At 32.4% G+C, this 144,179-nt stretch overlaps 3 protein-coding genes and 1 pseudogene across 5 annotated transcripts; 1 reads left to right on the top strand and 3 right to left on the bottom strand.

Moving 5' to 3' along the window:
* Window positions 1-5,311: 5,311 nt before the first annotated feature.
* LOC117908215 (cytochrome P450 CYP72A219-like) lies at window positions 5,312-8,121 on the bottom strand. The gene is made up of 3 exons (XM_034821855.1): window positions 7,871-8,121; window positions 6,155-6,542; window positions 5,312-5,743 (listed from the first exon to the last, which is right to left on the bottom strand). The coding sequence occupies exons 1-3, from the start codon at window positions 8,107-8,109 to the stop codon at window positions 5,312-5,314; spliced, it is 1,059 nt and encodes a 352-aa protein (XP_034677746.1). The 5' UTR covers window positions 8,110-8,121.
* Window positions 8,122-12,671: 4,550 nt separating this feature from the next.
* On the bottom strand, window positions 12,672-99,995 carry LOC117909655 (annotated as a pseudogene).
* Window positions 57,581-75,393, bottom strand: LOC117909654. Of its 3 annotated transcripts, none has more exons than XM_034823747.1 (8): window positions 75,245-75,393; window positions 74,961-75,171; window positions 73,857-74,333; window positions 73,603-73,770; window positions 66,895-67,008; window positions 58,888-58,935; window positions 58,374-58,801; window positions 57,581-58,284 (listed from the first exon to the last, which is right to left on the bottom strand). In XM_034823747.1, the coding sequence occupies exons 2-8, from the start codon at window positions 75,148-75,150 to the stop codon at window positions 57,670-57,672; spliced, it is 2,040 nt and encodes a 679-aa protein (XP_034679638.1). In that variant the 5' UTR covers window positions 75,151-75,171; window positions 75,245-75,393; the 3' UTR covers window positions 57,581-57,669. The 3 variants fall into 3 exon arrangements, with proteins under 3 accessions (XP_034679638.1, XP_034679639.1, XP_034679640.1); XM_034823748.1 differs by having other exon boundaries at window positions 74,961-75,121; window positions 75,245-75,392; XM_034823749.1 differs by lacking the exon at window positions 66,895-67,008.
* Window positions 99,996-101,385: 1,390 nt separating the features above from the next.
* LOC117908654 (disease resistance RPP13-like protein 4) lies at window positions 101,386-103,422 on the top strand. Its single transcript, XM_034822319.1, has 2 exons — window positions 101,386-101,447; window positions 101,545-103,422. The coding sequence occupies exon 2, from the start codon at window positions 101,927-101,929 to the stop codon at window positions 102,758-102,760; it is 834 nt and encodes a 277-aa protein (XP_034678210.1). The 5' UTR covers window positions 101,386-101,447; window positions 101,545-101,926; the 3' UTR covers window positions 102,761-103,422.
* The last annotated feature ends 40,757 nt before the right edge of the window (window positions 103,423-144,179 follow it).

Genomic DNA, 144,179 nt, shown 5'->3' on the forward strand with positions numbered 1-144,179 from the left:
TGAAGATTATATGATAAGGAAGAAGGCATAGAGTGATATAGATTGGAGGATATATTAGAAGATAGTCCCACATTGCATAGGATACTATGGATCCAGAGGGTTAAAGACATGCCATTCCTATGATTTCTAGTACACCAGTACCTCATCATAGTGGGAAGTTTATATCCCACAGATAATGATGAAGCGGTGAGCAATGTTTATGCTCACTTAAGGCAAGGACGTGTGATCATGAAATCTATGAACCCATAGTAATTCCTTTAGTGAAATTTGAGATATGCTCTTAGTGAGTTAGGGTACGTTATTTAATCACAAAATAAGACAATCTATAACTCAAAGATTGTAGAGGTAGTCTTGAAAGGCTGATAACTTTTACCTTGTTAGACTATGAACAACCAATTCATGGGAAGACTATATAAAATAGATAGCAAGTTACGAACTTGAGCACTTGGTGTCTCGCTGTAATATACATAGGGTTCCAGAGTATAATTAACTCTCTACAGTAGGATATTGGATTCTAAGGGATCTAGTATTGTCCTATGGGTTCCATTGGTCTCTACTAAAGCTCATCTTCCTTGATAGCATGGTTTATGAGAGTTAAATGGGTTTTTAGTTCACTCGTGTGCATAAAGTCATTTTGGTAATTGCACAAGGTTACACAGAGGTAACTGTGCAGTATCTTGGAACTTGGCTAATTGATTAATTGGAGCCTTATTTTGTTAATTAATCAATTAGCAACCTTTTTGGGCTAAAGTAAGTGACCCACATCCATAGTGGGCTCAAGTCACTTAAGCATAGTAGGAAACCTATAAATACCTTTCTCAAGGGTTTGGGTTTCTAATTCAATCTTGTCATTCTCTCCCTACAGTCCAAAGAGAGAACCCCAGTCTTCAACCTTGAGATTTCCACCATCTCAGTGCCTAGACTCAAGAAGGAGTCATCGAGTGGATGATTATGGGTTTATAAGATCTTTCTTAAATTTGGAGCTTTCTATATTAACAAGAATTGATTTGGGAACATCCGAATAATATGTATAACACTTTTCTCTAGATCTATGATATGTTTTTGTTTTTTAAATACCAAAGTTTTCAACTATGCTTAGATCAAGAAAGCATAAGATAGGATTACATGCACCCTAATAATCCAAGGCCTAGGAATAGAGTGATCTAAGGTTTCCTAACAAATATAACACACTAAGTAAGAATGATTTATAGGAACTAAAATTTCTTTCAAAAAGAAAAGAAGTTTATTGGAGTAAGATAGGTATACAAGAGAAGGAAAAATGCAAAAGGAGTAGAAAAATACAAAGCAACATTGGTGCAAAGGATTACAAGCAAGAATAATACACTAACAAGATGAGGGTATTTGGTCTCATTGCTCTTTTAGTAACTATAAGATTAATAATCTCTTTGATAGCTCAAAATAGTTGAAAATTTTCAAATGGATGTGAAATCCAATTTTTTGAATTGACATCTTGAAGAAGAAGTGTATGTAAAACAAACCATAGTTGGTATATATATATGGGCATGAGAATAAAGTTCCAAAATTGAAAATAGCCTTGTATGGAATAAAACAAACACTATGAGTATGGAATAATAGAATTGACCAATATTTTCACGATAATAATTTTGTTTGATACCTTTATGAACATGCTCTCTACATAAAAGTGAATGAAAAAAGTGATATATTACTTGTTTGTTTGGATGTGAATTTTTTGATCTTTATTGGAACTAATTCAATCATGTTTAGTGAGTTCAAAGAAGTAATAGGATAAAAGTTTGAGATGATTGGATTAGTCTCATATCATACTCTCTTGGCATAGATTTGAAGCAAATTGAAAAGAGTACTTTTTATTTCTCAAGAAGACCATGCAAAATAAATTTTTAGAAAGTTTAACTTGAATATGTGTAATATGGTAAACACAATAATATAATGCAAAGCTAAATTATCAAAGACGTGTAGAAGGAGAAAAAGTGGATTCAACATAACATAAAATCTTAGTTGGAACCATACACTATTTGACTCATACAAGTTCAAACATTCTCTTTGGAGTTGGATTTGTCCATCATTATATGGAAGCACTAATGATTATTTACACTAAGACCTCCTAGTGAATTTTTCAATACATCAACGACACATTTGATTATGACTTATATTATTCACCTTTAACAATTTTAGACTTGTTGGATATAATGATAGTAATTAAGGTGGAGACTTGGATGATACAAAGAGAACCAATAGCTTTATATTCCTCATGGAAGAGATACCATGTTCACTTGGACTTCAAATAAGCAACCTATTATGAAACTTTCAACCTATGAAGTGGAATTTGTGAAAATGTTCACAAAATGTCGTAATCAATTTGTGAAAATGTTTAATAAGTCTCTCAAGTTTAATGATTTTAGAATGCTAAGGATGCTACTTTTACAAATCAAGTTGAAGGCATGTGTGAAAATGTTGACAAAGTTTAAAAATTTTAGAAAACTAAGGATGCTATTTTTACAAACCAAGTTGAAGGGAGGATGTTAGTTAAACTGGATTTAGGAAGTTTATAAAAATTAGAATTTGAGTTAGATTCTAAAATGCTTGAGTTAGTTTGTATATTTTGTTATTACAAGATTTTATATTTTACCATTATGAGTATCTATTTTTTTTAGGTGTTAATATCTATGAATAAGATGTTATGTAATAGTTGAACAAGAGTGGGTGGAAGACAATAAATTTTTTCTTAATCATCTCAATTATTTAAATATCTCCCTTTACATATATAATTACTTGTGTGTTTTTTCAACCATATTTCTACAACATATGTGAATCTGCTGGTTGGTCTGTGAAAATTCATATTAATTGTTCAACTTGTTAAATTTTGTTAGGCTTGTGTAACGGTATTTAGATCATAGCATCTTTCCCTAAGCCCACATTTTTCTAAATATATAATTAAAATTGTTGTGTTTACAATTTTAATGAAATCTAGCATTAGATACTTAACTACATCCCACAAAACGACCAAAAAAAAAATGGTGGCGATTTCATGGAGGCTAACCATTCACTTGCCTTTAGTTAAGGATACCCTAGGTTTTCAAGTTGTGTTTCAACAATAAAGTAATTATCTCAATCAAAACACAAAATTTAGTTTTCTAAACAATTATTGTTCTTGGAAAACATGTAAGGAAATTAAGCATCATAAGGTACTTAAGCAATCCTAGTTGGACGTTCAGTATCCATATCTTTTCATTAATTGGTTTTTCTCTTTTTGTGCCAACATCTGCTCTCTCTCTCTCTAGCATGCAAGCGTAAGTGGTAGGCACCTCTTTTGTGCTTTAAATTAATTGAATACTTGATCCATCCTCATTGCAGACATGCCATTTGGTTCTGGCCTAGACGGGTGTTATCAACAAAATTTATAAAACCTAAATCACCTTACACTAGGGTAGCATAGCTAACATAGTATAGTGGCTCTAAGATCATCCATAGGGATGGATTTTCATCGTACAGTTGACTTTAGTGAAGGAAATAAAATGGTGATTTTCCTTATGAAAATTAGCTTTTAAAGAAAATGGAATTGTGGTTGCAAAGATTGACTTTAAGTTAAGCAAAAATAACAAGTGAAGTTAACTACAAAGAAAAGGTCTCTTGGAGCTTTAGGTCACTAGGATCGGGTTCCTTAGGCAAATGGAGAGATTCTGGATCTTCTCCTCACGTTGGGGACAATAACATAAAGGATGGTTATCTCCTGAACCGATTTTGTATTTAGTAATTAGGATTTGATCCAAAGGGTTCATGAAAAATGGTAATTGCTTCCCATTAATGGCTTCAAACACTAAAGACCCTCACCTTAAACCACCTTCCAATGGCTCGTAAATGATAACTAATAGACATCCATGGATCTAGCAATAAGCATCCATAGAATCCGAAAAGCTTACCAAGTATTGACCATTCAAGGTGATTTTAAGGGATTTAAAGCTAAACCTTGAAATAAAAACCATTAATGGTTAACAACTACTTTCATTTAAAGCAAGGACAACTCCCACCTTTGCATTTAGGTCCTTCACCTAGCTTCCATCACTCCAAGAAACATAAAACCTAGCCACTCATCCCCTGAGAAATCACCCTCAGAGGTTGTTTGGCTAGAAAGAAAAGTGAAAACAAAATGAGAAGGAAAGGCAGAGCAAAAGCTCTGTATATTTCTTACTGTGGGAATTTTTTACAAGTGTTCTCCTCTCTCTCCCTTTCGAGGTTATACAAAGAGAGATATATATAGAGAGGTCTTTCTAACCCCCCTTTATAGTTCCTAACCAAGAAATCCTATCATTGGTTGATTACAAGGAGAAAATAGGAAGTTACACAAAATATCTGGAGATACAAATCTAATGGAGTCGATGCACAGGAAGATTTCGCATGGTGTGCGAAATTCTTTGGCTACCTCTTGTGGTTTCGCATGGTGTGCGAAATTGTCTTTCACTCAGTCCTAGTCTCAATCCTGCAGCTGCTCCTCCTCTTGATTTCGCATGCTATGCAAATTTTCCCATGCTATACGAAATTTTCGCATGGCCATGCGAAAATGCTGGTTGTTGGATTTCTTCCTCTGGTTTTCTTTCTTGCATCTCTAATTGGCTTGGCAAAGGGCTATGAAGTGCTCCAAAGCTCAAATTCTTTATGTATTTGAGCTTCAACTTGCATTGCCATGGATTTCACAAAATTTTCTCTCATTCTTGGCTTGTTTCAATGATCAAATAGCTACCAAAAACACTAAAACTTGCCAAAAACTTATTAGTAACCCTTGCTAGGTTCCTTAATGTGCCAATTGAGTTAAAAGGTATTAACTACTACTCAAAAGTGTTTAAAACAGTTAGTTTCAAGCTATAAAAGAGTAATTTTTTAGTAGTAATCAATACTTGATCTTATTCCGCCATTCTTTTGGGTCTAACCCAAAAATACATTTACCATGCCTTCTTTTCATGTCCTTAACTTACTCAAAAGCTCATAAGTCCCATTGGATATGATGTACCGAGTTTCAGATTTTTATTGATACTAAAGATTGATACTCAAATTTTTAGGGATAGAGCATCAACAATCCTTGTGATGAGTTAATAATGTTGAGAAAAGTCAATGACTACACAATATAGCTTAAAACCAAATATGTCATCAAAGAAGACATCAATAATCACCCCCACACAATGATATGTTGTATAATTCATTACTTGTATCAAACACAAATTTCCTTCAATGTGTCTATGAATAAAAGAGATTTCTTGGTTTATATTCGACATACACGCTATATAGGCCATGCTAATAGCAATTGATAACAAGAATCTCAACACTGAAGTCCACGTAGAATCAGGTGTGCACCATATTGGGGTTGCATAGTTAGGATACTGAAAGGAGCATGAGCATAGGATGGCGAAAGTTCAAATGAGAAGTGTTGTAAGATCATTGCCAAAGCTATTTTTGCCTCCATCATTGCAAAATTTTGTCCAATGCATACCCGAGGACCCCAACTAAATGGGAAAAATGAAACTTGGTTTTTTGTTGCGTTCAAAACTCCCTCTGCAAACCTCTCTGGATTAAACTCCTTTGCATCATCCCCCCAAATTTCATGATCATGGTGAACTAGGATGGTGGGCAACATGACTTGCACTCTAGCTGGAAAACACATGTCTCCCACTTGAGTGTCCTTATAAACAACTCTAGCAAGCATTTCTACTGGTGGGTATAACCTAAGAACCTCATGAAAAATCATGGTAACCTGTGGTAGAGAAACTTTAGAAGTTGTTGCATGAGAATTCTTACTAAAATACATTCTAAATCATTATGAAGGACATTGAAGAATAAAGCAATTTCTTAAAATAGTGATGCAGAAGACAAAATGTTCTAAATCATGCATGACAAAATATCAAGTATGAAAAGGACATTACATATCCCATGGATATAATAACTTAAGAACCTCGTGAAAAATCATCATAATCTAGTAGAGAAATTTGAAATCATGGCATGAGAACCCATTCCTGAGCTACTAACTGAAAGAAAATGTTTAGTACAAGATATAAAAACTTAAGAGAAATGTGTTTTTAATTTTACTCCAATTATGGGGAAAAAAAAAAAGTACTATACGATTTTAGTGAGAATCATTAAACTAAAGATTGGACTGAGTACTCACAATTTTTAGGTGATTTAATCCATCAGCTTCCGGTTTTTTATTCCCAAAAACCTGTAAAACCTCTTCTATTGCACGAGCTTGCCAGTTTGGATGCTCGCTTAGCAGGACCATTGTCCATACAAGCAAAACTGAGGTTGTCTCTTGGCCAGCAAGATAGAATAGCTTACACTCTTCAATGACATCTTTGACACTCATTCCAATCTTCTTGTTATTTTGATGTTCTTGAATTTCTCTAAAATTAGATTCCATTAGTATACCTAATAAGTCACTATTAGCAGTTTCGCCAGCCTTCATTGCCTTCTCCCTTTTGTTAATGATACCCCTCAACAATGCATATACTTCTTTGCTTATTTGCTTCATCCTCCTGTTCGTCTTTGTGGGTAAAAACCTGCGGGCATGTTAGTAATTCTAGTAAATAAAACATCACATGAAACACACATACATTAATACTTATTTTCATCCATGCCTTCTACTTCTCCATTAATTTTTTGAAACTTGTATAAGGCTTCAAAGGTAGAAACTATCAAGACAATAACTAATGGTTTCATCTTCACATGTGTTGCAGTGGTATCTCATCATCTTGACACAATATCCTGCAAACATAAGATTGAGGATACTAAACATCAATTAGTGAAACATACTACTTTCTAAGTGTTATACAAAAGAAGTAATTGACTAAAAGGGGATGAAATGATCTCAGAGTTGTAAATCTAATATCTCTTATGCTTGACCTTGAAAAGTAATCCATTTTTAACATAAATTCTCTTCGAACATAAATTCCCTTCAACCTTGTTAACCAAACACACACTTGAGCATTGTGAAACTTTCAACCTATGAAGCGAAATTTGTGTTGGCATCATTTGTAGGTCATGAAATTTGTTCAAGAAACTTAATTTACCACACAAGAGACTGATAAAGATCTATATGGATATAAAATCAACAATTACCTTATGAGAAAAATCTAGTTCTCCATGATGGTGTTGAATTTTGAATTTTGCCTTAGTATCTGCTGGAATTTGAATTTCGAAGTTAAATTTTGCAGTTGGAGTCTTGCACAAAATCTGCAACATCCCAATATTTTCTTGTTTTTATTTGGTCAAGATTTGGTTTCTATTTTATAGGAAGTAATTGTTCATCATCTAGTAGCTTGATTTTATATTATTCTAATGTCATTTCAATTACAAGCTCATGTATAAATTCAACACTCTTCATCAATAAAATGTGTGTTCCAACAGTCCAAAAATATATATTTTGCAAAAGTGTTTTAATCTAAGATCAACAGATGGAAGCCAGTATATTGATACAAAATATCATTTATTAGAGAGTATATTATGAAATATGAAGTGCAATTAAAATTTACAAAATCTCATGATCAGTTGTTCAACCTTTTAAATTCTGTAACGTATGTAGATTATAGCCTCTTTCCCTAAGCCTGCATTTTTCTTTCATTTCATGGTGTCAACACTTCAGGAAAGCAAAATTTCCTAAAATGGAATATGGTGTGCAAGGACAAAGAGACTTGTTAGGCATCTAAACTCTAGGGAAATGTAAGACTGATTTGAAACCAAAATTTGAGCAAGCTAAATCTGTTGAAACACTGCTGCAAAAAGAAAACAAAGCCCCAAATAACTCTTTGATCTTTTGTACCAAGCAGACTCGTGTATGAATAGTTTCAGAAAAATAAGTTGCATATTTCTTGAAATATTTTTATGCAACCTCCATCCCGGGATATAAACTGACATTGTAACCTGGATTGCAAGATGTGTTTGTTCTTTCTGGAGCTGGAATATCCTTCTTCCTTCTTCATAGCTACTACCAAATGCTGTCCGAGAAATCACATCCCCTGTCAAATTTTCAAGATAGGGCCAAACATCCAACTCACATGATCCCCCCACCGAAAGCATTTTCCATTTGGTCACCATGTCGCTACAACTAAAATGAAATGCCGGCAACATATTCTATAACAAATTCAACCACAAAATAAATTAATAAAGACCAAAACAGGCCATTTATCACTGACCTGCGAAATAACAATTTAACTAGTTTATAAAGCATGTACTGCTTAAAGTCATCATATGTTAGGAAGAGTCATATGGGTGATGGGTGGAGGATGAGGAATATTCAGTTTTACCATGGAGGCACTGACTAAAGAAATCATAGAAAAAAAATGTGCATATTCATGAAAAGTTAGATGTACTGGTAATATTAATGAAAAGTTAGATGTATTGATAATAAGCAAGTAAGATATAAAGTAGTTAAGATCTTACTGTCATATGTATCAAGTATTTTAAACTAGGAACAGACAATCAAGGATATTTTGATCCTTATGGTTCAAATTACCCATGGTTTACATTGGCAAATAAAACTTCTGAAAATTTCTATGGGAGACTGGAAAAAGACTTTATATGAGTAAGGAAAAAAAAACAAAGAAAAGGTAGGGCACATTGGGTATGTGAAAATACTTCATTAAACCGATCGAAATATTTGGGAATTTCAATATTTATACAGGTTTTTAGCAAAATTTTTATAAAAAATTGGTAGTTATTATTTTTCGAATACTAATATAAATTTATCTTTCGAAGACAATTTTTTTTAAAATTATAAAATTATTTTTAAAAGACAACTTTATAAAATTCATTTCTTTTAACTTTTAAATGATAACTTTCTAATTAGTATCTAGCAAACTGATGTAGAATTGAAAATAATTTTTCAACTACCATATTTTAGAATATTATATATATATATATATATATATATATATATATATATATATATATATATATATATCAACCTAAGATACATGAGATGAGAAATGGGTATTCATAACCTCCAAATCTTATATATATTATCGCTTAAATTTTTTGTTCCACTGCATTCAAAAGTGAGAGGGCTATGGAGAGATTATGGAACTGTAATATGTCACAATTGAAACAGTTTCAATTATGGAACTTGTAGACCCCCATTCAGGGTCTGCTTTGCTGCAGCCAAGTTTGACAGGTGTTGCCACCTTAGGTGGCCATGTGTCACTCCGAGACGGGTTGTGGTGGAATCAAAGTAGTGGTTTTGAGAACCACTAGGGGAGGGACACTTGGAGGAATGTTCTAGAAGGAGGAGCGTATTTGTTTTTTTTCCTTGATAGCATGGTTTATGAGAGTTGGATGGGTTTTTAGTTCACTTGTATGCATAAAGGTATTTTGGTAATTACACAAGGCTACACAGGGGTAACTGTGCAGTATCTTGGAACTTGGATAATTGATTAATTGAAGCCTTATTGTGTTAATTAATCAATTAGCAACCTCTTGGGGCTAAATTAAGTGACCCACGCCCATAGTGGGCTCAAGTCACTTAAGCATGGTAGGAAACCTACAAATACCCTTCTCAAGGGTTTGGGTTTCTAATTCAATCTTGTCATTTTCTCCCTATAGTCCAGAGAGAGAACCTTAGTCTTCAACCTTGAGATTTCCACCATCTCAGTGCCTAGACTTAAGGAGGAGTCATCGAGTGGATGATTATGGGTTTGCAAGATCTTTCTTAAATTTGGAGCTTTCTATACTAATACAAATTGATTTGGGAACATCAGAATAATACATATAACACTTTTCTCTAGATCCATGATATGTTTTTGTTTTTTAAATACCAAAGTTTTCAACTATGCTTAGATCTAGAAAGCATAAGATAGGATTACATGAACCCTAATGATCCAAGGCCTAGGAATAGAGCAATCTAAGGTTTCCTAACAAATATAACCCACTAAGTAAGAATGATTTATAGGAACTAAAATTTCTTTCAAAAAGAAAAAAAGTTTATTGGAGTAAGATAGGTATACAAGAGAAGGAAAAATGCAAAAGGAGTAGAAAAATACAAAGCAACATTGGTGCAAAGGATTACAAGCAAGAATAATGCACCAACAAGAGGAGGGTATTTTCTCTCATTGCTCTTTTAGTAACTATAAGATTAATAATCTCTCTGGTAGCTCAAAATAGTTGAAAATTTTCAAATGGATGTGAAATCCAATTTTTTGAATTGACATCTTGAAGAAGAAGTGCATGTAGAACAAACCATAGTTGGTATATATATATATGGGCATGAGAATAAAGTTCCAAAATTGAAAATAGCCTTGTACGGAATAAAACAAACACTAAGAGCATGGAATAATAGAATTGACCAATATTTTCATGATAATAATTTTGTTTGATACCTTTATGAACATGCTCTTTGCATAAAAGTGAATGAAAAAAGTGATATATTACTTGTTTGTTTGGATGTGAATTGTTTGATCTTTATTGGAACTAATCCAATCACGTTTAGTGAGTTCAAAGAAGTAATAAAATAAAAGTTTGAGATGATTGGATTAGTCTCATATCATACTCTCTTCGCATAGACTTGAAGCTAATTGAAAAGTGTACTTTTTATTTCTCAAGAAGACCATGCAAAATAAATTTTTAGAAAGTTTAACTTGAATATGTGTAATATGGTAAACACAAAAATATAATGCAAAGCTAAATTATCAAAGACCTGTAGAGGAAGAAAAAGTAGATTCAACATAACATAAAAACTTAGTTGGAACCATACACTATTTGACTCGTACAAGTTTAAACATTCTCTTTGAAGTTGGATTTGTCCGTCATTATACAGAAGCACTAATGATTATTTACACTAAGACCCCCTAGTGAATTTTTCACTACATCAACGACACATTTGATTATGACTTATATTATTCACCTTTAACAATTTTAGACTTGGATGATACAAAGAGAACAAATAGCTTTATATTCCTCATGGGAGAGATACCGCATTCACTTGGACTTCAAAGAAGCAACCTATTATGAAACTTTCAACCTATGAAGTGGAATTTGTATTGGCATCATGTGTACATAGGTCAATGAATTTGGCTTAGAAATTTCTTGAAGGAATTTAATTTACCACACAAGAAACCAATAATGATCCATATGGATATAAAACCAACAATTACCTTATGAAAAAAAATCTAGTTCTCCATGATAGGAGCAAGTACATTGATACAAAATATCATTTATTGAAGAGTCTATGAAATATGGAGTGCAATTAAAATTTACAAAATCTCATAATCAAATTAAGAAAATGTTTACAAAGTCTCTCAAGTTTAACGATTTTAGAAAGCTAATGATGCTACTTTAACAAATCAAGTTGAAGGCATGAGTGAAAATGTTGACAAAGTTTAAAATTTTAGAAAACTAAGGATGTTATTTTTACAAACCAAGTTGAAGGGAGGATGTTAGTTAAACTGGATTTAGGAAGTTTCTAAAAATTAGAATTTGAGTTGGATTCTAAAATGCTTGATTTAGTTTGTATATTTTGTTGTTACAAGAATTTATATTTTACCATTATGAGTATCTATATTTTTTTAGGTGTTACTATCAATAAATAGGATGTTATGTAATAGTTGAACAAGAGCGGTGGAAGACAATAAATTTTTTCTTAATCATCTCAATTATTTAAATATCTCCCTTTACATATGTAATTACTTGTGTGTGTTTTCAACCATATTACTGCAACATATGTGAATCTGCCGGTTGGTCTATGAAAATTCTGTTAGGCTTGTGTAACGGTATTTAGATCATAGCATCTTTCCCTAAGCCCACATTTTTCTAAATATATAATTAAAATTGTTGTGTTTGCAATTTTAATAAAATCTAGCATTGGATACTTAACTACATCCCACAAAACGACAAAAAAATGGTGGCGATTTCATGGAGGCTAACCATTCACCTGCCTTTAGTCAAGGATACCCTAGGTTTTCAACAGTAAAGTAATTATCTCAATCAAAACACAAAATTTAGTTTTCTAAACAATTATTGTTCTTGGAAAACATGCAAGGAACTTAAGCATCATAAGGTACTTAAGCAATCCTAGTTGGACGTTAAGTATCTAGATCTTTTCATTAATTGGTTTTTCTCTTTTTGTGCCAACATCTATTCTGTCTCTCTCGAGCATGCAAGCGTAAGTGGTAGGCACCTCTTTTATGCTTTAAATTAATTGAATACTTGATCTTATTCCGCCATTCTTTTGGGTCTAACCCAAAAATACATTTACCATGCCTTCTTTTCATGTCCTCGACTTACTCAAAAGCTCATAAGCCCCATTGGATATGATGTACTGAGTTTCAGATTTTTGAAGTAAAATTATCAACATCGTCTAGCATATATACTAATAGGTTATACTCTTTTCAACAGTTTAAATTGTTTTTGTTAATAGATTATATGGATGTTTTAACACTCAAAGAAATTGAAATGCAGCCAAATATGCAGAAAAAAGAAATGGTTGTGACCAATAGTTATATTTATTCTCTTTTATTTCTATTGATATTCAAATTTTTAGGGATAGAGCATCAACAATCCTTGTGATGAGTTAATAATGTTGAGAAAAGTCAATGACTACACAATGTAGCTTAAAACCAAATATGTCATCAAAGAAGACATCAATAATCACCCCCACACAATGATATGTTGTATAATTCATTACTTGTATCAAACACAAATTTCCTTCAATGTGTGTCTATGAATAAAAGAGAGTTATTGGTTTATATTCGACATACACGCTATATAGGCCATGCTAATAGCAATTGATAACAAGAATCTCAACACTGAAGTCCACGTAGAATCAGGTGTGCACCATATTGGGGTTGCATAGTTAGGATACTGAAAGGAGCATGAGCATAGGATGGCGAAAGTTCAAATGAGAAGTGTTGTAAGATCATTGCCAAAGCTATTTTTGCTTCCATCATTGCAAAATTTTGTCCAATGCATACCCGAGGACCCCAACCAAATGGGAAAAATGAAACTTGGTTTTTTGTTGCCTTCAAAACTCCTTCTGCAAACCTCTCTGGATTAAACTCCTTTGCATCATCCCCCCAAATTTCATGATCATGGTGAACTAGGATGGTGGGCAACACGACCTGCACTCCAGCTGGAAAACACATGTCTCCCACTTGAGTGTCCTTATAAACAGCTCTAGCAAGCATTGCTACTGGTGGGTATAACCTAAGAACCTCATGAAAAATCATGGTAACCTGTGGTAGAGAAACTTTAGAAGTTGTTGCATGAGAATTCTTACTAAAATACATTCTAAATCATTATGAAGGACACTGAAGAATAAAGCAATTTCTTAAAATAGTGATGCAGAAGACAAAATATCAAGTATGCAAAGGACATTGCATATCCCATGGATATAATAACTTAAGAACCTCATGAAAAATCATCATAATCTAGCAGAGAAATTTGAAATCATGGCATGAGAACCCGTTCCTGAGCTACTAAGTGAAAGCAAATATTTAGTACAAGATATAAAAACTTAAAGAGAAATGTGTTTTCAATTTTACTCCAATTATGGGGAAAAAAACAAAGTACTATACGATTTTAGTGAGAATCATTAAACTGAAGATTGGACTGAGTACTCACAATTTTTAGGTGATTTAATCCATCAGCTTCCGGTTTTTTATTCCCAAAAACCTGTAAAACCTCTTCTCTTGCACGAGCTTGCCAGTTTGGATGCTCGCTTAGCAGGACCATTGTCCATACAAGCAGAACTGAGGTTGTCTCTTGGCCAGCAAGATAGAATAGCTTACACTCTTCAATGACATCTTTGACACTCATTCCAATCTTCTTGTTGTTTTGATGTTCTTGAATTTCTCTAAAATTGGATTCCATTAGTATACCTAATAAGTCGCTATTAGCAGTTTCGCCAGCCTTCATTGCCTTCTCCCTTTTGTTAATGATACCCCTCAACAATGCATATACTTCTTTGCTTATTTGCTTCATCCTCCTATTCGTCTTTGTGGGTAAAAACCTGTGTGCATGTTAGTAATTCTAGTAAATAAAACATCACATGAAACACATAGACATTAATTCTTATTTTCATCCATGCCTTCTACTTCTCCATTAATTTTTTGAAACTTGTATAAGGCTTCAAAGGTAGAAACTATCAAGACAATAACTAATGGTTTCATCTACACATGTGTTGCAGTGGTATCTCATCATCTTGACACAATATCCTGCAAACATAAGATTGAGGATACTAAACATCAATTAGTGAAACATACTACTTTCTAAGTGTTATACAAAAGAAGTAATTGACTAAAAGGGGATGAAATGATCTCAGAGTTGTAAATCTAATATCTCTTATGCTTGACCTTGAAAAGTAATCCATTTTTAACATAAATTCTCTTCGAACATAAATTCCCTTCAACCTTGTTAATCAAACACACACTTGAGCATTGTGAAACTTTCAACCTATGAAGCAAAATTTGTGTTCGCATCATTTGTAGGTCATGAAATTTGTTCAAGAAACTTAATTTACCACACAAGAGACTGATAAAGATCTATATGGATATAAAATCAACAATTACATTATGAGAAAAATCTAGTTCTCCATGATGGTGTTGAATTTTGAATTTTGCCTTAGTATCTGTTGGAATTTGAATTTTGAAGTTAAATTTTGCAGTTGGAGTCTTGCACAAAATCTGCAACATCCAAATATTTTCTTGTTTTTATTTGGTCAAGATTTGGTTTCTATTTTATAGGAACTAATTGTTCATCATCTAGTAGCTTGATTTTCTGTTATTCTAATGTCATTTCAGTTACAAGCTTATTTATAAATTCAATACTCTTCATCAATAAAATGTGTGTTCCAGTAGTCCAAAAATATATATTCTGCATAAGTGTTTTAATCTAAGATCAACAGATGGAAGCCAGTATATTGATACAAAATATCGTTTATTAGTGAGTACATTATGAAATATGAAGTGCAATTAAAATTTACAAAATCTCATGATCAAATTGTGAAAACATTAACCAAGTCTCTCAAGTTTAAAGATTTTAGAAAGCTAAGGATGCTATTTTTACAAATCAAGTTGATGGGAGGATGTTAGTTAAACTAGATTTAGAAAGTTTCTAAAAATTAGATTTTGAGTTAGGTTTTAAAAGTTAATTAAAATATTTTATACAAAATTCTTGATTTAGTTTGTATATTTTGTTACTGCAAGATTTTATATTTTACTATTGTGAGTATTTTTTTTAGGTGTTAGGTGTTACTATTGTGAGTATACAATAAATTTTTTCTTAATCATCTCAATTATTTATATATGTAATTGCTTGTGTGTTTTTTCAACCACATTGCTGCAACAAAGGTGAATCCGCTGGTTGGTCTATGAAAATTCATATCAGTTGTTCAACCTTTTAAATTCTGTAACGAATATAGATTATAGCCTCTTTCTGTGAGCCTGCATTTTTCTTTCATTTCATGGTGTCAACACTTCAGGAAAGCAAAATTTCCTAAAATGGAATATGGTGTGCAAGGACAAAGAGACTTGTTAGGCATCTAAACTCTAGGAAATGTAAGACTGATTTGAAACCAAAATTTGTGCAAACTAAATCTGCTGAAACACTGCTGCAAAAAGAAAAGAAAGCCCCAAATAACACTTTGATCTTTTGTACCAAGCAGACTCGTGTATGAATAGTTCCAGAAAAATAAGCTGCATATTTCTTGAAATATTTTTATGCATACCTCCATCCCGGGATATAAACTGACATTGTAACCTGGATTGCAAGATGTGTTTGTTCTTTCTGGAGCTGGAATATCCTTCTTCATTCTTCATACCTACTACCAAATGCTGTCCGAGAAATCACATCCCCTGTCAAATTTTCAAGATACGGCCAAACATCCAACTCACATGATCCCCCCACCGAAAGCATTTTCCATTTGGTCACCATGTCGCTACAACTCAAATGAAATGCCGGCAACATATTCTATAACAAATTCAACCACAAAATAAATTAATAAAGACCAAAACAGGCCATTTATCACTGACCTGCGAAATAACAATTTAACTAGTTTATAAAGCATGTACTGCTTAAAGTCATCATATGTTAGGAAGAGTCATATGGGTGATGGGTGGAGGATGAGGAATATTCAGTTTTACCATGGAGGCACTGACTAAAGAAATCATAGAAAAAAAATGTGCATATTCATGAAAAGTTAGATGTACTGGTAATATTAATGAAAAGTTAGATGTATTGATAATAAGCAAGTAAGATATAAAGTAGTTAAGATCTTACTGTCATATGTATCAAGTATTTTAAACTAGGAACAGACAATCAAGGATATTTTGATCCTTATGGTTCAAATTACCCATGGTTTACATTGGCAAATAAAACTTCTGAAAATTTCTATGGGAGACTGGAAAAAGACTTTATATGAGTAAGGAAAAAAAAACAAGGAAAAGGTAGGACACATTGGGTATGTGAAAATACTTCATTAAACCGATCGAAATATTTGGGAATTTCAATATTTATATAGGTTTTTAGCAAAATTTTTATAAAAAATTGGTAGTTATTATTTTTCGAATACTAATATAAATTTATCTTTCGAAGACAATTTTTTTTTAAATTATAAAATTATTTTTAAAAGACAACTTTATAAAATTCATTTCTTTTAACTTCTAAATGATAACTTTCTAATTAGTATCTAGCAAACTGATGTAGAATTGAAAATAATTTTTCAACTACCATATTTTAGAATATTATATATATATATATATATATATATATATATATATATATATATATATCAACCTAAGATACATGAGATGAGAAATGGGTATTCATAACCTCCAAATCTTATATATATTATCGCTTAAATTTTTTGTTCCACTGCATTCAACAGTGAGAGGGCTATGGAAAGATTATGGAACTGTAATATGTCACAATTGAAACAGTTTCAATTATGGAACTTGTAGACCCCCATTCAGGGTCTGCTTTGCTGCAGCCAAGTTTGACAGGTGTTGCCACCTTAGGTGGCCATGTGTCATTGCCACCTTAGGTGGCCATGTGTCACTCCGAGACGGATTGTGGTGGAATCAAAGTAGTGGTTTTGACAACCACTAGGGGAGGGACACTTGGAGGAATGTTCTAAAAGGAGGAGCGTATTTGTTTTTTTTCTGGGAGGATGTTGCCAGCTGCATGTGAGAGTGAGTGGAGGCTGGCAGCTGCAGAGTAGTGGTGCAGGGGGTGGCTGCTGCTGCAGGGATTGTTGGAGGGGCAAATCCGGGAGAAAAGAACAGATATTGACAGAGAGGGAGGTGGTCCAGGGCGCGGTCGTTAGAGATATTTTTGGAGAGAGAAGAGAAAGGTGACGGAGGAGGAACAGGGGGAGGGTGAGACAGAGAGCTTGAGAGAGAGGTTAGAGATATTTTGGGAGGGAGATCCTTGGCTGAGGAAAAGGGGGGAGATATTAGGAGGGGTTCCATTTTGCTTGGAGGGGAGGTTGCCGGAGCAGGGATTTAGAGGGATCTTGGGCTATAAGCAAGCTGCCAGAGCTATAGGAGGTGGTGGTGTCTCCATTGCTTGTTTCAGAGATATCCTTGAGGGGGACTTGTGAGAGAGAAAATCACTGAGAGCTAAGACTCATTCCTTTTCACTAGAGAGACCTAGGTATGGATGTCGCAACCCTCTCATTTCTTGTTATTCACTGTTTTCTTTAGTTTTCTATTGATCATTTCTTGGTCTCACGGTGATTAGGAATAGATAAGGGGTTTGTGACTATTTTGAATGATTTCTAATATTACTGGAAAGGATTCTAACATGTTCATTCTCCCTTGTTTGGTTTTTATCGAGCCTTGTTTTGGCTCTGTTCTTTTGGAGTTTGCAGCTGTGTTTTGGTTTGTGTTGGTAGTCTTTTTTTTGTTTTTGTTCATCCCACTGATTTCTTCAAGCTCATCGATTACCTATGAGATGAAGCTGTGACTCATGAATTCTATTTTTATTCATTTTATTTTAACATGTTTTTTCTAGCTCTGTTTTGGTTTCCCTTCCCTTTTTATTTTTCACCTGTTTTGACTGGCAATGGAAGAGGGGTATTCCTCCTTTAAGGTTTAAAATGAGTTGGACAGAATAAGAGCATGGGTTGTGAGTTTTACAGAGAGACGAAGAAAGATAAGCAAATAGAGGAAGAACGTAATTAGAAATGCCCTTTGAGACTTGATTACAGATAAACAGAAGATGCATGGCAGCTCAGGTTCTTAGCTCACATTGCTTTCTGTTGCTGTTTCACTCACCAATCCGTAAGATTTAATCACCACTGTATGTATTGGAGACTTTTGTTTTGAGGATGGGCAACGAACTGGGAGCAGTGAAAGGTATATGAAGGTCCGCAAGGCATTATCATGGTTCATCTAAACTCAAACCTCACAGTGAGAAAACTTTCCTGGACTACCCTAGTGCGCTTTGGGAGTAAGATAAGCAGTGAGACGTCAGGAAAAAGTTGAATGATATAACAAATTTTTCCGAAAAGAAAAGGGGAGAGCCCATCTGGATGGACTTGAATCACTATGTTTTGTCATGTACTAATGGACGAGAGCGGCTACAAAATTCGAGTTTCAAATAACAAATTTTTAGTAAGGATGTTCCTGAATGATATAATTACTCACGTATTATCAAATATATGTATGTAGAAGCTATTTTAATTATCAACACAATAGAATTGGCATTGAAAGAAAAAATAAGATTTAACCAATTCTGCAGTTAGCTACCAGTTCATTTATACTTTGAGCACAAATAACTGACATAAAAATTCATCCAAAAGTTCCTTAACTTGAAACGTCATAAATTAATTCCAACACTTGAAAAAAAAAAAGGTGAAAATTTGGCATAAATTAAAAGTTATTCACAGCTCCCAGAAACTAAACAATTGAAAAGTAAAAACAGTACTTTTCAAAGTGGAAGTATATTAATTTCTTGATGAAATAAATTGTTAGGAAGAGGAGCAGAAAACAAACAACTGCTTTAGGGCAGTATAAAAATGTTGACCATAATTTGAAGAAATCAGCAAACTTTAATACTATGATGAAAAGTAGTAACTCATATCGGTACCGTACTTCTTAATGAAATGACAATGAAAGGGCAGGACACGCGGAGCAATATCATCGGAGAGGCTGATTGGTCTTGAATATGCTTCTTTTAACATCATGGACATCTCTTTGAAGTCCCCATGCAAAAGCCTATAAGAATTCCCAGCCAAGCCTTGCTCTCTAAGGCATCTTTCTAACCTCTTTGGCCTCAACCACACCCAATTCAGTAGCCTCCATAAACAGCTTATGAGCACAGTAAGGAACCCAAAAGAAATTGCAACTGAGCTATGCTTCATTTCCAGTTTGAGGGACTTCTATCAGGAGAGGTATGTTAAATCACTTCAGAGTGAGAGAATGACTTTATGCTGCCGATGTGTATAAATTGGCCCTTCTATTCCCTCGTGCCGGCAAACATAGAAGATTTCGTCAATGCCTAATGGGGAGAAGAACGTCTAGTATTTTAAAATCTATAAATTATCTATTTTAATTGTCTCCATCAATATGGATTTTAAACTTCTCAATGAATTATTAATTTATTCTATTTGATACATTTCAAAGTTTGTGCAATCAACACTGCTTATTAAAAACTATATATGCCATGAATGTAGAAGGCAAAATTTGAGCATACGGAATATGGAATTCTATTTGATGGACCAGCTTTCACTTGTGAGTCGATGGAGCATGTGGATGCTCACTTTCAGAGCCTCAAGGGACAGCTCGCATCCCTCACATCTTGGCAGATGTCGCAGGGTGCTTCCAGCTCTACAACTCCATCTGATCTGGACTTTTTGATACTTTATGTTTTTTCGTTTTTTTTTTGTTTTTGTTTTTTGTTTTTTTTTTGGTTTTTGTGAATAAGTTTATTTTGTACACCTAACCCATCTTGGCTCAGTCTATCATATATTTTGTTTATCTAGATGTACTTTTATTTTCTTATCTCTTGTACCTAGAACCTTTTTTACCATATATGTCCATTTGTTTGCTTTTCTTTTCTCCTTTTCGTATGCTTACTGCTTCATCATGCTCTTTGTCATTTTTTGCAACAAAAAGGGGGAGATGGATTGTTGATTTGATTGAGTGTTTTGATATTCATATTTTTTTGACATCTGTTTCATGACTTGCATCCCCTTACTCGTTTACCTGATTTGATAAAATTGATCAGTTATCTTTCTTCCCAAACACTACTTTACCTAGGTATGTTGTTTAGTGTGTGCAAGTTCTAGGTACTAGGGTATTGCTCATTTTTTGGATGTGGCTTCTAGTCCTTTGCACGTTAGATGATGAATTCGTTTAGACAAGAGGTATTGAGAGATTTGTAAACTCCATTTGAGAGTATTGAGGGGTTTATGCAATTTGTATTTTATCACAAAATTGCCAAAGGGAGAGATTGTTCGTACATTAGGTGATGTAATTTAAAATTGTCAATTTTGTTCTATTCATTTTGGTTTAGGACTTTCTAGATTGTGTCTCACTCCCCATTGAAGACTTAAGGTTATTAATTGATCAACCAGGATTACATAGGTAAGTGTAAAAAGATTTGGGAAAGGCAAGTTAGTGTTTGGTATGACATGGCATGGATTGAGTGGTTTAAAATTGAGCAAAATGATTTTCTAACCAGGTTTAAAAAATGGCTAAGGTGCTCAAGCACTCTAAGAGCATTTGAGCCCTAGCAACATAATTCTCTAGAATTTTGGAGATTTGTCTTTCTATTGTTAAAGGATTTATTTTGAGGAACTTTTTAGAATTAGTCCACTAGGTTCCTAGGCTTATATATACGTTGCCTAAAAAGGTTTTTGGTTTGATGCTTTTGAGTTGAAAAACCTAGTTTGTCTTCCTATTCCCAAAATTCTAAAAGAAATATTCATATTTACTTCTGCCTAGTTGAGAAGGAGATTTGTATCCCCCTCAAGTGCTGAAGTGAGATCCTCTATGAGCACATGAGATGTTGCATTGTGGATGCAAAACACAGTGTAGGTGTTAGGTAGTAAGTCTTAGTAGTACCTTTCATTAGGTAAAATTGAGTACATACCCCATTATATATGATGGAGAGCTCCTCAAATGCTATCCTAGAATCGAAATCAATTGATACTAAATTAACACCCAACCCATATTTCTAACAAAATCTTGCAATTTCACATTTTGTGCACCAATCCATGAAAATAGTGTTTTTGGGGAGCAATTTCAATTGATTTAGGAGAGCATATTAGATCTTACCCTTCCCCTCTTGAGACTTGAGACTTAGGAGTAACCTATTTTCGGATAGATTCAATATCACTAATTGATTAATTTCTATGTACAATATGTTTTTCTAAATTTTAAACTCATAAAAATTCCATCCTTTTAATTCTATTAGAATAACGTAAATCATATGGAAGTTAGATTCTAAATCTCAAGTCTTCACATCATCAAGTATCAACTATAAGAACTCAAACTCAACACTTTAGTGGCTCTAAAGAGTCTATTTTAGTGCATTTGAGGTATTTAAAAATGACCTAATGCTTGTTTTTTTGTCTTTTTTTTTTTTGTAATTAATGCCTTAGCCATTTGTTTTTTATATTTTTTGTTAGTATTTTTAGAACTTTAAGGTACTTTGAAAATGAAATAGACTCTGTGGGGGATTCTCAAAGAATAAAATGCCTAAGTAGAGAGCAAGAACAAATTGTGTACCTTTAAAGTACACAGGAGTCTATTGTGCATCTCTCAAGTGTGCCACCAAACTAGATTACACACTCCCTCTAGAAATTTAAATTGAGCACCTTCCCCATGATTCAAAGGTTGCATACCCCCTCAACAATTGAACCCAACAAGAGCACTCAAGTTGTGCATGTCCATAACATCTTAATTGCACTTTTCCCTACCACTACAGTAGCGTATCCCTAGGGCCACTCACCATGCACTGTCACGCCCCAAAGCCCACTCCAAGGGCATGACGATCTTTTCACACCTAGCTCAAGCCCAATGGCTCAAAGTGGAAATGACACAAACATTCATATTGTAACTGAAAATTTACCAATTACCAAATTCCTGGATCAAACATTTTCAATTATGCTTGCAAATAGGAGATATAACATATACTTATTTTCATAAAAACTTTTGAGTTCAAAATGCTAATACATTCAAACTTTTCAACAAAACTTTCTCATATCCATTTCAAAACAATTTATCATCAAACCAAATTGAATACATTCAAAATATCTTTACTTTGGTTATCGTATGACAAATGGTGCCTAATTAGGTGGGACTTTGCAATTGACTAACTAGTTTCAAATTTGTTCAATTTAAGGTGAACAAAACCAAATGTCAACAATTATAACTCATTGACTAGGGTCATAAGGTCAACTATTATAACCTATTGACTAAGGTCATATAACATTAACTATTATAACCCGTTGACTAATGCAAAAAATGTCAACTATTATGACCCGTTGACTAAGGCCATATAATCCAAAGTCAAATACTTTATTTCATTAATTCAAACTTACAAAACAAAACATCATATCTCCTCAATTTTTCATTTTTCATAAACAAAGAAAATACTCAAATATACTTTCAATAAAAAACATATATTTGATCCATGCTTAAAGATAAAAATAATATTTTTACACATTTCAAAATACAATATAAAAAGAAAATTATTTATTTTTACAAAAATTTGCATCAATTTCCTTTACCTTGAAGAAGCACTCAAAATCTTAAAGTATTTAGCTTTGAAGAATTTCCTCCTCACTTAACATAATATCATACACAATATTGATTATTGATTATTTATCTAAATATATATATTTAACAATCCTAAAAATATTTTATTTAGTATTAGGGATCCTAATTAATTTCTCATGTTAATATTATTACCATCCAATACTATTTTCAACTTCCTAAACAATAATTTATTTCTCTTTTCTAACTTATCTAAATTAAATCTTTTAAGAATATTTATTTGCATTAAACATTATTAGTATTATTTTAATCTCCTACTAAAACTTAACAAATACCCCATGCAATTCTTTTTTTTCCCAGCAACTCCACACCAACTCCATTCATTATTATTATTTCTTTTATTGTTATTGTTATTGTTATTGTTATTATTATGATGATGATGATGATGATGATGATGATTATTATTATTATTATTATTATTATTATTATTATTATTATTATTATTGTTCTTGTTATTGTTATTATTATTATTATTATTATTATTATTATTATTATTAATTTCAATACCCAACAACACCTGAACCTATTTTTCTTCCTCACTGTTTACCAAAATACTATTTACTTCCTTTCCTAGGTCAACATGCTGACCATTTCTTAGTTTTTTTTTCAACATGCCAAATCCTTCCTACCTACACGCATCTTTCATCATTTTTTTTCTCCTCTCTAAAGTCAAAACTTTTAATCTCCATACTCAGAAATTTTATGTAATTTTCACATCTGAAACTATATATATATATATATTTATCTAGATCTATTCGTTTGAGTAATCAAAATTTGTCGATCTCCTTTAATAAATCAAACTATGTTCATATTTTTTTTTTTTAATCATTTTGACCTAGAAATTAATTAAACAAACTCTAATCAAAATTGAAATATTCCAAAGAATATCTAAAGTGTTCAAAACTAATTAACGAATATAAAATATTAATTTAAGGACTAAAAATCTTACTTGAAATATTGATCTTCAAATCCTAAACCTCCAAATCTTCAACTGTATGCTTTCTAATATTTCTAATCTCTATGTACAAGGGTTTTCTGAATAGAGAGGATGGGAAAAGTCTAATTTATACCTAGGAGTTTTAAATACGAAAAGACCTTTTTATCCTTATTAAATTATGATTTTACCCCTAAATTGGGTTTAGGGCATTACATGCACACTGTTCCCACTCTTACAAAGGTTGCGCACTTGAGAAAACTTCTTCCAATGATTTGTACACTCACCAAAGTAATGCAAGCATCTAAGCCTTAAGTCATCATCTATACTATCAATTCTCCCATACTAATTGCATTGAAAGCCAAGTGCAACCACCAACTCTAAGCTGACAAGTCAAGTACAAGAAAGATGGATAGTTGACTACATTGACACATGATTTGATCCCTAACATGGGCAAGAGGCAGTTCTAGGAGAATAGTTTGAGCAATAAGAATGGATTACCTAAAGGGAAACCCATCTATAAATAGAGGATTGTCTGGGCGCGTGCACACACACACACACACACACATATAAATATGTATGTATGTATGGGGAGAAGAAAAGAAAAAAAAGGAATGTTGAAGAGTTTGAATCTTTAATGGAGATGATATTAACCTTTTTAGGATTTAGTTAGGAATTTATTTTGGTAATTAAAATGACAATTAATTATTTGGATAGGATTTGTCAGGTAGTTTCCTATTTCTTTCTATATATTTTCCTTATTTTTGTAGGTTTCCTACAGTTATATAAATAGAGGACATTTTCTCTTCTTTTCTCTATGAATGAATATATGACTAGGTAAAATTAAGCTATAGGTTTCTTAATGGTATCAAAGCCAACGTTTGATTACTAGGAATAATGGTTAAAATAGCAATGATAGGTGCTTCCAATTATGATAACAACTTGAAGGAGGCAGAAAGAAAACCTATCCCTCATTAGAATTTTGTGACCAATGGTCATGGTCACTCTTCTTAGCTAATTACCTCTCACAAATTAACTTAATGGAGAAAATTATCTTTAATGGTCTCAATTTGTCAAACCTTTCATTCGTGGGCATGGACAAATTGAATATTTTATTAGACCAACATCAACACCACAAGGAATAATTCTCATCGAGACATAGGAAGTAGATAATGCCAGATTATGTCATGGCTGATCAACTCAATGGAACTCAAGATTAGGAAGGCAAACATGTTCATGCCTATAACTAGAGAGATCTAGGAGGCTACCAAGGAAACCTATTACGACTTAGTAATTTGCTCAGGTCCATAAGATAGCCATACAAATAAAAAATACCAAGCAAGGTAATATGAATGTAATTCAGTACTATAACACACTTAAAACTCTTTGGTAAGAACTTAATTTGTTCTATGATTATGAATAACATCGTGCATAAGATAGTGAAATGTTCTAAAAGATGATGAGAAAGATCGAGTATTTGCATTCCTAGTGGGGTTTAAATAATAAATTAGATGAGGTTTACCTCTTTACTTAACATTACCCTAGTTATAAAAAACCAGTAAGCTTCACATTTCGGCCAATGATCCAAAATTCAAAAGAATTCATGGAAGCCCCTAGTGTGACCATCATTTCCTCTAAATGCTCCCAGAATTCAAAATATTCATTAACAAGTGATTAACCATCATATTTTCCAAATGCATCTTTAGATGTCATATACCCAAAGGTGTTCAAATTCGTAAGATATTGACCAAGTCTAGATATTAAGAAGGTATATCATCCTCTACCATTAGAAAGAAGAAGATACATTATCCTCTGCTAGTGAAAGCACATATGCCATCATCTCAACAAATCAAGCATGCGTGCAAATTTTTCTTCTTGGTCTTCTAATTGTGGTAAAGCAAGTATTAATGAAGTACTTAATTTAAAGCATCTATTTATCATCTATAGTGGTTGTAGTTGCTAATCCAATAATTGTACTTCTTTGAAAGTGGTACAAATTATTCTTCCTTATTCCTTGCATCACCACAAGTTTACTTGGCATAACTTTCAAAATCCCATCTTTTATAGTAACAATATAGAACCCTATGGGTTCTAATACTCCAATTGAGATGAGACACTTATTCATACTAGGAACATACCAAATATCACTCAAAATTTTAGTTGATTCACCATGAGTCTTCAACTGGATGGTATCTATTATTGTTATCTCACAAGCATTATCATTCCCCATGTAAACAACTCCATCTTGTAGTTCTTCAAAGCAAGAAAACCACTCCTTGCAAGAATGCATGTGAAGGTGGACCCAATATCCAAAATCCATTAATCTAAGTTATAAAACAAGGATAAGCAAACCAAAGCAAAGTTTGACCCATCTTCTCCAAACTTAGCCACACAAGCATCGAATACTATTTATTCTTTATTCTTATTCTATAGCTTAGGACAATCATTATTCTGACACTACCAAAAATTAAGTATGGTTGACCCATTTATATTTACTTTTTGGACATATTTAAGCTGACGCAATTTCTAACACACCTATTCCATCGCAAATTGGATTCTCCGTCGCTTATATGTAACTATTTACCAACAGTAATTGCAACAACAAATACCCGTCGAAAAAAATATTATTGCAATGGATTTAAACCATTGCAAATGTTCAACTAATATACTTTGTTACAAAAGCAATTTACCTATAAAATAGAAAAAAAAGTGAAATTTCAAAAATAATTTTTTCTATGAAAATTACTACTCACTAAAATAGTTTTATTATAGTGGATAATAATACCACTCATAATTTGTTCCAAAAATAATTGTAGTCATATGAATATAAAATATTTTCACCATAGTTGTATGATAAATACGATCTAGCTAGTGACAAAACAATTTTATGATTATTTTTTTAGGTTCATACAATATTTTAATCATAATAGTTTTAACATTTTAATATTTTTTAACTACTTTTTATTGTCCATTTTAGAAAGAAATAAATTAAAAATTATTGATATATATATATATATATATATATGTATGTATGTATGATATAATTTATGATATCGAATAGTACTATTGAAAATTTAAAAATACATTTTATAGAGATTTATCTAATTTGAATGTATTCAATAACATAAAAAAATGATAGTACATGTATAAGTATTTTTATTTTAAAATGTTGATAATTTTATTTATAATTTTATATTTATTTTATATTTAATTGTTATACAAAATACACAAGAATCAAAATTAATTAATTTATAATAATCTTATTTTAATTAATTTATAATTTATATATATATATATATATTAATTCATGCCTGTATAATTTATATATAATATGTATTTTATATATAGATAATATTTATAATATAAATGCATAAGTATATAATATTTACATTTATGAATCTTATATACATTCTTTATATTACACATAATAAAGTTGACTTGGTGGTACAGTTGCTTCCTTTCAAACTTGAGGTCAAGGGTTCAATCTCAAGAAACAGCATCCAACCCAATATCCAAAACTAGCAAGGAGAGGAGTGTACAAGATGCTCCATGTGAATGTAATGAAATCGAAATTTCATGACAACCTAAAATCTTTTATTATTTATATTTCTCAACCAACTTAATTTGTTGGTAATAGTGATGGTCTAAATCCATTGGATAGTTTGTTGCTAAATTTATTTTTTTATTGGCAATGGAAAATTCCCATCAATAGACTTTTGCCAACACACCTTTCCTCTCCTACCATGCGATGGGATTATCAATTGGTAAAATGTTTATTTTGACTGTGTATATTAGTCGAGAAAAGTCAAATTTCTTGCAATGCGATGACCCTTGTCATGAAAAACGACACATTCATCTTTTGCAAGTACACATTTAAATTAAGAATTGTCTTCTTTTCTAGGTTTTCAACTTTGAGATTAGTCATTAACTGTTAAAGCTTCCAATGGTATATCTCTATGATCGCTTTGGTCCTTCTTCCTTTATTCAAAGCTTAGCAAAGTGGAACACACAACATCGAAAGTAATCTTATCCTTACCAGAAAGTAAGGTAATGGTAAGATTTTCATACACATCAAGAAACAAATTCAATAACAATAAGGTCTTATTCTCATCTTCAATGATCTCATCTAAATTCAATAAATTTGCTCTGATTCTATCAAATGCATGCATATGATCATTCATAGACATATCTAGTTGATACTAGAAGCAAAAAAGTTTTTTCTTCAAATATAGTTGATTTTCTAGACCTTTTTTCATATACTTGTCTTCCAATGTCTTCCATAAATGTTTTTGTGGATATATCTTTCATTATGGAATTATTTTAAGCTTTAACAAGATATAAGTGGATGGAACTATAAAATTGACAATTGATCCCTTACCCATTCTTTATCATTCATGTTTTCAAGTTTTTCTTCCAAAACAATATCCAAATCCTATTGACATATCTAATTAATGCCTCTTACTGCCACATTCCAAAAGTACTAGTCCTATCAAATTTCTCTATTACAAATTTCGCATTAGTAACCATAGTTTTAACTAACGAAGTTTTTGCCTTTTCTTTTAACTAGTGCAATAACAAATAACCTTGAACTAACCTTGAAACCAACCTTGGATAGAACTAATGCTCTTATACCATTTTGTTGTGCTTTAACCTAATCCCACAAGACTTCCAAAAGTACCAAATAAAATACAAACTAAACTAGTCTATAATATAAAGAGAAATATCAAGAGAAATAAAAATAAAGGAGGGTACACAATATTTATGAGGTTTAGTAAGGATGTCTTACCAATATCATTGGACAATGATGATCAATCCACTAATCTTCAAATCAAAATTACAAAATCAAGTTGGGAAAGATTGTCTCACAAAGTGGCTGCAATTACAAAGATTGACTGAAGCTACTCTAACAACTTTGCTAAAGTCATTCTCACACTACTATGATGAAAAGACTTAAGACTCATTTATAGAACCTAAATAAGTCCCCGAGCCTTGACAAAACTAATTCATAATTCCTATGGGACAAGGACTCAGAACATATAACAAATTATGAAATCATAATCCTTATAGAACAAGGATCCCTAAAATATATTAAACTCTTAATTGAGCTAAAAGTCAATACCTAATATAGAACCCACACCATATTTGCCATAACTCTACTAAGTAGATGGTTGTTAAGCAGAATTATCACTTTTAAAAGTTAAATAATCATTTATTTTTCCTTCCATTTCCATTTTTCTTATCATCCAGACAACAATAATAAAAAATGTAGTGTAACTTTTGTTCCTTTGCTACTTGTTCTCTCAAGTTACTTGCCTACTTGTGAATGACCTCTATAATCAAAGTAAATGGAGAAATAATGTGGAGTTCCAAGATATAGGTAGAAAAGAGTGGAAAAAACCCTAGTTCTACAAAATAGTTTGCAATTTTGTCTCTAGATCTCTCATTTTCGTGGTAATGGCCATTGAAGATGTCATCACTAAGAAGATCACAAAGTGAAGAAGGCATGATTGAGGGTTGGTAGAGTAGAGAGTTAAGGTAGAAAATAGCAAAGATAGGATTTTGACGTTTTTAGAATTTGTAAATAAAAAATAAATACAATCCAAAAATCAGTTTCAGAACATTAGGTTGAATTAGGGCACAAGGAATGGTTACCACATGTATGCTAGGTGAAATATTAGAGTGTTTTTTTTTTTTTTTTTTTTTGTCAAGGTTAAGGATTTGAGTAACTAAAGGCTCAATAAAGTCTTTGAGGTATCCACTAAGGAGCACAAGGAGTGTTGCATGGGGGTGTGGAAGAAGAATGTAAGTTACGTTATCTTGTTTTTATATTTAGTATGTTGTTTGTGGTTGATAAACTATTCATGTAACGACCTGCTCCCAATTGTGTAGATATTGTCCACTTTGGACCTAAAGGGGTCCTCATGACTTTAAAACGCCTCTACAAAGTTAAGAGAAGTTCATACTTATATAGCGCCAAGAACTTTCCCCCCTATCCAATGTGGGATGTCAGAAACACCCCCTTCCCCATGTAGACACAACGTCCTCATTGTGTCCCACGGGATTGCGGGGCTAAAGAAATGAACACCCCTACGGGGCCAAACAAACCCCTGAACCAAGGTCGAAGATCGACTTTGATACCATTTGTAAAGACCCATTCCCAACCGTGTAGATATTGTCCGCTTTGGACCCAAAGGGGCCCTCATGGCTTTAAAACGCATCTACAGAGTTAAGAGAAGTCCATACTTATATAGCACTAAAAACTTTCCCCCCCATCCAATGTGGGATGTCACAAACACCCCCATCCCCCACCCCATTATATAAATATATATTATTATTACTTTCAAAAGACCCTACAACACCATTACTCTAAGCCACCAACTACACCCATTATTATTATTATAATAATAACATTTTTTTTCTTTTGTTTCTTCCTTCTTGGACGTCCACACGCTTTCTTTTTTTCTGTTTTTTTGTGACATCCCACATCGAATAGGGGGAAGTTCCTAGCGTTATATAAGTATGGACTCCTCGTAACCCTATAGACGCGTTTTAAAGCCATGAGGGCCCCTTTGGATCCAAAACAAACAATATCTAAATAGTTGGGAGCGGGTTGTTACAAATGGTATCAAAGTCAATCCCCAACCCCGGTGTGGGGTTTGTTTGGACCCATAAGGGTGTTTGTTTGTTTGAACCCACAATCCCATGGGACACAACGAGGACATTGTGTCTACATGGGGGTTGTTTGTGACATCTCACATCAAATAGGGGGGAAAGTTCTTGGCACTATATAAGTATGGACTCCTTGTAACCCTATAGATGCATTTTAAAACTATGAAGGCCCCTTTGGGTCCAAAGCAGACAATATCTACACGGTTGGGAGCGGGTTATTACAAATGGTATTAGAGCCGATCCCTAATCTTGGTGTGGGGTTTGTTTGGCCCCGTAAGGGTGTTTGTCTGTTTGACCCCACAATCCCGTGGGACACAACGAGGTCGTTGTGTCTGCATGGGGGTGGGGTGTTTGTGACATCCCACATCGGATAGGGGGGAAAGTTCTTGGTGCTATATAAGTATGGGCTTCTCGTAACCCTGTGGATGCATTTTAAAGCCGTTAGGGCCCCTTTGGGTCCAAAGCGGACAATATCTACATGGTTGGGAGCAGGTCCTTACAATTCATAGATTTTTACACCCAAAAGGTTTTAAGCGGTTTTTTCATGTTACATTTTGTGTCATATGTTTGATTGATTATTCCTATTCAAATAATTAATGAAAACTTAATTATAATTGATATAGCTAGGTGTTTAGGAATGTTTATATTTAAAGTGCTTTTAATTGAATTGTTTTTTTAAGAAGCATTTTTTAAAAAATCACCTCTCAAGAGCTTCTCCAAAAAGCATTACAAGTGATTTTTAACTTTTTAAAGAATGTTTTCTAAGTTTTTCCAAGTGTATAGTTTTTCTCTAAAAGCATTTTTTTTTTTAATACCAGAAGCATTTTCTAAAAGTACTACTAAATGGACTCTTAACTTTTGAGGATATTTCACTTAGACAACCCATTCATCCCCCTCACTATATAGTTTTGTGTCTCAAGATAAAAGTTCTCTCCTTTATCTTAACATAATCTTTGTTTGAAGAATTGTTCTAATTTTTACTTGACTTTTGTTTTTAATATGTCTTCCTAGGCTTTTAAGATCCCATAAATTGGTCAATGGCTATAGAATCCAAATATTTAGGCATTTCAATAACAAAAAAATAAAAGATGAAATTTTTTTTTTTAGTTACACAAATATCATTAAACTTTCACCATTTATTTTTACTTAATTTACATATGTCAATATTTTTGAAAAATAATAAAAGATTATCTTATATTTAAACTTTAAAATTCACTTTTAAAAGTATGAAATTGAACTTTTTTAAAAAAAACACTTATGAACACTTCTATATTTATTTGTAATATTTTTCATGTTTCCTTTGACCTGGTTGCACTTAAAATCATTTCAAAAGTGTCTACATCTATTTCTTAATAAATGAGGTTAAAAGCCTTCTTGTCTTTCTTTCTTATATCTTCGAAAAGTCTATTTAATTTTGGGATAGATTGGTTTTATCCTATAGCTCCTTGTAGTTTTTCTCTGCAATCTCTTATATATCTTGCAACCAAATAAAACCTTTGTCTTGATATTCAAATCGTCAAAATTGTTAAAACTGTCTTTATTGAGTTAAGCAACTTAATTGAATTACATGTCTTTTGAAAAATAAAATAAAATAAGAATCTTATTATACACATAAATTTCGTGAAAGTCTTGCAACATATAGGGGATAGGCCTTGAAGTTACAGTGACAATTTATTCCACTAAAAATTTTGATCTCTACATTGATATCATATTTTTTTTTGGGAGTAATAGGGATAAATACACAAATAATAGTACTATTAAAAGAGATAAATAGAGGACGAAATTAAAAGAAATTTATTGTGTTTTTAATACTTTAATTGAAGTATTATATACACAACTCCAATTACAATATGTTTTAATTCACTTTTAAAAACTAAATCAAATGTAATTTTTGAAAACTTCTTGAAACTCAAATTTATATTTCAACGTGTGATTGAATGATAGGGATGATAAAAAATAGGTAAATAAAACATATGTAATATTATTGTATATTATTAATCGCTTCCATACCATTAGCATATCAATGGCATCTTGCTAAGAAGAAGAACCACCGACAACAGTCCATTTAACAGTTTCGGAATGAATGACATTTATTTGTTTGTATTCTATTGTTTTTCTATTTATGCCATATTCACATGAACTGACTTTTTGTTTGGGGTTGCATTATTAATGGTTTTGGCCCACTTAACAAATTCTATGCTATCATAAAGTAGCTGATTGCCCATGATTGCGCAATGCCATCATAAAGGAACTGAATGCCCAACACACGTACATTTGAGGTACCATATTTTTTAAGAGAATTATTGAAATGCTCAACACTTTTATGAGAATCATAAAAGTATCAGAATCATAGAGAATTATTGAAAGTGATTTTGTAGTGTTGTTGATAATATGCTTTTAATAAACTAATATTTTTAATATTAGTATTTATCAGAATCATAGACTATAAAAATGCTTTTAATATTAGTAAATTATCAAAAAGCACATCAAATTTAATCACAAGGAAATATTATAATAAACTAATACTTTTTCATGATAAAAGAATATATAAACATTTATAGTAAAATAATATATAAACATCTATATTACTAACAAAAACTAAAAAATAATAATTCTTGTGATTACAAGAAAATTTTAGAAAATATTTGCAACATGATTTGGATTAATAAACAAACATCAATCATAATATAATAATTTTAAAACAAAAAAAAATTATTTGATTATTTATTCACTTAAAAATAATAATTTTTTATTACTACAAAATTTTGAAAATACTTACAAAAAATCTATATTAATAATGAAAAATTGAATAAAAACATATTAGTTTAGTTTCTAAAAAAAATTAGTAATTAAAAGCAAATGAGAAGACAAATTTTCTCATAGTAAAAAAATGAGAAAATTATATATTTTTTTTCATATTAGTGTTATAATAAAACATCACCAAGATATAAAAGGACTAGCAATTCGATCACATTCTTCTTACATCTCTCTTGCATGATAGAACCGTCTTTCTCAACTCATGAGTCCACTCTACTCTTTTTTTTATTAAAGCAGATGTAACCCTTGATCATCATCATAAGGTTTAAATTTCATATCTATCCTAACATTAATCATTATTGAGTTGTAAAAACCATGAAAGTAATAACAATGTTGACTTATTTTTTAAGAGGAAAACTATGCATTTCTCATATTATTCCACATCTATTGTTCAAAAAGGCAAATGTTCAATTGTTCTCCTCAAAGATGTCTATGGTTAAATATTTCTTTCTTAGCTCTTGGTAAACTACTCCATTGAAATCTAGAAGATGGTAACACTCGCCCTTTAAGGGCCTAATTATATATCCACTCATTTAAGGATAACCAACAATGAGTAAATAATATTTACCTACAAAAAAAAAAAATATATATATAAGATTATGAAAATCTAATCACAAAAGTAACTTTCACATTTTTAGTCTCAAATCTCTAGAAGGATGAGGAAAACCCAATTCTAGCATTTTTCTAATGCCTATGAAAAGACGCATGCATCATGAGCAAAACCTTCCCATCTAGCCAATGCAAATGTGAAATACATAATGAAATAATATATGACCATAATATTTTAGGTAGTTATGCTTTTTGTACCAATATATGATATTTGCCTATCTCTAAAAACCATAATAGGCATATGAGTTCCATCAATTACCCCTATACAATTCTATAAATATGGTCAATAACGTCAACTTTACTTATTTTATCAAGGATCTCCCTAAACTATGAATCACTTGGTTTTATAATATCCATAGCTATAAGACAAACAACATCTAGAAATAAATTCATTGGAGTGCTAAAATCTTTCTTAGGTCGTCATGTTGCCAATTCTATGACCTATTGTAGTGAGAAACATTGCTAAAGCCTCTATTAAGGGCATATCTAAACCTTCTCTTAGACCATGCCTTTTAATAAGTGTTTCTAATAATTAATGCATATATGTTTTGCCATTCTAAATTGCTCAACTCTAATTTTGAAAAAGTACTACAAGGTTTTTTATTTTTTGTTTTTATTTTTTTATTTTTTGTAGTTAGTAAGTATTACAGGTACAACACATCCAACCAACACCAATTGATAAAAACCATTTCACCATTGCTTTCATCTTTAATATTATGATTGCAACTATTATTATAATTAGAAAACATATATACAAAATATAAAAATAAGAAATACATTAAAAAAAAAACTAATAATGTATATTTTATGTTAATATAGCTAAAACTAATTCATGTTTACTAAAATAAAAGGATTTTTTATTTAAAAATTTATTTGAACATGCAAATTCAAGAGTAGTAGTAGTATGAAAAATAATAGCCTGAAACGTAGTAAGAGTAGAAATACATGTAATCATATAATTCTATTTTTCCATAATAATAATAATAATAATAATCTAGCTCATGTGGGTCACCCTAGGATAGGACTCCTCCCATAACAACCCTATTTTCAATCCATTTCTATTCTTAATATATAGTTTGACTAAACAAAATTTTAAATTCAAAAGTGTTGTGTTGAGAAAATCAAATACATTATAAAGCTCATCTAATTAGGAACTTGACTGAGACAAAATTTTAGATTCAAAAGTGTTGTGTTGTGAAATCAAATACATTATAAAGGTCATCTAATAGTCACAACTTTTAGAGAAAGAAACAATTAAATATACCATGTGATAGACATATATGTCTTCCTCACTCAAAAATTTACTCAATACCAACATACAAATCTAATTTAAAACAATATTAGGTAGCAAAATATGTTTCAACATTAGAATAAGAAATAACTCAAATAGTGAAACATATTTCTGTGTATTTCATGCAATTTGATCAATTGAGTTTTCTAATGCTAGAAACATCTCCTTATTTCCCTTAACAACTTGAATAACTGTGACTTTCATATACAACTTAAGGTCATTCTTCACTTCAAGCATGCCACATATAACTTTTATTACTTTAACAATGCTATAACCAGGCTTATCTACTCTAGATGTAACTTTAAAAATGGCCTCTAACTGCATAGTCAAAACACAAGATTTGGTTCCATCTCTTATATTCTTTCTTCTTCTCTCATTTTGTTGTGAAATTTATTTCCTTGGGGTTCTCCTACAAAAGTATTCAATTTATTATATTTCACGACCAAAATATAAATTAACTAAATAAACTTAGTAAATAAATAAAAATGTATCTTCAATTTATTATCCCACCATTCATTTTTAGCATTAGTGGTTTGCCTCATAGGATCCCACCCAAGGTCAATCTTTTTATGAATCAAGGCATTCCAAAGTTGTCAATCTTTTTTAAGAGAACTTAATATATTCTTAGGTTGCTTATATTGGCAAGTTCTTCTAGGTAGATTGTTGAATACCTTTATCACTTTTTTCCATCCAATTTACTAAAGTGACTATTTGGTCTATTTTTAGCCAAAATCTTAGCAACACATACTGTGAGATATGCATTAACAACAATATCATTCAATATACTTTGCTTTATTGATCATTTTCTTTACCACTTGTTTGTTGTAGTGGTTGAACTATGCTGCTAGACATCTAATAACAAAGTAAAGAACAAAGAAGTATTAAAAGCAAATGTTGTCAATGTACTTTTATATTTTATAGTTTAGACATCTAATGAGACCCATGAAAAAGTGAACCTTAAAGAAATGGGTCAACTAGAGGACAATGAATCTCGGAATACTGAATAGGAAAGACTCACATTCATGGAATAAATTAATACACTATATCATAATTTTATTAATTCTTTTCATTAGGTTGCTAAAAGTTGAAAAAGAATTCCTCATGAAACGAATTAAATAATTTCCTCATGGAAGAATCCAATCATGGCCTCATTATGAAGTACTGAATTAACTCAATGAACTTAAATATCATCTAATAAATTCTTTCATGGGTTTGTTTTTATAACTTTAATGTTACCAATATAGAAAGAAATGAAACATGTTTTAAATAATGTAAGAAACTATGGTAGAGAAGTGGAAAGATTTAAGGATAAGAGGCTTTATATGAACTTTAATATTGTTAGTAACAGAGAGGCAAATGAGATATCTCAATATTAAATTATGCATAATTAGTATAATTTTTTTTAAATAAATGGAAGAGAATTTAGGAGGAAAATAAGTAATTAGAGTTTGAGACAACATGAATGGTTAAAATTGTCAATCATTAAATTTAAGATAATTGTTAATATTTCACTACATTTTCCAACTCCATGAATTAAAGCAAAGGGAGGAAATGAGTTGGATTTCTTAATAGTATTAAGTGTTGGATTGACACAAAATTAGGGTGCTAGTGGACACTTGAAATGAGGACCAAGTAACAATTGCAGATAACATTTTACTCATCCAACATAGTTAAAATTTGCAAAACCCACTTCTTATTTAGTATTTTTATTGAATATATGGGCATAGTTTAACTTCAAATCTAATATGAGTGTACTTTGAATTTCCTAAAGCTTACATATTTCTATACATATTAAATCAAAGAAAAGATTAACGTTTTTTACAATTACAATTTATCAGGACTCAAGATTTAATTCCTAAACTTTTAAAGTGGGAAAAAAAAGTGTAAGGGAGGAAAAAGGCAAAGGAAAAGAAAGGAAAAACAAAAATAAGAAAAAACTATTAAAAGGCACTAGAAGCCTAAGATGAGCATATCCATGATTGAGGTGCAAATGGGGATGACAATTCATGTTGGTGGATAGTGTTTGTGTTGTGTCAAAGCCTAGGTATTCTACTACATAGCTCAACCCAACCCCGACACTACTAATAATCATATAAAAAATATAAACCTAAATACTATCTAATTATTAAACAAGTAACACATTGTACAACCCGCTTAATCTATTTAATATTCAGGTCCTGCTATTTAATAATCAAATTAAGTTAGGTCTTCTATATGTCTATATGATTAATATCTCAAGAAAATATGTTTTTGGCTCAATTGACCTATCTATTTAGAAACAAATTTAAGATGAGTCAAATATGGGTCAAATGTCTTAAATATATAATTAAGTTAATAGCGGGATTATTAAATAGGTTAATTCGGGTCAAATTCATGTTATACAGGTTGACCAAAAAAGTACTTATTTATTAAATGAGTTATTTAAGTCGACACAAATTTTACCTAAACTCATTTATACTTGACCTAAACCCATGAAAAGCGTGTTAGGTTTGTGTCATGCCGGGAATCGTATCAAACTTTGTCATTCCTAGGTGCAAACAACTCCAAGACCCTATTTTTGAGGAGAATATATATACTTGAGATTGCTACATTATTTAGACTAATCCACACCTACTTATTAAGGGAAAAAAATAAAAGAGGAGAAAGGTAGGGCATAGGATGATGGGACAAGGCACAAAATAACAAGACGTAGGATGGTAGGACGTAGGATGATAAGAATCCACTTCAATTAATATTTTCATAAATCAAGAGTAATCAAATATTAAAATATTTTATTCTCCTAATTTAGGATATAATATTTATTCTAAATAAATCAAGAGCAATCAAATATTAATAATAATTGATTCTTTAATTTAAGAAATGAAATTTATTTTCCTTAATTTTAGGATATTATTTATTTATTTCTTCTATAATTCACAATGCATTCTTGTATAAATTTATGAAAAGAAATAATAAAATTTCATCGCTTCTATTTTCAAATTATCAAATTCTTCTTGGTATTGGAGTTAGAGGAGGAAGCTCAAACTTGGGTTTTCTCCAAAGGTGGTTGAATACCCTAAAAGACTTGACCTATCCACACAAACAATGTCTTCCTCTTCATTCATTCATTCAAAAATAAAATAAAATAAAATCCTTAGTGCTCTAGTTTTCCATTAACATTTTTTCTAATTTGATTTCAATCAAGCTAAACACAACAAATTTTCTACTATGGGGAAATCAAATCATCCTCTCAGCTTGTGGCTTCGGTGTTCGAACCTTTCATCGGTGTTTTACCCTTTCATTGGTGTTATTTCTAGTTTGATTTCAATCAAGGTAAACACCATAAATTTTCTACTATGGCAAAATCAAAGCATCCTCTTAGTTCATGGTGTGTTCTTTGACATCTCTTAGGTGGAGAAAGACCTGCTAAAGAATTAAAGATGATGAGGAAAGCAAAAGTTTTATCCTACAATACTAGTAATCAATTAATAATAACATATTTGTCACTTCATGAGTTCTCAGAACCATGACAAAAGACATTTTCATTATGATCCTTGGGGCTAACAAGATATATAAGGTATAAACTTCTCTTAAGGAGTAATTGCTTCCTATTATAGTTGAAAAAAAAATGATCTCTTCAAGAATATTTAAGAGATTTAAAAATATATATGATAATCTCACGACAATCAAAAGCTAATTTCAGACCAAGACAAAGTTTGTTGATTCACTCATGGTTTAGGATAATGGAATGATTTTTTTTTAACCTACTATGCTTTTCTAACCAATTCATAGCAACTCTTTAGGGACATAAGCAATCACTCACCACCAAAGGGATGGAAAGAAAATTTTATAGAGTATGCACAAGTTTCTATTTGGACAACATAGTTATGGTCATAATGGTTGAAAATGCACAAATTTTAATTTGAGGGGAAGAAGCTTTACACTTTCTATGTGTTACAATTCTTTAAAAAAAATATACTTTTATGATTTTATCAAGTCCTTGTCAAAGGATATCTTCATCATGTTTTGAGATAAGTTGGGTGTGCATATTCTTTCCCACTCCAATTTGAGTTTGCATATTAAGGGAAAGAATAAAATAAGATAAAAAGCACATAGGATGGCAACACGTAGGATGATAAAAATCCGCTTTAATTAATATTTCCATAAATCAAGAGTAATGAAATATTAAAATATTTGATTCTCCTAATTTAGGATATAATATTTATTTTAAATAAATAACGAACAATCAAATATTAATAATATTTTATTCTCTTAATTTAGGAAACAATATTTATTTTCCTTAATTTTAGGATACTTGTTATTTCCTTCTTTGTATAATTCACAATGCATTCTTGTATAAATTTTCTAAAAGAAACAATAAAACTTATCATTTTCATTGCCAAATTATCAAATCCTTTACTAATGACCTTATGATTAAAATCTTGTTTGTTTGGTAAGTGTTGAGCAAAATGCCTTAGTAGCTACAAACGTGATGGAAGATGTGTGAAAGTTGTTGTGAATTGAGGAAGCTTAAGAATCTATTAAGAAGGTTGCTAAGGTGTGAAGAGATGCTGAAATTGAGGCTGCAACCATAAAACAACTTAGTGAATAAAGCTAATAGAGTTTCATGGAGTTGTTATGTTGTTGTTGCTATTTTATAGGAAATAACTCTTCGTTCAAGCTATTTTTATTGTTTTTCTTTTGTTTTCTATTGCAAACTTGTGTATAAATGTTGCATTGATCATTCAATAAGAGTAGACATTTTTGTTGTCTCAAATACAACTTTTGGTTGTTGCTTCCAACACTTCTAGATTCTAAAACCTATAGATTGGTATCAGAGCCTTCTATCTTGAGGGACCTGTGAGGATTGAGTGAAGCCAAAATACCTTCACATGTACTGAACTCCAAAGACAACATAAACACACAACCTTTAATAGCTTGTAACTATCATTCTACAACAAATGGATGGAGATACAAGCTTTCTGTTAGTACCAGTTTTCAATGGTGATAATTATCAGGCGTGGGCTATTAGAATGACAGTCCACCTTGAAGCTTTGGATCTTTGGGAGGCAGTAGAAGAAGATTATGAAGTACCACCACTTGGAGACAATCTTAAGTATCAATCAAATGAAGATTCATAGGGAAAGAAAAACAAGGAAAGCCAAAGCCAAGGCTTGCCTCTTCTCTGCAGTTTCACTTTCCATTCTCACCAGAATCATGCAAATGGAGTTTGCTGCTGCAATCTGGGAGTATCTAAAAAATGAGTATCAGGGGAATGAAATGGTGTAGAATATGCAGGTAATGAATTTAATCTGAGAATTTGGAATGAGCAGAATGAAAGTCTCAAAATATCAAAGATTACGTCAAACAGTTGCTTAGCATAGCAAACAAGGTAAGATTATATGGTAAGGAATTTTCTAATGAAAGAATTGTTCAGAAAATCTTAGGAACTCTGCTTGAAAAATATGAAGCCACAATCTCTTCGTTGGAAAACTCTAAAGGTTTGTCAAGTATATCTTTGGCAAAAATTGTTAATGCTTTGCAGGCCTTGGAACAAAGGGAATGATGAGACAAAAAGGATATGTTGAGGAGCATTCCAAGCCAAATCACAAAACAATGATTCCAAAAAAGACAGAAAGAAAAACAAGAAGAACAACAGTAAGCAATAACAAAAAGAATGAGAAAGGAGCCCATCCACCTTGTCCTCATTGCAAAAAAAAACAAATCATCCTCCACAAAAGTGCTGGTGGAGGCCAGATGTCAAGAGCAACAATTATGGTCAATTAGGCCATATGGAGGAGATATGCAAAACAAAACAAGAAGGAGAGATCAAGGTTGTAGCTGCTAATCAATATCATGAAGAATAGTTGTTTGTTACCACCTGTTTTGCTAGCAAAAACACATTTAAAAGTTGGCTTATAGATAGTGGTTGCACAAACCACATGACTTATGATCAAGGACTTTTCAGGGAACTCGACAAAACAATCATTTCCAAAGTAAGAATTGGAAATGGGGAATACATCTCAGCAAGGGGCAAAGGGATTGTTGCCATTGAAAGTCTCTCAGGTTTGAAACTTATCCCTAATGTTTTGTTGTTCCTAATATTGATCAAAATCTCTTGAGTGTTAGGCAGCTACTTTAGAAAGGTTTCAAGGTGCTATTTGAGGACAAGTTCGGTATGATCAAGGATGCAAATGGAAAAAATGTGTTCAAGATCAAGATGAAAGGAAAAGCTTTGCCTTGAATTTGCTTGAGAAAGAGCAGGCTGCTGTTTCTCAAGAAAATAATGTCACAACTTTATGGCATAAGAGATTGGGGCACTTTCATCATAATGGAGTTCTCTACATGAAGAAGAGTCAACTTGCAGTAGGTCTACTTGACCTGAAGCAAAATCTTTCTACTTGAATAGCTTGTCAATACGGAAAATAATCTAGACTTTATTTCCCACAAAAATCTGCATGGAGATCATCACACAAGCTTCAATTTGTACACACTGATGTTGGAGGACCTCAGAGAACACCATCTCTAAAGAACAGTAAGTACTACATTGCCTTTATAGATGATTATACCAGATATTGTTGGATTTTTTCCTAAATTTTAAATCTGAGGTTGCTGATGTATTTTGGAAGTACAAGGCCATAGTAGAAAACCAAAGTGGTGTCGTCATGTAGGTTATAAGGACAGATAATGGCACTGAATATACTTCTAAAAGATTCAATAATTTCTATGAAGAAGTAGGCATAGAGCACCAACTAACTGCACCTTACACACTACAATAGAATGGAGTGGAAGAGATGAAGAATATGACTATAATAGAGATGACAAGATGCCTTTTGCATGAGAAAGGGCTTCCAAAAAAGTTATGGGCTTAAGCTGCAAACACTGTAGTGTTTCTACTAAATAGACTCCCAACCAAAGCTTTGTAAAAAAAGACTCCTTTCAAGGCTTGGTTTGGATATAAACCTCTGTTATTAAACTTAAAAACATTTGGTTGCCTTTGTTTTGGTTATATGCCTTAGGTGAAACAGGACAAGTTGGACAAAAAGGCAGAAGTTGGGATCTTCGTAGGATACAACAACCAATCAAAGACTTATAGAGTCTATATGCCTCATGCTGACAAAGTCAATGTTAGCATAGATGTCAAATTCATGGAGGATGATAAATGGAGTTGGGATGCTAAAAAAAATCAGAATTTTGAGTTCTTTGATGAAAATATTGATGACATTTCTGTAAGAAGCACCAAATCACTTTTTGATATTTATCAAAGGTGTAATGTGGTTGTGTTTGAGCCTGTAGAGTTTAATGAAGTTGTTGAGAATAAAAAAAGAAGGGTTGTAATGCGGGAGGAGCTCAGCATGATAGAGAAAAACAACACTTAGGGGCTCGTTGACAGACCAACACATAAAAAGGCCATTGGTGCCAAGTGGGTTTGTAGAACCAAACTCAATTATGATGGTTCTATAAACAAACATAAAGCCAGGCTGGTTGTCAAAGGCTATGCTCAATTGTTCGTTGTGGATTTTTTAGAAACCTTTGCACTTGTAGCTAGGTTGGATACAATAAGGATGTTGCTAGCTTGGCTGCTAAAAAAGGTTGGAAAATTTATTAGCTAGATGTAAAATCAACTTTTCTAAATGGCTACCTTGAGGAGGAAATCTTTGTGGAGCAACCTGAAGAATTTGCAGTAAAAGGTAAAGAAAACAAGGTTTATCAACTAAAGAAAGCCTTGTATGGCTTGAAGCAAGCCCCTAAAGCTTGGTACAACAGGATTAATGCACATCTTCTTGGTTTGGGGTTTAAAAAAAGTCAGAGTGAATCCACACTTTATATTAGAAAAATTAATGCTGGCATACTTATTATTTCATTATATGTTGATGATTTGCTTGTAATAGGAAGCAATCAATGTTTAATGGATAAATTCAAAGCTGAAATGGAGAAGGTCTTTGAGATGACAGATCTTGGAGACATGTCTTATTTCCTAGGAATGGAAGTGCATCAGAATCAGCATGAGATATTCATCTGTCAGCAGAAGTATGCAACAGAAATTCTAAAAAAGTTCAAGATGGAGGAATGCAAGCCCACAACCACACCTATGAATTAAAAAGAAAAGTTTTGCAAAGAAGATGGTGCTGAAAAAGTAAATGAAGAGTTATACAGAAGCATGATTGGATGCTTGATGTATTTGAATACAATAAGGCCAAATATAGTACATGTTGTAAGTTTACTCTCAAGATACATGCATTGTGCAAGTGAAATTCACTTGTAGGCAGAAAAACGTATTGTGAGATATATAAAAAGCACTATTGACTTTGGCATCAAGTTCAAGTAGGTGCAAAATATTCATTTTTATGGATTTTCTGATAGTGATTAGGCTGGCTGCGTTGATGATATGAGAAGCACATCAGGTTATTGCTTTAGTTTTGGTTCACGTTTTTTCTCTTGGTGCTCTAAAAAAAAGGATATCGTGGCACAATCCACAGTTGAAGTAGAGTACATTGTTGTTGTTGCTGCAAATCATGCACTTTAGATAGGAAAACTGCTAACAGACTTAAACATGGAGCAAACTAGGAGCACACAAGTCTTTGTGTCATCAAACTACAATTTCAATTGCAAGTAATCCAGTATTCCATGGCAAGACAAAGCACTTCAAAATCAAGTTTTATTTCTTAAGAGAAATACAACATGATGGAGAAGTAACTTTGGTACATTGTAAAACAGAAGTACAAAATGTTGATATTCTAACAAAAGCTCTACCAAGAGCTAGGTTTGAATTTCTCAGAAAAATACTTGGAGTTTGTAGCTGAGGAAGTTTAAGAATCTGTTAAGAAGGTTGCTGAGGTGTGAAGAGATGTTGAAATTGGGTTACAAGCATAAAAGCTGATAGAGTTTCATGGAGCTATTATGCTGCTATTGCTATTTTATAAGAAATAGTTGTTAGTTCCAACTATTTTTGCTGCTTTTCTATTGTTTTCTGTTGCAAACTTGTGTATAAATGTTGCATTGATCATTCAATAAGAGTAGACATTTTTGTTGTCTCAAATACAACTTTTGGTTGTTGCTTCCAGCACTTTTAGATTCTAAAACCTACAGATTCTATGAATTTTAATGATATTCCATCATTTCTAGGCCTCTCAAACCTTCAATTTAGTAGGGTTACAAAACATAATTTCTCAAACAACATTCTTTCCATAGTCATATCTCTAGCATTGCTATAACCCAAGACCATCAAGGACTAAGACAAAACATTCTTGTCTGACATCTTCTCAAACAACTCAAATGTTGTATTTATCTCTCCTACCTTAACATACCCATCAAATATTATATTCCAACTAATAACATCTCTATTTGGCATTTCATCAAATGCCTTCCTCATCTTTTCTTGATCCACATGGGCAGAAATCACTCTCAACTATTAACACAAACAACATAGATTTTAGCTAATTACAAACCAAGTCGATATATCACCCCTAATAGTTGTAGGTATGTGTCATAAAATTGAAGCTTATATATATAAATGCCTCCACTTCCATACCTCTCATAAAATTGGAGCCTACTTTTTTTGTTTTCTTTTGTGTGTTTATAAATGTCTCCAATTCCATATCTAGCTATGATATAGTTTTGTAGATGATTGTGATTGAAGTATAATTTCTTCTGATTTTAATTTTATAAGAATTAAAAATCTTATCTAAATTTGATTATTATTTTAGTTTTCTAAAAGTTCAGAGTATTACAAAGAAACTGTTGGGTAGAAAGATGTTTCCCTCCATACATATCTATTTTTTTTAAAAAAAAAAAAACTCAAAGAAAGACAACAATAGATGAAAATTATTATTCATCTGTTATGTTAGTGCAAAATATGAAAGAGAAGACAGCAGTGTGCGTCTTCACTGTGACTGAGGATCAAATTCTCTTTGAGATTGATATAAATTATTTATAGCTTCATTGTTCGTGGAGAGTTGATTCAGTAGTGTCTTCCATTTGAAGACATACAGATATAGTTAGAATTATCTAATCATTTCAAGAGATAACTTGCATCTATGACCCTTATACTCCCATGAACTTTGATCCTATTAACATAGTGGGCATCTATTATTTATAAAATATGAAAAGAGAAAATAAAAATAAAATTATTTTCATGGGAAGTGTATTTTGGAAAAAATAATTCTCATTTGATACATTGGAAAAGTGTCTACCTCACATTACCCAAAAATGTCGTTACATGTGTACATGGGTCATCATCCATAGTAACTCAATTCACATGAGGATGGTACATCATTCAACCAATAAAGGTACTTTAAGCTCAAAACAGTGGTACATTATAATCAAAACAATATTACTTTAATATCAAAATACATGTAAGGACATTTTCAGGTAATGTGAGGTAAATACTACTATAATACATTAAATAAGAATTATTTTCCCAAAAATGTACTTCCCATGAAAATGAATTATGTAGGCTTTCTTTTATTTATATTTTATAAATAGTGCATGTTTACATAATTCTCTCATTAATATAATATAATCATCTATACCTGATAATTAAGGAAATCGAAAATATTTACATACTAAACAAGGATAATGGAAATTAAAGAGTATGTCAAAAGAGAGAAAAAAAAATACTAAAGATAAATTAAAACTCTAAAATACAAGCCTTCATCTGCACATATAGGCCAATATCTTAGGAGGTATTTGATTAAATAATAATAATAATAATGATTAAAAAATGGAAAAAATTATGGATCCCATTTTTTAAGTGTTTTCAATAACATAATTATAAACCTCTTAAAATTTAAAATCATTTATTTAAACCACTTTATTCATTTAGCAATAAGGACTTAATTAATCACTAAGATCAAACACGATTTATAATTTTTATATTTTTTTCTTCCATTACTATCATTTTTTTGTTAATAAAATGAAGATTTCTATTGATGAATTTTTTATAATAAAACGTAACTTCTTTTAAATTAAAACCATTTATTATTAAAAAAAAATTATTTTAATTCATCTATGACATTCTTTTAACTAATTCTTTTAGAATTTTTATAATTTTTTTATTTCATATTTAAAGATAAAAAAATTATTATGAAATAGTTTTATTCATTATAAAATTTATCTTTCTTTTCTAAATCGGAATTTTTGTCATGTCCATTCATATAATAAAATTTAAATTATGAATAAAAAAACCTAATTTAATTTTTAGCATATGGAATCTCTCCATGCACACTCATGCAGCCAACCATCAATTCCCATGGCAGCCACGTGTCTTCCAACAAGTTATATTCCCTTTCTTTGGCTCTCCACGTTTGTGTTCTATTTTTATTTATTTATTTTATCTTGATTAGTAGTTCACAGAACAAGCATGACAAGGATATGAGTAGATATGTCATGGCTATGATCACTTCTAACACTAAACCCTCTTAAACCAAGTGAGGTATGAATGCAGTATGCAAGTCTAAATAATGGTGAAAGAATAAAAACAAAGGAGAATGCATGTAAGATGTATATATAACTATAAATAAGGATTCAAAATGAGAGGAAAAATCATCAAGAAGGGTGAACCATGGGTGATAAGCCACTTTAAGGTTCATCCTTTGGATAAATATTAAAAGTTAAAGAGTATAAAATGTCTACGTATGTTGTCATTTTCTTTTCACTTTTAAGTTAAATATATTTTTATTGTTATAAATGAAGTAATGAATGCCACCACATTTATTATATTAAATGTTCATTAAAAGCCTATAAAAATGTTTCCTATCCCCTATAAAATGCATCCCAAGCAAAGAAATAAATTTTCTTTCTCTCTTATTCTTTTTTATTTTTTATTTTTTTTATTTTTTTATTTTTATTCTCCATATTGTTCATTCTTTCAACTCTCTTAATTATCTTTTATGATTCCTTCCTATCCATTATATATTATTATCAAAATAATATATATTTGTTCTCTACTTTTACTTGCGTTGCATTTATCCTCCTTTTACAACACGTTATAAGCATGAATTGCTCTAAAGGTAATTCTCATATTTTAAACTTGAAGTTATTTATATAGAATAAAATTTTACATATTTATATTGCTATTGTTAAATTCATTTAATTTGTGTTATATATTATTAAAACCTATAAGCAAATTATTTGATTTTGATTATAATCAAAAGTTATACCAATGCTATTGATTTATAACTAATTCTAGTAATATTGTTTTGTCATATATCTGAAGTTATTTAACAATGTCAAATCTCACAAAACTTGAATTTGTGGCACTTGATATTTTGGGAAAGAACTATATATCTTGGATCCTTAATGTTGAAATACATCTTGATGCAATGAATCTTGGAGCTATGATTAAAGAAGGAAATCAAGCATCCTTGTAGGATCACGCAAAAGCGTTGATTTTCCTTCGCCATCATCTCTCTAAAGGTTTTAAAAATGAGTATCTTATAGTAAATGATGCTTTTACTCTATGGAGTAATTTGAAGGAAAGATATAACCGCCAGAAAATTGTGATTATCCCAAAAGCTTGATATGATTGGATGCACTTAAGGTTGTAGGATTTTAAAACTATTAGTGAATATAACTCTGCACTTTTCAAATTCAACTCTCAATTAAAGGTACATGGAGAAAAAATCACAAAAGAAGACATGTTAGAAAAAATGTTGCTACATTTCATGCCTCAAATGTGGTCTTACAACAGTAATACCAAGAGCGTTGATTTACAAAATACTCTGAATTAATACACTACAAGGAAAAAGATATATGGTGACATTTATAATGAGTCACCCTTAACATAGGGCGTCGCTACAACATAGTGTCACCTTATCCACTAACACCATAGAGGGTACCAATTGGTGACGTATTTGGAAGCGACACCAAAGCAGATAAATGGTGACGCATTCAGAAGCAACACCATATATTTTTAGTGATGCATAATTTGATATAGAGTTGTGTGAGATATATAAGGTGTCATATTAAATACATCATCTTTAAGTTATGATGTCATGTTAAATGCATCACCTTTGAGTTATGGTGTCACATCATTGTAAATGATTATAGAAGATATGATTGTTTTTTGTTGATTAGCCTATAGAATTTTGTAATGGTTATTAATAAATAAGATCAAAGTGTGTAAATTTTGTCCATAAATATAATAATTATATTACATTTAGCTTATATTTTCATAATTCTTACGGATTAACTTGTAATACATTACATCATCCACCAATATTTGTATATCAAATGTTCACAAAACAATATTACATCAAACCCACCAAAACTAAAAAAGAAAAGTGAATACACATTAAAAGATGATTTAGAAATGTTAAGCATCCCAACATTCATGTATACCTACATTTCATATGCATAACAATAGCTAGCTATAAAATGACATGAGTTGCATCCAAAAACCCAAAAATTCCCAATTCCAAATAAAGTAACATTTATGTCATATAATGTATGACATAAGAGTCACATCTAATAACCCAAATCTTGTCGCCTCTTTCTCTTTTCTTTTTATTCTTCATATTGTCCTCCCAAGAGTGAATATCTGCATTTTATAGTTTATGAGTTTTAGAGTTCTTATTGAAAATAAAAATGTGATGTTATAAAAAATAAACAAATCTAAGTACTAATGTTTTCTTTTTTTCTTTTTCCTATTTTGATATAAAAATAGTTCATAAAGAATAATTAATGCTATATAATACCAATGAAAAATTTATATAACAACTAAGGGACTCACGATGCATGATCACGATACATCAACATGATTCATGATTAGTTATAACACAAAAGTAATACATTCTCCTTTAATTTCATCAAATTCTACTTGAGATTGTGTTTTTTGTCATCAAACTGAAATCAAATAAGAATAACATTAATATCACAATAATTGGAAGTATGAAACCATGTACAATTCATTAAATGAGTAAAACCTTTAATGCAATAACTGTAGAATCAACAATTATTTCTTTAATGAATCTCATAACAAAGTAGTCACATTTGAACTCAAATAAAAACAATTCAATAAATATAAAATAAATCAAAACTACAAAATAAAAATATAAATCTAAAATTTTAGAAAATACTAATCTTCCACTTAAAATCTACACTTTTTAAATTTTATTTTTTATAATTCATTATGCTTTTAAAAACCATTTTTTACATCTAATTCTTTTTATATATTTTTTATTTCTTGGAAGGATTTTCTTACTTTCAATATTTTTTTAATGTTCGTTTTGTGAAATAACATTGTCCATTAAATTTCATCTCAATTATATAAAATAAAATTTTAGTAACAAAATATAAAAATGTTTTCAACTACTAATATGATATATAGGACATGATATTATAACAAGAATGAAAATTGTGTATATAAGATAAAAAAAAAAAAAAACCTAATTCATTAGTAAGAAATGCTAAGAGAAAAATTAGTATGAGAAAGAATTAAAGAACCTTTCATAAAAATGATTGATTTTTCAATGCATAACTCCAATTGATATTTTTTTTTTCTAAGTAAAATAATTAATAAAAAAATTGGATAAGAAAAAAATTTTCAAATAAAAATAATAATAAAATAAAAACACCAAAGGAAAAAATATTCAATATTTTAAATTTTTGACTTTTAATATTCTTTAGATCAATAAATTGTCAAATATCTTTTTCTGAAAAAAAAAAATATATATGAAGAAAATGAAGAGTTTTATGGAAGGAATTGAAAAAATTTTTATAATTAAAGGATTTTATAGAAATTTCGTAACCTTGAAAGGAAAATTTCATCACCAATCTCAAATTACTCCAAAGTTTGGTCAATGCATATAAAAACAATAAGAAAATAAGGCAAAAATAAAACATATTTTTAGAATCCTTTTGCAGGAGATGACAATATTGAGAATAATTTTCTCAAAAATTATTTTCCAAATATCACCAACCAATTTCCTCATCACAACATACTATAATATTCTTAGAAAATAAAAAAATAGTTCAATTAAAGGAAATTTCATAGAAAATCAAAAGAAAATTATCAAACATCTTCTTAAAAAAAAAAAAAAAGGAAGAGTTTTATGGAAGGAAATGAAAAAATTATGTAATAAAAGGATTTTATAGAAATTTTCTAACCTTGAAAGGAAAATTTCATCATCAATCTCAAATTACTCTAAATTTTGGTCAATGAATATAAAAACAATAAGAAAAGAAAGTAAAAAAAAAAAAAAAAAAAAAAACACATTTTAAGAATATAAAAAATATGAATAGAACAAGATGAGATATTAACCATAATACCATGTAAAAGAATAGGAAAAAAAAAAGACAAAATATAAGATTTGATCATTTTTATAATTATAAAAATTTTCATTCCTATTTAAAGTTTTAAAAAAACAATTCATTTACATTGATAAATAAAAAAAAATTAATTTCTCATTGTTAATTCCAACATTCCAAACCGACTCCTATATGATATGGAAACTATTTCATTTTTCCTTTTGTGAGAGATGACAATATTGAGAATAATTTTCTAAAAAATTATTTTTCAAATATCACAAATCAATATCCTCATCACAATATTCTATAATATTCCTTGAAAACAAATAGAAAGTCCCATCAAAGGAAATTTCCTGCAAGATCAAAAGAAAATTTCAAGTTGTAAAATGTTTATCTCTCATTTTGAGTATAAAAGATATTAAAAAATCATTCATTTTTCTTATTTTCATTCATTTTGGGGTTTATGGGTTTAACAATGAAACATAAGATATGGTGGAATGTTAAACCTAATTTTTACTTTCCTACAACTCAATAAAAAAACATTATTTACATAATCCATATTACAGATATACCAAATCAATGAATATAAATCAATTTTACTAATAAAGATTTTGATATTAATAAAAAAGAATTAAAATGATAAATCTAAGAGATTTTGGGTTACCTGAGAGTCCATGAAACAAAGAGCAGTTGTGTGTTAACTATGAGTGGGAGAAGAGGTAGAAGAAAATTTTGGTTAGGGTTATGGATGAGATTTTTTTTGGATTGTGGGTATATGGAAACAATGACCTTTTTATATACTATCATTATTCTCAAAGTGGGCCCATTAAGTTATAATATTTAAAAAAAATTATTTTATATGGTGTCACTTTCCGAACATTGACACTATAAACCTAAAATTAATATCATCGATCCTAATTGAAAATTTTTATATGATGTGTCAACTTTGTGAATTTTAAGTCATATGGTGTCATTATTTTAAAAGTGACACCATAAATTATTTTTGTAGTAGTGATATCATGTCTTCTTGTTGTTGAACAAAATAATGAGCTTTTGATGAGAAATCACTAGTCTCATCCAATTGGATCTAAACCATTCCCTGAAGTGAATGCAATATCATCCCAAACTCATGGACATGGGCGAGGACAAGGAAATGGTTGTGGTCATGGAAGGAATCCCCGATATAATGGTTATTATGGTAATAATTCCTCAAATTCTCATAAAATGAAAGCTTCATTGCACCACCAAAAGTGGAATAATACTGAGGCAAAACAAGAAAATGGAAAGTGTTTACAAGATAAACCTCCAAAGAACCATGAGAATAATTGTTATAAATGTGGTATGAAGGGCCATTGGTCGTGTACCTATCGTACACTCAAACATTTGGTCAACCTTTACCAAGCATCAATAAAAGCAAAAGGAAAAGAGATAGAGATGAACTTTACCAATGGTGATGGATTGGACCTAACCTACTATGACATTGATTTCTTTGGAAGTCCTAGTGAAAAAATAGACCATTTAATAAATGATGAGAATGCTAACATTGATTGGTGTTACTTTATATATCAAATAATATATTATTATGTCTTATATTTATATCTGATTATTACATTTTCTTTTATATTGTTATTTATATTATGCCTTGTTTTTTTAATATTAGTTGTATCTAAAATCCATGTGTTATTTGGTCTCAAGATGAATGAGGATGATGTATGTTTCGCAAATTGTGAAACCACACACACAATTCTTCGAGATAAAAGATATTTCATTGACTTGACATTGATAAAAGCTAATGTAAGTACCATATTTGGTACTATAAGCTTAGTTGAAGCCTCTGGAAGAGGAAACATAATGCTACCAAATAGAACTAGATTTCATATAAATGATGCTTTATATTCTAGCAAATCCAGAAGAAATTTGATTAGTTTTAAAGATATCCACAAAAATGTACATCATATTGAAACTATGAATGAAGATAATGTAATTATCTTTACATTACTTCCATTATATCTGGCCAAAAGCTTATAATAGAAAAACTCTCGACTTTCTCCTCTAGGTTGTATCATACAACTATAAAGCCTATTGAATCATATTTTGTCGTGAACCAGAAGTTCAACGACCTAAAAGTTTTTGTCCTTTGGCATGTGAGACTAGGTCACCTAGGGTTTTCAATGATGCGTCAAATAATTGAACACTAACATGGGCATCCATTAAAGAACCAAAAAAGTCTTTTGCATAATGAATACTCATGTGCTACTTGCTCACAAGGTAAATTGATAGTCAAACCATTTTTAACTAAAGTCATATCTAAGTCACTAGTCTTTTTAAAAAGAATACATGGGAACATATGTGAGCCTACCCATCCACCATGTGGACCAATTCGTTATTTTATGATCTTATTAGATGCTTCTACTAGGTGGTCACTTGTTTGTTTCGTTTTTACACGTAATGTTGCCTTTGTTGACTCCTTTCACAAATGATCAAATTATGAGCACAATTCCAAGGTTATCCAATTAAGATAATACATCTTGATAATGTTAGCGAATTTACTTCTCAAACATTCATTGACTACTGTCTATTGGTAGGAATAAATATTGAGCATCCTATTGCTCACTCATACCCAAAATTGTTTAGCAGAATCCTTCATCAAATGTCTCTAATTAATAGCTCGACCATTACTAATGAAAACCAAATTATCTACTTCTACCTGGGGACATGTTATTATGCATGCTGCAACTTTAGATTGTATTCGATCTACAACTTACCATGAATACTTCCCTCCACAACTCATACTTGGAAAACAACCAAATATCTCTCACTTATGAATCTTTGGTTGTGCAGTATATGTACCAATTGCACCTACACAATGCACTAAAATGGGTCCCCAATGAAGACTTGGGATTTATTTAGGTTTTAATTCTCCATCTATCATAAGATATTGTTAGAAAAATTAGGCTAATCCAACCTAAGGTAATCACCCTAGAAGGAGGAGGAGGGGATGAATAGAGTGATGATATTTTTTTTTTTTAAATTTAAATTATATGAATACAAGAGACAATTATATGCAAATATATAATAAAACAATATAAAGACAGATGTATATAAGGATCCCATCTTGATCCTTATACAAATGAATATGAACTAGAAGTTCAAAGGATCATTTATTTTCAAAATCTTTCAAACCAATTACCAGATGCATTCATTGATACAAAGAAAGTGAAAAAATCACATATCTCAACTACAAATATTCCAACACGGATTGATGTCCCTGCAGGACAGTTTAAAAATGAACCTAAGATATGCCTAAAGTGTGGTAGACTTGTCGGCTCAAATGATGTAACTCCTTGGAAGAGGAGAACACAAGAAAAACTTGGCACTTTAGAAGAGGTCGTTAAATGACTGATCAGTCTAAAATTGATAAATCTATAGCCCCAAAAGAGGCACAAATAATGCAAAAAGCCCATGAAGAGGCACATATTAAACAAGAAGCCCTTGAAGAGACACATATTTAATAAGAAACCCTTGAAGAGGCACATGTACCTGAAAATTGTGAAATCTTAGTAAGTTATGTACACATGGGAAAAAAATGGGATCCAAATAATATTGTTGTTAACAACATTTTTGCTTTTCAAGTGGCCTATGATATCATAAGAAATTATGAAGATCCCAAACCAGGAAATATGGAAGAATGCCAACATAGAAATGATTGGCCAAAATGGAAAGAAGTTATGCAAGAAAAGTTAAACTTATTAACAAAACGAGAAGTTTTTAGACTTTTTACTCTAAACACTTGAAGATTCAAAGTTTGTTGGGTAAAAAGGGGTATTTGTACGAGGAAACATACTCTCCTGACATGGACATAATCACATTTTGTTTCTTAATTAGTTTGGTAGTCTCATAAGGATTGGATATGATCCTCATGAATTTTATTACAACATATTTATATAGATCCATAGATAATGATATATACATGAAAATCCTTGAAGGATTTAAACTACCTCAAACAAATAATGCAAAGACTTGTAACATGTACTCAATCAAGTTATAACGATCCTTGTATGGATTAAAGTAAGTGGGACGCATGTGGTACAATCGCCTTAGCAAATACTTACTAAAATAAGGGTATGTGAATAACCCTATATGTCCATGCATCTTCATTAAGAAATCACAAACCGGATTTGCAATTATTGTAGTGTATGTTGATGACTTAAATCTCGTTGGAACTCCTGAAGAGCTCATAAGAACAAAAAATTACTTAAAAAAGGAATTTGAGATGAAGAATCTTGGAAAAACAAATTTTTTTTATTGGTTTGCAAATCGAGCATTTTCCAAATGTAGTTTAATTCCATCAATCAACATACATTAAGAAAATTTTGAAGTGTTTTTATATAGATAAAGGGCATCTTTTAACCTTTCCAATAGTTATCTGATCACTTGATATGAAAAAAAAAACACATTTCGGCCTTGCAAAAAATGTGAAGAACTACTTGGTCCTAAAGTACCATATATTAGTGTTTGGTGAACTTATATATCTTGCCAATTGTACATGTCTAAACATTGCTTTTTCTGTCAATTTATCAATAAGATAAAGTTCCACTTCAACTCAAAGACATTGAAATGGTATCAAACATATATTGTACTATCTTTGCGGAACTACTGATGTGGGTCTATTTTACTTAAGGAAAGCAAGCAACAATTGCTTGGATATGCAGATGCAGGATACCTTTCATATCCACATAAAGGTAGGTCATAAACAGGGTATATGTTTAATTGCAATGGTACTACTATTTCATAGAGATTTGTCAAACAAACAATGATGTCACATTATCAAATTATTCAAAAGGGTGTTAGTGTACTGTACTTTTTTTCCCTTTATCCAAATTTTGTCCCTTTGGGTTTTACTAGCAAGGTTTTTAATGAGAAAGTCCTAACATATCAAGAGCAACTTAAAGAATTATCATAATATTGTACTCTTTTTCCTTCACTAGGTTTTCCTATAGGGTTTTTTACTAGCAAGGTTTTAATGAGAGATATTCTTCTAATGTGGTTGACATCCAAGGAAAAGTGTTATAAATAAAGTAATGAATACCACCATATTTATTATATTAAATATTAATTAATATTATTTTTGAATTCCATTAATATTCATTAATGGAAGCCATTTGGAAAGCCTATAAAATGGCTTCCCATCCCTTGTAAGATGTATCCATCCTAAGGAAAGAAAGAAATTATCTCGCTCTCATTCTCTATCTTTCATTCTTTTAACTCTGTTAATTCTCTTTTCTAATTCTTTCATTCCCATTATATATTATTATTGAAATAATATATAGTTGTTCTCTATTATTTACGTTGCATTTATCCTCGTTTTACAACACTTATTTTTTTCTTTTCCTTATTTTATTTTATTTTATTTTATTTCTCTTCTAGTTATTATAATTATTATTTCAAATTTTTTATAAATATTATATATAACTTATAATACAATAAGAATAATAATAAAATAATTTTACAAATATTGTTTCATTCATGTATTGAAGACAAAGTTTTCTTATATAAACTTTCATAAATTTTCAATTCTTTTTTACAATATGATTATTAAGAAAATATTACAATAAAAAATTAGTAATGATAATTGTGAAAAACAAAATTAAAACATGTGTTATCATACTTTCAGTGTACTTATATTGTAATTTCAATGCATAACTATGACACATACATTTTGGAACAAACTTAATAGTGTTAGAAGCATTGTCTTATCCTACTATATTGATTTCTATATTATTAAGGCATCCCAACGAATTAGCATCATATACTAGATGCATTCTTATTAGCAATAATTCTTATAATGAAACTCATACACCTTATAAAAAAAATGTCTTATAAGGTTAATTTATAGTAGATGAAATGTTAAAAAAATATATAAAATATATGACAACCATTCATCAATGCTTGTTTACAAGGAAAATTTTAAAATAAAGTTAGGTTTTGTAGTAATGTATAAGACATTTAAAGTATTCATGGTGTAAGATCATTATATTTTTGTGGTATGTATACGTTGGCTTTTATATTAATACATAATATCGGTGCACTAGCATTATACATTTAATGAATCATTATTATGCACGATTTTTATAATAAAGCCTATAAGTTTTAAGAATTAGATGAAAGAAAGATCATATTCTAAGATTGGTTTATAATCAATGACATTATGATAATAAAAATATGAATAATGATACATATGAAATATTAATAATATGAAACTAATATCATAAATAATAATATTAATAATATGCTAATAATGATGATAATAATAAATATATAATTATAATTTTTTTTAATAAATAGTATAGTTAGTCTTAACATATAGTAAATAAAGCACAAAAGGTAGAAAAGAAAAGTAGAAAAGTAAAGTTATATGGGAGTAGGAGGAAAAGACAAAATGATGTAATTGGAATTATGGAATGATCAAATTATCAAACTATAACTTGTGAATTTGACAAGACTTTGAGACTTGGTGACCCTTAAGGGAGAGCTTATCATCACTTCGAGCTAGGTGACCATTTTTTAAAAAATTTCGAAAATAAAGCCATGAAAAATTTATTTATTAAGAATAATAACAAATTTGAATTTTTTTAATACAAATTAGATATTTAATTTATTAGAATCATTTTGATGGTAATGACAAACAAAACAACTCCTTAAATAGGTGAAATAATTCATTTTCTCAATTTTATATGCAAAATTATTTTAAAACAAAAGGGATAATACATTATTTTTGTTCATCAATCCACATTTTGACTTCCATTTTAAAATCCAGCTATAAAAATCTCTCTTTATATATATCTGTCTAGATTGCCTAATCATCTATTCAGTCATTGTCTATAACTTCTTGCCTGATTATCAATTTAGATGTTCATATTTGCATATATTTATTCATTCCACCATGTATTTTGTTGGCTTATTTGTAATGTATACAATTTTGATTATTTGAAAACCGAATTTCCCCTCACCCACTAATAAAAAGCAAGTAAAAGTCCGACCAAGAGGGGTGTTCTTGGCCGGTGGCCTTCCTGATAAGTCACCTTAGCCGTAGACTAGATTTTGCAATTAGTACCTTTCTTTTCCTTCTAGGAATCACTATCATCTTGACCAATCTAGCCATGTACCAAAAAGTCAATTTTGCCAAGTTTAAGAAGTTTGCTTTAAACCTGTTCATCATAGTTGACAGAAGTTAGAATTACAATGAAATATCTAGGAGAAAATGTCCGCAGGAGCAGAGAGAGAGAGTGAAGGCAATACATTCAGTCATGAATTTGATGCAAATCCCAAAGTACGTAATTGTGTCGAATACTCTCACCATGATTGTCGATCTATCGGATCAGACGATTACTATGTTTGCCAAAAATGCCTGGGCCGTATGTGGAATAAATCAATTCCACAAGGAGGGGAAACTGCAAAATTCCGTACAAGGTCACCGGCAAACAGGCTAATGCAGCCAAGGTAATAAGAATCCATGCCTTCTTTTCACCAAAGAGAAGATAGATTGCACTACTGTAGGCTATCATCATGAATGTTACGGAGAGGAATAGAGTAACAAGGCCAAATATCAACCTCGTGGGAAGGGCAAAAAGAAAATCATCTTCTGCATATCGTGTCGTGAGAATGGATAGGCATATCAGCACCGAAGCAATGGATACAAAGAGGGAAAGAGCATCCGAAACTGCAAAAACTTTGAAGGCAATTTCTTTGGAGAAATTTGGTATGCCAGTATCATCACGGTTGCCACCCGGGATGGTAATTGCTGCTGCAAACACTACAGTAGCAATAAGCGCTTCTGCCAATGTGTAAGATTTTGCTGTGCCTTTCATCCATTTCTCCCCTTCTTTTATCAACCTTCTATGTTTCTTTATAAATACCATTTTTGGTGTATGTTTCTTTTTGTTCTCAGATTCACTGAAGGCTCTTGGGGCATATTTTTCAATTTCCTGTGTAAAAATAAAAAAGTTTCTGAGATACAGAAAAAGAGTGGATATGTATAAGAAAATTAATTCCCCTTCAAAACAAAACTTATTACCTTAAACCAATGTAACTCGCGTTGCATTTGTAGAGCTGCACCAGAAACGAGACTGAGCCGGTGCGGAGGGGCCAATTTTCCAGCCAAATGCAAGATGTTACCGTTATTTCTATCATCTCTGGTTCGTATTATAAGTTGTCTATGCATACCGGTTTCACAGATGAGGTTGAAAATCTTTTCATTACGATTTAATACTACCAATTTGAATAGATCCTCATCCAGATACCCGAGTGCAAAAGGATATGACTTTATAATCTCTTCCAGAATCTCGGGAATCCCATATTTTGCCCCATTAATGAATGATTGGCTAAATATTTCCTTTGCTCTTGGTGCTTCCAAATCTTTAACTTCAGTACATAGGTACTTAAGCAATTGAAGAGTCTGAGAATGCATTGTTTTTGTTTCTTGGATGTGCTTGATGGGTGGTACTGCAATTAAAATTATATTAAGGACAACATAACACTGCATTCAAAACTTTTGCATGCTTTAGTGGTAGTTTTGTTGTGTCCCTTACCTAACCATCCAACCAGTTCCCAGAATATTGCATCCACCTTTCGGCAAGCTGTGTGCAACGTAAAATTGAAGCAGTTCAGATGCAAAAGCAGGACTAACAGAAGAAAAACAAAAAAGCAACCCTGAATCAAGTACCAATTAAACACTAATCTAAATTAAAGTGATCGTGAGAAGTTGCCAACTCATATTGGCTGGTGTAAAAATTTTTTGGGATTCAATAGGTTTCATATATTTCCCTTAAACCGTCGCACTTGAATTTAAAGGCTAGAATCAAGAAGCCTAATGAAACTTGGTACAAGCTCAATTACTCGACTTCTTATTAATTAACCAGGAGCATCTAGTGACAAGATATTCACAAAATCTATCAAAGCAATGAAAATTGTGTATCCTGCATAAATCTCTGAGTAGGGAATTTGATTGTAGAGCTGATTTCAAATCCATTACTCGAACTTAAAAGGAAAAAAAAAATGAAGACAATTTTGTGAGGACAAATTAAAATTGTGAGGACCTCGAATTCAACAAATTAGCATTTCTCTACCGGGTGCAATTTGGCAAATTGGTTTGTCCTAACTCGAATCTCGGTGAAGTTGAGAAACCATTTTTAGTACTCAAGTTAGGATTTGGTCGAGTGTTTGAACCAAAAGTTAATTTTGGTTGAGCTCAATTTTGGTTGAGCCAAACCTAACTCACTTGTGATCCTAAGGGTTAGCAGGTTTAGTTCATGTAAATTCTCATAGATATTGTGCTATAAAGGAAACAAATGCACTTTCATTAGATATTCTAATAAATGAAAGGTTGTGTGATGCTTAGTGAACATCCTATAATTGAAATTAAGTCATATGAAGTTAATTTCTTATAGGATGATATTTTGAGTAAAGGAGCATTGAACAGGAGTCTCAATTTATTTAAGGCAATTAAACCAAAGGAAAATACTATGATATCTCATATCAAATAAGGGAAAAAGTTATATATATAGAAGCTTCTCTTAATTATTTAGACACATTTTAATGTTATGAGGGCTCTTTGAGCCCAAAGTGGATAGTATATATTTACATGGTTGGGAGTGAGTCATACAAATGGTATCAAAGTGTATCCTCAACCATGGTATGAGAGTTTGTTTGTTTGGTCCTATAATCGTATGGGACACAATGAGGACTTTATGTCTTCATGGGGGTGGTTTTGATATCCTACATTGAATAGGGGAAAAAGTTCTTAGCATTATGTATGTAAGAGCTCTTCTTAACCATGCAAACGTATATTAAATCTCTGAGGTTCCTTTGAGTTCAGAGTAAACAATATCTACTTGATTGGGAGTGAGTTTTTATAGATGTTAAAGATCTTGCTAAGGATATGAGTGACTCGACAAAATAGTAAACTTGAGTAGTGACTTGCCACCTACTAGATTATGCCACTAAGTGGGATTTTACCATTACATATTAATTCACTAGATTTAGATGTGTGTGGAAAAAAACTTGGAACTATCTCATCATTGTAATTGTGGGCATTAAGGTGAAGCTTTCATGTTTGCATCATAAGATCATGATGTTGGGATAGATTCTTTAAAAGCATGATATGATGTAACCATAAATGGAGTTCAATAATACTTACATTATGACTTCGATTTTTTATTTACTATCCTATTTATGAATTATGTATGTTAAGCATTCAAACCTACATTACTTGCATTTACATGACTTGAGTGAATTAGGAGTTACATGGAAAATCTAAGTCATAGATTCCTTGCAAGTTAATGACTCATTCACAACTGGTTCATGGACTTCAATAATCCATTTGAGGCTATAGTACACTACCTCCTTATTGGAAGGATGACTTGCCCTAGTCATTAGGATGGGTTTCCCATGGTGAGTGTACTAGTGTGTTTAGTTATGTTGGGAAACCTAGATCTCTCCATTCCCATAACCTTAGATTGTATAGGTGCATGCAAAATACCCTAGGGCTCTAAATCCTATGCAACAGAAGCAAAAATCAAAATTTTAACATTTTATAATCTAGAGAAAAGTCATTAAAAACTTTGAGAAAATAAAAGGCTAATCTTAATATAGAAAACAGCCAAGAGGGGGAGGGGGGAGCTGAATTGGGTTTAAAAAAAATATTTTTCAAACACAACAAATTCAAGCAAAGGAAACACAAATATAAAGAGATAAGGTTAGAAAGAGCAACTCAGATTTTATAGTGGTTCAACACTTCCTTACCTACGTCCACTCCCCTCAACCTCCTAATTAAGTGAAGGTTCCACTATACTTAAAGCTTCAACCAAGCTTATCACCTTTACACTTGGATTCCAACTCTAATGGGATATTACACAATCCCTTCAATTCTTACTCACTTGAAGCTTTTAACACTCAAATGGTAAGTTTAAATCTCTTAACCTAGCTCAACAAGGGCTCAAATACAACTTAAATGCTAGGAAGAATCACAAAGGTGCACTAAGGAATATGCAAATGGAGATTTAATGCACTAAGGAAAGAATGAGAGCTTTTGAGGCAAGAACAAGTAGGTAGACAAATAAATACAAGTTTTCTCTACCTCATAAATGAAGTGGAGTTCTCAATTTATATGTTTCTAGCCTTAGGAGCCAAAAATGCCAAAAAGTAGCCTTGATCAGTCGAGTTGAGTGTCAACCGGTTTACAAGCCATTTGACAATAAATGCATGGTAGGTGACCGTTACGCCTCGACTGATCCTTGACCAAACCTCAATTGGATCTCGATTGAGAAGGCATATCCCTCAACCAGGAATGCAAAGCTACAAGAAGAGAGAGAAGATATTTTGCATTTCTCAACTAGACCTTGATCAAGAAGGTGTAATCGATTCACAGGTGCCTTAATCGGTTGAGTCATTTGACCAACACCTTGACTAGTTCACCATTTTTTGCCTGAAAACCTCTTTTTTTTTATTATTATTTTCTCTTATAACACTTAGGCAAGGTATTTAGGTAAATTAATATGTCAATTTTGAAACAATTTTCCTAAGGTTCATTTGATAAAACCCAGGTTTTGACAGAAATGTAACTTTAATGCCTATACCGAGTTTTTAAAGAGCATGAAAAGATATGAAATCCTAAGTGCACCATGCATTCATCTTACATATATTTCCTATTATGAAAGGGTCTTCCAATTTTCTTAATCATGCATCCATTGAGTCCTTTGATGAATTTCCAAACGAATACCTGAAATTCTTTATAATGCAAACCAATTAACAACTTAACCATGATTTGTTATCATCAAAACGCGATTAGGAGAACCCTTGGGCTGACAAACTTTACCTTTGATTTGAATGGTTCTCAAATCAATTCTGCTTAATGAAGATGAAGTCTAAAGAGTCTAAAGGTCTCATACACCGAAATTATTTTGCTTGATGACTTGATCCATGATCTTGGCACTCCAAAATGTGGGCTTTGGAATAGAGGAATGCTAAGCTCTCTCTCTTTAGATGTAGAAGATGATTGTTTTTCCAAAAGTGATTGGAACCCTAACCCTTAAAGGGTATTTATAGCATTTCCCTACTAGGCTTAAATGACTTGAGCCCACTAAGGCTTGGGTCACTTAATCTTGCCTAAAATGGGTCCTAATTGATTAATTAACCATACATGATCATCTAATTAACCAATTCATGTCAATGAAATAATAAAGAGAAAGTAAAAAATATAAATAAATAAATCTCTATTTGTTACATCATGTCATTCTTTTTAGGGCTCAATTCTAATAGGTTACACATTAGATAGGATTTACAGTGAGTTAGACATTGGTCATTAAGTAGTCTTGACTTCACCAAGCTGCTATTTTTTATAAGATCTCAACCTTGAGAGAATACTGATTTAGTGCTAAGGTCTTCAACGGCTTTGACCCATGAGTGAGACCCTAAAGTGGTCATATATTCTCTATAGATTGGGTCACTATGATTGAGCCATGTGATAATAGGTATTCTCAAGATAAGCACCATGATATCTTAGGGGTTTGAGACATTACGTCCCCTTAGGTGATCCTAAGGACATGTGATCATGAAAATTATGGCCACAATAATTCCTTAAGTGGAATTTGACGTATGCTCTTGGAGAGTATGTCAATTAATCATATAATAGGAGGATCTATGACTGAAGGATTGTAGAGGTAGTCTTGAGAGGTTGATAACATTCATCTTATTAAATTATGAATACCAATTCATAAGGAGCTTGCATGCAATTGTTAGTAAATCACAGACTGAATTTTTCTATCTAGATCTAATATCATAAGGATACTAAAGTGTAGTTGACTCTTTATAGTTAGATTTTGAGTCAACTTTAAAATTGGATTTTAAAGGAGCCAGTACTTCCCTACGAGTCTTGTGGTTCCCACTCAAACTCATATTCCTTCGTAAAAAATTATTTGAGGAATAGTTGGATTCTTTATTTGTATGTGTGTATAAGAGCATTTTGGTACATATAGAAGGTTGCACTAGTACATATAAATAGTCTTTTTAGATTCGGATAATTAATTAATTGCAGCTCAATAGAGCAAATTATTTAATTAAGACCCAATGAGTTAGATTAAGTAACCCAAATGTAAGATGAGCTCAAGTCACTCGAGCTAAGAGGTAAGCCTATATAAACTCCTTAAAGGGTTTAAGGCTTAGTACTTTTCATCCATTCAATCTTCTATCTTAATATCTATCCCCACAGAGAGGAATATAACATCCTTATGTGTTAGGACAGAGGAAAGAGAGCTATCAAGCAAAAGATCATGAGGTATTTGAGATATAAATTAATCTTTTCACCAATTAGATTTAATTCCTTGAGCACTTAAATCTAATATTCATTGTTTTGAATTCTCCCATTACATAATTTTAGCATTTCTAAGAAGATAGTAGCATGCACCTAATGATCTAGGGCTTGAAGTTAAGTAATCTAGATGTTCCAACACATGAGAAGCCTAAATTTTTTAATAAAGCTCTCTTATCCATACTTGTGAAATATGGAAAGCTACAGTGAAATAGCATATGAAGTTTATTAGCTAGAACTCTATTTGAGAATTAATTGAACTATTGTTAAGACATAAGACCTTAAGGAATAAGTAGGTTTTTAAGGTCAAACTTAAGGTAAATGATGCAAGGTGTTAAACTTAACTCATGAAGAAAGGATACAACCAAAATGAGAGTGTAGAGTATAAAAATAAATAAATAAATAAAAAAGAACTTCTCATAAGAAGTGAGGTTTGCCTCAACTCTCTTTATTCAAGCCATTATCACATCTTTGGATTTTAAATTATATCAAATAAAAGTTCAAATTGTTTTTCTCAATGGAGAACTAAATAAGAAGATCTATATAGATCAACTAACTTGTTTTATGGCAACTAAATAGAAAGGCAAAGTTAACAACTACAAACGTCCATTTATAACCTACAATAATCATCTAAACAATGGTATATTACACTAATGGGTTTATGATGGTCTAAGAACACTATTACATGTTTGTTAAATGGTGTAAGGGTAGATTTTATATTCTATTTTTTGCATACAAATGAAATGTTGGTTAGAGATGATAATGAGATGGTTGCCTCTAAAGTGTGGTGGTCGTCAACTTTTAAAATGAACAACATGCTTAAAGCAAACTATGTGTTCAAAGTTATGATCCTAATCAATCAATCAAGGAGACTTTTTGGTTTGTTTTACAAATCATACACAATGAATATTCTTGAAAAAATTCTAGATGTAAAATTTAAAATCTATTGGCATTCATATAGAGAAAGATAAGACCTTAAGCATTAACATGTGTCGTAAGACTTTAGATGAATAGGAAAAGATCACTCAAGGTTCCTATATATGCTAGCATTGTTAGTAGCTTAAAGTATCCAATGATGTGTACATGAACTAATATATGTTATATAATTAGGTTAGCAGCTTCCAATTAGATCTAAACCTTGGTTACGAAAAAGCAATGAACTGGATGATTTTGTACCTCAAAGTCACCATAGGCTATATAATTGGCTATTGAGGATTGAATTTGGACTTGATTACAATGATAATTGAGGTAGCCTCCTAAATGAACCCAAATCCACATATGGTTATAGTTTTATATATGCTCTATGATGTTAGCGTATATTGGTGAAATAGAAAAAAATCATGTATAACATTGTCTACTATGCATAGAGTTGGGAGTACATTAGTTGTCGTTTAGGAAAGTGACTAGTTTATGATTTTCATACATATTTTTCACAATATTGCTTGTTCTTTTGAGCATACTACTATTTATTGTGATAGCATGGAAACTTTAGCCTATGTCAAAGACACCCCCCCTCCCCCTAAGTATCATAATTGAACCAAACACATCAATCTTAAATATTAGTTTATATGAGACATGGTTACATAGGAACATATTTCTACTTGATGCATGGTTAAAAATCCCACTCTCACCCCTCCTGTTGACTAAGCTAATAAGTAAAGATGTTTATTGGGGTCAAGTTGAGAGCATTGGATTATGTAGATCATGATTACATAGGAGTTAAGTTGTGAGCATTAAATCATGTAGATTATGATTACATATTGTATATTTCAATTAACCATTATATCTACAATTTATTCATTGTCCAATCTTGTTTGATGGTGGCATTTAATTATTTGTTTTACTTTATCGACATGCACTTTCATTACTTTGCACAACTGAAACATAATGAGTCCAAACCACTTAGATAGTGTGTTAGGTCATTGATATTTATAATACTCCTTTTTGTATCCAATTTGACTTACATGTTAGTAGCAACCAAGTATAGATAGTCCTACAGTCCACATTTGTAATGGAGTCAATTGCCAAATCTTGTTAATGTAGTGCTTGATTTAGTAAGGATGGGCAAAACTTGAGTTCTTTGCTTGATGCAATTAAACTAAGATTTGTACGATATAGAAGATCTAAGGTACACTCATAATGAAGATCTCCATGTTAGCATGTATTTTCAGACTATATCTTCTTGGTAATCAAACAAGAATGAATGAATATATTCCTAGCTACTTCCTCATCCTGTGTATTAATCTTATAGGTCATTATATAGTTAAACTTTTATGCCCTTGTGATTTTCAGTCATAAGTTACAAGTATGGTGTAGTTTGAAATATTTTTCTAGGGGGATTAATCATGTTCAACTCAATGTGAATAAATGTGTTTAAGATATAACAAGACACCTTTTAGGGATGAATTACACTGGTTAAGATGAAATTTAGTTTAATATTCTTACACCTTTCTTATCAATGTGTTCAAAAGTTGTACAATCCATTAGTCAATATAAACATGGATGATAATGATGTAGTTGAGAGAAATGCATGATGTTATTTTGCCTACTATACATGAGTGGGAGACAATGGAGTTTCTATTTCATGAGATACTCTTAGTAGGACTTCATCAACTAAGAACTTGAGAGTAAGTTGCACACTTATTAGTTAAGATTCTTCATGGGAGGAAAGTTTAGTTAAGATTCCTCCTGTGAGAGAAGGTTCATATTTAGATTTGGTGAGAATCTGAGAGTTGTTTATCTTTTTGCAATTCGAATTCTAGTCCTTTTGCATGTTTTCAATTTAGTTTATGGCAGTTGTTAAATACTTCTACTTTAGTTTTTAGCAATTATAATTTTTTAAAGCTTGCTATTTAGGTTTAGATTTACTATATGCTTATTAGATATCTTAATTCCTATTGCATTCTCCTTGGTTAATAATCTTCCAATTTGATTGTGGAGTTCAAAGATTTTTACTAAAATAGGGATCAGGGTTTTCAAAGTTAGGAAAAGTATTTAATAGAATTAATTTTTGAATAAGTTTGCAAGCTAAATCTTTCAATTGAACCTAATGAGTTTACATACTAAATCTCTCATTTTCAGCCTTGGTTGTTTCCACTCTTTGCAATTTAATTAGTTTTTCTTAAATATATATATATATAATTCATTTTGTGTACCTATATACTCGAGTTTTTGAGTAATTATGAGTTGTATTGTTATATTTAGTAGAATTTGACAAACTAAAAATGCTCACCTTTGAACAATCGAGTCCAATAGCACATTTGTGTGGATTCATAGCTACCAACTTGATTCTCCATGCCTCCTCTATTAGGTTGACTAAGAGAATGGTTTAATTTCACAGGAACACCTTAAGAATAAAAATGTCAAGAAAAGAGAAGGAAAATTATGCTTCATCTAATTTGACTGCAAGACTTTTAAAGGAAAAAAAACATAATAATATAACAGTTATTATAATGAATATAATAAAAAGAAAATTTGTCATGTTCTTCCCAATACTCATAAAACCCCTTTCAATGAAACTTTGTAAGCCATACTAATACAAAATAATAGTCCATATGGTAAAAGCTCAATAAATGAATGTTTGATAAATTAATAATCTTACTTATAAAACAAAATCTTCTAGTCTTAACTCAGGCCAATGTACTAAATTAGTAATCTCGCTAAATACAAGAGTATTATTTTATAAGAGTTTTTCTCTATATAGTTCCTTCATTGTAGGAATTTCTTTAGGTTAATATTACTAAAGTTGTAATTTAAAAAAACATGTATAATGGAAATTAAGAGAAATTTGAAAGCTATAAATTAGTGTTTTATATCATTCTTTTTTCCTATGAATGCCAAAGCCATTGTCAAATAAAAATTTTAAATAAAGTAATTGATCAAGTAATTAGTCGAAAGCGAAATAGGTGACTTAAAACTATTGCTTTGGTACATGTTTGTTTGAGGTATAGTAGATCATAAGAAATAAAATCCTCTAGCTATGTTTATTTGATAGAATAAAATAGTGAGTGTGTGGTTGCTCTACAAGAGAAGACCACACGTTAGCCAAAGAATAAGTAACTAGAAAGCTTACACAAGTGTTAAATGATCAATTTCTTGGCTAAGCACATTAATGAGAACTAAATGTTGAATTAAACCATACTCATGCACCCATACTAAGGCTCATGCCTCCATGTGGGGAGACCCTAATTGCTCTCTTAAAGGGGAAGTTTTAAAGTGGCCACATCCTCTATGCCATGTTAGTATTCCAAAAACTTAGAAAGTTAACCTTTGAGCTGATGCTTATTTGTTTGGTAGTTTCCTCATTCTTCTTACTAACTTGACCTTTGAAGGCTCTACGACCGTAAGGAGCCTAGAGTGCTCACTTTCGGTTCCTTATGATTGTAAGGGCCTAACCATCCATTGAAGTAAGAAAGTGAACTAAGAGTTGGAAAAGTGGTGTCATCTATGGTGAAGACACAAAAATTCAGCTCACCAAAAAATCACAGTAAAGCTACTAAAAAACACCTCACCCCCAGGCAAGAACCTTCATTTGAGTACTCCTTGAGGTCCACCCAAATCGAAGACCTAACGTTGAAGAAATAAAGTCAACTAAACTTGGTTCCATAAGAATAACCTGAACCTACAAGGGAAGAAGACCTATAAAAGGAAATCATAAACAACAAAGAAAAAAAAGTCCCTTCCTCATTTGAAAAAGATTACTTTGAATGTAGAAACCTATTTTTTTTTTTTTTTGTATCAAGAAACCTTCCTTTGTATCCAAAAATTGGTGGAGTAAAATTTTCAATTATCTATGAAGAGTTTTAGCTTTTTCATATGGGAATGCATTAAAATCCTTGAAGACATTGTTTAGATCTATAGCAACAATTAGGCAATAGAAAACTATGCAATAGAGTCTTGGTAGGAAAAGGCAATCATGATAGAAATGAAGTGGAGCAATGAGTGAGAGAAAACCCTTCAATAGATGGAGGAGCTCACTAAAAGAAGCGACTAACTCACTCAAGAAAATGTTTCCTTCAGGGTAAGGGTAGACAAATACCAATGTGATTTTGACCAACAGCTCTCATTGGCAAACACCAATAAGATGCAAGTTAATGAATAATAGTTATCGAAGCAATTAGACCAAAATATAGATTAAATTGGGAGAGAAAGGTGGGAGAAACCTTAATTAAACTAACCAAACAGACCGCCTTGCCAAAGGCCCCAATGCTCTAAGGGCTTCTTGCCACCAGAGCTACCACAAAATGCATAATCTTGGTGAATAAGGTGATTGAGCCCAAGTCCCTTTAGGAGGAGAAGGAGGCCATATGAGAGTTTTCCCTCCCTACGTTCAATTTCTTTCAATGAAACTAAAGACACGCTAGACTACTCATGCATTTCTAAGCATATGATGATCTTAGAGAAGGGAAACGATCGACTTTTATGTAAAATCTTCTCCTTCATCCTTCAAGGACTAACTTTGTTTTGTCTTTATCAACTGAACTTAGAATTTGTTCCTGATATTGAGACCCTAAGGGTGAAGTCTACCTCTTAGTACATGCACTTAAAAAGACAAAAGAAAAGCCTCAAATAACCCAAGGTAGTTATAGCTACCATCCATGGTGGATCATCTACTAGATTTGAGCAACTAGGCAGGGTATCAAGATGTTACAGAAGCATATGGAAATTGAAGCAAAAGTCCTCACATCCTTGCATGAAGCAACTACCACTTGCCCACATGTCATATGCTTCTCTAATAAAGACTTAAGAGGAGTCCAAACCCTACTCAAGATCCATTGGTTATTACTTTAAGAATTATTGACTACAATATTTACCTATTCTTAGTTGACTTAACAAGCTCAGTTAACTTGCTAAATATATTAACCCATATATGAACAAATGAATATGGACGAAGGAAAACTAGTGTCAAGTCTTCGATCATTGGTGGGACTAGACAAAGTCCTATGTGGCTCAACTGGGGAAGTCGCTCTAATGGTTCCAATTGGTTGTTTCCATATGATAACACAATTCTTTGTTATGGATATCCTTTTCCCGATAATATCATTATGGGATGACCATGGATATACAACCTAAGAGGAACACTATTCACATACCATCACACCATTAAATTCCTAATACTACAAGGACTATGGGAAATATATTGGGACTAGGTGGAAGCATGAGTATACTACACCATAGCCCTTAAATCAGTCAACAAGTGCATTAATTGGGACCCTTAGGAAGTTCATAAATCAAAAATCTACAAATTAGTAGGTGACCCAAGAAGGCAATTAGAGAACCTAGGGAGTCATTATTCTAGAGCCCTTAAACCTAGGAGGTTCCTTCTAGCCCATGCAAAAAAAAAAAAAAAAAAATGGTTTAAGATGTCTACTAGAAAAGAACACATCTTTGCTAGGAAACTATAGGACATCGTGGGCATCGATCCCCAAGTTACATGTCATTGACTCAACATAAACCCTAGTGGTTAGGTCCTTAAAGACATTAGATTGTGAAAGAAAAGGTATCTAGCTCTTAAATGCTAGATTTGGTCATCTAGGTCTTCTAACAACAAATAAAAGTCAGTATGCTAGTTTACATTAATAACATGTTAGTAACAAGTAAGAAGAGGAATGAGTACTTGATCGACCTCTTAAGAACATTTCAAACTCTTCGAAAATACTAAATGAAGCTAAATTAGTGAAGTGCACCTTTAATGTAGGGTGTGGAAAGTTCCTTAGGTACTTGGTTACATACAAAGGAATAAAAGCTAACCCATACCAAATAAAATCAACTTTGGAGATACCAATGACCAAAAGGGCTAGAGAAGTCCAACAACTCACTAACAAGATTGGTTCTTGAAATAGATTTATATATTGAACAACAAATATATGTCATCCTTTCTTTGACATTAGCAAGAAGGGAAAATGGACTAAAGGAACCAAAAAATGCAACTAAGCTTATGAATCACTAAATCATTACATGATGCTAACCCCCATTCTGGATAAACCCTAGGATAAGGAGGTCTTACAAGGTTTCAATAGCAATAGTAAGTGGAGTGTTATCTTAAAAAAAGGAAAAGAGGAGTAACCAATGTACTATGTCTAAAAGACCCTCTTAGATGTGGAAACCTGATATATATATATATATATATATATATATATATATTGAAAAACCGGTGCTTGCCCTTTAGATCACCACATTGAAGCTTCAATGTTACTTCCAAGTGCATGTTATAAGGTAAGGACTAAGTGATGAGAACTCAAACTTAATACTTTAATGGCTTTAAAGAGCCCACTTTAGTGTGTTTGAGGTACTAAAAAATTAACTGAAGGTTTTTTTTTTTTTATAATACCTTAGAAAATTATATTTGATGCATTCTATGACCATTCTACATGCTTTAAGGTGTTTTTTTGTTAGGATAAAATCCTTAAAAGCATGACATGATGTAATAAATTTGGAATTCATTATTTATTTAATGATGTTCTAGTTTCACTTTTATTTATCCTTATTCCATGTATTGTACTTTATGAGCATTCTTGCCTGCATCTTTTGCATTGTACGTGACTTAGGTGCATTAAGAGTTGCACACAGAAGATTTAAGTCATGGGTTTCTTGGAAATAGATTATTTTTTTCACAGTCGGCTCATGAGCCTAGGCAAACCATTAGAGGTTGTAGTGCACCACCTCCTAATTTGAGGGATGGTTAGTCTTGGCTATGGGATGAGTTTCCCATGATAAGTGCACTAGTGTGTATGGTTGCACGTTAGATGGGACCTATGGTGAGTTATGACTTAAACCTATGAAGTAGTCATAACTCCACCGAGCTGCTTCATTGTATTATCTCTCAACCTTGAGAGAATATTAAGTTTGTGCTGAAGTTAATAGTGGCTTTGACTTACAGGTGAGGTCATAAGTGGATCATATATTCCCTATGGATTGGGTCAATGTTGATGGAAGTTGGTAGCAATAGGTATTCTTAATAAAGGCACCATGATATCTCTTGGGATTGAGACAATGCGTCCCCTTGGGTGATCCTAAGGAGGTGTGTTCATGGAAACTACGGCTATAGTAGTTCCTTAAATGGAATTTGACATAGACTCTTTAAGATCTAAGATATGTTAATTGAACACACAATAGGAAGATCTGTAGCTCAAGGATGGTAGAAGTAGTCTTGAAAGGTTGATAGCTTTCACCTTGTTAGACTATGGACACCAATTCATGGGGAGACTAAACACAATGGACAGTAGGTCACGGACCCGAGCACTTAGTGTATTCGTTGTTATTTACATAGGATACCAGAGTTTAGTTGATTCTCTATAGTGCAATGTTGAATCAACTTTAAAATTGGACTATGAGGGAGTCAATATTCCTATAAGTTGTAGTGGTCCCCGCTATGAGCTTATATACCTTGTTGGCATGGGTAATGAGGGTTGGATTGACTCTAGGTTCACTTTTGTGGATAAGGGTATTTTGGTAATTATGCAAGGTTATATAGGAGTAAGTGAACAAGGCCTCTAAATTAGGCTAATTGATTAATTAGTAGGTCCTATTGGGTTAATTAATCAATTAGTTTTCCATTGTAATCTTTTCTTTTCATTATAAACTTTCCCTAATTTCTAGTTTAATAAATTTTCTAGTCTTTTTAATTAATCTTATATTTCAGTTTTTCAATTTCAACTTACAAATTTGCATTTTTAGTTCTTTACTTAATTTTTAACATGCTTAAATAACCTTTAACACTCTAAGGGGTGAGAAGAGCTCAAGTCTCCCATATCTTAGTTTAGTTGTCTATTGGTTTATCTGTGCATTAGTTACAAACAATATGATCCCTATCAGTAGTTATAATGACAAAAATAAGGAACCATGGGGAGAAAAGTCTATGTTGCATTGGTTGTGAGCATTGTAAGTCAAGCAACCTTGGAAGCATACTTATATATTGCATGATAGAAAAAGAAACAGAGGAGGAATGGAGCAATGTATTGCATGATCACACCAACTTTATTTGTCTCTCAATTCCCTTCTCTTTGCAACCCAAAAATGTTGATCTTCAAGGTATCATCAGAGGGCTTCTCAATATCTCTTCTAATGAAATTTTTTTCTTTACTGAAAAATTTTAGGAAACCATGAAAAAAAATTTATCAAAATGGATGCTCCCAATCTACCTGTGGGAAGCAAAGAAAAAGTGAAGAGCCATTGGCTAGCTAGAAGCTAGCCAAAAACTTGTAAATAGCTTTCATTTTTTATTTTCTTTATTATTTTTGTTATTATTGCTTTGGCCAATTTAGTGTGTAGGAGCACCATCATTGTGAAGCCTATAATATTATGTTCTCAGTCCACTCAAGTATAAATTTCTCTATACTCTATTGGTTTTATCATGCGTCAGAGTAGGTGCACAAAGGGTATGACATAAAGGAATTGCGCACTTTTGAGGTTCGCTAACCCAACTTGCACATTTTGAAAGCATGACTGAAATTCCACACCCTAAGAAAATAATTTAAACGGTGCATCCAAAGGAGCGCAACTATTATTATTGCGCAATCATTTCCCATCCATAATAAAAATCTTTATTCTCTTATGTAAACTTTTGGAAGAAAAAGGCCTTCCCAAATAAAACCATAATTGCTTAGAGACTTTTGTCCACCCCACCATCATATATATCAATTGAAATTTTTGGTCAATCTCACCCTCAGTGCAGAATTCCAAATTGTTTCCAACTTTTCTGGGGAAAATGGAGAATTTTTTATTTTTAAATTCCTCATGTATTTTTCTGTAATATTTTTCTTACATTTTTATATTATCCAAAGACAGAAAATTAATTATTCCTTTCAAGTTTTTTTTCTTTTTTATTTATAGGACAGAGCTAAACAGGATTAGCATAAAAGAAAATAACTTGACTTATAAACAAAAGCAAGGGAGATAACACAAAGCAATTTAAAAGGGGCAAGCGAGTAAAGAAACTAACAGTGATATATTATGAGTTGCCATAATTTGAAGCGCCTTCCACTTGGGAAAGCCCAAGGCCTTTTAGCCAATACCGTCAAAGGGGCTTTATCATCATCAGAATCTTTAGCATCACCGAAATGGCATGTGGCAAGGTGAGGATAACGTTGAACCAGATACAGTGCTACATCTGCATATTATAAAATTGTACATGGGAACCCGACGGTAATTCATATCAAGAAAATAGATAGGGGATGGTAAATATATATAGCTCACCATGAAACCCCACCATTAGTGCTCTGCGCAGAAGCTCGATTCCAGGTGAATTTGAGAAAGGATATGGAGGTTCATTATCTCTGGTGACGCTTAATAAATATAAAGTCAGCTCTTTATGACCATACTTAACAGCGGTGTGAAGAGGCGCAAAACCTTTGCTGTTGCAGATATTGGGCAAGTTTTGGTTTTTGTTCACTAACAACTTGACTGCTTTTATATTGCCAGCCCTTGCAGCGTTGAAAAGGGCAGTGGCGCGATCAGAATCCTGCAGAGCCAGATCAGAATCCTGCATAAACTCAACCAACTTCTCCACGAAACCCATTCTGGCCTCTCCTAACTCAACTGCTATGTGAAGCACTGGGGAATCATCTGTTCCGATCGGGGTGGACAATGATTGTGGATGATCCTCCAATAATTGTGAAGCACTTTCCCACTCACCATTAAGCACAGCTTTGTACAGTTCCAAGCGATCGAATTCTGCAGTCACAAAACCAAAAGATGTATAGGTCAGCCTAGATTTCCCTGATATGTATATTTCTTCAACGTTCACAACATCCTAATACTAAAATTATTTTTAAAAAAATAAATCATTTAAGTTATGTTTGGTTCTTAGAAAATTTGACAAAAAATACAAAGGAAAGAAAGTAAATTGAAAAAAATAGAAGGTAAAAAAAAGTGAAATAAAATACATCTAAAATTAATAAATTAATTATTTTTATACGCTACTCATTTCACTTATTTTAATTATTCAATATAAAAATTAAATTATTTAAAATTTCATAAATTTATAACTAATTTTAATTTTATTTGATTTTCTTAAATATTTTTTTCGATATAACTAAATACGGGAAAATCATTTTCCTAGATATCTTTTCTTTGCTAATTATTTTCTTGGACTTTTTTGTTTACCTCTAGTCAACATCTTTGTATCTTTCAATAATAGTTTGAACCTCCAATAAACTACACGAATTAAAATATAATTTTCTTCCATTTTTTAATTTAACAGCAGTTTGTAAACACTTCTACTTGTATACTAATTATGCCCAAAAGTTTCAGGAGGACCTCAAACGGAAATGGACATGAACATGGTTTTTAGCATCTTACCGGAGATGCTAGTCCTTTGCAAAGATGAAGATGAAACAGCTGAAAAATATTCATCAGTATTGTTTGGGCTGTCATCGATTACCGAGAGTGGTAATGAAGAGGAAGCCATTACAGTGAACTCCTCATCATGCTCAGCAATGTCGATGTTACTGTTGTCATTTCTAGGACGTAGTGAAGAAGAAGAAGCCATTACAACAAATTCCTTATCGTGCATATAGTCATTGCCATGTGTAACAGAAAACCTAAACAAAATCTGCAGTTGACAAAGGTCAAAATTAACTTACCTCGCAGATGGATTTGTTATCTATGATAGAAGATTATATTTAACTATATCAAGGCAGAGAAGATACTCTCATCCAAAGAGAGACAACAGCAGCCCTTTTTCCCAGAGTCTTCAAATGATACAGGAAATCGGCCAGGAACCATTGAAGCATAAGAGGTGCAATGATAGAGTCTTCCAAGTCAACTTTATTTAGTTGAGTATTGGGTAAGGAGTAGATAGCGTTGAAACGTTATGACTGGTGGATGAGAGTCATTCAAAATAATAGGCATACATGATTTATTCATATATAAAATAAACAAAGAAAACTAGGGGGTAATTTACTAGGTCTTTTCTTTTCAATTTTTCATGTTTTATTTTAAGACGATATCCAGAAGTAGTAGGTATGGTATATGAATTATGGTCTGCGGGCATGTTGAACACAGACTTGAATTTCACTTAGAATGATAAACATTCATAGAGCCAAATGTAAATCCGCACTCTTGGGCATGATATTATCGAGCCATGCTTAAATTTACTCTTAAGGTATCATACCCACCTTTTAGGCCAATAAAATTAAGAAACATGGCAAGGAAATTAAAAAAAACAATTCTCCAGGATTAGCACAGTCACGGTCCGGTTGCCGAGGGAATTAATCCTATGCACCACACATTGCTATGATAGTTTACACTAACCAATTATATAAAATCTGTTAAAATATTTTATATAATTAACTTTTTGGAACTTTTTTATCAAGTAGTTAAATAAAGAAAATTTAGGAAAAAATATTTTTGTAAAATGATAAAGTTTTAAAAAAACGATAAACTTTTTGTAAAATATAGAAAAGGATACAAGGCTATTAAATCATAATTAAATGATAACCTTTTAGTATTTCAATCTTTGAATTTTTTTTGGAGATTATTTCCATAAATTCCACATTCCCAAAACAATGATAATCTTTACACAATATTATTGTCATAAAAAATAAAAAATTCAAAAAATTTGGAGATTACAAAGAATATAAGGATACGAAGAATATGAGGATTGTCATATTTTTCGTACCCTCCTCACATTCTTCATGCCCCAACCCATTTGAATATTTTTATTTTAAAATTTTTCCAAACATTATTTACTTCAATTGCAAGTGTAATTAGTGTTTTTACACAATATTATTGTCAAATGAAGTAAAAATAAATAAATTAAAATAAATAAAAATTAAAATTAAAATTTTCAAAAAAATTTAGAGGGTACAAAAATGTGAAGAGGGTATGAAGAATGTGAAGTGTCTCACATTCTTCGTACCTATAGTAATTTTAAAATTTTTTAATCTTTCAATTTTTTTCGAAAATTATTTGCTTCAACTTCAAGTGTAATTAAGATTTTTGCCCAATATTATCGCCAAGTGATGTGAAGAAAAACTTAAAATTAAAAAATTAAATATTTTAGAGGGTACAAAAAATGTAAGAATGGTATGATGAATGTGAGGAGGGTGCGAGGAATGTAAAAATGGTATGAGAAATGTGAGGGTACAAGAAATGAAAATATATATATATATATATATCTCATACCCTCCTCACATTCTTCGTACCCTACAAATTTTTTGATATTTTAATCTTTTAAATTTTTTGAACATTATTTGCTTCAATTTCAAGTGTAATTGGTCTTTTTACAATATATTATTGTCAAGTTAATTAAAAAAATTTAAATTTTAAAATTTTAAAACAATTTAGAAGGTACAACAAATGTGAGGAGGGTGTGAGAAATGTGAAGAGGGTACAAGAAATGAACAAAATAAAAAATAAATTTCTCATACCCTCTTCACATTTCTTGTACTCTCCTCACATTCTTTGTATTTCCACCAATTTTTAAATATTTTAAATTTTTTTCGAATATTATTTGCTTCAATTTAAACAAAATTCTCATATCCCCCTCACATTTTTTATACCCCACCAATTTTGTAATATTTTAATATTTTAATTTTTTATAAATTATTTGTTTCAATTTCAAGTGTATTTAGTCTTTTTACACGATATTGTTGTCGAGTGAAGTGAAAAAAAAAACATATAATTAAAATTTTCAAAAAATTTAAAGAGTACAAAAAATGTCAAAAGGGTGTGAAGAATGTGAAGAGGGTGCATGAAATGTGAGGGTACAAGAAATGAAAAAACAAAATTCTCATACCCTTTTCACATTTCTTGTACCATCCTCACATTCTTTGTACCTTCACCAACTTTTGAATATTTTAATCTTTTAATTTTAACTCATCTAACCCTTATAAACCATGTCATCAAGAAATATGAGCTCAAAGCAAGAACCATTGGGACCCATAGGAGAATTAACTCTCTTAGAATCAAATTTTGAAATTGATTCAACATCTCACTACAAAGAGTCAGTTGCACTTTAGTACCCTATGTATACTACAACAAGACACCAAGTACTTGGGTTTGTGTTCTACTATCTATTGTATGCAAACTCTCCATAAACCGGTGTCTATAATCTAATAAGGTAGTGTTGTCACCTATCAAAATTACCCCTCAAATCCTTTAGTTACAGATCTTACTTATTATGTGATCAAATGACATACTCTATCTCCAATGAGCATATGTCAAATTCTACTAAAGGAATTACTATGGCAACAGATTTACATGTCCTTTAGACCACCCAAGAGGACATATTGTCTCAATCTCATAAGATATCATGGTGCCTCTATTGAGAATACTTATTGTCATCAACCTCCATCAACAGTGACCCAATTCATAAGAATATATGACCACTTTAGGGTTTCACTCATAGGTTAAAGTCTTCTATTAATTTTGGCACAAACTTAATATCCTCTAAGGTTGAAAGTCTATGCAGTATAGTAGTTTGGTGAATCATGACAATTGATAGCCTTGCGTCATGATTCACTATAGGTTCTATCTAGTGTGCATCACATACACTAATACACTCATCATAAGAAACTCATCTCAATGGCTAAGACTAGTCATCCCTCCAATTAGGAGGTAGTGCACTATAGTCTCGACTGGATTGCCCAAATTCATGAACCAACGGTGGACAACTTATCTACTTACAAGGAATCCATGACTTATACTTTTATGTAACTCCTAATGTACCCAAATCATGTACAATGTAAGAAACATAGGTTGAATGCTCAAATCAATGTCAATATACTAGAGGTATAACAAGGGGCCAGTTAAGTCTAACTTTGTTATATCATGTCTTACTTAGTTAAGTCTAACTTTATTACATCGTGTCTTGCTTTTAAGGGCTCAATTCCAACAAACTCCTACTAGCCCCAAAAGTAGATTAGGTACTGTAGAAAAAATTTACTCTATAGTTACGTCACCTTTTTATACCATCCCACAACAAGGTATCACTTGTTTTTCTATATGTTCCCTCTTATAGTGGTACTTTAGTTCTTTGGACTATGCCACTATCCCAAATAGCAGTATCTTAGATAATATAGCCAATGGAAATACCCATAAGCCAAAAGGCTTCCTTTGTTGCTATAGAAGTAACAAAAACCACTTAGAGTGTACACATTCCAATCTATATTATTCTTTGTCTTATTCCTTATCATATAGTCTTCATAAAAAATTTGACATTTGTGTTAACAAATATCTTTTGATGATCTTCACTATAAAGGTAATAACCTAAAAATCCTCTTATATATATCCTATAAACTGATATACCTCTTAAGAAAAAAGGTAACCACCTTTTTAAAAAATGGTAGGTAAAATATACTTAATACATACCATCAACCTTTTGCTTGTTTTACATTTTGGTCTCTTATATTTGAAATCCATCATTTTACCCATTCAAACTTGTCAGAAAGCAACTATTCAATATCATTTGCAAACCATTTTTAAATTATAAAAAGGATTTTTCTTTTTTCTTTTTTCTGCATTCTTGTTTGAACATTGGTTTGAATTTAGGTAAAACCAATTTTGAATTGATAGCCTTGGGTAGTATTTCCCAAATATCTTTAAAATATGGCAACCACCAATTTTGATTTTTTACTATGTTTGCACACTTCTTATGATTTTTTTTCATGCGATTATGAACAAATGGATTATTTATTTATTTATTTATTATATTTCACCCTTAACTTAACAATCTATTTCTCCACCTTGAAGAGGATAAAATATTGCTATTTAACAAGTTTAATGAGTGAAGTGTTACTTCTTTAACAAGTTGGAGGTTGGATTTTGAATATAAGTGTATAAAATAAAACAAATGCAAACTTGTAGACCCTTCATTTTGTTCTCTTAGCACATGTCCTATTAAGTGTTCATTCAATACTTCATAGCAACTTCCTAGTGGCTCATTACTACTCATACACCTTATCTTTTTTTTGAGCCACCTTGGAGACTATGGATGAGGATTTATCTAGCCCCTCATTGTGACCCTTGGCAATCTTGAATTAGACTTAGCATTTTTATTTTTATTTTTTATTTTTTTTTAGGATAGCTCTTTTAGATACACCTTTATGATAGCATACTTAGGCATGTTTAGGATACTTGGCATGTTTAAGTCATTTAGACAATTTCCCAATTGCCCTATGTCACTTAAGCATTGTTCTAATCATCCTAGGCACTTAGACACCATTTAGGTCACCCAACCCATTAGGCACCACCTTAGACCCATCTATGCTCACTTAAGGCCATTTAGGTTACTTAGACCCATTTGGACAACCCTACCCCCCTTAAGACTCATTAGGCCCACCTGGGTCACTTAGGCCCACTTGACCCATTAGGCATTCTTAGTATTACTTGTATGACTTGCATGGTTGCATGGTTTGCATGGCTTGCGGAGCTCAATTATTTATTTATTTATATTTTATTTTTATTTTTATTATTATCAATCACTTGTTTATTTTTATTTGTTATCTTCCTTTTCGTTTTATTTTTATTATTTTTAAAATTAACTTATTTATTTATTATCGTTTTATCATTTTCTAATTTATTTATTCATTCAATTATTTAATTTAATAAATTTGATGCTTTTGCAAGGAAACTTACCATTGGATAAGGAAAGTGAAACTCTCCTTGGAAGACATTTTTGGGGAGTTTGAAATTCTAAGGATTTGTTTTCGTGAGAAAGATATGGAGATGGCATTGGAGTTAAGGAAAGTGGGACTCTCCCTGGAAGACGTTTTGGAGGAGTTTGAAAATTTGAGGATTTGTTTTGGTGAGGAAGATATGGAGATGGCATTGGAGTTTAAGGAAAGTGGGACTCTCGTTGGAAGACGTTTTGGAGGAGTCTGAAAATTTGAGGATTTGTTTTGGTGAGGAAGATATGGAGATGGCATTGGAGTTTAAGGAAAGTGGGACTCTCCTTGGAAGACATCTTGGGGGAGTTTGAAATTTTGAGATTTGTTTTAGTGTGGAAGATATGGAGATGGCATGGGAGTCTAAGGAAAGTGAGACTCCTTGGAAGGCTTTTTTGGGGAATTTGAAATTCTAAGGATTTTTTTTTTGGTAAGGAAGATATGGATATTGGGAGTGTAAGGAAAATTGGACTCCTTGAGAATAATTGAGAGTCCACGACTACATGTACTTTTTAATATAAAAAAAAGGAGAATTTTAAATGAAATGAGGCTTTGGATGGGAAGATTGGAGAAAGAAGGAAAAATGGGAGACTTTATTATTAGAGAATGGATTCATAGATGAAGGGAATTCTTTTAGAGATCATATCATTAATAGAATTACGTGGGCTGCCATATAGGGGGAGCGACCATTGGAAAGAAGAGCTCTACCACTTAAAATACACACACTAGAAATTTTTTTGAGGGGATATAAGCACCAATTTTTTTTTTTTGAGGGGATATAGGAACCAGAATTTTATTTTTTAGAGGAAGAGACATGCACTAGAATTTTATTTTTTTATTTTATTTTATTTTTTTATTTATTTATTTTTGAGTATATACACACACCAGGAATTGTTTTAGAGAAAATACATGCACCAAAATGTTTTTTTGAGAGATTCATGGCTTTAAGAAATAAGCAGCATGCACCAGAATATCTAGAAGAGCTTGCCGCTTTGATGCATTAGACACCAAAATTTGAAGTGGAGAAAGAGACCATTTTGACAAGGGAATTATGCACTCACGGATAGGTAAGTTTTAGATGAAATTTAAAATTTTTTTTAGCTTGATAGATCTTATGTTATTTAGTTATATTTTGAAATTATGAAATATTAGTCTTGATGAATTTTATTTTTATTTATGTTTTTTAGAAATATTAATTTTCAATTTGATAGACTATGTAATTTAGTTTTTTTTTTTTTACATTGTGAAATATTTGTTTTGATTGATCTTTGATGATATTTACTTCTTTGATTCTTAGGTTCTTAATGTTATTGATCCCAAGTTGGTATTCTTTAAAAATCCTAAGTGATAGTTTTGATTGAGCTTGAAAATTGTTATGTATCTCTTTGATTATGTAGTTCTTAATGTTATTGATCCCAAGTTAGTACTCTTTAAAAATCTTAGGTGATGGTTTTGATTGACCTTGATGATTGTTATTTATTTCTTTGATACTTTTGTTCTTAATGCTATTGATTCCTAGTTAGTATTTAAAAATAATAATAATAATAATTAAAAAAAAAAAACTTAGATGATAATTTGGATTGGTTAGTATTCTTTAAAATCTTAGACGATAAATTTAATTGATCTTGATAGTTGATATTTATTTCTTTGATTCTTTAGTTCTTAATGTTATTGATTCCAAGCTAATATGCTTAAAAAAACCTTAGATAATAACTTTAATCTTGATTGATTTTTTTCTTAGTTCATGTGTTCTTTAAAATTCTAATTATGAGTCCTTGATTGATACCATGTTAGTTTGTTTGATCTTAAAATCATTAATTTGTTGTTTGGGTAGTCTTTGTTAAGCTTAATTTTTAGAGGTCATAAAAAAATGAAGATTGGTCTCTAGTCTCACCATATGAGTTTTCTTGGATGTCAAAAATTTTACTTTGTGATTTTGTTTTCTTTTATTTTGCTTGGTATTTTGTTTCTTATATTTTTTTATTTTTAAATTAGCTTCTTTCATTTTAAAGTTGTATCTACTGTACATGATTGATTCTAGACAACTAAAGAGTTTGAGTGTTTTAAAAATAGTTTTGAGTGCTCTTTGACCCTGGATTTATCTTTTTGTGCAATTCAGACACTTTAAATGACGTGTATGATTTTTTGTGTGATTTTAGGAGACATCTGCATGTTTTTTTTTTTAATTCGGTATATGCATGTCATTATTTTTCTGCCTAGTTTTGGACCTTCTGGAACTTTTGGGAATTTTTATTTAAATTTTTTATTTGAATGATTACTTGGCCATGTGGATGATAGACTAGACATGTAGCAAATGTTGTCCGGAAATTTTTTCAATTTAATTTGCATTCTATATATTTTTTATCAATTTTTATTTTTATTTTTTTGTGAAAACTTCTATTCTAACAACATGCTGGAACTTTTGTATAGTGTTTAACTTATATTTTAACCTAGTATTGTTTGACATATCCTAACTTGGTTTTGGCTTTTATTCTCTAATATAGACATAATGAGGATGTTGTTTGATTTTTTTATGACAAAATAATGTTTTTAGATATTTGCTTAGGATTTTTAAATTGAATGCAACTGTTTTCCCCCTTTACTGCATGTTTTTGTCTTAGTTACTAACTTTGATATTTATAATTATCTAGAGCATTGGTTTAAATTTAACAATGAGTTCATATGCATGTCGTATGTGATAGTTGTTGTTTATTGTCATAGTTATTCGTTACTACTTGTGAGCTAACCTTCTCTAGCCACATGCAAGCGCATTCTAAGTTATACATGTTATCCAGGTACATCCTATACACCCTTTCTCTTTTTAATTCTGTAAATATGCAAACTTTGTTTGTGAATACTCTCATGTTTGATATTGTCTTGATTGCTTTGATTTATTGCTTGATTATTTGAAGGGATTGAATGCATGAGGTATGTAGTATTATATTGTTAAACTAACTTTGGTGTCTTGTGATAACACCTAAGAAGCAATCCAGGTACACACCCTAACTCTTCTTTATGATTGTGATTGGCTTTCTTGTTTGGCACGTTAATTTTGAAATCACCTTAGCTTATCTAAGTATCCATAATTAATTGATTAATTACCATATTTCCCTTAACTTAGCTAGTAGAGACCTTTTTAGGGCTTAGAGGAGTTCTACCTCTTTGAGGTACCTTCTCGATAGGTAACCTAATCCCTAGACTTAGACTCAGGATTTTTGAAGACATGTTTTTCCAAAACTATGGAGTCACATTTTATTGGGGTTTTTCTTTCTTGTTTTATTTTCCCTTTTAAAATAAAATAAAATAAATGGCGACTCTGATTTTACTAAAACTAATTTTTCACCATTAAAAAGTGAGTCTCATTGACAAGTAGGAGTGCACGTGAAAAATGTGGGTCCACAAAAACATTGGGTATAAAATGTGTTTAACCTAAATATGATTTATTATTAATTCATAGATATGCTACGATTTTGATCCTCATTTGTATCTTCCAAAACAAATTGATAACTACTTATATGTGCATAAATACACGTCTTCCAAAAAATTGAAACCCAACCCATGTAAGACTTTCCAGGCAAAGAAAGAGAGAGGGGTATTTGGTTAAAAGGATTAAAATAAGTTTGAAATCAGAAAATTGACCTCCCCCCACCCCCTCATCTTTATTCTTTATGGAAATGACTCATTTGAGACATTTTTACCCTTCTTTAAACCCTTCAAAACACCAATTCTCTCTCACTTCCTATCCATTTTCCATTTGTTTCTACTACCTCCTGAATATGAAATGTCTTACCCATGTAAAAAAAATTATAGAGTGAAGTTCTTGTATATATCTTTCTTCTCTAATATTCTTCTAATCTTTCATTTTTCTCTTTGTTCTTCATTAGGGATTTCATATGAAGTTCAATAATATTGAAGATGAAGTTGAATAAAAAGTTGTCATGAGTAAGATTTTAGTTAGTGTTATTGGATTTTTTTTATTTATTTTAAATATGTTGATTTTTAATAGGTTCTTTAATGAAAACCTTGAATCACACTCAATTAGTTGAAGAATCGGGGCTTTAACCTTAATATCTCATGATTTCATAAATGAAACTTAACAATAGTTACATTCATACAAACATTCTAACTAAAAACATAACTTTAATCATTTTTTTTTTTTTGTAACCGAAACAAAATTTAACCCTAATAAAAAATAAATAAATGAACTTAGCCATTGTATATTGTGAAAAAAAATTCTTAATTTATATTAAATTTATGAACTGATAATATCTTGAATGAGAAAAAAATGAGTACTCTTTCAACTTTTTTAATTATTTATTTAGTTTTTTTAATAGTTAGACCATGATTTGTGAGATAAAGAATCATTAAAAAAAAAAAAAAACAAAGAAAGTTTTGATGTTGAGAGACTAAGTTAAGGATAGAGTTACCTTTGGTCTTTCAAGAGAGTTTCAAGAAAGCAAGAGATACAAATAAGGATTAAAATGTTGTGATATTTCGATGATATATCGAGTTTTGGAGTGTTGGCATCTTAGATCTAAGCAACAGAAGTAATACTAATTTTAAAAAAATTGATCTTTTAGAGTTAAAGTACTAACCTTTAGGTTTGGATGTTTTCAAACCTTAAATTCCAAGTATTGAAGACGATCTTGAAGTTGTTGAAAGTCTCGTAAACCCAGAATCTTCCTCTTGATGACTCAACCTTGTTTAATAGCCCGCTTTCGGTGGAGAGGAAATGAGGGTGAAGGCTATGAATCTCTTTTTCTCTAGATGGTGGAAGACAAAACTTATAGAAATCCTAACCCCTAGGGGGTATTTATAGGGATCTTAATTGGGTTTAAGTGACTTGTTATTGGCTTGGGCCACTTAATGTAGCCCAAAATGGGTCATATTGATTAATTAACCCAATAGGGTCATCTAATTAATCAATTAGACCAATCAAGAGACCTTGTTCACTTATCCCTGGGCAACCTTACATAATTACTAAAATGCCCTTATGCACAAAACCATTAGGATCCATAGGAATACTAGCTCCAAAATCCAATTTTGAAGTTGATTAAACATCCAATTACAGAGAATCAACTAAACTCTAATACCCTATATAAATAACAACGGGACACTAAGTGCTTGGGTCAGTGACCTATTATCCACCACATGTAGACTTCCTATGAACTAGTGTCCATAATATAACAAGGTAGTGCTATCACCTATCAAGATTATCTCTTAAATCCTTGAGTTACAGATCCCACTTATTATGTGATCAACTAACATACTCTATCTCCGATGAACATATGTCAAATTCCACTAAAGGAATTACTATGGCCATAGATTTCATGATCACATGTCCTTTAGATCACCCAAGGGGACACACTGTCTCAATCCCATGATGATAAGATAGAGCCCTTAAAAGCATGACATGATGTAATAAATTTGGAATTCATTATTCATTTAATGATGTTTCAGTTTCATTTTTATCTACCCTTATTCCATGAATTATACTTTATGAGCATTCTTGTCTGCATCTTTTGCACTATACGTGACTTAGGTGCATTAGGAGTTGCACAAAAGATCTAAGTTATGGGTTCCTTACAAATAGATGACTTGTTCACAACTAGTTCATGGGTATAGGCAACCATTAGAGTTTGTAGTGCACTACTTCCTAATTGGAGGGATGGTTAGTCTCAGTTATTGAGACAGGTTTCCCATAGTGAGTGCACTAGTGTGTATGGTTACACATTAGATAGGACCTATGGTGATTCATAACTTAAGGCTATCAAGTAGTCATGAACTCCCTAAGTCGTTTCATTGTGTTGTCTCTCAACCTTGAGAGAATATTGAGCTTGTGCTAAAGTTAGCAATAGCTTTGACCTACGGGTGAAATATTAAGCTAATCATTCATTCCCTATGGATCGGGTCATTATTGATGGAAGTTAATAGTAATAGGTATTCTCAATAGAGGCACCATGATATCTCATAGGATTAAGACAATGAGTGCCCTTGGGTGATCCTAAAGAGGTGTGTTCATGAAACTATGGTCATAGTAGTTCCTTAAATGGAACTTGACATAGGCTCTTTGAGAGTTAAGACATATTAGTTGAATACACAAGAGGAGGATCTATAACTCAAGGATGGTAGAGGTAGTCTTGAAAGGCTAATAGCTTTCATCTTATTAGACTATAAACACCAGTTCATAGGGAGATTGAACACAATGGATAGTAGGTCATAAACCCAAACACTTGGGTGTCTCGTTGTTATTTACATAGGATACTAGAGTTTAGTTGATTCTTTGTAGTGTGATGTTGAACCAACTTTAGAATTAGATTATGAGGGAGCCAATATTCCTATGGGTCTTAGTGGTCTTTGCTTTGAGCTCATATACCTTATTAGCATGGGTTATGAGTGTTGGATTGGCTCTAGGTTCACTTTTATGCATAAGGGTGTTTTGGTAATTGCACAAGGTTGCATAGGGGCAAGTGAACAAGGTCTCTAGATTGGTCTAATTGATTAATTAGTAACCCTATTAGGTTAATTAATCAATTAGGACCCGTTTTGGGCTAGATTAAGTGACCCAAGCCCTTAATGACCTCAAGTCACTTACGCCTAGTAGGAAACCTTATAAATACCTCCTTTAGGGGTTAGGGTTCTCATAACTTTTTCTAGAGAGTTGTCTTCCATCTCCATAAAGAGAGAGAGTCATAGCCTCCACTCTTCCTTCCATCCTCATCGAAAGTGTGTCAAGATCAAGGTTCGAGTCATCAAACAGAAGACTTTTGATTTATGAGACTTCTTCAATTTTGTTCTTCATCTTCACCATGTGGATTTGATTCAAGAACATCTGAATCTGAGGTATGGTTTTCGTTAGCACTTTCTAAATCCCTTCAAAGTTTTAAAAATGTTATTTTTCCATTGTGCATAGGATTTAGAAAAAGCCTAGGATAGTTATGCCTATTCCTAACTTGATTAAGGCTTGGGAAATGGAGAGATTTGGGTTTTCCCTTCACATGAGATATCATGGTGCCTATGTTGAGAATACCTATTGTCACTAACCTCCATCAACAGTGACCTAGTCCATAAGAATATATGAGCACTTTAGGGTCTCATCCAAAGGTCAAAGCCTCCTATTAATTTTGGCATAGGCTCAGTATCCTTTTAAGGTTGAGAGTCCATGTAGTATAGTAGCTTGGTGAACCGTGATAATTGATAGCCTTGCGTCATGATTTACCATAGGTCCTTTCTATTGTGCATCACGCACACTAGTGCACTCAGCATGGGAAACCCATCCCGACGGCCAAGACAAGTCATTCCTCTAATTAGGAGTTGGTACACTATAGTCTCTACTAGACTGCCCAAATCCATGAACCAACAACTTATCTACTTACAAGGAACCTATGAGTTGTATCTTTTATGCAACTCATAATGCACCCAAGTTATGTACAATGTAAGAGACATGGACTAAATACTTAAATCAATGTCAATACACCAAAAGGATAACAAGAGGATGGTTAAGTCTAACTTTGTTACATCATATCTTGTTTTTTTAGGGGCTCAATCCCAACATAGTGGACCTCAAAACGATATAGAAGGCAAAAATATCGATATATTGATAATTTATTAGAATTTTTACCAATTTTTTAGCATTTAATTGATTTTTTGTTGATATTTTTGTTAGCATTTTAGATCTAAGCATTGAAATCAATACCAATTTTTTTTGAAAAAAAAAAATTGATCTTTTAGGGTTAAATTACTAACCTTTAGGTTTGAATGTTCCCAAACCTTAAATTCCAATTGTTGAAAATAACCTTGAATTTGTTCGAAGTGTCGTAAATCCACAATCTTCTACTCGATGACTCAATTTTGTTCTTAGCACACTTTTGGTGGGGAGGAAAAGAGGGCAAGGGCTATGACTCTCTTTCTCTTTGAATGGTGGAAGACAAAAAGTTATAGAAACCCTAACCCCTATAGGGTATTTATAAGGTTCCTAATTGGGCTTAAGTGACTTGAGCCCACATAGGCTTAGGTCACTTAATATAGCCTAAAATGGGTCTTAATTGATTAATTAACCCAATAAGGCCTACTAATTAATCAATTAGCCCAATCCAAAGACCTCATTCATTTACCCGTGTACAACCTTGTGAATTACCAAAATGCACTTATGCAAAAAAGTGAACCTATAGCCAATCTGACCTTCATAATCCATGCCAACGAGGTATATGAGCTCAAAACGTGGACCATCGGGACCCATACAAGTGCTAGCTCCCTTAGAATCCAATTATGAAGTTGCTTCAACATCCCACTATAGATAATCAATTAAACTCCAGTATCCTATGTAAATAATAATGAGGCACTACGTACTCAGGTTCGTGACCTGATATCCATTGTGTTCAATCTCCATGAACTGGTGTTTGTAGTCTAACAAGGTGAAAGCTATCAGCCTTTCAAGACTACCTCTACAATCATTGAGTTACAGATCCTTATATTATGTATTCAATTGACATGTCTTAATTCTCAAAGAGCCTATGTCAAGTTCCACTTAAGGAACTACTATGGCCATAGTTTTCATGAACATACTTCCTTAAAATCACCTAAGGGGACACATTGTCTCAATCCCATGAGATATCATGGTGCCTCTATTGATAATACCTATTGCTACCAACTCCCATCAATAGTAACCCAATCCATAGGGAATATATGATCAGCTTACGATTTCACCCATAGGTCAAAGTCACTACTAACTTTAGTACAAGCTTAATATTCTCTTAAGGTGGAAAGACAATAAAATGAAACAGTTTAGTGAGGTCATGGCTACTTGATAGCCTTAAGTCATGACTCACCGTATGTCTTGTCCAATATGTAATCATACACACTAGTTCACTCACCATGGGAAACCATCCCGATACCTAAGACTAGCCATCCCTCCAATTAGGAGGTGGTGCACTACAACCTCTAATGGGTTGCCTAGACCCATGAACCGATAGTGAACAAGTCAACTATTACAAGGAACCCATGCTTTGGATATTTCGTGTAACTTCAAATGCACCTAAGTCACGTACAATGCAAAAATTGTAGACAAGAATGCTCATAAAGTATAATACATGGAATAAGGATAGATAAAAGTGAAATTGGAACATTATTAAATAAATAACGAATTCCAAATTTATTACATTAGTCATGCTTTTAAGGGCTTTATCATAACATTTTCCCACTAGCCCTCAAAGCATCATACATATACAGCATACTAGATACTCATCTGAAACTTATGCTATCCTTGTGAGCAACAAAGACTCTCCCTATCAATGTCTTGGTGGATTGAGGAATCCATTAAGTTCTCCACAGAAGGCATCGTGTCAACCATCACATCACCTTCTAAACTATCACAACACTTTGGAGCACAAATAGATAATCCCTTGTTCTCAAAAGATACTTGAGTATATGTTTAACATAACACAATTGTCCTATTCTTATAATCCCTAAGGACTTCAAACCCAAGAATATATTATGCCCCTTCTAGATTTCCATCTAGAACCAAGTAGACAGCCAGATCTTAATTGATGAAAATATCTCCACATCATTCTCAATGAGTAGATTATCATCTACCTATAGGGTCCTAGAACACCAGCATGCTTCCTTGCAGTTTCTTGTACACACAAGGCCCTTTGATATGAAAATATCTGGTTACATCATATAGATGTTGATATCAAGATAATTGTTTAAGAACACTATCTTCACATCCTATTGTAATATATCATAAATGAGATACACTGCAACAGATAGGAGTACTTTAATGGATTTGAGTATGGCTAGTAGTGAAAAGGTTTCCTATAGTTGAAATAATGTTTCAAATTATAACCTTTAGCTATAACCTAGCAATATAAATCTCAAATTTTCTATCTACCCCTTTGTTCCTCTTGTAGACCAACTTACACCCATGGGTTTTATCCCTTCGAATCCTTCTACACAAACCCAGACTACATTAAAATCATAAGAATTCTAACTCTACCTCTATAACCTTTTGCTAAAAATGTGCATTTACATCGCTCATTGCTTCATTGTAATTTATGGGATCGATCTCATGTTCCTCTAGAATGGCTCAAAATACTGTCCCAAATACATGAATCGGTTTGGTTGTATAACAACCCTCCCACTATGACGAGGCATCAATGTACTAGCAACAGGAATGGTTAGTATTGGATCCATAGTATGTTATGTATAGTGGGATTATCTTCTAGTATTCTCCAATCTATATCATTGTTTGCCTTATTATATATCATATAGTCTTAACAAGAAATCTGGTATTTGTAGCAACAAACACCTTCTAATAATCTTGATTATAAAGTAAAAATCTTGAAATTCTCTTGGGTGTGCTATAAACTAATACACCTCTTTACAAAAAGAGGCATTACATAGTCTCTAAGATATATTCCTAAAGATTATGGGAAGTAATGAGAAACCAATCATCAATAAGTTTATGTCTATCAAAGTTTGATATCATATTTCCATTACTCCATTTAATGGAGTCCTTGGTGCACATAATTGAGATATTATCATGTGCTCCTTATAGAAGAAATCAAACTTACTAGACACACTACCTTGATTTAATCAAAGTGCCTTGATATGTTTGCCTAATAAGTTATCTGATTCTACCTAAAATTCAATGATTGTATCCAAGGCATTAGATTTCTTGTCTACATATCCAAACCTAGAGTATTTATCAGTAAAATGATCAAATACCCATACTTTCCATGCATAAACATAAAAAGATTCATACACATCAATATGCACTAACTACAAAAATTTCTTGGTTCCATATCCTCTAAAAATAAAGGGGCCTCTTGGTCATTTTACCATTTACATAAGATTTACAAATTGAAAGATTCTTTGGAATAAGAAGGTCCAAACTTAATTAGTCTATGGATCTTATTTAGATTAATATGAATAAGGCGTTAGAAGTCAAATGTTTGACTAGTGCTAGGTTCTTTTTTTTAGTGAAATCTCATTATTCTCATTACTTGGCAAAGTGATAATGGAGTCTCACATAAAATAGGTAATAACTAAAGCTAAGGTAAGTACAATCCCACCATGTGACCTTCTCACTTTTTGAAAACTCTATAAAGAACTACAGATAGTGGGCTTGGAATCTATCCACCACAATTGGTGAGATCCACCATTATGTATTCAATAATGAGAACAGGATGTGTACTTATCTATCCTTAGGCACTCCAAGCATTCCCTTTTTAGTGTCCTAAAAGGTCACAAAGGAATTACTGTCCATGAGTTTATTATCTCATTCCTTTTCTTGAACTTTCCTTATTTGATGTAGTTATTCTTCTTCTTGGTAGAAAAACCTGAAGAACCTTAACTTCCATAAGAACACTCTTCCACTCTTTGAGAATCTTCTTATTCTTACTTATTGAAGCCAAAATATTTGCTCTAATGGCACATATTTGATATGAAAAAGGACACTCAAATCACCCAACTTGACCTAAATCGATGATAAGACCCTAGCCATGAGTTTAACTTGTATTTTGGAGATTTATCTCAGGTTTTAGGGAAGAAAAGGGTGAAAGTTGAATTACTTTAGATTGTGAAAGATCAAGCAAGGGGAAAGGCAAGACAAGGATATCACAAGATTGGGATATGAGAAATGACCATTATGGAGTAAGAAAGAAGGCAAGAAAACATAGGAAATGAGGCTTGAAGCAAGATTCATCAAGTTGTGTTGAAATTTAGAACTCAAAATCTGGTGGTAACATGTACTCCGAATTTGAGGAAATATTTGGAGTATCTTCTGAATTCTATTTTATACATACTTATATCGTTTTGAAGCTTGGGAAGTTAGGAGTCCAACTATTCAAATGATGTACAAATTAGAGCTAAAATGAAGAAGTTATGACCATTTGAATACAACTGCACAAAGTTGAAGGGTCATTTCAAAATGATTTTGAAATCCAACTTATGAATTCGAAATCCAATTCGAAATGACCTCAGTTTCGAATTCACCTAGTGCCACTTTGATGTTCTCATCCTCTACCTCAAGAATTGCTTCTAAGGCACTTCATCTACCCTAAATGGGCCCCACACGACTACAAATCACCATTTTATTATTTTTTTTTAGTCATTTTTAGGTAATTATTTTGTAATAAGTGACCAATGAGAGTGTGCCACATATTAGGTAATTGATGATATTGTTTAAACTCTCTTAGTTCTAGGGTTTAGGTATCTTGGATCTTTTTCCAGAAAGTTTGACATTAGAGATGGAAGAAGATGAGAAGTTTGGTTTGTTTTTTTTTTTCTTTATTAAATGTATTGTTTTTAGTACCTTTTGATTCAAATTATGGATTTTTACCCTATTATGGATTGTGAATGTGACATCATCCCCATGAGAAGCTAAAAATCTAACTTGGGGCTTGAAGCATGAAAGTCTAAGGCTAGAAGCTTATAGGAACGATGGGTAAATTATTATAACAATGAGATTAATTATTGGGTTGGGTGACAATTTATCAATTTTTTATCCTATCCTTGTGAGTTAGTTTAGGGAATGATATGGTAGGTTATTACTTGATACTAATGATTCTTGGTAACTCTTGATCATTAGTTATCTCAGTCTTCCCTATTGTTATTTGCCCTAAAACAAAGCTATAAGGAGTAGGAAGAGTTAAAAAGTCAAATCTTAAACCAGTAATCAATCTCATTCATTTAATGGTTTTAGGAATCTATTTTAAAAAGGAAAAATTAGGTTTCAGATGTAATTTTGAGTTATAGAACTCAAGTTGATCGCGAACAGCCAAAGACCTTAAAACTTTAAGATCACTTTGCTTAAAAGACCCTTGTTTTTCCTAATTTCTATACCCTAAGTTGAATTGTGGAAAACCTCAAACTTGAATAAATCAAATGTAAAATCAATATTCATTTTGTTATTAGTTTAATTTCTTTTACTTAGTTTGACTTTATTTGCATATTGTTTTCCACTTTAGGATTCAAACAAAAACAATTCATTTACCTTAGTATTAACAAATCCTATCAAGCCAGTCCTTGAGGATGATACTTGAAATACTACAAAAGTCATAGTGGTTTTTTCTTTGATTTTTCTTAGCCGGAGCTACTACATATTAGGCTTAAGTATTTTGGTACAACAGAAAAGATTGGGTACTTAACCATCCCAAAGGAATCTGGTGAGATCTCTAAGATAACATGAATCCTAGTGTTCATAATAGTCTTAAGGATAACTTGTCTAGTTGACTTGTCCTTATCACCAAATAACCCTTGCAACTTTAAAGAGAATATCATAGACCATGGAAATAGACATATGTTGCTTTTGCAACACATTATCTAAAGACCCAAGTATGGGAGACTTAGTCTTCTCATCCATCTTATGCCATCTTTGATATGCTTCTCTTACTTTATGATAAGTTTGTTCGAAGGAAATAACAAACTCTACCTAAATCGGCTTCTATGTAATTAATACTACATCCAAATTATTTTCAATCTATAATTAAGTACAATTTAAACATGAAATAAGAGGTGATAGGTTAAAGACATGATATTTGTAATAAATATAATAATTTCATGCATTAATAAAAAGAATTGAACATTCAATGTAAGTTGGTAAGTAATTTAGCAAAAATATAGTGCTCTTAAACTACATGTCTTTTTGCAAGGTATCCTAGTATTATAAGAATCAAACCTTCTTTAGGCAGGTCATGACTCTTATTACTAGGGTAGAGACCCTTTCTAATTGGTCAACTTGCCTTAAACTTTAAAAGTTATCCTAAGGCATTGATCAACATACTCTTTTTGTTTAGCCCTTACCCCATGCAAGTGTGACCACTTTAGGTGATACTACTACTTCATGTCTAAGTTAAGTGTGTAACCAAGATCCTTACATCAATGTTACCAAGTGAAGAGGTTCATCTTTAGGATTGACCACTCCCACTACAAACATATATAGTTTGTCCATAAAGGATAGTTCATATATCTTGATTCCTTAGGCCGCCCCATCTTTAGAATGATGATGCACCCAAAATCAAGATGGGCTCAATCTTGGAGGCTATGGGCTTGCCTATGGCTCACTCCCACTTAACCTTTTAAAAAAGAGCTTTTAAAGCATTAATAATTATCTCGATGAATAAATTATCTTCTTTGAGAATTTTCAAAAATATTTATTTCCTAATTGGAAATCCAAAGTTACAAGATAATGTCTATATGCAAAATTCAAAATTCCTATGAGAGTATTTTATTAAAAAGATGAATTTTGATAAAATGTTCATTCTCAAATGTAAAAATAAAAATAAAAATAAAAAATAAAAAATTAATTAATTAATTAAAAAAATTTATAAAAAAAACTATTTTCATGAAAATTCTCCACATTCACACAATTCTAATTAATAAATATTTTTTCTAGGAAATTTTGTGAAAGAAATTTATTTCCATCAAATCACTAAATATCCTTTCGGTAACAACTTAATGCTTATCTTGATGAATAAATTATCTTCTTTGAGAATTTTCAAAAATATTTATTTCCTAATTGGAAATCCAATGTTACAGGATAATGTATATATGCAAAATTCAAAATTCCTATGAGAGTATTTTATTAAAAAATGAATTTTGATAAAATGTCCATTCTCAAATTTTTTTTTAAGAAACTATTTTCATAAGAGTTCTCCTTCTTCACACAATTCCAATTAATAAATATTTTATCTAGGAAATGTTGTCAAAGATATGACATTGGAGGTGTCTAAGCAAAATTTTGGTGGTAATTATCCTGCAACTTATAGATTTGCAAGGTCTTGGCAATAAATGCTTGATGAAGCTCATGAGAGCTTAGAGAAGGCATCTAGAAGAATGAAAAAGTATGCAAACAAGGGCTGAAGACCCTTAGAATTTTAGATTGGGGATAAGGTATTTCTAAAATTAACCCCTCATATATGGAAGAAAATTAGCAACAAGACTATGTAGAGGGGGTTGATTCCCAAATATGACAAACCTTTCAAAGTGATGTAGAGGGGGATAGGTAGCTTACAAATTAAAGTTACCAAACAACCTAAAGGTACACCTCACGATCCATGTGAGCTTCTTAAAGCCTTATCATTTAAACCTAGTCTCGAGAAGGATACAGGCAAGGTGAGTCATTAGAAATCAATTTGATCATGAGGTAGAGAAGATATTGGATCATTAAACTACGGGAATGAGCAAGAAAAATTGAAGAATTGATTTTCTAGTTCAGTAGAAGGATAGTCTTGAATTAGAAGCTAGTTCAGAATGAGATGTGATGTTATGGCAATTTGAAAAGATAGTCTAAGCCTATCCACGCTCTAAGTTAATGAGGGCATCAACTACATCAGGTTGAAATGGTTTGTTAACCCTTGACATGGACCATGCGATCCTAAGGCCTCATGGGGTGATTACTACTCAAAAAGTGCTATTTGATAGCTTGTAATTAACTCTTTTAAACACTTTTGAGTAGTAGTTATCACCTTTTAACCCAATTAACATATCAAGGACCCTTGCAATCAATTCTAATCAAATTGTGTTAAGTTTTGGTGTTTTGATAGCTTTTTGATCACCAAAGCAATCCGAGATTAAGGAGAGTTCTTTGGAATCCATGGCAAAGATGTCCGGACAGGAAGTCCGGACACACCATTGGAGGGCGGTGGAACGTGGGCTGTAGCAAGGCTTGCTCACTTTAATCAATGATCCAGACAACATATCCGGATAGGATATGCTATCGTCTGGAGTGTGATGATCGCGAGTGTCGTGTGCTTCTCCCTGAGGGAGTCCGGATAGGGGAGTGAGCCGCATGTCCTCCTGGGGAATCCGGATGGAATTGCTCCAGATAGCAATGCGCGCTTCGTGTCATCAGGGAGAGGGGTCCCTACACCTTGTACATGCAAACGGTCCCCCTTACGACGCACGGATATCTCACATCCGGAATTCTGTCCGCCCGATGTTTCACCTTCTCCGGATATCTCACATCCGGAATTCTATCCAATCAGACATGTCCAGATCCTCTGATCGGATATCTCACATCCGGCACCTGACGCCAGATGGGAGAGGAGGGCGTTTCAATTTCCCCGGTCAGACATGTCCGGATCCTTTGATAGCACTTACCCGGAGAGCATCATCAACCGATAATTCAGATTACCCAGATTTTACACAGTGCCGCGGTGTTCTCCTGAAGCTTCCCGATATGTGCGACCGACATGTTGAGATATTTTGCTTTAGATATTTGATGTCTAAATCCCCAAACTCCCCTTGTAAACCACCTATCATAGGATTCCTTAGTCTTTAAGTAAGAAAAGGGTGAATAACCTCATATATATAGTTTGTAATTTCCTTTACACAGGATATATCATGTAGGAGATCGGGAGCTTGTTCTCAGACGCATCTTTTGTACAATTTTGCAAGAAATATATTTTGCAGAGCACTTGCTCTGTTTTTCCTATATATTTTTGTTTTCTCATTCTTTTTCTTACTAGCCAAACAAGCTCTGAGGAAGTTTCCTCAGAGAATGAGTGGCTAGACTTTTAGTTCCTTGGAGCTAAGGTTGCCGGGAAAGGTTCCAAGTGCAAGAATTAGTAGCTTTGTGGTTTCAGCCATTAAAGAAGAGAAAGTGTGATCCTTTAATGATTTCTATGTTTTTAGTTAACTTAAAACACCTTCAATTCACTTGAGCCAACACTTGGTTAGGCAAGTGATCTCCGTCCATGGAGATGCACTGGTTTACCTCTTGCGAGCTTTTGGGAAGTGACTTGAAGGTAGGATTTTCTAGAATTGCCAACACTTGGTAAGCTTTTGGACTCCAAGGAGACATCCATTAGTTATCTCTTGCAAGCTTAAGAAGGGAAGTCCAAAGTTAAAGATCACCTTGAATGGCAAATGCTAGGTGAGAGGCACGAGCCATTGCAAGTTGCATCAGTGAGAGGGAATTAGAGCTGAAATCCATTTAAAGGATACATCTATACAACACCGGTTAAATAATTGACTATATGTTAATTCTCTAATGCGAGGAAATGAACCAAATGACCGGAACTCTGTTTTTACATAAGGAACCTCCCCTGTGAACCCAAACCTCCAAGGAATGTTTTTCTTCATAAGTAATTTCTATTACTTTCTTTTTAGTTAGCTTGAAACAAAAGCTCATTTAACCAAAGTTTGTGTTTTATTTCTTAAGCTAACCTTGAAATGAAAAAGCACCAATTTAACTTTGAATTGGTATCAGTTGTGAGTTGAAAACCCTTCCTAGAGAACGATCCTAGAGCCACTATGCTATATTAGCTAAAGCTATCCTAATGCATGGTGATATAGGTTATAAATTTTGTTGATTACTCTCTCAATCAAAGAGCACCAGCTGGACATGAATCAGCTGAGACACCAATTGGGAACGAATCATGGGGTTACACCTTGGCGTCATGAGTGACCAATAACAACAACAAGGTGGTACAAGGGCGCAATGCCTTGTGCAAGGAGATGACTTGGTGAGCCATGGGTGCAATGTCATGGTAAGTATAGCACCAAGAGAGACTTGAATGGGCATGTCAATGTGGGGCAACGATGCCAACTTAGATGCAATACATAAGGATGTAATGCCTTAAGCATGGGGAGTCATGGGTACAATGCCATGACATGTTGTCGCACTAAAAAGAGGGCTTGGGTAAGGCATGGAGTTGCAACAGCAACAAGGTGGATGCAAGAGCATGTTGCCCTAGCACAAACACAATCTGGATGTACATGCCAAAAGAGGGCTTATCCTACACACGAGCCATATATATAGATGCATGCGATAGCAGCATGAGGAGTTGGACTTGAAGTGGGACTACAAATCAAGCATGAGTAGAAGTCTTGATGCCAAACATAATTATAGTCTAAGTAGGACTAGAATTTAAAGTCCAAGTAGGAGTGGTTACTAGCACAACTTACTAGGAAAATTCCTAGTAGAACTAGTAGCACTTCTAGTCTAACAAGGAGTGGGTGGTGCCACTTTATAAATAGGAAAGGCTAGAGAAAATCTTGAGAGGGATATAGAGAGGGAGATCATGAGGGAAGTTTGAACTCACCGAAGCTATTACGGAAGTTTGGCTAAAGTCTTATATTCTTATTTAGTAAGTTAATAAAATACATATTGGGGTTGGTGCCCTAAAAACCTCATGTATTGCCTTGCATGTTGTTACCATCTCATAGGGAAAGGTGTAGACTATCTTAGAGAGCTTTAATTCTAAACGCCACATAGACATGAAAATTTATGTGGGAATTTTGCGCTTGTGACAGACCTTTAAAAGTTTGTTCAAGGCGAGCCTTCATCTCCCTCCATATATTTAATTATTTGCTTGTTTTTTCAACCCTATTAATGCAACATAGGTGAATTTGCCCAAAGGTTTATAAGAAAATTCTTATCAGTTGTGTTCAACCTATTAAATTCTACTAGGCTTATGTATCAATATGTAAATTATAGCTTCTTCCCCAAAGCCCAAAATTTTCTTTGATTTCATGGTGTCAACATTTCATGAAAGTAAATGATGCATTGAAGACTAAATTTACCTAAAATTGAATATGGTGTGCTAGGACATAGAGATTTATTAAACATCGACTAAACTCTAGGAAAATGTAAGGGTGGCTTGAAACTTAAATTTGAGCAAATAACGAATCCGTTTGACAATGCTTTTAGAAAACACTTATATTATAGAAAAAAAAACATTTTTGAAGAAAAATAAAGCGTTTGACAAAATTTAGAAAATACTTTTAGAAAGTTCAAAATTAAATTATTTGTAATGCTTCTTGGAGAAACACTATAGTTTATTCTCCCAAAAATACTTTTAGAGAAAACCCTTCCACTAAAAGCACTTAAAATAGAAACTCAAGCAAATCTACTTAAATCTGCCAAAGCACTGCTAAAAAAATCCAAAAAAAAAAAAAAAACAAAAAAGGAAAAACAAGCAGAGTTGTGTATATTCATAAAACTGAGCAGCATAATTTCTTGAAATATTTTATGATTTTATGCATACGTCCATCCTGGGATATTGACCCACGTTGCAACATTGATTGCAAGATATGTCTGTTCTTTCTGGAGTTGGAAGATTTGTCTTCCTTCTTCGTAGCTACTGCCAAATGCTGTCCGAGCAATCACATCCCATGTCAAATTTTCAAGATAGGGCCAAACATCCGACTCTCGTGATCCCTGCACCGAAAGCTACAACTCAAATGAATTGTCGGTAACATATTCTATAACAAGTTCAACCACACAATAATAATAAAGTCCAAAAACATCTCTTTCAGTGGTAAAATTATGGAAACGGTCCATTGGAGAAAGGGGGAAAAAGACTATACGAGTATGTGAAAAAGAAAGGAAAAGGTAGGACACTTGGTATGTGAGAAACTAGTCACCAGTACTTCATTAAAATGACTGAAATATTTGGGAATTCTGATGTTTATACAGGTTTTTATAGGATTAAAATTAATTTTAAAAAAATTAGAAAGTTTTCTGGATGGAAAGCTGGGTTGATGATCTTTCTGGAAACTAAGGTGAAATATTCTCATTTAAAAACTGGGCATTGAAAATTACCTTCAACTTTTCTGGATGGAACACTGGGTTGATGATCTTTCTACGTTTGGCCCATTGTTCACCTTCCTGGGCCACTAGACCAGAAACCAGCAACTTGACCAATGGGTGTGAGGGAGTCTTTCGAAAGATATTGGGCTTCAACAAAACATCCCTCATTAGCTCAGGCTTCATAATGTTTACCCTTGGATTTGGACCCACCCATGTAAAGGAATTTTTACCCAATTTTGAACTGACAGCCTTGGTTTGTATTTCCCAAACATCTTCAAAATATGACAATCACCAATTTTGATTTTTCATACAGTTATGAAGTATGGTAATTTTGAACAACATATGGAAACAACCTATTTCCCGACCTTGAAGGGGACAGAATATTGCTATTTAATAAGTTTAGTTCTTTTAGCAAGTTCTTTTAGTTCTTTTAGGCTATGTTTGGTTCCCGGAAAATGCAAGAGAAAGAAAATTGTGAGGAAAAATGGAAGGAAAGAAAAAGTTAAGGAAAGGAATATAATTTTTTTAACTTGTTTGGTTATCCATGGAAAATTCAAGGGAAAACAAAAAAAGAATTCATTTTCTTTTATTTGGTTAACCACAAAAAAAAAAGTCAAGGAAAAATAGAAGGAAAATAAAATCAACAATTTGCTTAGATGGTTATCAATTTATTAAATAATAAAATAAATTAATCCAATAAAAAAACTGTTGAAAATCATGAATTTTTCGATATAAAACATTGCTCATAAAAAAGTCTCTGCTATTATTTTTTTATTAATAATTATAAGATTTATGTATAAAATTTTCCTCATGCAATACAAATAAAATATACGAGTAATAACTATTTTTTATTTTCAAGGGAACATTTATAGCTAATAAAAAACTCTTAAAAAATTCAGAAGGATTTTTGGAATCAAAATTTAGAAATAAAATATGTTCATATAATGTAAAAATAAAAAACTACTATATAAAATATAAAATTCAAAATTAAAAAGGATTTTCTAAATCTAAATTTAAAAATTAAATTTGTAAAAATAAAAAGATACAATATAAAATATTTTTTATTTGTAAAAATAAAAAATAGTAACTTTTTATTTTTACATATTTCGATCTTACATTCAGCTAAAACTCACTAAGGAGCTCCTTCAAAATCTCCAAATTTCCCCCTATGGCAGTAGCATGAACAACTCTATTTATCATATCTCACTTAAAAACAGAAGGGATCTCCTCAATTCATTTCATCCATGGGAACTTGATTTGAAGAACACACTTCATCCATGGGAACTCGGGTGCCTAAAAAGGGTAGGTTTTCGGCATTGGAAGGTGGTCAGAGTGATAGTGGTGGCCGTTGAAAGGGTTGACGATGGTGAGAAGCCATAGCCATCGATGAAGAGGAAGTTAGAGGTGAAGCCTTGATGACCAAGAGCCCGATAAAATCACACCCCCCCCCCCCCTCTTCCCTTCTTTTTTTTCTCTTATTTTCCTCATTATTTTTTAAGGAAAATATTAGGGAAAATATTACAATATTTTCTTTTATATTTTTTTTCCATCATACTTTCCATGTCATCCAAACTAAAGAAAAAAATTCTACCTTCTCTACCGAGCTCCACTCTCTCTGCAGTGCGGCCCAAAGTCTAGCGAGTAAGTATGCTGTTTGGGAGAAATGTCTCCCTAAAGATTGCTTACAATCCTACATGCTTTTAATAATCCGTTTTGGTGATTAATCTCTCTGTTTTAGGTTGTTCAATTTTGGTCTCGACTTGCAAGGGTGGGATTTTGTTGAATTTGACGATTTTCTGGTGCGGTTCGTCTCTTGCGATGTTTTATTTTGATTAGCCGCATCGGTTCTCTGTGATTGTATACTTTAAAGTACTGTATGCGCTTGAGCCTAAACATTTAATTTTGCCTGTGAAATCTATGGAAGTCCCCTCAAAAGGGAGATTTAGGGGAAAAATAACATTTGATGCTAGAGATGTGGAGATGATCCTCAGAATATCAGATGCATTGATAATCAGGGCCAGTCCGATCATATCTACTCTAATATTGTAGAAAAGGCTGAGAAGCAGATACTAGGTTTGTGATCGAATTCCTGTGGCTGGGCGTTCAAAGGTTGTTTGAAAATGTCGGAAGATTTTTTAGAGTTTCTGAGGAATAAATTCATTGATGGCTTAGCGGAAGCAGAGGATCAAGGGAGGCAACTGCCTATGCATCATCAATTTCAAGGGATTCGGGACGTTTTGCTTAGAAAGGACATCACCTCATCCACGTCTATCCAAATGACGCCTAAAGAAATGATCCAAATGAGGAATACGCTCTACCAGCTCCTCGCTGTGTACACCGACTGCCTCATCTTCTCAGAGAAGCACCCAATCCCAAGCACCAAGTTTCTCTTGCCTTTCTACAATCTCTTCCACTTTTGGTTTCTCAAAAGCACCAAGGAGGTGCTGGTGCGAATCAAGGGAGAGCTTGGTCTGTATCCGTGCATAGAAGACTCCAATGGCTCACCCGATCATAGTGAGGATCAAGAAAGTCAAAGTCATGATCCAGCAAATCAAAGTCAAATTTGGTATCCTCATGTGTCGGAGATACGAGGTTTTGATAGACAATTCTCAAAAATCCGAAATTGGCTTCTGCAATCTGATGAGGGATTCAAGGACATTGCAATTGTTGGGATTGGAGGTTCAGGCAAGACAGCTCTTGCCCAACAACTTTTTTATGACGAACATATTCAGGGTGCCTTTTTCCCCACACTTTGGATCAGCTTATCAGGAAAGATTGATGCAGACATAGACTTAAAGCAAGTTGTGAAAGACATGTTAGTGGAGTTGACTACTGAGCATGGACATGAAAAGAGTTGTAGCACTGAGGAGCCGTTGTCCTCCCTTGGCCGTCGGTTGTTGGGTAAAAAGTACTTGATTGTGCTTGATGGCATATGGGATGAAACCAGAGATTGATATTTCAGTCTAGGCCAGGCATTGAACTGGCCTGTTAGGGACTGCAATATCCAATTTGGTAGAGACCAGAAAAGAAATGGGAATGCAGTTATCATTACTACTAGACTTGAGGAAGTGGCAAAAGGGATGGTGGGTGATAAGTATCTGCATAGCATGGAAGGCATTGGTGATGATGCAGTTGATAAAAGCAAATTGAATCCTCAACAGAATGATAAATTGAAGAAATTGCAAAACGAAATTGTGAAACAGTGTGATGGCTTCCCTCTAGGTGTGAAGACATTAGCTGAGATCATTCCAGGCGCATTGGCTAAGGATCATTCCAGTGTCGATGCAGAACCAGAGAGGGGACACATTGACTCATATCATTACAGTGCCACACAGAACCATAGAGGGGACACATTGACTGAGATCATTCCAATGGAGGTCCAGATTGATGGAGGGGGGTAATTTTCTTAGCTTTCCAACTGTTCTTGCTTTTTATCTATATTCACGACTTCACATTTAACTTTGCATCAAATGCCATCAGACGTGGAGGTTGGTTTTGTAGTTAAATTTGATGCAAGTATGAATCAATAGCCTGTCTGCAAGTATGAATCAATGCCATCAAATGTCATTTATTTGCTTATTTGTCCATCAGGTTTATTGATATTGGAAGTTCTTTACATTATTGTTCTGGGTGTGTTATAAAAATGCCTTTCTTCACCATGATCAGCTAGCTATGAGTAGCATGAGTTATATGATGAGATTCATCAATGATCAGCTAGCTATGTGGTACAATTGTGTTGAAAGGGATCCCCCAGGCTTCATCCATTGGCTTCTAAGGTTGCTGGTAGGTTGGGCAGCAAGCAATATTGGGCCAAGAAGAGAAGGGAGCCCAATAACGTAATGGCTTTCATCCATTGGCTTGCAAGCTTGCGCCCAGAAGAGAAGGGAGCCCAATTTCATTTCGTTGACTTCAACAACTCATAAACCGGTTACACGGTTCACTTCCGCCAACCGGACCGGAAAACTGGTGATTCGTACCGAAATATTGACTATGAATGGCCCATGACCATGATGCAGCATGAATATTTATGGTCAATTTTTTTATATCTACCGCACAGCTTTCTCCAATACCCTAGTGACAAGTCACCAAAAGAAATAATATATATATATATATAAAATAATTTATCAAGATAGATACAAATGATTTAAAATTTGGATTACAGGATAAAAGTAATTGGTGAAATAAAATATTATCTTTAAAAAATTTTAAAAAGTATTTGTTTGGATCAACTATTATAAAAATTTAGTATGAACAATATATAAAAAATAAATACTTTATTATAATCATTAATTTTTTAGTTAATTTGATGCATATGACAACTAATAGGAAAAAAAATGGAATCTTTAAAAATATGTTTATATAAAAAAAATTAAAATAATAAGTGTATAAATAAATTAAATTGAATTCTAGGTAATTTTTCTTTTAATTTAATTAATGTGATAAATATGTAATCTACTTTATCACATTAATAATAGATTAATGACTTGAAAAAAAAATATATTACTTGAAAAATAAGTTAAACCATAAATGTAAAAGAATTGGAATAAGATGTTATCAAATAGATACGTGGGTTGATTTCTAATAAGATGTTATCCAATACAATTTTAAATAACATTATTACAATAGTAAATATGATAGAATAATATATACCGGTCTATCTGTCTTTTAGAATACTATTAGAATCCTAATATTGTTGGTTCTATTATGCTCATTTCATGTAAGAGACTAAATTGGAATTATTTTTATTTTATTTCTTCAATTATTGATAAGGACCAAGAAATTAAGTTTCATTCAAATTAAATATTTTGACTATCGGTTTTAACTTAAATGACAAGTAAAAGGCAAAGGAAACTAGAATGAATAGTGTGGTAGCAATAAATACGAGAATATTGAATCGTGTTGCCAACTATTCATTTTTAACAAGTTATAATTGATTCGTATGCAAACCATAGTTTTTTCTAAGCTTAAAAAATAACCTGTTATGGAGCAAAAACATACAAATTACTCAACTTTATCCTATAGTTAAGCCATGTCTTTCTTGAGAATAATTGTGAAAACTATTGAGAAATTATGTAGAAATAGAGTAAGAAATATTGGACTAGTATTTGAAAGGTATCGAAATGCTGAGGGGATTTTGATATTGGTTTTGATATTGGGATGATGCTAGATATATTCAACATTCAAGAGTCTTTGTTGAATTTTTTTTTATATGCAATTTTTCATGTCAATTTATGCTAAGGAGTTAAGGAAGTGGATGCTAACTATTTTGATACTTGGGTTTTGTGTCTAAATAGGATCAATGACTCGTTAAATTGACAAAGGCTAATAGCTATTGAGTTGGAGGAGTTTTCCAATTCAATATAATATGTAGATTTCAATACTTGTTTGTTAAAGGGATTAACATGATGAATGTTTATCGATTTTTATCGATATGGTGATTAATATTGGTGGCTTAAGAGATATCTAGTTGTCGCGTGAGAGTGTATTGAATTTTTTAATAGCTAGTGTTAGAACCAAAAGTGGTCTTAATAACCCCATTAAATTATTTTTTTTCTTTACAATTTTGATTCATTTTCCCTGCATAAATTAGATTCATTTTTGAAATTCTTAATATTTCTTAAGTATGTGTTCCAATTATATAATAATAAAGAAAAGTCAAAACTATTTTTGGAAGAGCAATAATACATTTTTGGAAAGAACAATAATACACCTATAAATAGAAGAGCTCTTGGTCTCTCTCTCCACTCTTACTAATTTTGGAAGCATTTCCATACCTATCATTAAAGAGTGCATAAAAAGAGACTAACAGAGCGGAGATCAAAGATAAAAGAGTTTAAGACGGTTACTTGAAGAACTTATATAGAAGTTAGGAGTATAGATCAAGGTATGCTTTATTCTTTATATCCTATATGATATTTTTAAAGCATGATATTAAACACTAAATTAAACATTTTCCAAGACTTAGTCATTAAAATTTTGATATTAGCTATTGAAGTGCTCCTGATTTTTATTCTTTTATTATGTTTGTGAATTGGGGTTTGTAACTTTAGATTATTAGTTTTAGGTGATGTGATATAATCCTATTAGACCACTTGGTATCTAGTTCACCATAAATGGATTGTTTGTTTGTTAAAGAGGAGGATTTAGGACTTCAACAATGTTAGGATAAGGTTTGTAAAAGCAAGACATAATTTAACAAAGTTAGACTTGACTTTCCACTCCCTTATCCATTAATGGCATTTAGGTTTTGTTCAAGCATTCAAGCCTACATCTCTTATATTGTATATGTTTTGAGTAGATTAGGAGTTGCATGGAAGATCTAAGTCATGAGGTTCCTTACAAGTTGATGAGTTGTTCACAACAAGTTCATGGACTTAGGCAATCCATCTAAGGTTGTGGTGAATTATCTCTTAATTTTAGGGTTGACTTATCTTAGCCATCAAGATGGCTTTCCCATGATAAGTGCACCAATATATATTGTTATACATTGGGCATGATCTATGGTGAATCATAACATTGGCTATTGGGTAGTCATGATCAAAAAGCTACTATGTTGCATAAAGTCTTAACCTTAAGAGAATATTGAGTTAGTGTTGAGGTCTTTAGTGGCTTTAACCCATATGTGAGACCCTAAGGTGGACATATATTCTCTATGAATTAGACTACTGTTGATTAAAATAGGTGACAATAGATATTCTCAATATAGGCACCATGATATCTCATGGGTTTGATATAGTGTATCCCCTTAAGTGATCCTAAGGGTTTGTGATCATGAGATCTATGATACGTAGTGATTTTGTGTGGAATTTGATAAATGTCCTTTAGGGACTACAATATGTTAGTTGATTACATAATAAGGGGATTTGAGATTCAAGGATGGTAGAGGTAATCTTGAGAGAATGATAACAACTACCTCATTAAATTATGAACACCACCAGAGTTCATAGAGAGTCTACATGTAGTGGCTAGTAGGTCAAGAACCGAATGAATTAATTAAATTGGATTTGATCAATTCTTATCTCAATGTAATAAAATAGGATACTAGAGTGTAAAGAACCTTCTAAATTTTTTGGATTGAGACCCTATGATGAGAGCATAAGGAAACCCTAGATCACTTTGTTTCTCAAGGTCGGATCATGTTTGGAACATGCAAAACTATCCTAGGCTTTTCTAAACCCTATGCATAATGGAAACATTTCATTTTTATACTTTAATAGGATTCAGAAGCTCTAATGAAAACCATACCAAGATTTGGATGTTCCCAAATATGTTCCATGTGGTGAAGACAAAGATTACTATTATAGGAAGTCTTGTAAACTCAAAGTCTTTTGCCCGATGACTCAAACCTTGATCTTGGTACACTTCCTATGGAGGGCACCGGGAGAGGGGGAGAGGGGGAGAGGATGGAGGCTATGGCTCTCCCTTTCTTTAGACGTGGAAGATGACTTTATGGAAAAACTATAGAGACCCTAACCCATAAGGGGGTATTGATAGGGTTGCTAACTAGGCTTAAGTGACTTAAGCCTACTAAAGGTTTGGTTTACTTAATCTAACTTAAAATAGGTCCTAATTGATTAATTAACCTAATAGGACCTACTAATTAATCAATTAACCCAACTAGAGACTTTGTTCACTAAACCCTCATGTAATCTTGTGTAATTCTCAAAAGGCTTTTATGCACAAAAGTAAACCTAGAGCTAATCTAATCCTCATAAATCCATGCCAATAAGGTATATGAGCTCAGAGCAGGGACCACTGAGACCCATAAGAGTATTAAATCCCTCATAATCTAATTCCAAAATTGATTCAACATTCAATTATAGAGAATCAACTATACTTCAATACCTTATATAAATAACAATGAGACACTGCTCAGGTCTATGACTTGTTATTCATTACATTCAGTCTCCCTATGAAATGGTGTTTATAGTCTAATAAGGTAAAAACTATAACTCTTTCAAGACTACCTCTACTATCCTTAAGTTATATATTCTTCTATTGTGTGTTCAACCAACATGTCTTAACTCTCAAAGAGCATATGTCAAGTTTTACTTAAGGAGCTACTTTAACCATAATTTTCATGAACACAACTCCTTGGGATCATCTAAGGAGACACTCAATCTTAATCCCATGAGAATCATAGTGCCTCTATTGAGAATACTTATTGCTATTGGCTTCCATCAATAATACCTAATCCATAGGGAATATATGATTAACTTACAATCTCACTTGTAGGTTAAAACCACTGCTAACTTTAGCACAATCTCAATATTCTCTCAAGGTTAAAAGACAACATAATGAAGTAGCTTGGTGAAGTCATGGCTATTTGATAACCTTAAGTCATGATTCATCGTGGATCTTGTCCAATGTGTAACCATATACACTAGTGCACCCACTATGGGAAACTTATCCTGATGACCAAGACTAGCCATCCCTCCAATTAGGAGATAGTGTACTACAACGTCTAATGGGTTGCCTAAGCCCATGAACCAGATGCAAACAAATCATTTATTTGCAAGGAACCCTTGACTTGGATTTTTCATGCAACTCTTAATGCACTCAAGTCATATACAATACAAAATATGCAGGTCAGAATGCTTACAAGGTATAATGCATGGAAGTAGGATAGATAAAAGTGACTTGGAATTTTCTTAATAAATAATAAAATCAAAAAATTTATTACATTATGTCATGCTTTTAAGGGCTATATCCTAACAATCACTCACTAGTCCTCAAAGCATCATGCCTCTAACGCATACTACGTACATAACTGACACCTAAGCTATCCCAATGACTATCGAAGACTCTTCTTGTCAATGCCTTGGTGAAATGATCCACCAGGTTATTTGTAGATGAGAAAATAAAGGCTAATCTTAATAAAGAAAACACCTAAAAGGGAGAGGAGGGGGGGTGAATTGGAGTTTAACAAATTCTTTTTCAAACACAATAAATTTAAGCACAAGAAATACAAATATAAAGAGATAAGGTTAAAGAAAGCAAACTCAGATTTTATAGTGGTTCAACACTTCCTTACCTACATCCACTCTCCTCAAGCTCCTAACCGAGTGAAGGTTCCACTATATTTGAAGCTTCAACCAAGCTTCTAATCACTTTTACACTTGGATTATGGCTTCAATAGGCTCTTACATAATCTCTTCAAGTCTCTACTCACTTGAAGGTTTTAACACTCAAATAATAAGTTTTAATCTCTCAACCTAGTTCAACAATGGCTCAAATACAACTCAAGGCTAGGATGAATCACAAAGGTGCACTAAAGAATATGCAAATGGAGATTTAATGCACCAAGAAAAGAATGAGAGCTTTTAAGGCAAGAACAAGTAGGTAAACAAATAAATGCGGGTGTTCTCTTTTTCATAAATGAAGTCAAGCTCTCAATTTATAAGTTTCTAACATCGGGAGCCAAAATCATAAAAGCAGCCTCGATTGGTCGAGCTGGGGGTCGACCAGTTAATTAGTCGTTGGAGCATTTAATGCTTAGTAGCTGACGTTACCCTCGATCGGAGCTTGACTGGACCTCGACCAAGAAGACATATCCCTTGATCGGGAATGAAAGGCTGCTGGAAGAGAGAGAAGGTTTTTTGCATCTCTCAACCAGACCTCGATCGGGAAAGAGTAACCGATCGACCTTTACCCTAGCCCGGTTGAGTCAATTGGCCAGTGCCTTAACCGATTCACCATTTTTGGCCCGAAAACCTATTTTTTTCTAGTATTTTTGTTTCTAACACTTAGGCAAGGTGTTTAAGTAAATTAATATGCCAATTTTGAAACATTTTACCTAAGGTTCATTTGATAGAACTCGGATTTAGATGGAAATGTTACTTTAATGCATAAACCAAGTTTTTAAAGATGTATGAAAAGATATGAAAATCCTAAGTGCACCAATGCATTCATCTTACATATGTTTCCTATGATTAAAGGTCTTCCAATTGTATTGATCATGCATCCATTGGGTCCTTTGATGAATTTCCAAATTAACACTTAAAATTCTCAAATAGTAACTTAACCATGGTTTCTTATCATCAAAACATGATTAGGAGAACCCTTGGGCTAACAATCTCCCCTTTTTTTTATGATAACAAACCTTAGTTATCTAAGAGAAAAAAAATCTCCCCCTCAAACCAATCATGGATCAACCATCAATATTTAAGAATTTAAAACCAAGATGATCAAGACACATTAGAGAGAATTTGAAATAAGAAAACAATGTAAGTCATCAAATATATAGATATATCATATATCATATGTTAAATGTATCAATCAGTACATCATATGTCTAATATGTACGATCCAAAAAATGATATGCATTTACTCCTAGATCTTAAAATATATTCCTCTTTGGCAACATAAAAAAGGAACAAGGGGGGTCTCCAACGAATCAAGGTTAAAGAGGTGGAGGTGGAAGCACAAAATGCAGATAGGCCATCATCTCCTCATACTGACACTCCAAGTGATCCTCAATATGATCAATCCTTTGCTGGAGATACTTAAATTGTGAAGTGAAGTTAGCCTGATACTGATCAATACGATCCTCCATGAAGTAAAAACATGTATCACTAACCATAGCAAGTTCCTTCATACAAGTGCTAAGAGAGCTTATATGAGTAAATAAGTCCATCCATGGAGCATGGTCAGGAGTAGGAGATGCCTAAGGAGGTGGTATCTTAGTGTGGGTAGGCTCGGTGAGTGCAGGTCCAATGAAGGAAGGCTCATTATATGACAACTCAAATAAGGTAGTCTCAAATTGAACACCCCCGGTTTGTAAGGGAGTCTCTGTCTGGAGTGGGGGAATGTCAAGCTCGGGCCCTCTCTATTGATGACCACTCTAAAGGTTTACTCTACCCTCCATCTCTCGAATCTCTGCCTCCTCCTCAACTCCAAGATGTGACTATCCTTGTCCTCGGGCCTGTGTTGGTGCTCTTTTTGCTTTTCTTACCCAAGAACCATTTGGGGCCTTCTCAAATTTCATTATCCCTATGGACTGATCATCATATGTATCATATGTATTGAGGACCTCAAAATTCGCCTTTCTACTCAGGTTAACACTAGCATCCTTATTTATTTTCTGGTAAGGAAGTGTCAATGAGGGAGTACATGAGTCGTGCTCTCGCAACATGCAATCATATGCATCATCATCAAATATCCCAAATGGATTCATTTCCTAGTCAAAATGGAATCTATAAGGAATGTCTCGTAATAGGAGACCTCATCTCAGTGTCCACCCCATGGTAGAAAAATAAAACACAACATATGATGTAGCACTCTATAGATGATTGTCAAGCTGTGTGTTGAGGGTTTGCCTATCCTATGGGCATCTAGAAGTCCACAAATCCTTTGAATAGCCTCTTTAGGTTCAAAACCGGGCAAAATGGGCCACATCCTGGACTCGTATACTTTGAGTCCAACCGGAGCAATATCAAAGATACGAAAAATGCTCTCCGGGTCTAGACGAATCTCAACTCCTCTAACTATAGATGTGATTGGGCCACCCATACTGTAAGTGGCCCTCGAGTAGAATGCTCGTACCAATGTAAAAGAAACTAGCTCAGAAATAGTAACAGTCGACAACCAATCCATCCTCATGAACAATCCCTCAAATCCAAAGTGCTGAAGTTGGGGAAAATTGATGTTTCTCCTGGGAACTACTTGTCTCTAAGCAAAATGCTGCTTATACCACTGGTAGGCCTCTATGGTACTAAACAAGGTGGTGTCAAACCAAGCCTTTTGACATGTCTCAGGTTGAGACAACTCAACTAGGCACTTGCCCTATGTCCTAGCTGCAATTGACTCTCTTCTATGAGCCATGGAAGTATAAGAAAAGTAGGAAAAATGCGACGAGGTGATTACTACTCAAAAAGTGCTATTTGATAGCTTTTAATTAATCCTTTTAAACACTTTTGAGTAGTAGTTAGTGTCTTTTAACCCAATTAGCATGTTAAGGACCCTTTCAATCAATTCTAATCAAATTGTGTAAGTTTTGGTGTTTTTGTTAGTATTTTGATCACCAAAGCATTATGAGATTGAGGAGAGTTATATGGAATCCTTGGAAAAGAATGGGGAGCTTTGAGGCATGAAGAATCAAAGCTTTGAAGCATCTTTTGCCATAAGCAAAGTGGAAATGTAAGGGGAAGCAAAGAGAATCCAGCCATGAAGCATTCTTGATGATAGTCACTGCAGCCACTTTTGGAGCACTTCCTGAAGTCCAAATTATGCCTACAATATGTCATTTGAAAGCTTAGGAAGTCAACAATCCAATTCTTCAAACCGTGTGCAATTCGGAGTTGAAATGAGGAAGTTACAGCCTTTGGAAGATGACTACTCCAAGCTGAAGGAAGGAGTCAGAAAAGTGCTGTGAAATCACCCTTTTGTTGTGGAATGATTTCGCAGCCTTTTTGTACAGTACCATGGATTTCCCCTGAAGCTTCACGCCGCGATGGAAGCCAAACACCACAAGATGGAAGTCAACTTCGCTGAGGTGTTGAATCAGCTGGTTGCTATGAAGAAATTTTGCAGCCCTTGTGGTTCATCTGCGAAATTTCGCAGACCTCATATTTTACCTGCGAAATGGTCCTTAGTGCTTCCCGATATTTGTAACCGACACTCGGAGATATTTTTCATTAGATTTTTGTTGCCTAAATGCCCAAATTCTCCTTGTAAGCCACCAATTGTAGGATTCCTTAGTTTTTAAGTTAGGAATTTGGAAAAAATATCCTGGTAATAGTTGTAATTGTAATTTTGGTTTAAATAGAGCCCGATGAGCCTGTTCTGAGGGTGAGGAACCTTTTTGTAAAAGTTTCAAGGAAGTAAAATACAAAGCTTGAGCTCTGCTTTACCTTCTCACTTTGATTGTGTTTTTACTTATTTTACTAAGTTATGCACTCTCTGAGGAGCTTTCCCCAGAGAATGAGTAGCTAAATCTTTTAGTTCCTTGGAGTTAAGGTTGCCGGGAAAGGTTCCAAGTGCAAGAATCAGAAGCTTTGTGGTTTCAGCTATGAATGAAGAGAGAGTATGTCCCGTGAATGGTTTCTAATGTTTTTAGTTAACTTAAAACACCTTGGAGTCACCTGGGCCAACACTTGGTAAGGCAAGTGATCTCTAACCATGGAGATGCACTAGTTTACCCCTTGCGAGCCTCTGGTAGGTGACTTGAAGGTAGGATTTTCTAGAATAGCCAACACTTGGTAAGCTTTTGGACTCTTAGGAGACATCCATTAGTTACCTCTTGCGAGCTTTTGACGGGTAATCCAAGGTTAAAGATCACCTTGAATGGTAAAGGCTAAGTGAGAGGCTGGAACCATTGCAAGTTGCATCAGTGAGAGAATTAAAGCTGAAATCCAATTGAGGGATGCATTTGTGCAGCACCTGTTAGAGAATTGACTTTATGTTAATTCTCTAATGTGAGGAATTGAACCAACTGACCGAAGCAATGCTTTTGCATGAGGAACCTCCCCTGTAAACCTGAATCTCCAAGGAATGCTTTTCTTCTTAAGTAAATTTTCATCACTTGCCGTGTTGTTAACTTAAGCTTAACCCTTTTCCAACCAAAGTTTGTGTTTTATTTCTTAAGCTAATCTTGAAATGAAACAGCACCAATTCACTTTGAATTGGTATCATTTTCAACTTGAGTACCCTTCCTAGTGGAACGATCCTAGAGCCACTATGCTATAGTAGCTTTTTATTTGCTACCCTAGTTCATGGTGTTATAGGTTAAAAATTTTGTTGATTACTCCCGCCATCAAGGAGCACCAGCTGGACACAAATCAGCTGAGACACCAATTAGGCATGAATCACGAGGCTCACACCTGAAACTCTGATGATCGAAAATGGAGAGGAATCGATGTTAGAGCTAACTGTGACGCATTGAAGGAAGAGAAGACAACCCAAAACAGAAACCTTAGCCTTGAAATCCCTCAAATCTCTCCCAATATTAGGTTAATCAGTCTGAAAAGCACTGAAATCAGTCTATAGAAGCCAAAACTAGTGAAAACCCTTAAATACAAAGAAGAACAAAGCATAAAAAAAAAAAAAAAAACAAAAACCACTAAAAATTCCCAGCCTTGATGAACCCGTCAATCGGTCCTTAGACAGTCGATTGCCTAGTCAACACGGTCAACAATTATTGACTTTCCAATTTTTTGCTCTTTTTTTTTTTTTTATCATTTCCTACCATTTTTAGTTGAATTCCCCATTTTTTAATTCTCAATGCCAAGGGAATTTGATTTTTGGTCAAGAATTGACTATTTTCTAAGTAAATGTCTATATGATGCATATGACATGAAATTTATGCAATCAAAAGGTATATTAATCAACAATTCATTTAGAAAACACTATATCATAATGAAATCACCCCTAGTTGTCTTCTAATATCAACATATTGTTCTTCACTTAGAGATTTTGTAAAGGTATCGACAAGTTGATCTTTAGTGCTTACAAATTCAAGTGTTGTGTCACCCTTTTGTGCATAATCTCTAAGAAAGTGATGTCTAATCTCTATATGTTTAGTCCTAGAGTGTTGCACGAGATTTTTTGATATACTTGTGACACTAGTATTATCACATTTAATAGGCATATGCTCAAAAAGATAAATCAAAATCACTAAGTGTTTGTTTCATCCAAAAGATTTGTGCACAACATAAACCGACTGCTATGTATTCAACTTCTGCTGTTGACAAAGTTACCGAATTTTGCTTCTTACTATGCCATGAAACAAGTGAGTGTCCTAAGAAATGACAAGTGCCACTAGTGTTTTTTTTTTTTTCAATCTTACAATTGGCAAAATTGGCATTTGAAAAACCAATTAATTCAAAGTTATCACTCTTAGGATACCATAAGCTTATGTCCATTGTCCCTTTCAAATATTTGAGGATTCTTTTTACGACACTTAAGTGAGATTCTTTAGGATAAGATTGAAATATAGTACACAAGCATACACTATACATAATGTCGGGTCTACTAGCGGTCTAGTATAGCAAAGAACCTATCATGCCTCTATACATAGTAGAGTCAATGGATTTATCTTTCTCATCCTTATCAAGCTTGATGGATGAGCTCATTGGAGTCTTCATTGTTTTGGCTTCCTCCATGTTGAACCTTTTGAGAAGATCTCTTATATACTTTGCTTGATTGATGAAGGTTCATTCCTTTAGTTGCTTGATTTGAAGTTTAAGAAAGAAGTTGAACTCTCCCATCACGCTCATTTTAAACTCATTATGCATGCATTTAGAAAATTCTTCACAGAAAGAGACATTAGTAGCACCAAAAATGATATCATCAACATATAGTTGAACTAAGACCATATCATTTGTTTTGGTTTTATGAAAATAGTTGCATCAATTTTTCCCATTTTAAAAACATTTTCCAAAAGAAATTTGCTCAATCTTTCATACCATGCTCTAGGTGCTTGTTTCAAACCATAAAGTGCCTTTTTAAGTTTAAAAACATGGTTAGGAAAGTTGAAACTTTGAAAGTTGGATGGTTGTTCAACATACACTTCTTCATTAATAAAACTGTTTAAAAATGTGCTTTAGTTTGATCTCTGTTAGGAAGCTTGATGATGAGGGCTACCATAGTCACCTTGGAAAGGGTAAGTGGAAGCTTACTAAGGGTTCTCTTGTTTTAGCTAGGGGGAAGAAAAACAATACTCTCTATAAGATAGAAGCGAGACTAGTCAAGGGAGAGGTAAACATTGTTGAGAATGAAGCCTCTACTGAGCTATGACACAAGCGGCTTGGTCACATAAGTGAAAAAGGACTTCAGGTTCTTGTTAGAAAGAAGTTTCCACCAGTTAAAGGTACGTCATTATTACCTCGTACACATTGTCTGTCTAGAAAGCAAAGTAGAGTTGCATTTCGTAGATTTCCTTCACATAGAAAACTATATATTCTTGATTTATTTCACACTGATGTTTGTACTATGCAAAGTAATACTCTTGGTGGTGCACTTTATTATGTGACTTTTATTGATGATCATTCAAGAAAGGTGTGGTCATATGCTTTGAAACCTAAAGATTGGGTACTTGATGTATTCAAAGACTTTCATATGAAGGTTAAGAGGCAAACTGGCAAACAATTCAAATCTATTAGAGCAGACAATGGTGGTGAATATAGGGGGCCATTTGAGCAATACTGCAGAAGTCATGGCATCAGGCTTGAGAAGTTGTAACTGAGAGAATGAATAGAACCATTTGTGATGGAATCAGGTGTATGCTCTTTCATGCAAATCTGTCTAAGTCTTTGTGGGGTGAGGCCATGAGGACAACCGTTGATTTGATTAATTTGTCTCCATCATATCCTTTAGAGGGTGATATTCGAGAGAGGGTTTGGAGAAGAAAATTTGTTTCTTTTGAGCTCTTGAGAATGTTTGGTTGCAGGGCATTTGTTCATGTTCCTAGAGATGATCGGTCCAAGCTTGATAGTAAGACTAAATAGTGTATCTTCTTGGGTTATTCAAATGAAGAGTTTGGGTACAAGTTATGGGATCCAACTACCAAAAAGATTATAAGAAGTAGAGATGTTGTCTTCTTTAAAGATCAAACCATTGAAGACTTAGATTAGGTTAAGAAGCCAAAACCTTTCAGTGAAGAACAAGTTGATTTGGGTCCAGTCTCTCCTAACTCTATGGGATATAATGAACATAGGAAAGTTGTGCAAGAAGAACGGGTTGATACAATTGATAGAAATGATGAGTTTACAGTTGATGATGTAGAAGAAAATCCTACAGTTGAGAATGATGGCCTAGAACAGCAATAAGAACAAGCTACTTCAGAGTTGCCTATTGAAACACAGTTAAGAAGATCTACTAGAGAGAGTCAACCTTCCAGAAGGTATACTAGTGATGAATATTTGTTGCTTTATGATGGAGTAGAGTCAAAAAGTTATCAAGAGATTCTGTTGCATGATGAGAAAAAAGAGTGGTTGAGAGCTATGCATGAAGAGATGAAATTCTTGCATAAAAACAACACTTATGAATTGATGGAGTTGCCTAAGGGTAAGAAAGCATTGAAGAATAAATGGGTATTGAAAAGGAAACTTGAACCAAACAGATCATAGCCAAGGTACAAGGTGAGATTAGTTGTGAAAGGTTTTAGTCTGGAGAAATACATTGACTTCGAAGAGATTTTCTCACCCGTGGTTAAGATGTCTTCGATCTGAGTTGTGTTAGGCTTGGTTGCTAGTATGAATCTAGAGATTGAATAGCTTGATGTGAAGACTGCTTTCCTCCATGGTAACTTAGAGAATATATAAGGAGCAACTAGAAGGGTTTACAATCAAAGGCAAGGAACACTTAGTGTGTCGACTGAAGAAGAGTTTGTTTGGTTTCAAGCAGGCACTGAGACAGTGGTATAAGAAGTTTGATTCCTTCATGATTGAGCATGGGTATGATAGAACTGCTTCTGACCATTGTGTGTTTGTGAAGAAATTCTCTGATGGAGAATTTATTATTCTCTTGCTATATGTGGATGACATGCTAATTGTTGGTCGTGATAGTGGTAAAATTGATAAACTGAAAAAGGAGTTGAGCAAGTCCTTTGAAATGAAGGACTTGGGACCTACAAGTCAGATTCTTGGTATAAAGATTTCTCGAGATTGGACGAATGGAAAATTGTGGCTATCTTAAGAAAATGATATTGAGAAGGTTCTAGACAAGTTAAACATGGGCAAGGCAAAACCAGTGAGTTCATCACTTGGAAGTCATCTAAAGCTAAGTTTCAAACAAAGTCCTTCAAGTGAGAAAGAAAAAGAAGAAATGTGAAATGTGCCCTATGCATTAGCCATGGGTAGCTTGATGTATGCCATGGTGTGCACAAGACCTGATATTGCTCATGCTATTAGAGTTGTTAATAGGTTCCTTTCTAATCCTGGCAAAGAACACTAGGCTACAGTGAAATGGATTCTCAGGTATTTGAGGGGTACTTCTAAGACATGTTTATGTTTTGGGCACAAATGCATATATGGTTGGGGATGTTGATTCCAGAAAGTCTACTTCTCGCTATTTGATCACTTTTTCAAGGAGAGCAATGTCATGGCAATCAAGATTGTAGAAATGTGTTGCCTTATCCACCATGGAGTTACTATGGATGAAGAAGTTCCTACAAGAATTGGGTTTACAGCAAGAAAGGTATCTACTCTACTGTGATAGTCAGAGTGTTATTCATCTCAGTAAGAATCCAACTTTTCACTCTAGATCCAAGCATATTGATGTGAGATATCATTGGATTTGTGATGCAGTAGAGATGAAATTGTTTTGCCTTGAGAAAATCCATATTGATGAGAATGGATCAAATATGATGACAAAACCAATACCCATAGAGAAGCTACAATTCTGTAGAAAACAAGCGGGCTTGGTAGAACCCCTCACATAGTCGAGAGGGGAAGATTTGTTGGGCTCTCTCTTATGTGAGGGAGTGGGCCCCATATGCTTAGGGCCTAAGTCAGTTACATTTAAAAAGCAAAAACAAAAAATGAAGTAGATCGGGAAAAATAAAAACAGAGAGAAGAGAAGAGAAAGAAAAAAAAACACATTTGCCCATATTTCATCAACATGCTGATCCTGTTTCATCTATGGTTTGATCGAGTTGAAATTTTGAGGAGAGGTTCAAAACTCAAGTAGCTACAATCTGAACAGTGGAGATTGGATTTGAGCTCGGGAACTGGTGTTACTGCCTATGAATAGTAACATCATTTTTGGGTATTCTTTCTCCAATTTTTCTTTGTTTCTTTTGCCAAGAGAGATTATATAATCCAAGGCTATACGTGCTCTTGATGTATTTGGAAGCCTCTAGAGATTATTCTAGAGAAGACAGGTGTAACCCATTATTGTTGATAGTGGAAGTTTGAATTGGACTAAGTCTCGTGGTTTTTCCTTTCGCATTGGGGGGTTTTCCACGTAAAAATTCTAGTGTCTGATTTATTTTTCATTGCATGAGTTTATTTATTTATTTTTGCTAGTTGCTATTACCTATTTAATTTTACACAAAGAAAGGGTAGAAAAAATTCTGGTGTTTATTGGAATATTGTGAATTCACCCTAACAGGGGGCTCTATTTTCACCCAATTTTGGACACCTGAAATCTTTTTCTAAAAATAAAATAACAGATGACTTTTTGAATTTGATTCAATATTTTTCTTAATTCTAGACTTATTGAAATTGATCTTAGACATATAAAATATTAAAAAATATGCATTTTTGAGGGATATATGATTTTTAAAAATTGCACCTACTATACATGATGGAATCTGGACATCTGATTAGTTGGAGTGTTTTAAAAATATTTTTGAGTATTATCCGACCTTGGATTTATTTTTTCTATGATATAGACACTTTGAATGATGTGTGTGATTTTATTTTATTTTTTACAATTTTATGTGATCTATAATTATTTTTAAAAAATTCGTTTATGCATGTCACTATTTTTTTACCTAATCTAGATCTTCTAGAACTTTTAGGTGTCTTTGCTGTAATTTGTCCTTTGAATGAGTGTTTGATTTTTGGTGTGTTGTTTTAGATGTGTAGGTGTTGTTTCTTGAATTTTTTTTTTTTTTTTTTTGTGATTAAATTCCACTCCAAGCCATTTTTTAGAAATTGTTTTGTGATGCTCTCTTTACTAATTGCATGTTGATGATCTTGTACTTTGTTTGAATTTGTTATTTATTTTTGGGGTCATTTGACTTATCTTGGCTCAATTTTGTCTTTGGTATTGTATATTAGACATAATGAATATGTTATATAATTTATACTTGTCCTAACCACTCTAGAATTTTTGGAGGAATCTTATAAATTATGCATGCTATACAGGTACGCTCTCTATCACTTACTTTTCGGAATTTTATGAACATGCATGTTGTTGGAGCCATATCTATGTTTGGTGTAATCCTTGGGTGCTTAGATGTATGTTCGATTTGCTCTAATTAAATACATGTCGTGTGCTATATTTTTGTGCTAACTTTAATGTCTTATGATAATGCTTGAGAAGCAGTCTAGGTACACATCCTAACCTTCATTTGCAATTGTGATTTGATTTATTTTTTGGCATGATAGTTTTGAAATCACCTTTGCCTACCTAGGTACCTTCAATCAATTGATTAATTACCTTTTTTTCCTTGACTTAGTCATTAGAGACCTCTTTAGGGCTTAGAGGGGTGCTACCTCTTATAGGTACCTTCCTAATAGGTAACTTGATCTCTAGACCAAGACTTGGGTTTTTCAAGACTTTCTTTTCCAAAGCTATTAAGACACTTCTTTAGGGTTTGCTTTCTTGTTTTATTTTCCCTTTTAAAATAAAGTAAAATAAGTGGCGACTCCAACCTTTCCAAAACTAATTTTTTTACCAATAAAAATCAGTATTGCCATTGAGTGAGAACGCATGTGAAAAATGTGGGTCCATAATTGCACAATGCCATCATAAAGGAACTGAATGCCAACACATGTACATGTGGAGAGTCCCTCTCCACGAGTCCCTTTCTAGCTCTGACACTTTGGTTATCTAGGATAAGTATGTAACCGATCCAGATCGTTCCGTCTAGACCAGGATAAGATCCATCTAGCACCAAAAGTGAGAAAGTTCATTTCTATCACAAGACTAGATGGCATCGGAAGTCCGGACTCCCAAACAGGAAGGACTGTCCAGTTCTTAAAAACCTCTGGCCTACGTGATCATTCATGCCTGACATTTGAGTGGCCGATGAGACTCCATTTATCCCACAAGTCCATGTCAATTAACTACTGAATGTAAACCCAAACGTCGATAGGCTGAGGGGGCAAACAACTGCACGGTTCGAGATCTTGGCATGTTAGCAGGTGGCACCTGCCAACCACCCTTAACTGTGATGATTGCCCAACCGTCCTCAGGACAATCATCATTACAGAAGATGGTTAGAGTGCCTAGTTAGCACTATAGTGGCGGTGTCATAATCTCTATATAACCCTCCAAAAAGCACAAACAAGGTATGTGTGCACTCATATGCTCACCTCTCCCACAAATAGTTAAAACTGCTCTTGTCTAACTTAAGCTTTGGAGGGGCATGCCCAAACCACCCGTCCGGACACCCTTTTGTGCAGGAAGCAAGCCCGTTTGGCTCTAGTATAGCTAGATGGATTCTTCAAGAGGCACAAAGTAGGAAAGAAATCCGCCTAACTTTACCGAAGCTAGATGACCTGACTCCAGTTGGCTTAGCATCAACACATGTGAGGTACCATATTTTTTAAGAAAGACAAGTCAGTTTGCAATTGATGTTAATATCTTCCCAAGGTGGAGACATCATTTTGTAGGTATAATTGAATTAGTTAAACTTAAAGCCCAATTGACATTCTTTCAAGTAAAATCATTTTTAACCTATAATGCTCAACACTTTTATTATGAGAATCATAAAGGTATTAGAATCATAGAGAATCAAAGAAAGTGATTCTATAGTGTTGTTGATAATATGTCACATGACTATAAAAATGTTTTTAATATTAGTAAATTATCAAAGAGGACATCAAATTTAATTACAACAAGGAAATATTATAATTAACTAATACTTTTTCATGATAAAAGAATATATAAACATCTATATTACTAACAAAAACTAAAAAATAATAGTTCTTGTGATTATAAGAAATTTTAGAAAATATTTACAACATGATTTGGATTAATAAACAAACATCAATCATAATATAATAATTTTCAAAATAAAATAAATTATTTGATTATTTATTCACTTAAAAATGATAATTTTTTATTACTACAACAAAATTTTGAAAAATACTTACAAATAATCTAGATTAATAATGAAAAATTGAATAAAAACATATTGGTTTAGTTTCTAAAAAAAAAATTAGTAATTAAAAGCAAATGAGAAGACAAATTTTTCTCATAGTAAAAAAAATGAGAAAATTATATATTTTTTTTAATATTAGGGTTATAATAAAACATCAACAAGATCTATGAAGACTAGCAATTCGATCACGTTCTTCTTACATCTCTCTTGCATGATAGAACTATCTTTCTCAACTCGTGAATCCACTTTACTTTTTTTTTTTTTATTAAGCAAATGTAACCCTTGATCATTAGCATAAGGTTTAAATTTCATATCTATTCTAACATTAATCATTATTAAGTTGTAAAAACCATCAAACTAATAACAATGTTGACTTATTTTTTAAGAGGAAAAACTATGCATTTCTCATATTGTTCCACATCTATTCTTAAAAAAGGCAAATGTTCAATTGTTCTCCTCAAATATGTCTATGGTTAAATATTTCCTTCTTTCCCCTTGGTAAACTACTCCATCGAAATCTAGAAGAAGGTAACACTCACTCTCTAAGAGCCTAATTATATATCCACTCATTTAAGGATAACCAACATTGAGTAAATAATATTTACCTACAAAAAAAAAACAAAAAATTATATAAGATTATGAAAATTTAATCACAAAAGTAACTTTCATATTTTTAGTCACAAATCTCTATATGGATGACTAAAACCCAATTCTAGCATTTTTTAATGCCTCTAAAAAGACGCATGCATCATGAGCAATACTTCCCCATCTAGCCAGTGCAAATGTGAAATACATATTGAAATAATATATAACCATAATATTTTAGGTAGTTATGCTTTTTGTACTAATATATGATATTTGCCTATCTCTAAAAACCATAATGGGCATATGAGTTCAATCAATTACCCCTATACTATTCTTAAAATATGGCCAATGATGGCCAACATTTCTTATTTTATCAAGGATCTCCCTAAACTATGAATCACTTGGTTTTATAATATCCATAGCTATAAGACAAACAACATCTAATATAATCTCAAACCATCTAGAAATAAATTCATTGGAGTGCTAAAATCTTTCTTAGGTCATCATGTTGCCAAGTCTATGACCTATTATAGTGAGAAACACTACTAAAGCCTCTATTAAGGGCATATTTAAAACTTCTCTTAGACCATGCCTTTTAATAAGTGTTTCTAATAATTAATGCATACATGTTTTTCCACCCTAAATTTCTCAAAACTCTAATTTCGAAAAAGTTCTCCAAGGTTTTTTTTTAATTATTTTTAATTTTTTTAATTTTTGTAGTTAGTAAGTGTTACAGGTACAACACATCCAACTATCACCAATTGATAAAAATAATTTCACCATTGCTTTCATATTTAATATTATGATTGCAACTATTATTATAATTAGAAAACATATATACAAAAAATAAAAATAAGAAATACATTAAAAAAACCAATAATGTATATTTTATGTTAATATAGCTTAAACTTATGCATGTTTCTTAAAATAAAAGGATTTTTTATTTTAAAATTTATTTGAACATGCCAATTCAAGAGTAGTAGTAGTATGCAAAATAATAGCATTGAAAAGTAATAAAAGCATAAATACATGTAATCATATAATTCTATTTTTCCAATAATAACAATAATAATAATAATAATAATAATAATAATAATAATAATCTAGCTCATGTGGGTCACCCTAGGATAGTACTCCTCCCATAACACCCCTATTTTCAATCCATTTCTATCCTTAATAATTTGACTAAACAAAATTTTAAATTCAAAAGTGTTGTGTTGAGAAATCAAATACATTATAAAGCTCATCTAATTAACAACTTGACTGAAACAAAATTTTAGATTCAAAAGTGTTGTGTTGCGAAATCAAATACATTATAAAGCTCATCTAATGGTCACAACTTTTAGAGAAAGAAACAATTAAATATACTAAGTGATAGGCATATATGTTTTCCTCACTCAAAAAGTTCACTCAATAGCAACATACAAATCTAATTTAAAACAATATTAGGTAGCAAAATATGTTTCAACATTAGAATAAGAAATAACTCAAATAGCCAAACATGTTTCTACTTACGTCATGCAATTTGATCAATTGAGTTTTCTAATGCAAGAAACATCTCATTATTTTCCTTGAAAACTTGAATAACTATGACTTTCATATACAACTTAAGGTCATTCTTCACTTCAAGCATGCCACATATAACTTTTATTACTTTAACAATGCTACAACCAGACTTCTCTACTCTAGATGTAACTTTAAAAATGGACTCTAACTGCATAGTAAAAACACAGGATTTGGTTCCATCTCTTATCTTCTTTCTTCTTCTCTCATTTTGCCGTGAAATTTATTGCCTTGGGGTTCTCCTACAAAAGTATTCAATTTGTTATATTTCACGACCAAAATATAAATTAACCAAATAAACTTAGTAAATAAATAAAAATGTATCTTCAATTTATTATCCCACCATTCATTTTTAGCATTAGTGGTTTGCCTCATAGGTTCCACCCAAGGCCAATCTCTTTCTGAATCAAGGCATTCCAAAGTTGTCAATATTTTTTTTAAGAGAACTTAATATATTCTTAGGTTGCTTATATTAGTAGGTTCATCTAGTTAGATTGTTGAATACCTTTATCACATTTTTCCATTCAATTTACTAAAGTAACTATTTGGTCTATTTTTAGCCAAAATCTTAGCAACACAAACTGATGCATTAAGAACAATATCATTCAATATACTTTGCTTTATTTATCATTTTCTTTACCACTTGTTTGTTGTAGTGGTTGAACAATACTGCTAGACATCTAATAACAAAGTAAAGAACAAAAAAGTATTAAAAGCAAATTTTCTCAATGTACTTTTATATTTTATAGTTTAGGCATCCAATGAGACCTATAAAAAAAGTGAACCTTAAAGAAATGGGTCAACTAGAGGAAAATGAATCTCAGAATACTGAATTGGAAAGATTCACATTCATGCAATAAATTAATATACTATATCGCAATTTTATTAATTTCTTTTCATTAGGTTGCTAAAAGTTGAAAAAGAATTCCTCATGAAATGGATTAAATAATTTCCTCATGAAAGAATCCAATCATGGCCTCATTATGAAGTACTAAATTAACTCAATGAACTTAAATATCATCTAATGAATTCTTTTATGGGTTTTTTTTTTTTTTTTTTATAACTTTCATGTTGTCAATATAGGAAGAAATAAAACATGTTTTAAATAATGTAAGAAAGTATGGTAGACAAGTGGAAAGATTTAAGGATGAGAGGCTTTATATGAACTTTAATATTGTTAGTAACAGAGAGGCAAATGAGATATCTCAATATTAAATTATGCCTAATTAGTATAATTTTTTAAGCTAAATGGAAGATAATTTAGGAGGAAAATAAGTAATTAGAGTATGAGATAACATGAATGGTTAAAATTGTCAATCATTAAATTTAAGATAATGGTTAATATTTCACTATATTTTCTAACTCCATGAATTAAAGCAGATGGAGGAACGAGTTGGATTTCTTAATAGTATTAAGTGTTGGATTGACACAAAATTAGGGTGTCGGTGGGCACTTGAAATGAAGACCAAGTAACAATTACAGATAGCATTTTACTCATTCAACATAGTTAAAATTTGCAAAACCCACTTCTTATTTAGTACTTTAATTGAATATATGGGTATAGTTTAACTTCAAATCTAATATGAGTGTACTTTGAATTTCCTAAAGCTTACATATTTCTTCACATATTAAATCAAAGATAAAAGATTAATGTTTTTTACAATTACAATTTATTAGGACTCAAGGTTTAATTCCTAAACTTTTAAAGTGGGAAAAAAAATTTAAGGGAGAAAAAAATGAAAAGGAAAAGAAAGAAAAAACAAAAAGAAGAAAAAACTATTAAAAGGTATTAGAAGCCTAAGATGGGAATATCCATGATTTGAGGTGCAAATGGGGGTGGCAATTCATGTTGGTGGATCATGTTTGTGTTTTGTCAAAGCCTAGGTATTCTACCACATAGCTCAACCCAACCCCAACACTACTAATAATCATGTCAAAAATATAAACCTAAATACTATCTAATTATTAAACAAGTAACATATTGTACAACTTGTTTAATCCATTTAATATTCAGGTCCTCCTATTTAATAATCAGGTTAAGTTAGGTCTTCTATATGTCTATATGATTAATGTCTCAAAAAAAGATGTTTTTGACTCAATTGACCTATCTATTTAAAAAAAAAAAAATTTAAATGAGTCAAATATGGGTCAAACATTTTTAAAATATAATTAAGTTAATAGCAGGATTATTAAATAGGTTAATTCGGGTCAAATTCATGTTATGCAGATTGACCAAAAAATTACTTATTTATTAAATGAGTTATTTAAGTCGACATGACTTTTACCTAAACTTGTTTATACTTGACCCAAACCCATGAAAAGCATGTTAGGTTCATGTCGTTCTGGGAATCGTATCAAACTTTGCCATCCCTAGGTGTAAACAACTCCAAGACCCTATTTTTGAGGGGAATATATATACTTGTGATTGCTAAATTATTCAAACCAATCCACACCTACTTATTAAGGGGAAAAAAATAAAATAGCACAAAGATAGGGCACAGGATGATAAGACAAGGCACAAAATGACAAGATGTAGAATGGTAAGACGTAGGATGATAAGAATCCACTTCAATTAATATTTCCATAAATCAAGAGTAATCAAATATTAAAATATTTTATTCTCCTAATTTAGGATATAATATTTATTCTAAATAAATCAAGAGCAATCAAATATTAATAATATTTGATTCTCTTAATTTAAGAAATAATATTTATTTTCCTTAATTTTAGGATATTTATTATTTATTTCTTTTATAATTCACAATGCATTCTTGTATAAATTTCTGAAAAGAAATAATAAAATCCATCGCTTCTATTGTCAAATTATCAAATTCTTCTTGGTATTAGAGTTAGGGGAGGAGACTCAAACTTGGGTTTTCTCCAAAGATGGTTGAATACCCTAAAAGACTTGACTTATCCACATAAACCATGTCTTCCTCGTCATTCAAATAATAATAATAATAATAATAATAATAATTCTTAGTGTTCTAGCTTTCCACCAATATTCTTTCTAATTTGATTTCAATCAAGCTAAACACAACAAATTTTGTACTACAGGGAAATCAAATCACCCTTTGATGTTTGAACCTTTCATTAGTGTTCTACTCTTTCATTGGTGTTATTTCTAGCTTGATTTCAATCAAGTTAAACACCACAAATTTTCTACTATGGCAAAATCAAATCATCCTCTTAGTTCATGGTGTGTTCTCCAACATCTCTTAGGTGGAGAGAGACATGCTAAAGAATTAAAGATGGTGAGGAAAGTGAAAGTTTTATCCTACAATACTAGTGATCAATCAATAATAACATATTTGTCACTTCATAAGTTATTAGAACCATGATAGAAGACATTTTCACTATGATCCTTGAGGCAAACAAGATATATAAGGTATAAACTTCTCTTAAGGAGTAATTGCTTCTTGTTATAGTTGAAAAAAAGAATGATCTCTTCAAGAATATTGAAGAGACTGCAAAAATATATATGATAATCTCACGACAATCAAAAGCTAATTTCAGACCAAGACAAAGTTTGTTGATTCACTCGTGGTTTAGGATAATGGAATGATTTTTTTTTTTTAATCTACTATGTTTTTCCAGCCAATTCATAGTAACTCTTTAGGGACATAAGCAATCACTCACTATGAAAGAGATGGAAAGAAAATTTTCCTAGAGTATGCACAAGTTTTTATTTGGACAACATATTTATGGTCATAATGGTTGAAAAGGAAGAAATTTTAATTTGAGGGGAAGAAGCTTTACACTTCCTAGTGTTACAATTTTATTTTTATTTTTATTTTTTAAAAAAATACTTTTATGATTTTATCAAGTCCTTGTCAAAGGACGTCTTCACCATGTTTTGAGATAAGTCGGGTGTGCATATTCATTCCCACTTCAACTTGAGCGGGCATATTAAGGGAAAGAATAAAATAAGACAAAAAGAACATAGGATGGCAACACATAGGATGATAAAAATCTGCTTCAATTAATATTTCCATAAATCAAGAGTAATCAAATATTAAAATATTTTATTCTCCTAATTTAGGATATAATATTTATTTTAAATAAATAAAGAACAATCAAATATTAATAAAATTTATTATCTTAATTTAGGAAATACTATTTATTTTCCTTAGTTTTAGGATACTTGTTATTTTTTTCTTTGTATAATTCACAATGCATTCTTGTATAAATTTTCTAAAAGAAACAATAAAATTCATCATTTTCATTGCCAAATTATCAAATCCTTTACTAATGACCTTATGATTAAAATCTTGTTTGTTTGGTAAGCTATGAATTTTAATGATATTCCATCATTTCTAGGCCTCTCAAACCTTCAATTTAGTAGGGTTGAAAAACATAATTTCTCAAACAACATTCTTTCCATAGTCATATCTCTAGCCTTGCTATAACCCAAGACCATCAAGGACTAAGACACAACATTCTTGTCTGCCATCCTCTCAAACAACTCAAATGTTGTATTTATCTCTCCTACTGTAACATACCCATCAAATATTATATTTCAACTAATAACATCTCTATTTGGCATTTCATCAAAAGCCTTGCTCACCTTTTCTTGATTCACATAGGCATAAATCACTCTCAACTATTAACACAAACAACATAGATTTTAGCTAATTACAAACCAAATTGATATATCACCCCTAGTAGTTGTAATTTCCTTCATTAGTTGTCCTCCCATTTCCACATCTCTTTTCTAACACAACCCATAAAAAAAATTGATGACATTTGAGTCTAGGTAGGAGAAAGCACAAATCTTAGTGCACAAAAATTTGATTTCAATCATTCACAAAAAATTAATTTTATTCATGGTAAAACATTATAATAGTAAAATAACAAATTGAGAAGAACTTCCTAAGAAAATATAATCAAAGGAAAACAAGGTAATCAAAAGACTCGTAGAATTTTTTTAATTCCATTTCTAAGTAACTAAATGGAAATGTGGAAAGGCTCCAACTATGGATGTAAAGAGTCATTGTTAATGAGAAATGGGTGAGAATTGGAATCATGAAAAGAGTAGAAGAAGACTACTTGGACTATGGAGAGTGAAGGAGAAAGAAAATGCATGTTGAAAGGGAAAGAATGGGTTATTAAGTAACACTTAGGGTTATTTTAGGTATATTTGAAAATTTTAGAAGTATTTTTTAAATAATCACCTCTCAAGTGCTTTTCTAAAAATGACTTTAAGTGATTTTTTTCTTTTAAAGGTTTTTAAAAGTGTTTTTGAAAATCTTGCCAAACATCTATTTTTCACCCAAAAACCTCTTTTAATTATTAAAAATGCTAGACATTCTTCTTAAAAATACTACTAAATGAGTTCTTAATAGGATTTTATTTATTATCACATGTTTCTTAGTCTTTAACCAAGGATATGTCCATACTTTATAATAAAAGCAGGGATACAATTTTATTCTAACTATCTTTCAACCTTATTTTCTTTAAATATTTACTAAAATGTCATATTATTATTGTGGATTGACTAACCCATTAAGAATGGAATTACTATGATTTCACCCCTACTCCAACTCTCTTTTCTACAAAAAGGAAAACTAATTTTTTTGGGAATATGTATGGAAAGGTAATGGCATAGATGAAGTTGTACATGGAGATTGATGGAAGTGATAAAAGCAGGATCATGCTAGGGTTTTAAATCCAAAGAGGATGGGTTGGCAATGATGGGTCTTAAGGGAAGAGATGGAGAAGTTGGGAATTGAGGTTAGATTTAAGGTTAAGGTTAGGGCTAGGGTTTCATCAATGGATGGTGATGAAGATGAAGATATGAACATCCCTTGCAAAATCTACCAATATGATCAGTTTCTGCTATATAATCAACTAAAATTTGAATCAATTCTCCTTCTCAAACTATGATAATATGATTTTATATAGTTTTTTATACTGATTTCTTTTCCTCTCAATGAAATTGTAGATCAATTCTATGTTACAACCCGAATAAAAGATCCTTAGGATCCCTCAATCTTTAGTTTCTATTTCTATTTAGATTAGGGAATAAAGGATCCCTAAGGTCCTTCAATCTTTAATTTCTATTTAGTTTCCTATATAAAATAAGAAGAGCGTAACGGGGAAAGAAATAGAAAAATAATCTCAATAAGAAAAATTTGTTCTCTCGATTTTGCATCTTTTCCTTTAGTAGTAAGAATTGGTATCAGAACACGGTCTTGGCACCAATCATGGCGGAAGAGACTAGAGCGTAAGAACAATATAGACTTAAAGATACTATTAAGCAGTTGAAAGAATCATTGGATAAACAAGCGATTACCTTATTAGAACTATCAAAGATGGTTGCAACCATAAACTTGAAATTCAAACACATGAATTCAAGAATAAAGAAGTCCAGTAATGGGTATAGTGTTTCAATCAATAAAAGCATGATAGACTATCACTCATATGTTATAAACTCCATTCAAACCAGGTTTCCAAATTGAATTTTCCAAATTTTGAAGGTGAGAATTGGGAATCAGGAAAAGGTTGGATTGGCTTCCTTACATTTAAAACGAAGGGCCTTCGAAAGGTTTCAAGGGTATGAGGCTAGTAACAAGGAAATCAATTGGACACAATTTTATATAGACATTGTTTCTAGGTTTAGCCCTAGTGTTTATGATAGCCTTATGGAGCAATTAACCAAATTGAAATAGGTTTCTATAGTTAGGGCATACCAAAATTAGTTTAAAGTATTGATGACAAAAACTAGAGGGTTATCAAAGAAATTTTTTGTCTAGTGTTTCATTAGTAGCTTGAAAGAGGCAATTAAAAATCAAGTCACCATGTTTCAACCAATCACACTAGCCCAAACCATTGATTAGTCTTGTTGCAAAAATGAATAATGGAGGTAATTCTCAAGGTATTCAAGGACTCTAACGAAAGTGAGGGGAGTACAATGAACTTTACAAGAATCATAATAACAAATTACCACCCCTTAAGAAGATTTTAGCCATAGAAGTGCAAGAGAGATGAAAAAAAAAAGTTTTGTCATTATTGTGATGAGAAGTATGAGTTTGGCTATAAATATAAAATGAGACAATTTTTCCTATTAAATGGTCATAAAAGTGAAGGAAAAGCAACATCTAAAGTTAAAAATGATATCAAGAGGATGATCTTGTGGTTTTAATCAATGCAATATTTGGTTCAACATCTCATCAAACCATGAAAATCCATGGCAACATAAAAAAGAAGGTCGTCCCTATACTAATTGATTTATGAAACACCCATAACTTCCTTGATCTCGTAGTGGCCAAAAGAACAAGACGCTCAATACAAACTACCAATCCCATGAAAGTGGTAGTAACAAATAGAACTAGAATTACTAGTGATGCAATTTGTAGGCAATGTTAGGATAGAGCCCTTAAAAGCATGACATAATGTAATAAATATGGAATTCATTATTTATTTAATGATGTTTCAGTTTCACATTTATCTATCCTTATCCCATGTATTATAATTTACAAGCATTTTTGTCTACATCTTTTGCATTGTATGTGACTTAGGTGCATTAGGAGTTGTACAAAAGATCTAAGTCATGAGTTCCTTGAAAATAGATGACTCATTCACAAATAATTCATGGGTCTAAGCAACCCATTAGAGGTTGTAGTGCACCACTTCCTAATTGGAGGGATGGTTGGTCTTGGCTATTGGGATGGGTTTCCTATGACGAGTGCACTAGTATATATGAATGCACATTAGATAGGACCTATGGTGAGTTATGACTTAAGGTTATCAAGTAGTCATGATTTCACCAAGTTGTTTCATTATGTTGTTTCTCAACCTTGAGAGAATATTAAGCTTGTGTTAAAGTTAGTAGTGGCTTTGACCTATGGGTGAGAGAGTAAGATGATCATATATTCCTTATGGATTGGATCACTATTGATGGATGTTGGTAGCAATAAGTATTCTCAATAGAGGGCACCATGATATCTCTTGGGATTAAGATAGTGTGTCCCCTTGGGTGATCTTAAGAAGGTGTAGTCATGGAAACCATGGTCATAGTAGTTCCTTAGGTGGAACTTGGCATAGGCTCTTTGAGAGCTAAGATATGTCAATTTAACACACAATAAAAGGATTTGTAACTCAAGAATAGTAAATATAGTCTTAAAAGATTGATGGCTTTCACCTTGTTACACTACAAACATCAATTCATAAGGAGACTGAACACAATGGATAGCACGTCATGGACCCCAGCACTTGGTGTCTCATTGTTATTTACATAGGATATTGGGGTTTAGTTGATTCTCTATAGTGGGATGTTGAATCAACTTTAGAATTGGATTATGTGGGAACCAGTATTTTTATGGGTCCTAGTGGTCCCCGCTTTGAGCTCATATATCTTGTTGGCACGAATTATGAGGGTCAGATTGGCTTTAGGTTCACTTTTGTACATAACGACATTTTGGTAATTATGCAAGGTTGCACAAAGATAAGTGAACAAGGTTTTTGGATTGGGCTAATTGATTAATTAGTAGGCCTTGTTGGGTTAACTAATCAATTAGAACCCTTTTTTAGGCTAGATTAAGCGACCCAAGCTCTTAGTGGACTCAAGTCACGTAAGCCCAGTAGGAAAGCCTATAAATACCACTTTAAGGGTTGGGCTTCCCATTGCTTTTTCTAGAGATCCATCTTCCATATCCACAGAGAGAGAGATTCATAGCCTCTACTCTTCCTTCTATCCCCATCAGAAGTGTGTGAAGATCAAGTTTCGAGTCATTCGATGGAAAACTTTGGGTTTATGAGACTTCTATGATTTTGTTTTTCATCTTCACCATGTGGATTTGATTCAAGAAGATTCAAATCTAAGGTATGGCTTTTGTTAACACTTTCTGAATCCCTTTAAAGTTTAAAAATACTATTTTTCCATTGTGCATAGGATTTAGAAAAAGCCTAGAATAGTTATGCATGGTCTTAACCTGATCTGAGCTTAAGAAACGGAGAGATCCGAGTTTTTCCCATTAGGAAATTGACATGGAACATGCAAAAGAAGAAATTTTAGACATATTTGAGGCTCATACCTTTGAGTGGGTGCGATATGGTATTGGGAATTCAAGGGCTAGCTAAATTGGGACTCATATTAGGGGATTTCAAGAATTTAAAAATGGAATTTATGGTTGATGGAAGGAAATTCGTGTTGAGAGGTACAACTATAGTTTCCAAGAAGTTAGTTTCAACAAATCAAATTCAAAAGGATTTAAGGCATATGTCTCAAGCATCTACAATTCAAATTTTCACTATACAAGGGAATGAGGAAAATAAAGATGAAAATGAACAACATGGCAACTGTCCAACTCATTACCAAAAAATGTAACATGGAAAGATGCTTACAAGATTCAACAAAAATTTCCATAGTTTCAACCTTGAGGACAAGGCTTCTTTTGATGAGGGAGGGAATGTTACAACCCTAAATAAAGGATCCCTAGGATCCCTCAATCTTTAGTTTCTATTTTTACTCAGTTTCTATTTCTATTTAGTTTCTATTTAAATGGGGAATAAAGTATCCCTAAGATCCCTTAATCTTTAGTTTCTATTTCTATTTAGTTTCCTACATAAAATAAGGAAAGTGTAATGTAGAAAAACACGAAAAAATAATCTTAATAAGAAAAAATTGTTTTCTCAATTTTGTATTTTTTCCTCATATATATATCATAAAATTCTACATGTGGATTTTTTCTTTCCGAAGCTCTATATGATACAAAATCAATTCTCTTTTACTCCAATTCCAAGTATGTATTTACTGAAATGGGTATGCTTTGACTCTCAATGAACACATTTTCTCAATTTTTCTTCCTGCCTAAGTGGAAATAACATAAGGCAATTAAATGTGCTTTGAGATTAATTTTGGTTTTGACAAGCATTTCATCTATAATTCATTTATACAAAACTAGGTACAGTACAAGACCTCCTAAACAAAGTTTCTGGCATTAATGAATTGAAAAGAAGCTGGGTAAACAAGTTTCTACTCACTATCCCAAACATTCCTTTAGATGTATTGAATGGTAGAGAATTATTCTTTTATTATTATTATTATTATTATTATTCATTTTTTTCTTTTCCCTTTTAATGGGTTGTAGTAAATTCAAATGGCATTATAGAAGTAGAATTTCCTAATTTAATTTGTTGGACAAATTTGCTTTTGTTTTGCTATATTTTATGTTTGAATACATAGAAATCGAAATATAATAAGATAACAATTATAATGTGTTTTTAAGGGGAAATTTTTTTTATCTTCTCTAAGTAGTAAAAAAAAAAAAAAAAACCAACACCAACAACTACAATAATATAGACATTTGCAATTTTTTTAAAGTGTTTTTGTTAAGACATTGAGTTTTATTTGTATGTTGGTAATTTTGTTCCAATTTATTTTTTGCCTAAGAAATCTTTTAAGATAGTGGCTTACTCTCCATTGAAGATCAAGGATTGCTACTTGTCTTACTGGAAAGTCATAGGCATGTTTAAAAGGTTTGACTTCTGGAAAATTAGGGTTCTAAAGGGTATAAATAGTAGCGTTATTCTTTTTCTAGAATAAAATTGATTTTTATTTAACTTTATAAAAAAGGCAAGATTGCTTGAGCGGGGAATAGACTCGGGCTCTAGGACCACTCAAGCACTTGACTAGCGCTCGAATGCTTGAGGTGCTCAAGCGATGGTTAAGTGTGCTCAACCTCGAGCTCTCAAATGTTCATGCCAATTCTGCCAAAGATTAGCATAATATTTTCGAAGATTTCATGCAAATCCTATATGGAAACCTTAAGATACCGACTCTTTTCAGCCTCTAAGCCTATATATACCCCATTATGACCATTCTAAGGTTAGAAGATTGATTTATTATTGCTACTGAGAGAGAGTCTCCTAGAAAGAAAGCCTAGTGAGCCACACAATTCCTAATCTCTCATTTGAAGGATTCATTCGCTAGTCTAGGGTTGAAAACTTGCATCCCTTCAATAAGGCTAAAGAGTATTTAGTGGAGCAATTAAAGATTGTAGTATCATATACGTGGATGAAGTTATAGGTATTGGAGGGTAAGCCTTTAGGATAAAACAACCAGGTAAATTTGTGTCACTTGATCTTGTATAATGGATTTTGATTAGTACTAGTCTTAAACCTTGTGGTTTTTTTATCTCCACAATAGTGCAAGGATTTTCCATGTAAAAATCATTGTGTCCATTGCTATATCTTGTGATTATCATGATTGTTTAGATTATGTTTATCTCTATTATTATCCCACAAGGTAAAAATTGAGTATAACATATAATCTTTATTTTAGAATTCTTTTAATTACACCCATTCACCTCCCTCCTCTCTTTGGGTGTTACCCTACAAGACTTGGTTTTTTTCATCTCAAATTCTACATTAACATTTTTTTTACTTAACTTATAAATGGAAAAAGTTATAAACCTAAGATAACTTGTTAAAAAAGCGAGAAATAATAAAGGACTCGTGTTAGAGTATAAATAACTAATCTGTTTAGGTTTAATATAGTTCCAATGTCAAATATGAATACTTAATTATTTATTATATTTTGAAAATAAAGTAAGTATTTTTTTATATAAAAAATAAAACAACTTTTCTAGAACAACACAAGGCCCTAATGCATATAGTTGGTAACAAGTTGGAGAAAGAAAATAATGTGGAGAAATAAAACAACGTGTAGAAAGAAAATGACTAACAGAAAAGGAAATAGAGAAATTATAGAATGTAAGATAATTACACTTATTTTCATAAAAATAATGTATTTTCGAAAAATAGAAAATTTCATTCATATTCTCTTTTTCACTTATTTTAAAAATAAAATTAAAAATTAATATTTATCAAATGAAAATATTAATAATTATAAAATTAATATTTATCAAATATATAAGATTAAGATTGAGATATATACTTTTTATAATCTAACAGTAATAATGACATATATGCATTTGCTAAATTTTTATATGGTTTATAATGATACAACCTTAATAGAAATTTATAAGTTAATAAATACTTAATAAATTATTATGTTAAGATTAGAATATTTGGTGGCGTCACTTTAACATATAATTTGTAAGTGAAAATAAGCCTATTTTATTTTAATTTATTAAGGTTGAGTTATTGAAAAACAAAATCCTAATTTAAGGCAATTTTATCAAAGTTTGGTTGTTTTTACAAGCATATTTATTATTATTTTGAATAGAATTTTGTGATTAAAAAGGATAAGATAATGTTTCCATTTAAAAAATAATATCAATCTATTGAAAACTATACCTATAATCTTATTTTAATATTTTGGATAAGACACTAAGTTATGTCTCCATATTTCTAATTGTTGGAGTTAAAATATATTGACTTGGGTTGGGTCTCACAAGTATTAGGTAATTAAATTATTATTTATGTGTTTAATTAGACATTAAATCTACTAAGAATAACTTAATTAGTATTTAGGCATTATAACTAATTGTAGACCCACAAATCAATCCATAGACCCATTTCTTTTAAAATATTTTAAGCCCATTTTATTTAGTTTGGACCCATTACATTTACGCTTTTGCCTGAGCCATAAAAAAACTCAATATATAAGTTTTTTTCTTCTCTATTCCTTTCCTTCCACTTACAGTCGCCCTATATTCCTCATCTTCCCTTTTTATCTTCTTTTCTTAATTTTTTTTCTTCTTTCGTCTTCTTTCTTCTTTCTTATTTCATCCTCTCATCCTCATATTCATGGCAGCCCCTACACCACCACCTCCACCTCTCGTGTTGTTACCATCCATGAGTCCCACACCCACCATGCCACCATCTTTTTATTCACCCATGGTTGTTGTTCCCATGTTCGCTACAACCCAGACATGCTTCCCGATGTTTCACCATAGTCTCAATGCGGTTGCTATTGTTTCGCCATAGCCTCGACATGACTCTTGATGTTCCACCACCATCATAGACACCATTGTTGTGGCCCACAACCTTGGTACTTCCTGCACTACCCATTAACTTTTGTTGGACTGCCATCATCACCACCATCTCTATGGTTGCCACTTCATTCTTCATCTTAGGGTTTTAAGAGGTGTAGGTAAGTTTCCTTGGATCTCTACACTACTTGTTGAGGTAGTTTTAATTTAATTTTTATATGGGCTTGGGTATCATTTGCTTTATGATTGGGCTTCAAATTATCTAGTACATGGGCTTGATGTTATAATATTTTATTACTTGGGCCTTGTGTTTCATTTGTTTAAGTCCAATAATAAGAGTCTCAGGCACATATAAGTAGGTTGGTTATTTGAGAACCATTGAGTTTTGTTGAACCTTAGGATTGTTGAGGTCGTGCTTCACCATTGATTGGGCTTCAAGCAAGGGATAAGTATGGATGAGGCTTCATCTTGGAGGATATGTGAGTTTGAATATCCACTATGTTTTACATTGAATCTAGAATCACAGAGTCAATTCAATTACAATTGATGATATTAAAGGTTAATAGGTGTATTCATTTTATCTTTGTGATATTGAAGGTTAGTATATTTGTTGTCCAATGAAAAAAATCTTTTAATTTTTTGGTATTTGTTACTTACTTTTCTATTAATTATGTGTTTATTCTACTAGGTATCTAAGAAATACATCAAGAATAAGACAATGATGCATAAACAAAGATCACTTCTTATGAAGATAATGTTATACTTTTCAATTTAAGTTTGTATATTATTTTAATTGAATGTTTTTAGCTAGGTTTTGTTTGTATATAGAAAATAGAGAGTAACTTGAAAAAGTGTATGGAATTGTGTTTTTAATATTTAATGTACATGTAATAATTTTTTTCCTTAAATAGTAATTTATGTAAATTATTTTAGGGACTTGATTGTGATTATTATAATTAAAAATATACCAAGTTTAATTTCGAGATAGGTTTCATATGGTATATAACATGTTCATTTTCCATTAAATACAAAAAATTATAATAAAATAATATTAAATTTTTCATAAGTTATATTGACATACGGCGCATGCCCAATTTTGACATGTGCAGTAGCAACTATGAAATGTGATGCCAAATATTGACATATATAAAGCAATTATGATATAAATAAAATCTAACATTGACATATATAAAATCTAACCTTGACATATATATTTAGAAATCTTGACAATGTGGGATTAATCATGACATATATGACGTCTGACTTTGACACTTGTTGGAATAACCTTAACAGAAGAGTAAGTCAACCTTGACATAAGATCAAGTAATCTTGTCATATGTTAAATTCAACATTGATAGAAGTAAAAGAAACATTGATAGATATCATACTATTAAGATTTCATCATTAGTAGAAATAGAGAAATCTTGACATATGTATATGTCAAGCTAACTTTAGACTTTTCTTGACACTAGCATAGATGACATATACAAATAGTAACCTATCTTGACAGATATACCATATCTTAACGGTGAAAAACTATTAACAAGCGCCTTTTTTCTTGTAGTGGGAGTAATTTGAAGGAAAGATATGACCACCAAAAAATTGTGATTCGCCCAAAAGCTCGATATGATTGGATGCACTTGAGGTTGTAGGATTTTAAAACTATTAGTGAATATAACTCCGCACTTTTCAAAATCAACTCCCAATTAAAGTTGTGTGGAGAAAAAATCACAGAGGAAGAAAAAACTTTACTACATTTCATGCCTGGAATGTACTCTTACAACAATAATACCAAGAGTGTAGATTTTCAAAATACTTTGAATTAATATCATGTCTTCTTGTTGCTGAACAAAATAATGAGCTTTTGATGAGAAATCACTAGTCTCATCCAATTGGATTTGAACCATTCTTGAAGTGAATGCAATATCGTCCCAAACTCATGGACGTGGACGAGGATGAGGAAATGGACGTGGTCGTGGAAGGAATCCTTGATATAATGGTTATTATGGTAATAATTCCTCAAATTATCATAAATGGAAAGCTTCATTGCACCACCAGAAGTGGAATAATACTTAGGCAAAACAAGAAAATGGGAAGTGTTTACAAGATAAACCTCCAAAGAACCATGAGAATAATTGTTATAAATGTGGTATGAAGGGCCATTGGTCACGTACCTATCGTACACTCAAACATTTGGTCAACCTTTAACAAGCATTTATAAAAGCAAAAGGAAAAGAGATAGAGATGACCTTTACCAATGGTGATGGATTAGACCTAACCTACTATGACATTGATTTCTTTTGGAAGTCTTAGTGAAAAAACAAACTATTTAATAAATGATGAGAATGCTAACATTGATTGGTGTTACTTTATATATCAAATAATATATTATTATGTCTTATATTTATATCTAATTATTACATTTTCTTTTATATTATGCCTTGTTTTTTTTAAATATTAGTTGTATCTAAAATCGACATGTTATTTGGTCTCAAGATGAATGAGGATGATGTATGTCTCACAGATTGTGAAACCACACACACAATTCTTCGAGATAAAAGATATTTCCTTGAATTGACATTGATAAAAGCTAATGTAAGTACCATATCCGGTACTACAAACTTAGTTGAAGGCTTTAGAAGAGGAAACATAATGCTACCAAATGGAATTAGATTTCATATAAATGATGCTTTATATTCTACCAAATCTAGAAGAAATTTGCTTAGTTTTAGATATATCTGCAGAAATGTATATCATATTGAAACTATGAATGAAGATAATGTAATTATCTTTACATTACTTCCATTGTATCCAGCCAGAAGCTTATAATTGAAAAACTCTCGGCTTTCTCGTCTAGGTTGTATCATATTTTGTCATGAACCAGAAGTTCAAAGACCTAAAAAGTTTTTGTCCTTTGGCATGAGAGACTAGGTCACCTAAGGTTTTCAATGATGCGTCAAATAATCAAACACTCACATTGGCTTCCACTAAAGAACCTGAAGAGTCTTTTGCCCAATGAATACTCATGTGCTGCTTGCTCACAAGGTAAATTGATAGTCAGACCATCTTTTACTAAAGTCATATCTGAGTCACCAATCTTTTTAGAAAGAATACATGGGAACATATGTGTGTCTATCCATCCACCATGTGGACCAATTCATAATTTTATGATCTTAATAGATGCTTCTACTAGGTGGTCACATGTTTGTCTCCTTTTTACACTTAATGTTGCCTTTGCTAGACTTCTTTCACAAATGATCAAATTATGTGATTACTACTCAAAATGTGCTATTTGATAGCTTGTAATTAATCCTTTTAAACACTTTTGAGTAGTAGTTAGTGCCTTTTAACCCAATTAGCATGTTAAGGCTCCTTGCAATCAATTCTAATCAAATTGTGTAAGTTTTGGTGTTTTTGTTAGTAATTTGATCACCAAAGCAATCTAAGATTGAGGAGAGTTATTTGAAATCCTTGGCAAAGCAATGGAAAAAGCTTAGAGGCATGAAGAACCAAAGCTTTGAAGCACTTTTGCCATAAGCAAAGTTGAAAAGCAAGGGGAAGCAAAGAGAATCCAGCCGTGAAGCATTATTGATGACAGTCATTTCAGCCACTTTTGGAGTACTTCCTGATGTCTAATTTATGAATGGTATATGTCATTCGAAAGCTTAGGAAGTCAACAATCCAATGCTTCAAACCGTGTACGATTTGGAGCTGAAATGAGGAAGTTACAGCCATTGGAAGCCAATCACTCCAAGCTGAAGGAAGGATTTAGCAAAGTGTTGCGAAATCACCCTTTTGTTGCGGAATGATTTCGCAGCCTTTTTGCACAGTGCTATGGATTTCCCCTGAAGTTTCACGACGCGATGGAAGCCAAACACCACAAGATGTAAGCCAACTTCATAGCGGTGTGGAATCAACCTTTTGCTGTGAAGTAATTTCGCAGCCCTTTTTGTACACCTGCGAAATCTCGCAGACCTCATTTTCACCTGCGAAATGGTCCTTAGTGCTTCCCGATATTTGTAACCGACACTTGGAGATATTTTTCATCAGATTTTTGTTGTATAAATCCCAAATTCTCCTTGTATCCTACCAATTATAGGATTCCTTAGCTTTTAAGTTAGGAATTTGGCTAAATATCCATGTAATAGCTATTAATGTAATTTTGATATTAATAGAGCCCGAGGAGCCTATTCTAAGGGTGATGAACCTTTTGTAAAAGTTTGAAAGGAAGTAAAATACAGAGCTTGAGCTCTGCCTTACCTTCTCACTTTGATTGTATTTTTTTATTTACTAAGTTATGCACTCTCTGAGGAATTTTCCCCAGAGAATGAGTAACTAAACTTTTTTTAGTTCCTTGGAGTTAAGGTTGCCGGGAAAGGTTCCAAGTGCAAGAATCATAAGCTTTTTGGTTTCAGCTATGAATGAAAAGAAAGTGTGTCCCGTGAATGGTTTCTATGTTTTTAGTTAACTTAAAACGCCTTGGAGTCACCTGGGCCAACACTTGGTAAGGCAAGTGATCTCTAACCATGGAGATGCACTAGTTTACCCCTTGCGAGCCTCTGGTAGGTGACTTGAAGGTAGGATTTTCTAGAATAGCCAACACTTGGTAAGCTTTTGGACTCTAAGGAGACATCCATTAGTTATCTCTTGCGAGCTTTTGACGGGTAATCCAAGGTTAAAGATCACCTTGAATGGTAAAGGCTAAGTGAGAGGCTCGAACCATTGCAAGTTGCATCAGTGAGAGAATTAAAGCTGAAATCCAATTGAGGGATGCATTTGTGCAGCACCTGTTAGAGAATTGACTTTATGTTAATTCTCTAATGCGAGGAATTGAACCAACTAACCGGAGCTATGCTTTTGCATGAGGAACCTCCCCTGTGAACCTGAATCTCCAAGGAATGTTTTTCTCTTAAGTAATTTCCATCACTTGCTGTGTTGTTAATCTAAGTCCAAACCTTTTTCTACCAAAGTTTGTGTTTTATTTCTTAAGCTAATCTTGAAATGAAACAGCACCAATTCACTTTGAATTGGTATCATTTTCAGCTTGAATACCCTTCCCAGTGAACGATCCTAGAGCCACTATGCTATAGTAGCTTTTTCTTTGCTACCCTAGTTCATGGTGTAATAGGTTATAAATTTTGTTGATTACTCCCGCCATCAAGGAGCACCAGCTGGACACAAATCAGCTGAGACACCAATTAGGCACGAATCATTATGAGCACAATTCAAAGGTTATCCTATTAAGTAATACGTCTTGATAATGTTGATGAATTTTCTTCTCAAACATTCATTGACTACTATGTATTGGTAGGAATAAATATTGACCATCCTATTGTTCATACTCATACCCAAAATGGTTTAGCATAATCCTTCATCAAACATCTCTAATTAATAGCTCGACCATTACTAATGAAAACCAAATTACCTACTTTTGCCTGGGGACATGCTATTATGCATGTTGCAGCTTTAGATTGTATTCGACCTACAACTTACCATGAATACTTTCCTTCACAACTCGTCCTTCGAAAACAACCAAATATCTCACTTATGAATCTTTGGTTGTGCAGTATATGTACCAATTGCACCTACATAATGCACTAAAATGGGTCCCCAATGAAGACTGGGGATTTATTTAGGTTTTAATTCTCCATCTATCATAAGATATTGTTAGAAAAATTAGGCTAACCCAACCTAAGGTAATCACCCTAGAGGAGAGAGGGGGAAGGGTGAATAAAGTGATGGTCTCTTTTTGCAAATTTAAATTATATGAATACAAGAGAAAATTATATGCAAATATAGGATTTTTATAGTTGTTCAGCGTAACCCAATCTACGTCCACTCTCCTCTAGCTTCAATGCCAAGATTGAGGTTCCATTATTTCAAGGCTTCCAAACCAAGCCTTCAAGCAATATAATTGGATTATAGTTCCAATCCACCCTATTTGACTTTTGGCTCCAAGCACCCTTTACAATCCTCAAGAGATACCCTACTCTTGAACAACCCCTCAAGTGATACCCCACACTTGAGAATCCCTAAATGATATCACACACTTAGACTTTTCTTCTCAAAGATTTACAAATGAAGATAGGATTGAAAGGTGCACTAATGATATGCAAGTTTTAGAACAATAATGCACTAAAAAACACTCTCCCAAGGCTCAAATATATTCAAGAAGGGTTTTGGAAGGTTAAGCTCTTGAAACAATGAAGATTGAAACCTTTTTATAGAGGAAAACGACCAAAATAGCCATTAAGGGTTTGATCGGTCGAGCTAGGGTTCGACTAGTTGACTAGCCATTAGCATGTAATGCTTGGTAGGTGACCGTTGGACCTTGACCAGACCTCAATCAGCTGATTAAGTATTCTGGAAGAGAGAAAAGGTTTTGGCACCCTTCAACTGGTTGAGCTAAATAGGTCGACCAGTTTCTCATCCAATTCAACAGGTTGAGTCGTTTTTAGCTCAACAACCATCATTTTCAACTTAAAACCTTTTAAACAAGTTAGGAAAACATTTGACCCAAAGTTTTAGTTGAAAACATGAAATCATCCAATTTTAAAGGATTTAATACAAAATTACTTTTGGATGATTTTGGTGCATAAATTAATAATGTAATGCATAAAAGACCTAGTGCATCAACAACCTTAAAAAGAGATCCTATAAAGTTTAGGTCTTGAAAAACACTTCTCTTTGAGGTTTTTTCTTCTTCTTATTGATTTCTCTTTGTCTTGATTTTGTCTTTTTTATAACCACTTTGAAAATCTTCTTGCCTATTCACACTTAAAATATAATCATTAGTTCCAAGCCTTGTTTTGTTATCATCAAAATCGAGATTAACCAAACCTTGGTTTCACAAATATCTTGAACCTTTGAGAGACGATGTTTTTATAGCCCGCTTTGTGGATTGTCATTTTAATGAGAGTATTTTCTCATTATTAGGAGAAGAAAAGTCAATTCTTGAAGAATGGTGAGAATTACTTGGAATGGATCTACTATGTCCCATCTTGATCCTCGTACAAATCAATATGAACTAGAAGTTCAAAGGATCATTTATTTGCAAAATCTTGCAAACCAATTACCAGATGCATTCATTGATATAAAGAAAGTGACAAAGTCATATATCCTGACTACAAATACTCCAGCATGGATTGATGTCCCTATAGGACAGTTAACAAATGAATCTAAGATACGCCTGAAGCGTGGTAGACCTGTCGGCTCAAAGGATGTAACTCTTTGGAAGAGGAAAACACAAGAAAAACTTTGCACTTTAGAAGAGCTCGTTAAAATGACTGATCAATATGAAATTGATGAATCTATAGCCCTAAAAAAGGCACAAATAATGCAGAAAGCCCCTGAAGAGGCACATATTGAACAAAAAGCTCTTGAAGAGGCACATATTGAACAAGAAGCCCCTAAAGAGGCACAGGTACCTGAAAATTGTGAGACCTCAGTAAATTATGTACACATGAGAGGATTTTGAGATCTAAATAATATTGCAATTAACAATATTTTAGCTTTTCAAGTGGCCCATGGTATCATAAGAAATTATGAAGA

Source organism: Vitis riparia, chromosome 19 (assembly GCF_004353265.1).
Source record: "Vitis riparia cultivar Riparia Gloire de Montpellier isolate 1030 chromosome 19, EGFV_Vit.rip_1.0, whole genome shotgun sequence".
In the NCBI taxonomy this organism is placed as follows: domain Eukaryota; kingdom Viridiplantae; phylum Streptophyta; class Magnoliopsida; order Vitales; family Vitaceae; genus Vitis; species Vitis riparia.

What these genes read in the sequence shown, in the direction of transcription:
- LOC117908215 (XM_034821855.1), bottom strand. Translation starts at nt 8,109, where the DNA reads ATGTTGCCGGCATTTCATTTTAGTTGTAGCGACATGGTGACCAAATGG. An exon ending in GTTTATATCCCGGGATGGAG is followed by an intron (nt 6,543 to 7,870) that starts GTTGCATAAAAA and finishes ACATGCCCGCAG; the next exon opens with GTTTTTACCCACAAAGACGA. An exon ending in GATTAAATCACCTAAAAATT is followed by an intron (nt 5,744 to 6,154) that starts GTGAGTACTCAG and finishes TCTCTACCACAG; the next exon opens with GTTACCATGATTTTTCATGA.
- LOC117909654 (XM_034823747.1), bottom strand. Translation starts at nt 75,150, where the DNA reads ATGGCTTCTTCTTCTTCACTACGTCCTAGAAATGACAACAGTAACATC. An exon ending in ACTAATGGTGGGGTTTCATG is followed by an intron (nt 73,771 to 73,856) that starts GTGAGCTATATA and finishes TATAATATGCAG; the next exon opens with ATGTAGCACTGTATCTGGTT. An exon ending in GGAACTGGTTGGATGGTTAG is followed by an intron (nt 58,802 to 58,887) that starts GTAAGGGACACA and finishes TTTTAATTGCAG; the next exon opens with TACCACCCATCAAGCACATC.
- LOC117908654 (XM_034822319.1), top strand. Translation starts at nt 101,927, where the DNA reads ATGTCGGAAGATTTTTTAGAGTTTCTGAGGAATAAATTCATTGATGGC.